The sequence below is a fragment of the Panicum hallii genome, chromosome 9 (genome assembly GCF_002211085.1).
Source record: "Panicum hallii strain FIL2 chromosome 9, PHallii_v3.1, whole genome shotgun sequence".
In the NCBI taxonomy this organism is placed as follows: domain Eukaryota; kingdom Viridiplantae; phylum Streptophyta; class Magnoliopsida; order Poales; family Poaceae; genus Panicum; species Panicum hallii.
In genome coordinates, this window is record NC_038050.1 from 54,761,448 (window position 1) to 54,874,851 (window position 113,404).

Genomic DNA, 113,404 nt, shown 5'->3' on the forward strand with positions numbered 1-113,404 from the left:
AATTTCATTCGAGCATAGCTGGTAATTTTGAGGATTGTCGTCTTGATTCCAAGAAATTCTGGACTTCTACGGGTCATTTTCATGATATATGAAACAACGACAGGCTAGGGGCCGATTAAGTGAAATGACAAAATATATTGTCAGTGTTTTACCGGCATGCCCACCGAGGGATATTCCTAAGGTGGTGAGTTTGTAGGTAGAGTGTCGCCGAAATTAGGAACTCGAGAGTGTAAGAAACACAAAGTTTAGATAGATTCGAACCACCGAGAGCGTAATACCCTGCATCCTGTGTGCGGATTGTATTTTGATAGATGTTGATGTTGTGACATTCTGTTGTGATCCTGGGGATCTCCTATGAGGTACGAGTTGTCTCTCATGGTCCTATTTGTCTCTCATGGTCCTATCTGAGTACGATCCCTGCCCGCCTTTATATAGTTTGGGGGACAGGGTTACATGGGAATTCTAACCGGATATGAGCTCAGTAGTCCTACCTGAGTACTTTTCGGATAGTTTCCTACTGTTTCCGGCTAGTTCGTACAAATAGTTACGACTGATGTAAAGCGTGGATCATGTCCCACCCCTTATCCTGTAAGATGTATACTATATGCACAGTTCCGTGGGATTCGACAGATACTAAATTAGCTCAAAGCAACAGTGGCATCCTTTCATGTGACATCTTGTCAGCTCAATCGGGAAAAAAGTGGTAAAGAGGAAAAAAAGCATTATACCATGATGGTGACCACAATGCATAAGAAGTCATAAAACTAGCGGGGTGTCTCGCATAATTGTGAAGTCACTATATGCAGATGATAATATCGGATCATCCTGGTTATATTATCACTTTCTACTTTAACCGTCAATCTTTTTTCATATGAATACTTTTGATGCAAGGAATTCATAGTGGTGCATAGCCACGTGAGGTAACATGCAATTGCTATAATTTGAGGATGAACTTTGTGTAAGACACAAGCTAAGTCCTCTTGATAGAATCTAACCAAGATCGATACTCCCTATGTTCCAAATTATTGGTTATTTTAGATTTATATATTCAAATGGTGGAATGTCAGTTGCAGATGTCGACACTTTTTTCTATAAAACTAGCAAGGTGGCACGCGCTAATAACGCAAGTAGCTAGTTTTTTGTTTGATTTTTTTTTATTTTTTACCTTAACAGAAGAGATGTATTTGGTATTTTATTTACCTCATGTTTGCTCTCGTTGAATAGCAGCGTTCTATGTATAGGAGTTCATATCAATCATCAATTTTTAAGTTGTTTCGTTCTATATCACATTTGCATATTTCAATACTTTAACTTGCAAAATATAAATTTGAGGATTGAATTTAATATTGGATCATCTTGAATATGGCTACCTATTGTAGCACATAATATCTAAGTTTGATGATTAATTGTAATATGGGATCAACTTGAATATATATTTATCTTTTTACAAAGTTTTATATGTAGTTATAAAATGTATGTATATGTATGTGGTAGTGATGTTGTCGAAGCCATCAACTTGTAACATAGTTGTTGGACTTCGATTTGAGCCTTGCAATATTTTGATTATTATTTAGCGAAAGAATCTCTGGTCTAGTTGTTAGAGTACCTAAGTAACATCCAGCAAATCTAAGATCTGACTTATTGTGGGAGCGAACTAAAAATGATTATGGACTAAATAAAAGGTTACATTTAAAAATACTTTGGGGCCTTCCTGCTGATTTTGGTAAAAAAATATTATGTTTATTTATTTTCACTTGTCCATACAAAATATGAATATATGCTATATTAATAAATATATATACGTTTTAATTTTTATTCGGCCCAACCTATTGGTATTTTTTCCCACATTGGTTACTGTACATAAAATAAAATCCCCTGTAGTATAAGGGTTCGTCTACTTAACCCACGTCATCAAAACCACTCGAGAAGGTTATTTAGACGGTTTTGAATAGTTTAAAGTGTTCAATACCCTATTTTATAGTTTAGGGTTATGTCGACGAACCAAAGTACTTGAGGGGGTTACCTAGATTTTTTTCTCTTTATTTTTAGTCCATCTGACTGACTGCATAAATTGCACCACTTCAGAGTTTCGTCATCTCGGCCATGTATAGTTCTAAGCGAGTCTTTGCTGTTGTTTCTAACTCTTTTGTTTGACTTCTATTTTTTTCCAGCTATTCTGCCGATTTCTCCATCTTCCATTTTTTTCCTCCACACATTTGAAATCAATTAATATGCTTCACGTTCGATGCATCTAATGGAGAAGTTTCCTATTTAGTTCGGCCCAATTATTGAGTTTAGATTGTGCCTCAGAGCTTGCTACGTTTCCTGAGCGAAGAGGAGCTGCAACAAATTAATTTTCAACAAAATGATATTCAAGTTCCCTGTTCAAGTAACAAAATGATATCGCGAATCATCCAAGAAAAAAAAAGCATTAGACAACTTGCCTCAATGGCAAACTGATCATCTCTGGATTATATTTAAGCACACGTACATGCATGAGTACACACATGAAAGGCCATGCAGACAATTCAACTGGGCTTTTATACTTTACCTCGTTACCCAATTACTGCAAGTAGCTTGGTATTACTCTTTCTTATTCTATTGATCTATGCCACAACCGAGAACACATTAATCCCTTGCATGCATGCCGTCCGGGCTGTCAAGGCTCATGGCGTTGCAGTGGCAGTCGCAGTTGCAGGTGGGCAACGGTAGATTTTTTCGCATGGCCGCGGGATGTACGGTTGGCCTGGACCCGCAGAAGGCGTGCGCCCTGGGTTCAGCGGGTCGTAGCCTATCCACCCCCCTGCTAAGGCTCTCCCTGCACGACACACCCACCCTCACCCGCTGTTAAATTGTTTGCGGCAAATTGAAAAGATGAAACAATTGGGTTGCACATGTGGCCGGCCGTATATATGTGACCTGTAACCTACCTGCCTCTGCAGGGACGGCGTGCATGGCCGAGACGACGAGCAAGGCCACCAGGAGCACCGTGCAAAGGGGCAGAGCCTGCTGCTGCTTCGCCATCGACGGTCTCTTGACCTGATCTCCTGCTGATGATGAGTGATGATTGATGGTGCGCTAGCTAGCTGCGGGATGCACAAGCTGGCTGGGCTCTGTGGGCATTATATAGGCACAGGCAGGCACGCGCTGAAGGCTGCTGCAGCCAGCGCTGGAGCTGGAGGTGATGCCAGGCGTGGACCCAAGTCAAACGGGTCATGTGCTAGCTACTATGGGTGCTTCACCCTTCTTCTCAACTACTGTCATACTGTGACAGCCTCCTAATTTTCCTGACCAAGTAATGGGTCCTGCTGCACTTCACTTGTACATCCAATGTTGTGCTGTTCGTTGTTGGTGTCATATTCTTATCGCTCCATCCTGTGGCTTGACTAACTACAGTGAAATCCACTACACTCATAAGTCACCGTAGTTGTAAACGATGGAAGATGGCCAAGATATGCAAACTGGATTGAGTTCGATTGCGAGATCTCGTGGGTGCGAAACATGCAGCACTATGGACATATCACATACCTAGTACTTTTGGGAAAGATAGTGTGCTACACCTCAAAAGATCCCGCATGCTTACGGAAATTTTGCTTTTATCTTCTTTTTATTTCGCGGTAATAAACTTAATTATCTACATTTCACTGTCTTTGGATTTTTCATGATAAGAAAGAAGTATCCCAATCCCATAGTGGCGTTCATTCCACTTCTTAAACCAAACTGAAATTAGGATAAAAATGATAAATGCTCACTATTACAAAAAATACTTTTTCATGACATCTACGGATGGTTCAAATTATAGGCCGCCTGTGGATAAGGCGGTGACGCTTCGCACAGTCAGCCTCCTATTAAAATCCTTGCAAAAAATTGGGAAAATTTGTCATTTGTATATCTTTAATTAAATTTTGTGTAGCGATGAAAATCGTAGAAGGGTATTTCATGCCCATCCCATACTAGTAAAATTTGTAAATTTACTGGAGATTGTGGCACGGAACACGGGGCAGTGTGTGTGTGTGATGTTACTGGTAGATACTTGGCCGGCGATGACGAGGAGGCATGCCAGTGTAGCCGTAGGATTGTAGGTGCTCCAAGGACATCGCCACCCGTCAGTATCGGGCGGTTTTGAGCGGCCAACGATTTGGGAGTGGAGGACCCAGACACACGGATATTTTTGCTGGTTATATGAATATACAACTAGCATCCTTTACGTGCTGGTTCTAACATAAGAGCCACCGGATCTAGCCACGTAGGATCGCATGAATCGTGAAATACATGTATTCCATACACTACTAAAAAAAAGTTTCTAGGACTGAGTAAAAATATATTTTTAGAGTGGGTATAGTATCCACCTCTAGAAATCGATTGGCATGACCCGCCCCTACAAATCAATTTCTAAAAAATAAAAAAATAGAAAAAACAAAAGCAAAAAATATCCCAGCCAACACCCCCTATACTACATAGGTACAATTTTTTAACAAAATATGCACACTTGCGTAAACCGAGGTTCAAACCGCTTACCTCAAGTCTCGCATGTGTCCTTCTCTCCACCACACTATACGGTTACTTCTAGTATGTTATTCTTTTATATTAACTCTGAAATTGATTTGTAAAGACGGGTGACGCTATTACCCGCCCCTAAAAATATTTTCTACTTTATTCTGAAAATTCATTTAAATCTTTACATATAGCAAAATAAATAAAAAAAGTGAAACTTCAATAGTATGGTTATTGTGAACTGTAGATAAAAAAAATATGCCAAGTATATTTCAGTGTATACAAATATTAAGATTGTGAAAATCTCAGAGTATGACTTGAGTTGTATGAGATACTGTATAGTTATAGCTATTAGACAATTTTTAATAATTTTTTAGACTATTAAATAATCTTAAATGAAAAAGCTATCAACAATAAAATTGTAGATCTCGTCAATCTCTACAATTTTGGTATACAGTTTGACTTCATCGGAGATCATATAAAAAAATTATGAATATTAAATTTGGAACAGTTTTAGTTATTTCTAGCTAGAAAATAAAGAAAGGTGTTGGTGAAAATTTGAAGAAAAAAACCTCAAACATTTAGTGACTTTTATGCTAAAAACTGGGGTGCTAGAGCATCTCAAGCAGTCCCCAATAAACATCTCCTGATAAGGTGGTATTGGAATGTTCCAATACCACTTTCATAGATTACTGGAAGGTACTTTTATAGTTTCTTAATAATCTCATCCCAATACAAATAACGTTCTAGGAGAGCAGAAACTCTCCCTTTATTTTAAGAAAGTTGAGGTCAAATATCGGAACAAATCAATAATTATTGAAGAAAATAGAGATATTGGGAAACTATTTAATTATATCTTTTCCCCATTATTGACACGCACTTAGATCACGGTACATAAACACACACACACACCCGCCCCGCCATGTAATTATGGCTTAACTGCGCCGGAGATTATTCGTGGTACTGATCATGGCGCTTCACCAGGAGGTGATTTGTTACACCCGTAGATTTTGGTGCACCCGTGGCCAGAGTATGGCAGGCCACGAGGCCCGGACGGCGTGCCGCCGGGGTTCAGGGCTCCGTAGCTCACCTGCGCCAGCGCTCTCCCTGTGCGCAACACAAGCAAACACGCACGGGGTCAGTTACAGAACTTTCGCCGCTAGTCTGTGGCTGGAGGAAGCGTGAGGTGCGTACCTGCGTCGACGTGGACAGCGTTCATGGTGGAGACGACGAGGAGCGCCACCAGGAACACCACGCAAAGCTGCTGCTGCTGCTGCTGCCGCTGCGCCCCCATCTCCTCTGCTTCTCTCTCGACGATGGACTCTGTGTCTTCGGGATGATGCGCACGCTTCGCCGAGCCTTTATATAGAGAGACTGAGAGAGGACAGCCTGCCCTTCGCCAAGGCGTGGACCCTGAGTCAACCGCGAAGGCGCTTCACGCTGCTGCCGTCGTCCTCATGCCTCATCGGTCAATCCTGGGGGGCGTGACTAGCTGCGGACTAGCAGCAGCAAACATTCCACCACCGTCTACTGGCCTACTGCATGATCCGCCAAACGATCAGCACAGGCAGATCAGCTCAACAGGAATTCAGTCTTTGTAACACCTTATATAGCTGAAGCAGGAAAAACACTGCAAATGGATTCTCAAAATGATCTCAATATCAACAGACGGCGAGCAGAAACAGTCCGAAAATCTTTCTGTATACATCTGTAAAAACGAATCTCCGCATAATGCAGCGAGTAAGTATTGTCGTTTACCTACAAAACACGTATTGGCAAATCGCCAATGTTTCCGTTAATGCTCTGGTACTATATATGCACAGCAAAAAAAAAGGGATGCCCAGATCCTGATTGTCTATGGGGCAAATCGCGAGGTCTGGGTCTGTAACACTGTAGTATGGAGTAAGGAGTATGAACAAAATCTATTCACAGACAAAACAGCATCAGGGGTTCGCATCACAGGGAAAGATGCCAAGTCATCAAGTATCGCCATGGTTCTGCATCTATGAACTGTTCTCTTCTTCGCTGCCAACCCAATACTCTTTCACTGAAATTAAAATCTTCTCAGGAACGTGAGGGCCGTCTTCATGATCGAGCAACTTGGACTTCCACCGCATTCCTGACACCGTGCTTCTAACCTTGTTCAGTACATCAACACTGTCCCGCAGTATGACTGCACCCTCTGGGCGCAAAATCCTATCCATCTCCAGAAGAATGTCTTCCACATCACACCTGCCGATTTTGACATAAACAATTAGCCGATTGACATGATTTGCATTTGTATTACCAAGATGGCTGAAAGAACAGAGAACACCTACTTGTTCTGATATAAACTAAAGATGCCATAGCCATGTATCAGGTCGTATGTCCTAGGGTATGTAGAGAAGGCTTCGCACCTGCCAACAATGCAACATCACGAAAAACACAGGATCAGTTTCCACACAACACATATAAGCATCTCATTTGACAGTAAATACCAGAACAGAAAGCATCAAAACTCACCAATCATGGTATATGCCAATCAGACCTCGCTCATATATGATACCGAGAGTGTTCCTCTCTGATATAGTGGGCACAACGTTCATCACCCAGGACATGGGAGAATCAAGCGCTGCAGCAAAACTTCCAAGGCCTGCATTCATGTCCATAATATTCCTGTACCTTGAAGAACCTATCAGCTTGTTCACCCTCTTGTATGTATTGACATGCTTCTTCCACAACTTATTATCCTCCTCATAGTCTTCTTCTGTAACACCTAGGGCATGGCCCTCCAGAATTCTGGGAGGGATGGCAGATAGTCTCTCTGGAAACTTCTTTAACTGTGCTGGCTCTCCAGGAGGGGTTATACAAGATTCCATGTTCTTATACCTAAAATAATAAACCAAACATAAAATGCAATCAGAAACCGATGTAATCAGAGTATAGAAAACTGAAAAGCAACACATGTTGCTTCCACTATGAAGAGCATACTTGCATGTATCACTACCCATCTCAACTTACCCTACAAAAGGCAATCGATTCTTAATCCTATACTTCTTTTAATGTGTTGAAACAGTAACTGTTATATGTATGAATTTTGCTATGAGGATTTTGTAGCCGAGTATGATCACATGGCAATAAGTTGCAATACATGCAAACAGAGCTTAAAATAACGTAAAAGAGTGCATGATTTTGTATAAACAGGGCATACCAGACGTCATCTGCATCTTGAGCTTTGCACATCTTGCTAGCATGACCATTCATTTGATGACATAAATGTGAATTTGCTTTTTTCTGCCAAATAGCAATATCCTCCTTCTCATAAATTTTATCCCAGCAAAGCATTTCAGCAATGTTTTCAATTCTACGCTGATCTTCCTCAGCATCTTGTTTAGACTTTTTCCACGTTTGGTAGTATTTATTCCAATTGATGGGAGGTCCAGAAAGTATCCAATAACCCCCAGGCCTCAGAACCCTGTCTACTTCCATCATGTACATCCCGCCTGCAGGAAGGAAAATAATATGGCTCACAGTCATTAGATAGATAAACAAAAAGGTTGGTGCAAGTATTGCAGTCTTATGACTACAGATATTTGATACTACTCACCATCTGACTCCCATGGGATCAAGCAGCGTGAGCAATGGGCCATATCAAAAGATCTTGATGGGTATGGGAGCTTTATAGTTCCAAGTACTCCAATGACTGCAGGAACACCTCTCTCCAAAGCAAATTGAACTTGAGCTTCATGTGAGTCTCGGGGTGCAAATGACATGGTTAATATATTTCTATCCATTAGGTAAGCTCCAAAGCTTGCAACCTGTATGTGGTCAGAAATATTACTCCCAGCTATGCAGGGGATCAAGACATTAAGATAAATTTATGTGAAGATGCAGAGAAGTCTAACTAAGAAGAACATATAATTGCCTTGGAACTATGAAGTACATTAGCTAAATGCTAGCAAATCGTCAAGGGAGTAAATGATAGCAAAATCTGGTTAGAGTTCGAGAGCATACCCCACATCCAGTATCAAGTGCAGTTCTGATGGTACCATCGGCAAGTGGGATTATGGATGCAAGTTCGTCAAGGTAAGCACTTGCTCCATTGGGAAACATCGTCCCTCCTCCTGGAAATTTGAACACATCTCCCTGAAATTGGATCCAGTTCTGAACAGCTTTCTCGACTGTCAGACTTTTATATGGAGCATTTGCATACGGAACATAGTCACGGCTCTTGGGCCAAGGGAAAGGGGTGACATAGCCTTTTGGTGCTGGGATTAGACACTGCAGCTTCTCATTCTCTGAAGGGCAATGCCTTTCTCTGTATGTCATATTTTCCCTAGGAAAGGCCATTGCTCGGTTCTGGTCTTGACAAGGAGTATAGTCACTGTATCTGATGTGGCATGGCTCAATCACTTTATTGGTCATGATCAATGGATTTGCACCACTTATGCTATGATGGGTCTCAAAGTGCAAATTTGGCAAGATTGTACAGTCGGTTTCTTGGTTAACCCTCAAGGCTATACTATCACCCCTTCCTGTCCCACTTTTCTGCCAAGCACCTAATATGTAAAAGAAGCAGCACAAACCCATCACAATTACTATCGTCATTGTGCTCCGCGTTCTACGATCGCCTGGATTCATTCTTGAGCCCCTCATGAATCTGCATCATCAACAGCGAAAACATTAGGTACCACTATAAATGAATTGGAATTGGACTACTTGTGGTACAAAGTGACTTTATGAACGAGATACTCAGATCAAACAAATGAGATGTCAAAAACCCAAGCGACTGATCAATAAAATGGAAATTAACTAGATCTGAAGTTTTTAGGTGAGGCATGATCCCCATGAATCTGCTCTTGTTCCGACAGATCGTGGCCAATAATAAATTAGTGAATTGGACTGTTAGTGCCAAAATAAAATATCAACAGGGGCAAGTTGAGCCCCTCATAAATATAATGTTGTCATAGGAAAATCATTATGCACTTACTTCAAATAAAGCTGGCCTTTGTGGTATACAATGTCCCCAAGAACGAGATACCAATGTCTAGTAAATTAGATTTCAAAAGGACAATGACAGACAGATGAAATTAAACATGAAGTATGGATCTGGATCTTATGGGAGGTGTCATCTCTTTGACTTCGCCTTGTTCCAACAGAATGGTTCTGACAATAAACTAGTGAATCATCTTACCGCATTATCAAATGCATGTTATGAGATAACGACCTGAGATGCAACTCCCATATATGCTCAAATTCTGAGAGAGAAGCTTCCTGGGACGATAAATGATAATCTACCCAGCAAGGCCAGCACACTAGTCCTGAGCACCATGTTTGGCGCTCTGCCGTGTGCATCAATACCAATCATGTGACTACGCCTAAATGTTTCAGATCCCTAACTGGTTTGTTTAGCCCCGGAGCTAGTAGTCCAGTCCATCCCGGAGCTTTTCAGTTTCACAGAGCAAGAAGCCATGAACTAATCTACCCGTCGACGGTACATGGAATTCGAATCGGAGGGAAACAAGCACAAACTGCCGAAGCTTGCTTGGCAGGTGATCGATCCAAACACAACCCCGAATGGAACGGCAACAGCACGGCAGCAGCAGCCCCTCAGAGATTTGCCTAAGCGACTTACGCTAGTCTACAATTACCACTCCGGCACTCCCAACCACACGCAACGCACGATGCGTTCGTCGGCGTCGTGTTTCCGCAGCGCCGGATCAACGCAACAGCAGAACCAAAACAAAAGCGAATCGCAGAAAAAACGACGGGACTAGCTAGAACCCCACCGTCTAGGCAACCGAAGAGCGAAACGAACCGGATCGAATTCAAACCGGAGCGGCGCGGGAGGAGGAAGCCAAACCTCTCTCTGTACAGGGGGCGGGGCGGGGGTGTTGGTTGAGCGGAGCGGGGACAGCTTCGAGCTCGCCGTGGCGGCGGCGGCGGGGGACAGCTTCGAGCTCGCCTCGGCGGCCGCGGGGACGGCAGCTTCGAGCTCGCCGCCGCTGCGGCGGGCGGAGAGGGCCCGGGGGGGTTGGGCTGGGGATTTGGTGGGGTTGGTCGCGGCCGGCGCTGCGGATTTGACTTTCTATTGTCGCGCGCTGCTGCGGCAGCAGCGCGGCGTCATGGAGCGAGTCGTCGTGTGGTGCTCGCTGCTCCCCTCCGAGACAGAAGAGGGAAAAGGAAAAGGGAGGGGAACGAAACGAATCGCTTTGGTGGTGGGGGTGGGGTGGGGGGGGGGGGGCTCGGGGGGAGCGAGAGAGAGAGAGAGGCGGACGCGGCGGGGATGGACGAGGAGGTAGGGCGAGCCGGTCACGCTTGGCGTGTGCCGTGTGGCGGTTTGCGGTTTGTAGCCTCGGCCCGTCGGCCGGCCGCGCCGGCCGGCTTGGATCCGGTTGGTTGCAAACTGGGAGTGAAGACGTGTCTTCCGGGTCCGTTGCCCTCGCACAGGCGCCTCTGCCTGGCTCGCGGTGTATTACGGCGGCACGCCGAACATTCAGGGAAGCCACAGCGGCACACGGCCATCAGCACGCCATGTCGCCAGATCTCCATCTAGTGTTCTAGTTTCTCTTCAGCGTGTCTGGGATGCAAAATGCACGTCTCTGAAGTATGAACCTTGCTTTGCACTTTGGGAGGCCACGATTAGACACGGCCGGGCGGCAAGGACACGCAGTAGCTAGAAGCGACGCCCCTGTCATTGCAACTTTGGAGTTTGTCTGTCGACGTAGTTGGCGACCAACCGCTACATATACACAGATGTTGTTGGAATATAACGCTATATCTGTATTTCTAAATTATATAATATTTCTACCAGAAATTTTGGTTTGGTCCAACATATATTACCGACGGGTGGACCCAAAACATCTCTAATGAGAATCGAACAACAATACTACTATATTGTAGCCTAAACAGACTCGAATATGATGGGAACATGAAAATACAATAAAATTCATGAAAATACAATAAAATTCATGTCGAAGAAAACTCGTCACAGAACAAAACAATCGCCACCTGTACAAAATCTTCGACCGTGGCAACGCACGGATATATTTTCTAGCTAAAACCAAAAAGAGATGCCAGTTTGCTTCTAGTGAGATGGTACGAGAGTACTGGATAATAATTTCGAAAAAGAAGCGTGCCGAAATCAAGTCTTTGACAGAAATGAATCGGCACATGAATACAAACTATACCAAGGACAAATGAAAGCCTCAGCGGCTACTATTTAGGAGTGCACACTAGTACACAGCAAACTGAAAGGCTGGGAGGGATTTCCCATTGGTCCCAAACCAAGAACTCCATTCAGCACATCGGAGCAACAAGTATTAATCCATACATAGGGAGGTTTAGTGTTACGATTAATATTTATGCAAGTAAAGGACATCTCAAACATTAGCCATATTCCGTTCTGTTATGAGGGAGGAGTGTAAAAAGGACTGCAGAGCCTTCAGGTGCCTCACGTTTTTTGTTTTTTTTTTTGAGGGGGACCTCACGTTTATTGGGTCTTTATTAGGCTGCCTGGCTGGGCCATCAGCCCAGCAGCCCAACACATGGAAGCGGTCATTGTGTTGCTACATTCTACTCTAGCCCACAATTAACAATTTAGTGCCCTAAAAACAGTTAACGATTTAATGTATTTTTAGTATATATCCGATAGCTTCTTAGATTTTGCATCTTCGTGAACTGCACTTTTGACAAATCTTGATTATGGACAGTCACAAACTGAATTGAGCCCTTGGTGAACTTTCATAGATCAGATTGTAATCACCACTTGAAGACAAAAAAAGTTGATGGGTTAGAAAAAGATACTCGATGTGGTATGTGATATGCGTCACTAAGAAGTGATTTTGCGGCCAGAATGGAGATGCTCTCACGCCGGCAGCCACAGCCCATAGAGCCATAAGCCAATATACACAGCTCTACATGCCAAGGGCATATCTGGATCCAAAAGTTAATTTTAATTTTTGGATCCGGAATATATTGGATATTGAATGCTAATTAGAAAAACTAAATATAAACTAACTATAAAACTAATTTGTATAAATGAAGACTAATTTATGAGATGATTTTATTAGGCCTAATTAATCTATCATTAGCACATATTTACTGTAATATAATATTGCCAAAATATGAACTAATTAGGTTTAATGGATTCGTCTCGTAAATTAGTCTCCATTAGTGCAATTTATTTTATAATTAGTCTATATTTAATAATTTTAATTGGTGTCCAAATATCCATGATGAGACTAAAAATTAGTCTGAATCCAAACAGCTCCTAACATGCATTAAAAGTGTTTTAATCGCTGCTATGCTATGCATGTATCTTATTGATTTCTTTTTCGTACATATTCAACACCGCAATCGGTTACTCGAATCCAAGTGATCAGGTTATACAACAAACAAGTTGAGCTACGTATAAGTTATACGACAAGCAAGTTGAGCTACCTATAGCGTATTATATTGATTTTTGAAACAAAAAGCTACTTAACTTATTACTGTACATACGTATTTTTTTTGCGAAAGTACGTGCACAGAATTGGATTCACTAGTACGTGGCACTTTTCACTCTTTCATATTTTTTTGAATGATTCTTTCATTGCTAAAATTATATGTGACTAATATTACGAAAATGTTTGAGGTAGCTTTTGTAGTTTTCGTGTTAGTTCTTTTTCGTTTTTATTTAAAGCAACGGTAAAGCGTAGAAGAGTCACCGTAAAAGAAAAATTATTACGTGTTAAATACAAAATGTACAAGGGGGTTTTGACGAAATTTCCCAAGAGGAGGGTTGAGCGAGGGATCCTCTACATGGCCCACCTGTCAGACTGGAGTCATAAGAAGAGCCTCGCGACTCCAACCAAAACCCCAGCTCCATCCATCCCAGCCCCGCACCTCCTCTTCTCCCAGCGCCGCCGCCACCGCCACCTCCGCCGCCACACAGCGCGAGCACCCCCGCCTTCTCTCTCGTTCTCGCAGAGGGCTTCAGGCGTCGTATGTAGGAGAAGATGGCGCTGGCAATCTCCATGGAAGGAATCGAGGCGCGTGCGCGGGAGCTCGGGGTGGACCTCTCCGCCGTCGATCTGGACTCCATCACCCTCCCGGCCGGCGAGGACTTCGGCATCCTCAGGTAGACGCCACGCGCCGCCTCTCGGTGTGTCCCAATCCGTCGCAAACACTAGCCCATCGCTCGTAGTATTGTGGTGGCCTTGGTTGCCCTAATTTTGTTTCACCCAGATGCGAACGTCTGCGGTGGGATTTTTTAGATTTCGTGCAGTACGAGTGTTTTTCTTTAGGTTCCGTTAGCAGTTATTGTGCAGAGCAGATTTGAGCGATTTTATCCCGTCGTGATTGATATGCTTCTGCTGCTGTTGAACTGGTACCCGTATGTTGAGTTGTGGCTGCGAAATATGCTTTTAGATTTATTTGTTTTGTGGTGTTAAGCTGTTCAGCATCCAGATGACGTATGTATGTATACCTGAGTCTGGCTAGTGCTAAAGAATCTGTCGAACTGTGTAGTGTTAATTTGATGTGCGCAGCTGCAAACATTTGTGCAGCTTTGTGTTGATTTGCCTCTTTTTGAAAACGGTGCTATTGTTCCTGTATGCTACTTATTTTGTGGATTATAGCATAGTACATGAAATCATAGGCTAGCTACGATAGAGTTTAATCAGTTGAGATATCTATCAGGACTGATAGTGTCTTCTTTTGCTACCTGGTGAGAAAGTAAATCTGTAGCATTACGAGATATGCAAAATGGTTTGAGTTACTTGTCCGTGCTTTTCTGAGTTACAATACTTCTTAATTTGTTTTCAGTGTTGCTGATTGCTTATAATTTTCTTATACTTTGCAGTGATGATGAGGAAATACTTCGGAATGAGGACCCTCCTGAACTTGAAATGGGTTTATCCAACATTATTGTAGTGGACAATCTGCCGGTTGTTCCTCCAGAAAAATTTGACAAGCTTGAGAATGTAATTCGCAAGATATACAGCCAAATTGGAGTGATAAAAGAAAATGGTCTATGGATGCCGGTAAACCCAGAGACAAAGAAGACTTATGGCTACTGTTTCATTGAGTATAATACCCCTCAGGTAGTTTGCTTCTTGTTAGTCGCATTTCTCTTCCTTGTCTGCTTAATGACTCTCTTAGTGATGGACTGATGGTCTTTTTATCCAAACATACCAGTTGACTTTTTTTATTTGAACATTTTCACACTCCTTGCATCTGCTATGTGGTCCATACGATTTTGCAATACTGTATTCTTAAGAAAATGTTTTGATAATTTGAACCATGTTACTTTTCCTCCATTGTTTTTGTTTCAGCCCTCCTTTAACCCCTTGAGTTGATTGAAACAGAAAAAAAACCTTCTTCATTTAAAGGAATTAGGTTGATTATATTTATCTTTGTTTGACATACTGCCAGGAAGCTGAGCTTGCAAGGGAAAAAACCAATGGGTACAAGCTCGACAAGTCTCATATCTTTGCAGTTAATATGCTTGATGACTTTGAGAAATACATGAAGGTTCCTGACACGTGGACGCCTGCAGAAATAAAGCCATACACTCCTGGAGTAAGTCTCTATTGCTTCCTGACTCCCTTGGAAACCTACATCTGTTTAGTGCTAACATTTTTTTAAGCAGCTAAATTTATGTCAGGCAACATTTATATCTTCATTTTGCATCGCAGGAAAATCTTCTGAAATGGCTAACTGATGAAAAGGCCCGAGATCAATTTGTCATCCGTGCTGGTACATTGACAGAAGTTTACTGGAATGATGCTAGAAAGCAGGCACCTGAACTTGTGTTTCAAAAGCAGGTGTGTATTTACTTCTTGAAGTTGATTAAAATTTAATTCAATGGTCTTCTACTCCCATTTAGAAGAAATCCATGTTGATACTTATCCTGTTGCTTCATTTTTTTCCAGTACTGGACAGACAGTTTCATTCAGTGGTCCCCTCTTGGAACATACTTGGCAACGGTTCATAGGCAGGGGTCACAGGTGTGGGGTGGTGAAAATGGCTTCGAGCGGTTGATGCGTTTTGCTCATCCGATGGTACTGGTTTTCACCACACTAAATTCTATCCAATATTTGATGTTCTTGCTGACAGTGGCTTGTACCAGGTCAAATTAATTGACTTTTCTCCTGGTGAGAGATATTTGGTCACATACAGCAGCCACGAGCCCAGCAACCCTAGAGACACACATGTAAGTGTTTGTCACAGATAAATCTCTGCCCATAGCTTTCCTTTCCTTTTTCCCCAAAGAAAAATCTTTTCCTCTCTGACTAACATTCTTAATATTGTAGAGGGTTGTCCTAAATATCTTTGATGTAAGGACTGGAAAAGTTATGCGAGACTTCAAGGGAAGTGCTGATGAATTTACCACTGGCGGGAATGTTGGTGTTTCTGGTGTTTCATGGCCCATATTCAGGTGAAAGCACAGTTTAGCATTTGTGAAATGATGCATAAATCTTTAGTTAAGTTGTCCTAGTTGGATGCTTACTATATTTTTTATGTGTTCAAAGGTGGGGTGGTGGAAAGGACGATAAGTATTTCGCAAGGCTTGGGAAGAACGTAATATCGGTCTATGAAACAGATACGTTCTCCCTTCTTGACAAGAAGTCATTGAAGGTAGAAAATGTAGTGGACTTCAGCTGGTCTCCCACTGATCCAATCATATCCTTGTTTGTGCCTGAAATGGGTGGTGGCAACCAGCCAGCAAGGGTGAGCAGAAATTTCTGCAACAAACCTCATATAAGATGTTTTTCATTATTTATTTGTCAAAGCTAAAATTTATCTTTATATTGGAAGGTGAGCCTTGTGCAAATTCCAGGCAAAGAGGAACTGCGGCAGAAAAACCTTTTCAGTGTCAGTGACTGCAAGATGTATTGGCAGAATAATGGAGAATATCTTGCTGTCCAGGTTGATAGATACACAAAAACAAAGAAGAGCACCTACACTGGATTTGAGTTGTTTAGAATTAAGGAGAGAGACATCCCAATTGAGGTCCTTGAACTCGAGAATAAGAATGACAAGATCATTGCATTTGCCTGGGAACCTAAAGGCCATCGCTTCGCTATCATTCATGGTGATGGCCCTAGGCCTGATGTTAGTTTTTACACCATGCGAACAGCAAATAACACTAGCCGTGTGTCGAAGCTCACCACTCTCAAGGCCAAGCAAGCTAACGCGCTGTTTTGGTCTCCTGCTGGTCGCTTCATTGTTCTTGCTGGGCTGAAGGGATTCAATGGACAGCTGGAATTCTACAATGTTGATGAGCTTGAAACAATGTCAACAGGAGAGCATTTTATGGCAACAGACATAATGTGGGATCCTACTGGAAGGTGAGCTAATAACCGGATTTAGAAATTTTCTGATTCTTCCTTTGACACTGGTATTTGATATTTGTCATGTCGAAATTCGAAACAGTATAGTCCCTTTTTGACACCCTTAGATCACATGCATGTTAAATGGAGAAGTCATTAGATTTTTGTCAATTCTAAATTCCATGCACCTTAGAATTGTATTCATTGAATTCTATTTCTAATTTTGACCAAACATTCAGTTGTATACTGTATTTTGGGTTGACCCTGATAACTTAAATGAACTGAAATGGTTTTGCAATTCTTTTTGTTCAGATATCTTGCAACTGCAGTTACCTCAGTCCATGAAATGGAGAATGGATTTCAAATATGGTCTTTCAATGGCAAGCACCTTTACAAGGTGTCAAAGGATCACTTCTATCAGGTAAATGTTCAATAACTCTCTGTTTGAACACATTTCGTAATGTTTGATTGCCCTCAGTTGTAATGTTTGTGTTATACATGGATTGAATGATACAGTTTATTTGGCGGCCAAGACCACCATCACTTTTGACTCCTGAGAAGGAAGAGGAGATTTCGAAGAACCTGAAGAAGTACAGTAAGAAATACGAACAAGAAGACCAGGATGCGTTCAACCAGCTGAGCGAGCAGGAGCGCAAGAGGCGGACGCAGCTCCAGGAAGAATGGGACTCGTGGGTTGCCAAGTGGAAGCAGATGCATGAGGAGGAGCGTGCATACAGGAGGGAGCTCAGGGATGGAGAGGCCAGCGATGAGGAGGAAGAGTACGAGGCCAAGGAGGTTGAGGTGGAGGAAGTGGTGGACGTCACTGAAGAAGTTCTCGCATTTGACCTGGATCAGGAGTGAAAGGCTTATGATAGAATCTGTTGAGTCGCTTTTAGTTTACCGTTGTGTTGAAGTTCATTGCCGTCGCTTTGCATAATAGGCTCGGTGATCAAGCTCACAGTTTGCTGATCGTTTTACTTGTCTGTACACTTGCTGCTTGAATTTGCGGATCATGTATTCAGGTATCAAATTTTGCTGCTGGATTACTAATCTTTGTCTGGCTTTGCCACAGTTAACAGTGTGTTTGCCACAGCTAAGGTCTCAATGATTGATCTCCCGTCGACAAAACCTAAATTACATGAAAAACAAATGATTCTTGCATTTCAAAATGCGTTCAAGCCTAGGTTGAGAAAGAACACTAGCTGCACTAGTAGATGGTTTAGTTCGATTGGCGCTTCTCCGAATCGGTCCCACTTCCCCGGCCACGGCCCACGGCGATGCAGGCACCTGATGCGACGGAGTGGCCGCCGCCATCAACACTGGAGGCGAAGTGGCGCATCCAGGCAAACGGTGATCCGCCTCGTCAGAGCCCGAAGCGACGAAGCGGCCCCCCGCTCCCTCCTGCTCACTGTCACTGATGCCTCCCAGAGCCGCGCCCAGCGAGCGACGTTGCCGTTCCACTATCCAGCAGTACATATTCGTTTCTTTTGGATATCATCCAGCGGTACATATTCAGAAACCAGTAAACCACCCGTTCTCGCTTGTCATCAGATGTCAACGTGCACAGAGGGCTCGACGGCGACGACGCCATCTGCTCGTAGGACGGGAGAAGAGGTGCCAATCTATTGCTGATATTGGCAGCCGACGATGAACGGTAAGAAACTAAGAGCTCAAATCGAAACCACTCCATTCGATTTAGGGAACGGACCGGTCCAATTGCAACCAGCATTCAACTTAGCCTGTAGATTTAACTGATTATTTTGATCAACAACATTAACATGCTGGGCAAAATTAGCGTCGTCCCTTAGTTTCTTTACTGATCCCATACATACAGGCTTAACAAAATGGTTACTTGTACTCGATGCTACAGCCACAGCACAAGATGCTATGGATGCGCCCGCCAGAACCTAAAAGTAGAAAGGTGCCACATGAAAATCATCTCATAACTCACAACACCAACCGTTGTATTCCAAAGGAGCACATAATGTACAACACAAATACTGAAACAACATCATCTACAAACAGCCCAGAAACGTGCAGCCTGTGTCTAAGCCTTGCTTCTTCCGTCGCCTGATTAACTATGTGCCAAAATGACCTCACTTCTCCTCATACTCTACATCAATCACATCAGGTTCTGCTCTTCGTGAACTTCTAGGACCACCAGAGGAGCTGTTATTTGGCTGCCATACAATGTTTTGGCAGTTCATGCACCGGATCACCTGGTTGCGGTAGCCCACGAACCGCCTTTTGCATGCCGGGCACGTTCCCTGCAAATGAAACCTGATACATCAGTAACTAGGAATAGCCAGTATGTTCAATCCATAATCAACTTCTAGTTTACTACTACCAAAGGATATGAAGACTGAAGACTGAAGAGTAGCCATGCGGCAAATGTGTGAGCAACTGAGCATGACTATAGATGATGAGATGGTTACTTCCAACCATTAAAAAAAAAAGACCACACAACAAGCCCAAACTAAGAGTGAGCTGTGATCATCGAGATTATCAAACTCTATGCAACACATCAAATGGCCAATCATACTAAACAATTTGCATTCAACTTCAACAACTTACTTAAATGAAAGGGAAGCCAGGAACCCAATCCAAATATCAGTATATCCAGAGGTAAGACAAAACTCTTGCTCAATTAGTTGTCAGTAGAAATAAGGTAATGGAAGTTTAGCATGCAAAGTGCAAAAATAAAAAATGCAAGATCGGAGAACTTTTTTTCAAGACTTCTTCAGAAGCATGTAAACATGATCATGCACACAACATTCTTCCATGACTCCAAGTAAAAGGTGCACAATAATTCAATAACAGATTAAATTTAGAAAGAAAGGTGTGCTGTTACCTCAATGGCAACCCTGTTAGCAAAGGTTCCAAGGAGAAGAGGACCAGCGAAAGGCAGCACAAATGTACCAAAAATAAAAATTCTGAATAGCCACCCTGACAGTGCAAGCCATAGAAAAAACAGTGTCTGCATAGAAGGGATAATTAAAACACATCAGGTAATAAAATGAAAAGGATCTACTATTGCAGCAGAACTGTCTAACATAGAATCATGAAAAACAATAATATGTTCTCAAAACAAAATTGAACTATCACAGATGACATTCTGATCGTAAACAGAGCGGTACAAGTATATGTTAGTTAAAGTAATATTTGACTTTATGCACCAGAGTTTTACATGGTTTCATTTCCTAGGCGGCTTAAGGGTTAAATCGGTGTTAAGGAAAAAATTTCAGAGTTTTTTTAATCAATCATATCCCTCTTTTATTATTCTTTTCCCACACACAGACCACAAAAAAAGAAGTACCCATCACAATAGATTCCCTAGTGCCACACTGAAACTCGTAGATTCCTCCGGTTCTTATGATTATGTTGCAGTTTTTACTATACAGAAGAAATTTAGGGCTCCTGAATATGGATACCAGTAACCCTCAATCAGACTAATCCACTGTTAGGCTGCAATATCATAATTCATCATTGCTTGCAAACATAGCACAGTAGCAAATATTCGTAAACAAATTAAAACCTACAATTGAGACCGCAAAGCAATAGGTTTATGCATCATCAGATGGGAGACATGAAATGAGCTAGTAAATAGTAGCACATCTCTATGATCAATTATTAAGAACCCAAATTTGAGCTACGTCCACAAGCTAATCCGAATGAATTCGAGGTATCAGTCAACTCACAGCTAAAGCTCTCCCGATGGGAGTTGCCATGAAGTCATTGAGCTCCCTCCGATACTGCACATCAGAAACCAAATTAACCACGGACTAGAGCGAGACGAAGTAATACACAGCTCGAAACGGCTAGGGGGCGTAGAGAATCCGGACCCTGGGCCAGTTGCGGGAGAAATCGACGGAAAAGGAGCGCCACCGCCGGCCGATGCCGAGCTCGGCGTCGATCTCCATGGCGCGCTCGCGGGCGGCGCGGGAGGCCTCCGAGAGCCTCCGGGAGATCGAGAACCTCCCTTCCAGGTGCTGCGCGGCCTGCCGCGCCTCGAAGGCGAGCCGCTCGGCGCCCGCGTTGGCGCCCCGCCACGCGCGCCGCACGAAGCCGTCGAAGTCCGCGCGGCCGAACGCGCGGGGGGAGACCACGGTCGCGGCCCGGCGCGGGATCCTCCGGCGAGCGAGGGGGCGGGCAGCAGGAGCGCAGGGCCCTGCCGCCCGTGGGGCTGCTGCTGGTGGTGGAAGCCACCACGCGAGCGTCGCCATGCCGGCGCGTGCGAGTGGGAGAGGGCGAAGGGAAGTCGCGAGATTTTCGTGCGGATGGGGTTGCTCGGTTCGTGGGCTGTGTGGGACCACTTGTTGGGCCTACTCTTCTCGTGGTCTCTAGTCGTGTGGGTTGGGCCTCATATTTTGGGCTCCTCGTGTGGCCCAAACTTTAACCTACACAACTTTAATTACACCTTGGACATGTCGAATAATCTTGCACGAAAGCAATTCCTATTAGGCCGGTACTCCTTTCATCCCAAAATATATCTACGAAAATTAGATTTTTTAAACTTTGATCAGCAATATCTTTAAAAATAAATTATTTTAAATAGAGTAGATCTCACGATAAATCTACTAATATAATTTTTATATTAATAGTCGCTATGATTATTTTGCTATTTATAGTTAAATTTGAAAAGGTTTGGCTTTGAAAGTCTAAATGTAACTATATTCTGAAAATAGGGAGTAGAAAAGAAGTGGAGTTGCTAATGATGCTTATATTTTAAAAAAAAGCTTAGAGCATCTCCCAGCAGTACTCCAATAATTTTTTTCCTAATAATCAGCTAATGGGGATTTCACAATAATCCTTTCATGATTATCGGGAGAATTGCTTTTGCCAACTACCATATTGGAAGAGCTCCCTCTATTTAGAGAGAGTTGGGGTGGATTATTGGTTTGTCTTAATAATTATATTGGGAAAAGGGAATGTGAAAAGGGAAAGGAAATATGTTAGAGCATAAATTTTAAAATACTCTCCTAATATAATAGTCGGATTGGGGAATGAGAATCCGCTGGAGATGCTCCTAGCTTTGATAAGAAGTTCTTCTTTGAACTGCTTGTCGGCTTTTTCTTGGGTAGTGGTGGTGCGGCATGGTGGTTCTGTACCGAGTTGAGTTGAGTTACGCAATCGTGTTGATGTTCCAATCCAACTGGTTGTTATTTGAGTTGAGCTCAAGAGGAGTTGTGCGGTCGTGTTGGCCGGACCGTTATCGGATTGTTGGTCGTTGTGGTGCCCAGTCTAAATATTATTTCTTCTTTTCAATATATAATCGGCAGCTCTCCTCCTTCGGTAAAAAAAAAGATCAGATTGCACGGAAAGTTTTAGTCCACACAGAAACTGCACGGAAGCATGATCATTTTGACTTTTGCAGATAGAGAGGCGGATATACCCATGCCGGCTGCCGTGGTGCCTTGTGCCATCTCGGGAAGTGGATTCAGTACGGTGGCAGTCAAGCACGGGTAGCAGCGGAGAGACCCCTCCGCTGCCACTTGTTCCAACCACAGGCCGGGGGCAGGGAGGAGGAGGACAAGCCGCCGACGCCTTCCCGCGGTCTCGGTCGCGGCACGCAGCCTCACGCGCCCCGTTTCCGTTAGCTCATCCCCGTCAGATGTTGCCGCGCGCCTCCTGCTGAGCCACTCGTCGTTGAACTGGGGATCGAGGAGGAGAAAACGACTCGTCAGCGGGAAAGGCAGCTCCGGGCCTCCGGGGAATTCAATTCGAGCATCGCATCGCATGCTGTCTCCGCGTGCGCCTGCCCCAATTCCTCGCCGCCGCCTCCTCTCTATATCAGCGCCCTCTCCGGGCAGAATCAGTATCGGCGACAGCAATAGAATCAGCTTCAGCAGAGGAGGAGAGAAGAAGCGCGGCCGCATTTCGAGCGCGGATACTCCGGCGCGCATGGCGACCGACAGGTGAGCCGCCGGAACACCCCTGGGTTCATTCCTACCAGTACCATCCCAACCCTCTCGTGTCGACCTCTCTTGCTGTATGCGGGACGCTGATGGCGATCTGTTTCGCCCTCCGTCTGAACTCTGGAGCGGCAGCGCCCTGACGAAGCTGGCCCCGCTGGAAGCCATCCTGTTCGACATCGACGGCACCCTCTGCGACTCCGACCCCATCCACTTCTGCGCCTTCCGCGAGCTCCTGCAGCAGGTACACGCCGCCCCGCCGGCTTTGTGGCTCTGCACCGTGTCGATGCACTGTCACCTCTGAACTGTTCGTGCTATGGCTTAGTTGACTGTGTCTGACTCTGAATGTCTGATCCAAGCGTCTCCGGCCTGCCTGCAGATCGGTTTCAACGACGGTATCCCCATCACCGAGGAGTTCTACAGCGCCAACATCAGCGGCGGGCACAACGACGACCTCGCCCGGTCCCTGTTCCCGGACATGGATCACGATAAGGCTATGCAGTTCATGGATGACAAGGAGGCGTTCTTCAGAAAGTAGGCCACTCGTCTTATTACCCAGTGCTGCTACTCTGTCTGATATCTTCTTCCATAGCATAGCAAGATTTAACTTCAACTGTGGTCACATTATGGAGAATTGTGTATAGAATTCCTGCACTGAAAAATTAAGCTAATCCGGTGGTTGAGCAAATCAAGCGCTTTGTGGAATTGTTTGCAGGTTTAATTTTAATTAGAATTCTAATATTCAATTTTTTCCCGAATTTTAGTTGATTTTTTTTATTTTTTAAAGATCTCATATGAAGCTTTTCCCAGAATTTCAGTTTGCTGGTTTAGTTGTCCCAGAAAGAATCTGGGTTTCCAACTCTGAACCCATAGTACTGCATGACACTGTCAGACATCTGTGAATGTTCCTAGGCTTTAGCATACAAACTCAAGCAAAATCTCTCGTATTTCGGTACAATCCCGACACTCAGTAGTCAGTTCTGAGTACTAAAAGGCATCAATATTGCTGTTTTTTTACTGCACAAGCACCGAACACGATCATTTCAATGCGAATAAAACTGCCATCTTGTGCCTCTTGGATGCTCGTTGAATGCTAACCTGAAGCTGAAACCCACGCAGGCTGGCACCAGGACGGTTGAAGGCCGTGGATGGGCTGCACGACCTCTGCAGATGGATCGAAGGCTACAACCTGAAGCGCGCGGCGGTGACCAACGCTCCGAGGGCGAACGCCGAGCTGATGCTGTCGCTGCTGGGGCTCACCGACTTCTTCCCGGTGCTCGTCATCGGAAGCGAGTGCGACCGGGCCAAGCCGTTCCCGGACCCCTACCTCAAGGCCCTCGAGCTCATCGGCGCATCGCCTGACCACACCTTCATATTTGAAGTACACATTTTTTTCATTTCTTGGATTCAGAATAAGTCATTCAGTATTTTCGAACATCACCAGCCTAGCAAGTTAAGTAGTTGATATACATCACAAATTCACAATAGTTCTGTGTTCATTTGGTTGGTTTTGTCAAGGACTCTGCATCAGGGATCCGAGCTGGCGTGGCTGCCGGCGTGCCTGTGGTTGGCCTGACGACGAGGAACCCTGCGAAGGCGCTCAGCGATGCAGGAGCGAGCTTGCTGGTCAACGATTTCCAGGATCCGAAGCTGCTGTCCGTGCTGGAAGAGCTCAAACCCGTGACGGAAAATGGGCAAGCCTGATCGGTGAGCGGTGATCGCAGTATAATAAGATTGTCTTGCTGGAAAAATACATTGCGCTGCAGAATAACTCTGGATCCTCGGCTGGAACCTGGAAGTGAGCATGGATCTGTGCAGAAGTTGGTGCCTGCTGCAGTGGCTCCTAGCATTCTGGTAATGCGAAGCTCCTGGTCCTCCATGATATCAGCTTATGTCGCCAACCATTTTTTTTCATAATGTATTGATCTAAAGGTTTTATGTCAGTCGTTGCATTTAAGGGAAACTTCATGTACCAACACTAATGCCCTAGTTGGAGCGTGAAATAGTTCCTTCAGATAAGGGTCCTGATGTTCTTCTTCCTTATTTTGCTTGGTTCAATTCACATGTTGCGACATTTTTCCTAGCACAAAAGAGATGCACATATTGGTACAGTTTTTTTTTTGTGTGTGGATTACAGCGAGATAAATTTTGAATCTGTCCTGGAATCCTGCACGTTAGACTGAACAAAAGACCGTCCTCCTAACAATGATTTTGTGGCTATAAGTTCAAGCTTCTAAACCTTCGGTAGCATATTCCATCTTCGTGCTGAACTCGTTGCTGCAGGCAGTATCAGACCTTGCCTTGGGCGCTCTGGAAGACTGGAACTGTGAGCACCGGATGAGATGAGTGTTCGCGGCTGTTTGAACCGGAAGGCAGATCTTTGCAGACAGGCAGGGGAAATCTTTTTCTTGTAACGGCAGAGAGGAATTGAATTTGAGCCTGTCCTGGAACACTTATCTTAGACTGAAGAGCAAGCTCCAGAACGTTCACTTGTTTGCGTCGTCAACTGTCAGTATTCAATCGCTTGTTACGGCGACGTACTTGTTGCGTACGGCAGCCGCGCAGTCTCGATTCGGTGCAGGCGCTCGTGCCCGGCCCAAATCGGCTAATCCTATGCAGCTGTTCATCGATACTAGTATGCTAGTTGCCTAACCTGATGTTCAGACTTCGAAAGCATACTCCATCATCACGCCGAATCCCTTGAGGCACCGCAGCCAGCGTCGGTCAAGACCTTCTTGGATGTTCACGCTCCGCTCGGTTGAAATGCGAGCGCCGAATGGGATCGGGTGTCGGGAACGGAGCCGGAAGCGATCGAGAGCAAGAAGAACACCGCTTCGTTTTGGGAAAACCTTGGAAGAAGCTTCTGCTGCTGAAAGATTTTGAGCTGAACCCCTGAACCAAACTGAAACTTGACCCGAACCCTCGCTCCCTTTCCTGCTGCTTGTCCATTTCTTCCCTCTCCAGAGCTGCAATTCTGCCACAGATGTACCCGTTTCTGTACATACCCCGTACCGTCGTCACGACAAACCTCTGGAAAAACACTCGCTCTGGGGAAAAAGGAGCAGGTTCTGAATGGTTGGCGGTGAAGTTAAGTTGGCCGACCAGGGTCAGGGTCTTGATCCAGGTGGGCAGGTGATCTAAGCTGTAGTAGCGGACAGCACACCGGTCAGTGAGTCATGGCCGTGTGGGCCGGGGCCCCGTTCGTTTCTGAATCTCTCTGAAACGGCCACACGATTTCGTGCCCTGAAACCCGCGATTACGGCAACGATTAGAAATTAATACAGGTGTTGATTTTACAAGCGAAGCTGCCTGCTCTGCTTCGTCACTCCGTCCACCCCATCCCAGCATCAGAGATTCCCCGAGGGCGAGGGCATCCTCATCTGAACATCTGATCCGCTCGAAACGGAGAAGCCAGGAAAGGAAGGTCAGTGTCCATTCGTCCCCTTCGATTTCGCACGCCGCGCGCCTTCGTTTCTTCTCTGACCCCTGCCCGCAAATTAAGAACGTCCCGAGCAATCAGAACAGGCAGATGATCCCTGCTGATCCCCACACGCGTCGATTAGGGCGCGGGAGCATGTGATTCCGCCCTGATCGCTGGATCACGCGTCGCTGATCCAATGAGCTCCCTGAACATCAGTGCTGCAGTCTTTAGGATGCGATTTGCCTCCCTCGGTTTGGGTACTCTCTTTCAGGTCACAACTGATGGATGGCACCCGGTAGCAACTGGTCATGCCGCATATAGTTATATACCACAAGTAGGAAGCTTCGAACCTAACAAGATCACCACTGGCGATAGATGTCCTGCCACACTGACAGCTCGTTTCGATTTTCTTTTCACCACTTGGATGGATCATGGGTGATCCTTATCCCTGTAGTGCAGTGGAGTGGAGGTCACTAGTGAATTGCTTTCCGGGAAAGCCATCGTTATGGCCTCCTCTTCACCTTTTGGCTGCACACTCATTCACAATCACTGCTAATCCATTCTCCATTCGGCATCATCATGATAATTATTCCTGCATTGTAAATTTCTCTGCATCAATTTACTGTTAGAACTTGTGGACCGGTTTCCATGCAGCGCAACGCGCATCTCGTTTACTACTACTTTTCTCAGACACGCGGACGGCATCGCGTATTCTGCATACTCATTTGCTATAAGTGGTAATCATAAACCATGCCCAATTGGCGTTAGCAGGACAATCTCCTTGATCCATCCACATTGGTTTGATTAGTTCTAATTGGTTAGTTTTGGCAAGGTACATTCCAAAACAAGCAATGTGCTTCGGTTCATTATAGCCGTTTACTAGTCCGCTTGGGCAGCCCGAGCTCTCAAAGGGGGCAACTGTAGCCCGAAAGAGAAATCAAAGCGATAAGCATTTGGAGTATAATACATCTAGGAGAGATTTTGTGGGGATGCTCATTATAATACTGAATCCTTCTGACTCCCGGTGCATTGTGAATGCCGCATGCTTCTGCTTTTTTCGGTATGTTCTCCCAATATAAAGACTTGAGCCATGCAGGTGTCACGAGATCAGTGCATCCAGGGCTTCCTACTAAGGTAAGCTCCTCCCCTCCCCTCTCCTCTCTGTTGGAGTGGTTATCTTCAGTGTAGCTTCATCAGCCTGCTACTGTACTCTCTTTGTCCTTGCTCCTCCACTTTGTTTGTCTTTTTTTGTTTCCTTGTAAAATTAGTCTAGCACCCAAGATATTATCGTTAAATCGTTTGAACAATATACGTTTTGTATTTATTACAGGCTTGAAAAGTTTCAGTGATCAGTGAACACGAATGAGACTGCTGGAAGTAGTTCCTTTTAGCTTCCTCCAGTCCATTTTAACATGGGAAAGCAGTCTCTTCTCACATGAAACAAACTTCTGAAATCATACTGTGTCTACAGTGAATTAGGCAATGCCTTTTTTGATTCAATAATTGCCATTGTTGTCTACTCGTTGTTTTCTAGTGGATTGTCCAGAGTAACGAATGCGAATCACGAAACAGTGAAGAGTTTATAATGCAGGTAGGACTTTGATATCACATTTAGTGGACGATAAGAACCTGCCTCCCTCAAATATCAACTATAAATAGACGGTGGCGGGATGATCTTTTCTCATCACTACTTTCTCACTGATCCGGTTCTGTTTTATCGCCCAGCGCATCCGCAACCCTGATTTGAGCAGTCCTGATGGAGCATTTCAGGAGAGGGGTGGAGCTTGGGATGGCCTCCTTCCAGAGATGCCATCCGCTGTCATGTCAAATGGTTGGTGATCATGCAAAACCTTTGCTTTACGATTCTCAGTTATATAATAGAATCGGACCATAGATGTCGGCTAAGGCGACTATAATCTGACTAGTTTAAGTTTTCAGCACTGTTTATGTCTTTGGCGTAACTGTATCTTTGCGACAAATTCAGAGAAAGACTAAACTGCTGTTCCGATCAGTTCCTAGTGCTTACATATATATGTTTTGCATCATGCTGCTGCATATCTCTGTTTTAGCTTTGTTTTGGCACCCTTTCATATAGCTGTCGCTGAATGTTCAAACAGGCAGAGAGCGCACCATTCGATGCGCAGAAGGCGGCTATCCGCTGTAAAGAGAAGTCACGGCGTTCTAAGTGCTGCCACCCCGAAGAGCTGCCGGTCATCCCTGAGCAGGCCATGGAGTACCTCTCTCGTACATGGAGCCCCTCCTCCTCGGATCTCTTCCAAATACTCTCCCCCAGTGTACGTTTATGTCCATGGACCACAGCTTCAGTTTCTTTTCAGTTTTCACCAACAGATTGTCGACATCTGCTCGCAAGTGACTCCATTGTTTTACAATCCACATACATGCAAAGTAATGCTTGCACAAGCTCAGAACACAGTACTACACTTCATGTTTTTCTATTAGGTGTACACATCTTCCACAGAAAAGTACCAATCCCCCCCCCCCCACTTTTTCATTGTAAAGATAAAGATGTTCTGATTACCATGCAACTGTATCTTTTGTGCTAATCAAGAGCCTAGGATCGTCCCCGGAGGACTCTGGTCGAGATGAAGCAGGAGACAGAGGTGAGGACGAAGAGAAGCATGTTGACACGATTCATTCCGATGGAGGAACAAGCCAATTGTTCAATCAGACTTGGGTAAGCCAGCCATTGAGGTCACGCCTCAGCAATTAACTACAGGATTTATTTTTGTCTCAGTGTGAATGGACACTTACTTCTTTGACTGACAGAGAGTTGTAGCCAGTGGCAAGCCTAGCTCCAGACAGCGCCGGCACAAGCTAGTCCAGCCTGCCTGGGTAAGCAAGGACAGAGCACAAGATACTCATAAAATTGTGAGGTTTCGTTTGGAACCCAGGAATTTTCCGCATTCGAAACTGGTCGACATAGCTCAGAGTAGCAGACTGAAATAGCATAGCTCATTGTAACTTGTAACTGCAGTAACAGAACAGTCTAGCACAGTTTGTTTCTTTTCGGAATTGGTACAGTGCTTGCTTTGTTTGATTCCCCTGGCTCTAAAATAATTTGCAGCTCAACGTTGGGAACATGAAGGCGATGCTGCGAGGGTTCCTGCTGGACAGCGTGCCGGTCACCGGAAGCCGGCGGAGGAGGCGGAGGGACGAGCTCCGGCTGCACTCGGCGCAGGCGCACGCGGCCGTTTCGGTGGCGCAGCTCGCCGCGGCGGTGGCAGGCATCGTGTCCGTGTGCGAACTGAGGCCGGCCGCGACGGCCAGCGCCAGCGACAAGAGGCTGGACACGGTGCTCGCGTCCGCCGCGGCGCTAGTTGCCACCGTGTGCGCGGAGGCCGCGGAGACCGCCGGCGCCAACCGCGGCCGCGTCACGTCCGCCGTGAGGACCGGCCTCGAGAGCCGCTCGTCCGCGGAGCTACTCACCCTCACGGCCACCGCTGCCACATGTAGTAACTGCAGACCACTGCTAGAACAAAACAACAAGAATTTAACATGATGAAACTTCAGAACTCACTGGTGCTAATTGCACGTTCTTGTCTTGGTGCTTCCGTCAGGTCTGAGGGGAGCTGCAGCGCTGAAGCAGAGGGTCGCCGACCTCAGGGGAATTAGCAGCGGCAGCAACGCCACGGCCATGAGCATCAGCGCTGGCATCCAGAAGGGCACGACCCTCAGAGTCTGCCTGCCTTGTGGTGAGAGACATCAATCGTATAGCACTTGCAGAGTGCACCGTTGCGCCGTGCAACTCGACACTGCAACTGACGATTGCTTTGCTTGCATACATGCAGGGAGGGTGCGGGTGAGGACGGTGTCCGTCTTCCCTCAGCGCGGCGGCGGCGGTAGCGCGGTGGCGCTGAGGCTGGGGAAGAAGCGCCTCCACGGCGCGTTCGCCACCTACAAGGACTGTAAGTAACCAGCCCATCGAGCACGCACAGTCACAACGTTATTCCTCCGCTGCGTCGTCGTCGCGCGCGCGTGCATGCGCGTGGGCGCCCGCCCTTTTTGTCGCCTCGCCTGCCGGGGAAGACGAGGAGGCGCCCGCCCGTACCGCGGCGGCACTGCACCGCAAAACCTGAACCGGTTGGCCGGTTCCCCCGGCCGACACGCTTGTCTCTAACGACCCAGTGATCAATCAGGGCATGCCGACCCTGCCGGAGGGCCGGTCCAGTCCCATCGCATTGTTCTGCTTGTACTTTCGTACTGACGTCGCTGCTGCGATTTGGATCCAAGCTGCTTGGTCGCACGCTGTGTTGAAACTTAAGACCGACTTGATCGACCGGCTGACCGATCTGCCGTTTGGTGGCGGCGGTGGTGATGATTTTTCAGATGTGGTCGCGGCGGTCCGGGAGGGCGGCGGCGAGGCGGTGGTGGAGGGGCGGCCGGCGTTCCCCGTGGCGCTGGTCACGGAGGAGGAGGGGGCGACGGTGCAGCTGCTGTTCGAGCACCAGACGCCCTGCAAGGTCTGGAAGGCCGCCATCGAGGGGATGCTGGCCGAGCAGAAGCTCAAGCGCGGGAGCTACTGAACTGATCGGGGACGGGGACTGTTTCTGTTTGGGCGCACGTACAATCCAGCACGCATCTGTACTTGCTGTGCCGATCTTCCTACACTTCTACTTTGATCGAGTAGATTTTTTGGAGAGGAAAATTCTCGTTCTTTCTCTATGTGTAGTCATGCGTGCCTTGCGTCTTGTATCTGTATGTATGTATGGGGGTGAATCGAAGTTCATAAAAGGGTGAAGAATCTGATGTAGAATCTATTATATTATAATATGAAATAATCATTGTAGCTGAGAGAGAATATTATAAAATCAATTTTAGCGTAGTGTTAAGATCAAGCGATTTTTTCAAGATGCCACAAAAGTAAATGAGGTATCATAATCGAGATACGGGTGAAGCTCGCCATGATGAGTGCGAACATGAATACTTATAAGATCAAGATGGAGGAGGTGTGCACCATAGAAGAACCATACTAAGAATAATGGTATATCAATGATAAAGGTGAGGCATAAAGCGCAAAATAATGCACTACACTAGCTATGGAGGTTAAGGTGCATAGCTAATAAAAAGCATGCGCATATTAAGGTGGGAAGTTCTGCATCCTGGTGTACATGAACTATGGAGGTTAATCTAAACGGGTCCAAAAATATTTTTAATGGAGTATAAAGTAGGGTAGGTACGTTTCATGATGCTCCATGGACTAGAGATGCATCAAGATATTGATCGTTAGTAAGAAATTGCTTGCTCTAGATGCAAGAAAGAAGATGGAATATCGATGTAGCAGCTGCTAATATAAGAATAACATCTAAAGAATAACAACTAAAAATAATCTTATACATAACTCATCATTTTGAGAAGGCAGGTTGGACGCGATAAAAAAATAATAGGAACAGAGAATGCTATTGTGGCCATGTTCATAATTTCCACAAGTTATGGATATCGGGGTTACCAAGGCAAAGAAAACCTAAAAGAGTATCAAATAGAAAAAAATAGGCAAAATAATAGAAAAAAATAGCTGTGAACCATACATGCGACAAGATATTAATCATCTGTGAGGAAATTACCACTTGCTCATAGCATAAGAGAAAAGGTTGTAAATCCGTACTAACTATCACTACAATAGCTAAAGCTCTACTAGCCGCGCTATTAGCGTGGGCTACCTTACTAGTTAGTAAGTTATGATATTAATAAGGAAATGTTAAAAGAAGCCACCATGTTCGCCGAGAGGGTCTAGAAATTCTCATATTAATTTAAAAAAGAGAAGGATTTACACCGTTGAATTTTATGAACATCTAACTGTCTAAGAGTCCATGTCAAATACTGTTAATAAAATAGCTAATTTCGGAATTTAAAAATTAGAAAAAGTTAGGACATGACCAAAAAGTCCATGCCGAATATAATTAGTAAATAGCTAAATTAGAAATTAGAAAAATAGAAAAATAGTAGTTGACAAAAAGTCCATATCAAACATGACTAATTTGGAAGAAAAATAAAAGAAAGTCCATGTATGGTGTATGAGAAAGTTTTAACATCATTGGGTTGAGTATCCAATATTTAGCTTTCAGGCTACAGAAGTTTGTAGTTGCATCGCATGCAAAGGGATTAAGAGAGGATAGTGGTAGCTAGCAGCTGGGCAAGCGAGGCATACAAGATTCCAATCTCAGAGAAGAAAACCGAAAAAAAAAATTGAAGAAGAGAAGAGCAAGATCCGGATCGAAGTCATCCTGCGAGGAAGTTAAAAAGAAGTGTTTATAATTGCCGAGGTTAAAGAAAACATCCACCACGCTTGCCCGCCAATTCTCTCCCTACGTGGCTGCATCTGCAGGTACATGTGGAGAGCTGGGCCTCGCCCGTCAAAGGTCGGCCGAACAGAAGGTGAGGTCGTCGACCGGCTGTCCACCGTCGCGGTCCACCGCATGCACAATCATCCATCACAACTGAAAGCTGCAAGGAATCCTCGGCAGGATGGGCAATTTTTCTTGACCACGGAGATAATATTCTTCAGAAAAAAAATTTCAGCAGAGGAGTACTCATGGGCAGCTGTGCTGGTACCTCAGCTTATAGCTACAACAGGTGTCGATGGGGATCGAGCTTTGAGGATATGTGGCCCGCCGGCTGTCGTTGGATTCTGTATTTGTCATCCTCTACATTTGGTTATTATAGGGGACTTGGTATTTGAGGTGTTCACTACTACAGATATTTCCATTGCAAACGGATTGTGACCTTCGGTTTAGTTCAAACTGACGGTGATAGACTTTTACTGCCGGTTTTGCACCATATGACCAAAACTGACGGTGAAAATTAAAAGAGGTAAGCACAAAGGAGAAGGTTATACCTTACTGGCTGCAACCAACAGTGAATATGTACACGATATGTATTTCAAAAAAGGTGCATGAATAAAATATTATGGGAGTATGTATACATGGAGCTTTAAGTATTGGTGATCAGAGAACAAAGAAAAGAAAGGAGATTCTTTAATTCTACTTTATATATTGAATTACTCATCTAGATCTTCTCTAAAAACGTGAGGATAATTTTGCATGCCCCTGATGAAAACTCTCAAACAAAATTGTATCGCCAATCAAAAATTTAGAAAACTATATTCTTGCTAAAAAATATTTCATGTAATATAAACATGAGGCACTAGAAAAATATAAAAGATATGTTTTTATATCCTGAATTCATGTTCCAAAAATACTATATTGGGCTTGTTTGGCATGGCTCCAACTCCAGAAATTCTTGGAGCAAGAGTTGTAAATAAATCAAGAGTCTTTTACTAAGTCTTTATACTTTTGTTTTAAACTTAAGATAAAAATATAAAATATTTTAATCTATTTTACGAACTTGAGCAACAGCATGGATCTCAGAACTGGAGCCATGCCAAATAGGCGTATAGTGTTTCAAAAAAACTCAAGAAAATATGATAGGTGAGAAAATGTATAGATGACACCTCAGTGTAGACCATATGAAAATCAATTATAATGCATTATTCCTAAAAGTTATTTACATCTATTTTTAAGTAAAAATAATAAATAAAATAAAAAACTAGCTATCTGCGCGGGCCAACTCGCTAGTTGAAGAGGATTGTATTGTATCTACTGGTACGGCTCACACTTACTCGAGATCGGAGATCGTATCAAGCACTTCGTCTCAGACAAAAAGATCATGTCGTTTTCAGAAAGAGAAACTTAGCAAATACTAGGATGTAAGCATTCTTTTTTACGAGCTAAACACAAGCAATGATTGAGCACACGCACACAGGACGGCGATGGAAGAGGGAAAAAGAGAAGGCTATACTGGGCCGGACATCTATTAAAAGGCCTCATCGTGGCCCAGTTTTGCTTTACTGCCATGCCGATTGATGATGATGGAATCAAAAGCTGTGTGTTTCCTTTAGGCCCAATTTGGCCTACTAGTCAGCTGTGGGTGGCCCACCGTCCACTAACAAAAGGTTTGAAACCCGGGGGAGGAGTTTTGAAAGACACTGGAACCGACCGTTCTGTCTCTGTCCATCCACTGTGCAAGGCCCACCGCCCTTATCCGCCCGCCGTCTCAACTTTCAATTCCGAAACTATCCTTGCGACTTCTCGCGTTGCTGAAGCGTGAAAAAGAAAACAACTTGCTTAAACGCAGGGGACAATCCGTATGCGGGCTCATTTATACGAGACTAACTACCCCCATCTCTTGAGCACCACGGTAAAATATTACTAGTGCCAAAAATCACCTTGTGTAAGAATCGAATAATAGGGGCGCGACAAAAGTACAAAATAAATTTAGAAACTAGAATCATCTTATGTTAGTTAAAAGATGGTATAACGATACAACTTTTTATTGATTAATCCGTACTACATTAAGCCAGTTTGAAGATGCAAAAAGCGAAAAAACAGTGTTGAAATTTCAGCATACCTATATAATAAATTGTGCAATCCCACGTTTGCAGCTTTCTTTTAAGGTCATACGTGCAGGTGAACTTGGAAATCCTTCTTCATTATTATAAAGTATCGACAAAAGAGAAATTCTTATAACTTTTTTAGAGCAGAAACATTCTTTAAATTGTACCACTACTACGACTTCCTTTTTTTTTAACAAACTGCTACTACTACTTTCGATGAACCAAGCGAGTTCCCGCCCGACGACTTGAAAAAAGAGGGGGCAAAATGGGAAGAGAAATCGAGAAAAAGGTGGCAGTTACCGCCAGTCCACCATAGCAGTGTCGCCTCTATCCGCTCGCACACCTCAGATACAGAGGAGAGTTCTTCCCCCTCGATCCTTCCGCTTCCTTCTAGAACCTTCCGCGCCCCTCCGTCGCAGCACAGCGCCTCCTCCTCCTCCCACTCCGAGATGGCGACCATGGAGAACGTGATCGTGCTCGTCAACCGCATCCAGCGCGCCTGCACCGTCCTCGGCGACCACGGCGGCGGGGACGGCGCCGCCTCCCTCCCCACCCTGTGGGAAGCGCTCCCGTCCGTCGCCGTCGTCGGTGGCCAGGTCTGCCTCTTCCTATCACCTCTAGGCTCTAGGTTCTAGGCGATTGCGCACCAGGTTTTGTTCCGCCGCTTAATTACGAGGACGCTTAATTTCGCGGTGACGTACAGAGTTCGGGGAAATCATCGGTGCTGGAGAGCATCGTGGGGCGAGACTTCCTGCCCCGAGGATCTGGTAGGTACTGAATTCTGGGTTCGTCACTGAATCTTAGTTTCTGTTGCTGGATTGTTTTATGGTTTTGTGTTTTGGGCGAAAGGGATCGTGACGCGGAGGCCACTGGTGCTGCAGCTTCACAAGACGCAGGACGGGGCCCAAGAGTACGCCGAGTTCCTGCACCTGCCCAAACGCCGGTTCACTGATTTCTGTGAGCACCCTTTGTCGTCTTCAGTGATATGCAGTTATTGGGGGCTTATTCTGGGCCACTAGATTGCTATAATAGAATGCATGTTTGCCCATTTTTACTGGCACTAGCTGTGCAGTTTCCAGGAACAGTGAAATGGTTGTCCAATAGTTCTGCATGCAGAAGTTGTGCATACTACCTTCCGTTTCACTTAAGTTCTGTTAGTGATATGCGCAGTTTAATTGCTTTTGATCGGACTTCACAACATGTATCCAAGAGTAGCATAGAAGAAGAAGTTAACAATTACTACAAAAACTTTTAATCCGAATCACCTTCACCTTGGTCAAACCCAACAAGAGTCAAGAACGAGGAGGGTAAAATAACAGCATACACAACATTATTGGATTTGTCGTTAGTGAGCTCAAAATAGATCTTGGAAAAAAAATTCAGTACATGGAAATGATTGAAGGTGAACATATATACTTATAACAAATGCCAACAATGATTATTTCCTGCAGCTCTTGTGCGGAAGGAAATTGAAGATGAGACTGACAGGTTGACAGGAAAGACAAAGCAGATATCTCCTGTTCCAATTCACCTCAGCATATATTCTCCACATGGTATTTAGGCCCTGGGCACAACCTACCATTGTCTCCCTTCGTTTAAATTTATTGTTCAAGGGGAACACTGCTATTACTTTTAATTGATATTATTCTAGATGTCAGTTCACTATACCATTTCTGTTTGACAAAAGTAGCGTTGCATTTTTATATTTCCTTTTATTTTCAAAGCCATGTTTTGATAATTGATATCGATATTGATGCTAGCAGACGCTTCTTGTTGACCACTAGTTTATAGGGCAGTTGATCTTTGTACAAAAAAAAACATCTTTGTAGCTCCTGAATCTTTGTAACAAATATTTACTCAGTTCAGTTGATTATTGCAGTGGTCAACTTGACATTGATTGATCTGCCGGGTCTAACAAAAGTTGCTATAGGTATGTAAATGCCTATATTGGTTTTGCTCATGTTCTTAAGTTCAGGTAATTTTTGTCCAGAATGTTTCACTGACCATGTTGTCTTTTCAGAGGGGCAGCCTGAAAGCATTGTCCAGGATATAGAAAATATGGTGCGCTCATATGTTGACAAGGTATGGTTGATGCAGACATCTATAGAAGTAACTATGACTTTGACATATTGTGCATGATGTAAATGAGGCAATATTAACAGCATCGGTAACAGTACCTAGGTCCTAGGGTCGTCTTTACAATAATGTTCAAATGCTTCTGCTTTAACACCTAAGTTCTATGGTTTTCAATTAATTAGATATATAGTCTCTATATCTTAGTAGCACTTAGTGCTGATAGGGCTACAAAGAACAGATTTAAAAGCACGTCTGTTTACCTTGTATTTAGTTGATAATAGTCAGCAATTGCTTCTGTCTATTCAAGAACATCTAGTTACAGCACTTGAGCTCACGGGCAAATCTACTCATACTTAGTGTAACACTGGGGTCTTGCTAGTTCTTTAATCCCATGTCATTGCATATTTAGGGAATACTTTATGTTTTTCATCTCCTTCAATTTTTCCCTTCAAATCCTCTTATTTTAAACAAAATTCCTCTAGCATTACATACTCTAGGCTACAGAAACAAGGTGTCAAAATTGACTTTTACTTCATGTGGTTTTATTTATGTAAATTTTACTGTAGCCCAATTGTATTATACTGGCCATATCTCCTGCCAACCAAGATATAGCAACATCGGATGCCATCAAGCTTGCTCGGGATGTTGATCCAACTGGTATGAATCAAGATTTTACGCTTATTTTTCCCTGATATATTATTGCTGTTAGCTGTTCATACCTGCTTCAATTGTGAGGCTGAATACTTCCTTTTAGCATATGCCTAGTAAAAGTAAAAAGTGTATTTTTCATCCTCAAATATTGCAAAAGTGTGACATTCATCCCTCATGTTTCATTTGGTGCAAATCAACCCCTTAACTAACTAAACTGGTGCATTTATCGTCCCCACCTTAGTTTAACAAAGGTTTAGTTTCATATAATATTGGTTTAGATCATGTAATTATCTTACTAATCACTGCGTAGCCAGGTCTAATGTTGAGTCAATCGCTATAATAATGTGGTGTGAATCGGTTCCGTTAATTTTTGCAATAAAATTTTTATGGGATACCTAATTTAGAGGATTTACTGAATTTTTTTGTGGGCTTTATATCTTCAACTCAGCATATTACATTGCTAAGTAGGGATTAGTCAGATGATTGCGTGGCATAAACTGCCATTAGATGGCACTAAACATTGTTAAACTAAGGTGGGATGATAAATGCACCGGTTTAGTTAGTTAAGGGGTTGATTTGCACCAAATGAAACATGAGGGATGAATGTCACACTTTTGTAATACTTGAGGGATGAAAAATACACCTTTTCCTTTTAAGTTGGGACTTTGGTAGATGGTAGGACATCAGAGTAGAGAAGAATAATTAAGGAGCCCCTTTGGAATGTCAGTGACCTTGTGGTTGATCTCACTACGACAGCCATCAGCCTTGTTGATTGGTATTTTCGATTAAGTCTTTTTTTTAATTTGACATGTTCCCCGTACTGACACAATTCCATTTCTATTCACCTATTCCTTATCTGAGGGATCATCTTAAATTTATTCAGGTGAAAGGACATTTGGTGTGTTGACTAAGCTTGATTTGATGGACAAGGGAACAAATGCACTTGATGTACGTGTCTGTTGGTCTCTTGTTATCTGTGGATTTTGGAGGAAATTGGAAACTTTATTGCCATTGGACTCTGTAACCATCAGTGTTTCTTTCTTCTCATTTAGGTTCTTGAAGGAAGAGCTTACAGACTGCAGCATCCCTGGGTTGGCATTGTTAACCGCTCGCAAGCAGATATTAACAGGAATGTTGACATGATTATTGCTAGGAGAAAAGAGCAAGAGTTCTTTGCTTCTAGCCCTGACTATTCACATCTAGCCAGCAGGATGGGTTCAGAATATCTTGCTAAACTTCTTTCACAGGTTCAATACATTCTCTGTTGTTTTTATTCCTATTGTTTGTGAGCTAAAAATGATGGAGTGATGCAGTGCTGTATCCAACTTTCAGCAATTAGAGGCTGTGATCAGAGCACGCATTCCAAGCATAACATCTTTGATAAACAAAACAATTGACGAGCTTGAATCTGAGATGGATCACCTTGGTAGACCTATTGCCTCTGATGCTGGGGTAATCTTACTGAACATTTGAGCAGATTGCATCAAATTCGATTGAACAAAATGAACACCATGTCTTTGTTTTTGCAGGCTCAATTGTACCTCATCTTGGAGCTTTGCCGTGCTTTTGACAAAATATTTAAGGAACATCTTGACGGAGGGTAATTGCGTATAAGTCATTTGTACACCATACTTTTTTGATTGTTTAAGACTTTCTGGACATCTGAGATGTGAATGTAAAAATTGCAGACGACCTGGTGGTGATCGAATTTATGGGGTTTTTGATAATCAACTCCCTTCTGCTCTGCGGAAGCTTCCATTTGATCGTCACCTCTCTGTGCAAAATGTTAAGCGGGTTGTATCACAAGCAGATGGTTATCAGCCTCATTTAATTGCTCCTGAGCAAGGGTACCGTCGGCTGATTGAATCTGCTCTCAATTATTTTAGAGGACCAGCTGAAGCTTCTGTAGATGCTGTAAGAAATCTTCTTCCTGTGCTGATTGCATTAGTACTTTCTTTCACCAACTGAAGAGTCGCTTACCATCGCTGCAGGTGCATTTTGTTTTGAAAGAGTTGGTGAGGATATCCATTGGGGAGACTCAGGTTGGTCCTTTGTTTCTTAGATACCAATTTATCAGTTGCACCCTTTCCCCCCTGTACACTGTACTTTAGCTACAAAAGTTACTGCATCTTTAGGAATTGAAAAGATTTCCAACTCTTCAAGCGGAGCTTGCTGCTGCATGCTATGAGGCCCTTGAGAGATTCCGTGAAGACAGCCGGAAAACTACTCTACGGTTGGTTGATATGGAGTCAGCATATTTGACGGTGGAGTTCTTCCGCAAGCTCCCACAGGAAATTGAAAAGACTGGACCTGGAAATCCTAGAGCTGCAAACCCTCCCCCTTCTTCAGATGATCGTTACACGGATGCACACTTCAGGAGGATTGCTTCTAATGTGTCCTCATACATTGGCATGGTATCTGAAACACTGAAGAATACTATCCCCAAGTCTGTTGTTCACTGTCAAGTCCGTGAAGCTAAGCGTTCCCTGCTTAACCATTTCTATACTCAAGTGGGCAGGAAAGATGTGAGTAACCCTCTTTGTTTTCTTTGTTCATTGCTCACCTTATCAAACCTTCCGATGATATATTTTTTTTCAGGCTAAGCAACTTGCAGTACTCCTTGACGAGGATCCCGCCCTCATGGAGCGCAGGCTGCAATGCTTCAAAAGGCTTGAGCTGTACAAGTCTGCACGTGATGAGATTGATGCCGTGGCATGGACACGATGAAAGGTAACATTTGACATGCTCGTTAGTCACCTTCTTAATTAGATGTGTCGTGATACGACAAATGCAGAATTAACTGCCAGCTATTCTGCAATTTTGTTGTGAAATCTTAGTAGACTGATCAGTCTTGTATATTAGCCTGTTAATATCAGTTGTGTGCTTGTGTCATATCTACGTCTCAGCTCTCAACCATGCTTAGGAAGTTAGAATACAAATCTAATAGTCTTTGGTAACCCATGTGCAGACTTGTATGCACGAATGGGAATGAAGTTTGTTGTCTGTGTTACCTTGTTTCTGTAGGATGCACATGTTGATTCTTAACCCCCTAGTCTTTCCTCCAGTGGTAGGTGTAGACTGCAGAATTTGGACTTCCAGATAACTGCACTTTGGTGCGGATTCAATATTGTTTTGTGCAGCTTGTCGCCAGTCAAACATAAACAACAAATCCGCTCATTGTTGGCTGCGAGCACTACCATGCAACTGAATCAGGGAAGTTATCCGGGTCAGTCCACCGGAACCGGAACATAGACTAGTATAAGAGCCGTCCGATAAACAATACTGCACTTGCGTCTGAACATCCTTGGTCTGCTCCTTGGTCTGCTCGACCTGCAAGACCCGTCTGCCGTCTACTACCTCATTTGTCAGTATTGCTGACATCTTCCACTTCCGGGATGCATGACGCGTGCAGGAGCAGAACCATCCGAAACAGGGATCAGGTCAGTCAGCTCCGGCGCAAGCCTTTGTAGATTTCTCGATGGTTCCCCGCCTCGTCCCTTTCTGCAAATTCGACTATTTCACCTGCATTCTTTCAGTTTCAGCAGCATACAAATCAGTCGCGTGTTCTTTTCTGGTCAGTTTGCGCAGCTCCGTTGACCTGACCTCAATTCCCCGCCTGTTGGCGATGGATCCACGCTTTCTAGACGGCGTTTTTTCGTGCCGTGTGGTCGGCCTCCCATAAGTTCCCCGCATATGCAGATCAACTGGACAGGTCATCAGGAACAGAAATGCAGAGTGCGTGACGTGTCGTCCGGATTTCGACAAGTTCACGCGCCTCCGGCTGACCGGAAATAGTCATGCACGCTAAGCGTAGCAAACTGTGAGCCATACACGTCATACGCTAGAATTCCCAGTCGAGTTTTCGCCTCGCTAGTCAAAAGAAATGTGCTCCTCTTGATGAACCTTTGAGCGTTACCGATCAACTCCTCCACGTAGCTAGCCCACCATCATCAAGAGCAGGTCGCAATAGCAGCACAAGTTTTTTTTCCTACCAGTATTGATTGATGGCGGTAACTAGAACTAATTGCTTATTATGCTATCTGCCTGTCACGGTCGTGATGCTAATGCCTGAAAAAAATCCAAGGCCGCACCTTGGACTTTATCAGAACCGTAAATAAGAACAGCAGGTGCAGGCCGGTAGGTTTCTTTTCCTTTTTTCCTTCTCTTCCTTTTGTTTAAGGTGAATCACAGGCCGGTAGTTGCTGGCCATTACTCAGCAGTAGCATAGATGCTCATGCCGCCGTGGTCGCTCGAGTAGGATACACAGTGCATGGCAGCAGCGCCTGTTATTATTCTCGTGCAGGCCTTCCTCTTCCGGCTGCGTCTGCCGTCTTGTGCCGCCGCCCCGGACGTGGGCGAGAGCCCCCCTCTCGCGACCGCGCCTTAAACTAGAGTTGATTGCACATGTAATCCCGTGGCGCTCCTGCTCGCCACATGCCGGGCACGGGCGGCGCCCACGCACGCGCCGCGCTCCTCCTCCCCACCCCGCCCGGCGGGACGATCGCGGCATGATTGCGACGATGCCCCCGATGGGCAACAATGGTATGATCTGATGATCCTCCTGCCTCCGCCGCGGGCGTCGTTGCTCGCAGGGTGATGCGTCGGCGACCCCGGCCATCTGCCGCTGCTCCTCGGAATACCATTGAAATGCTCCTCCCCGTCGTCAGATCCTGTTGTTGTCTACCGTCAAGCCTCGACATGTCTTGTTCCTGTACATGGAGACCTTGTGCGCCACGTCCGTCGGCCCATCTCCACTTTGGCACTATTCACGGAGCCCCTGATACTGTATACGTAGTGTCTGGTATGTTGTACTAGTGTTCTTCTACATCCATCCCAAGAGATTGGAAAATGCACATCAGGAATTCAAAGAAGTGAATTTTGCTCTCCACTTCCCCAGCTGCCCGGCAAACCTTCTGCCCCGCAGTTTGTGCTAATGGCGTGTGCTGGCGTTTTGCGTACCATATTTTTGACGTTTGACTTGAGCCCGATCGACCTAGGACTCTAGACGCAGAAGCATAGCAGAGGTGACGGCCGGGAATGCCACCACTCTATCTGCCCAGGGCATGAATTCGACCCCGAAACAAACCAGCCAAAAGGGCCGTCCTGCCGTTGCCACGGGACAGCCAAAAACCGCTGCTCCGTTGCCCTCGATTCCTCCTCCTCACCAACGCCAACCATGTGCGCGCGCATTGAATCCGTCCTTGGGCGACAACGGGGGCAGTAAATCCCGTCCATATGGACGTCCTGGAGGAAGCAGTAAACTCCGTTTCAAGGCTTTCCCGTTTGGCCAATATTCGAATTGGCATGCAGTTCATTAGCGCATCCAGACTTTGTTTTGGACGTAGCTGTAGTTTCATGCAAACACGGCGTGATTTCACGTTGGGGCTTCCTGCAAGCTTTACCATGTGGCATGACACGGGTAGGCCCACCGTATCAAGCATGGTGAAGGTGTTCCTTTTTTTTTTGGAGCTGAAATTGATGTGGATAGCTTTTAACATGTGCTACTTTCTTTCTAAAATTTACTCTGTCTCAATTGATTTGACTATTTTTCTTGCGTGCAACTCATGAGAAATAAGCCCATGGACCCGAGTACCTGACATTTGAAAAATCCGTGGCTCAAGTGTCGCTGCACCTGGCGAGAGTTCCTCTCCTCTCGCAAAAAATGTGCCTGCACAAGACCAGGTTGGTATACTTGAGCCGAGACTTTTTCCGAGAGGAAGACTTGATTTTTATTTTCTTCTAAAAAAAGGAGAAATTAAAATGGAACCGGACTGGCCTGCGCCGGGCCCCCACCCACCGTTTCCGAGTGTCATCCGCACCCCGCGTCCTCCCCCTCCCTCCTCCGAATAAATCCCAGCCATTACGGCGCCATTGCCCAGCCCAACCACTCTCCTCGCCCCAGCGGAGCGTCGAGGGGAGAACGGGAAAGCCAAGAAAATCCAAGCTGCACCGCGCGGTACAACGCTGGTATACAAAGCGGAGCACGCCAAAATCCAAACCCAACCAACCAACCAACCGCGCCGCTCCTGTCTTCCGGTGTGCAGTGGCCGGCCCGGGCGCCTCGCGATCTGCCTGCCTGCCCCTCCTCCTCGGCGGCGCGGCGGCGGTCGGCCGGCGTGATGAGCGCGGGGAGATGAGGTGCAAGCTCCACCCCTACGCCAACGCCGTGGGCGTCTGCGCGCCCTGCCTCCGCGACCGCCTCCTCGCGCTCGCCGCCGAGCGCGCGCAGGCCGCCGAGGCCAGCAGCGACGGCGGGAGCAGCAGCTACGGCAGCTCGCCCCCGCCGCTGCCCGCGCGGCGGCGCCACCACGCCGCGGAAGGGGGGTTCCCGCGCTCCGTCTCGCCGTACGCCGCGCACCGGCGCTCCGACGCCTGCGCGTACGCGACCTCCTCGTCGCAGCAGCAGCCCAACCTGCTCTTCTTCCGCACGCCGCAGGTCGGCCCCGCCGCGGCCGCCTTCCGCCCCGACGAGCCCGTGGAGGAGGGCCGCGGCAGGAAGAGGGCCGCGCAGAGGCGGTCCTTCCTGTCAGCGATCTTCGGCGGCGGCAGACGGCACCACGGCGGGGAAGAGCCGGCCAAGAAGGAGCCTCCCCGGCGGTCCACCTCGTGGCTCTCCGCGATCATCCGCCGCAAGCGGAGGCCGGTGGACCTGTCCGCGGCGGCATCCTTCCCCGCGCCGCCGGCGCAGCCGGACGAGGAGCCCGAGTCCCCCGGCGGCGGCGGCAGCAGCAGCAGCTGGTGGTTCCCCTCGCCGTCGCCGGCCAGGCAGCCGCACCGTCGCCGGCACGGCGGCGGCGCGGGCGCCAGCGGGGACGGGATCTCGGGGTTCGCGGTGTGCCTGAGCCCGCTGGTCCGGCCCAGCTCCGCCGGCGGCCGGCGCCGGTGCCAGCCGCCGGACCCATCCGCCATGGGGGACAGCCACCGGCGCCACGCGTCCGCCGGGGGCGCCGCGTCGTTCGGGCGCAACACCTCCCGGAAGCTCGCCGACATGGGCAGGTTCCGATGACGCGCGCGGCCTCTCCTCGCCGGCCGGTCAAATCCCTTTTCTTTTTTCTTTCTTTGTGCTTTCTTTGATCTTCTCTTCTCCTCGGCTACAAATTTAAACCTCGACATTTTGTTAATCTCGAAGATGATATGATGATGTATGCTAGCGCTAGCCGCTAGGCGGCATGAGAGTGAAAGCAAATTGGAAAAAAAAAAGAAAATTTCAAATGGTTTGTAGCTAAGCTTGTCAGTACTAGGACACACATTAGCTCATGGCATTGGATCGGATTAGCTTGCACGGTTTAAAATATTTCGTGCGAGCTTTGAAACCTGTTCGTGAGGAAGGCGTCAATCGCGACGACTTGGGAGGTATCACCACCGTTCACCTCTGACCTCCGGCCCGCGACTTCAACTTGGGGGTGTTCGTTTCCGGGTACCTAAATTTTAGAGGGGTCACATCAAAAAGAATCTTATCATTTAGAAGTATTAAATAAAGTCTAATTACAAAACTAATTGCAGAACCCTAGTGCTAATTCGCGAGACGAATCTAATGAGGTATATTAGTCCATGATTAGCGAACAATTACTGTAGCATCACTGTGGCAAATTATGGATTAATTAGGCTCATTAAATTTGTCTCGCGAATTAGCATCTAGCTGTGCAAAAAAATTTATAAATAAATTTTATTTAGTACTTCTAAATAGCAAGATTCTCTTTAATGTGATGAGTCTAAAAAGTTTAGATAGGAGGAAACGAACAGGCCCTTTGTCCGCTGCTGCCTGCTGCTGTGCTGTGCTGGGCTCGGTAATTCGGCGGCAGAGTTGTCAGTCGTTAGCCGCTGAGCTCGGCTCGTCGCATTCACTCGCCGGGGTGCGCGGGGTGGTTGTCAGTTGCGACGCCGGCCTGGCCTCTGTTGTTGGATTGGATCCTTCGTCTTCCGTCAGCAGCGTACTTCTTTTTTCTTGAAGAGCTCAGCAGCGTACTTCTGCTCCGCCTTCAATGGTTCTTCAGACAGTTTGTTCTTATACAAAGAAAAATTGGTTCTTCAGACTGTTAGATCAGGCCCGGATTTGGAACACTACCACCTGCTGCTGTAGCTGCAGCCTGCAGCAGCATGTGTGCGTGTACAGGCGAGTTCACGGGGATCGGGGATCCGTTCGCTATGCGTGCACTGTGGATGGCCGATGCAAAACGTGCTGCAAGCAATTAAGCAAAGATGGCAATACTATTTCCGTACCACATGACCTGCTGTGTTCCTATCGGTGGCGACAAACTGGTCTGGAGCTACTGTCGAACCGGATACGGGAACGGGTGTTTTAGTTCTGCGTGCGTCACGTCAAGGGCCACCTGATCAGCTGACGAATTAGCACCTCCCGACGTGTCGCGACAAGGCCTAACTCGTTTAGCTACGCTCGCTCCGCGCGCGTTCATGGCGACGCAGCGCAGGACACGTCTCGAGCCGCGTCGTTCCGGTCGTCGCCTGTTGCCTCCTGACTGTGCGGACGATCGGTTTCAGACAGCTACTGTCGCTCACTTAAATGGTACTCCCTCCGTCCCATCTAAAATTCAAAGTTTATTCCAAATAAATGTGCCATTATATATATGGGACAACCTAATTCTAGTTATCTTTTTTCACTTTCTATTTTACCAAAATGCAATGATTACATATATATATATATATGTAATTTCTCAACAATATTGATCTCTTCACCTCAAACCTAAAACTGAACTTATTTTGGAACGGAGGAAGTATGGTTGACACTCGGACACAGAGCACGGGCCGCAGGTGCCTCGGCAGGAACGAATTGTTGGCAGGTTCGCACGGTAATGTGTTGCGAGGAAGTATTGAGTTGCTAGCGCGGGTTAATCTTTGTCTATTTTTAAAGCAAGCAATATTTCATTAGAAATTTTAATTTAATCCAAAAATATTACATGTGGTGGACCCAAAACGTATATAATAGTAAGAAATAAACAATACTACTTCCTCTAACCAAAAAGATTGTTGTTTTAAAAAATTTCAAACACATTACTCATCATATACCCTAAGAAGTGACCTTGATACCCCTAATTACTATAACAATTATGATTGAAAACCGTATTCTTTCTTTAGTTCTCTAGATCGTCAATAAATGCATATGCATTGGAACTAGAAAAGTAAGTAGAATTTACTAAGCATTTGATTGGCTCTATTCACTTTTTTATATAATTTTTCTGGTATTTGGTATTGCTTTAATTAGATGGATCTTACTACAAACTAAATAAACATTCTTTGTGGGATAAATTTTAAAGGCTAAAATAACAGTTTCTTTTGGATGAAGGGAGCATATTGTAGTTTAAACAGACTATAAGAATATAGAAGATACAACAAAATCTGTGTCTAAGAATACCCATCGCAGCAAAAAAAAAAAGTTCAGCTGTGATCCGTGCGAGACCTTTGATCGTAGCAAATACATGGATATATTTGCTAGATTAAGTTAAAAATCTATTTTCATTCCTAACTATATTTCATCATTGATTTTTTCGTTCATTTGATTTTCATTGATATTTTCTATAAATATTTATATAAATAAATGGATAAATCATAAGTCTAGTTTTGTTGAGTAAGTAAATACTTGTTGCTCAAATTGTGAGAAAAAAATCAACGGTCATAACACATATCAGGAGTGCACAGGACAGCGATCTGACTTGCAAATATCTCGCATCCATGTAAGATTGATTTGGCTTATCATTCAAGCGTCGCGTCCAGCCACGCGCAAAAGACAGAGAGATTCCGATGCCTCGCTGCCGCGGCAAATCTGGTGATGCACACCTGCGTGCGTGCATAGCATCCGAGTCATTCATTCATCAGTTACACGATGCGGTGTGGATGGACGGTCCGAGGACGGCGGATCGAGGTCGAGGCGCGCGTGGCGCATCAAAAGGGAGGGAGCGAGAGCGGCCGCGCGATCGACGCCGTTGCCGCGAGAGCAGCAGCACAAGCAGGCGTAGGATAGGGTAGCATTTAGCAGCGCCATGGGAATGCGAGCGAGATCGAGACCGGGGGGATGATGGAAAGGGCCGCACGCCTGGGCGCCCGCGTATCATGACGCGGGCACCGTCGCGCATGGCACGGCGCCATCATCCGCCCATCAGCGGAAGGGCCGGCCAGCCGCCAGGGGGAAAAGAGGGGCGCTGGGCACCTGAGCGACAGCTCGCTCCCTCGTCCGCCCCGGCGTACACGTCGGATCGGCCGGTCAGTGCTTGAGGGCACAGCATCAGGTTCCCAGCTACTGCACATTGTTCGGTGCCAGTCGATTCGGTTCCTTTCTCCAGATAGTGCCAACGAACCGCGCCCTCCTCGTCTCCGCAGCTACATGCCAGCCCGACGGATCACGCGGCAGGAACACGAGGAGGAGCTCGCTTTTTTCCAGTCACGATCAGGCCACGCGACACTACAAAGATAACCCTCTTTCTCACCTGAGACGACCCGACTCGAGCTCGTTGCATGCACGGCATGGTGGTAGCAACACCAGGTTACCACCAACGCACCACCGGGTCAATTCAAACTGCCCCGGCCGCTCCGGCGAGCGCATGCAGTCGCCGCCGTTCCCATCGCTTTTCTCCGTCTTTCTTTCTCAGGCTGCCGGATCGCCTAGGCCGAAAAGCTCGTCTTCGACGTCGGCGAAAGCAGCCGCCTGCACACATAGAGAGGGAGAGAGACAGCCCGTGTAATGTAAACAATTTTTTAGAGCGGCACCGGCGCCAGACTTTCTGCAAAGTTTCTGGGGACGGAGGGAGGCACACATTACAGCCCGTCGAGCACGCGGGTCGTCGATGGCGGTCGTTGAGCCGCGGTAGGTCCAGTAAAAGAGACGTGCATGGATTGGAGGTGCAGTCCCGGAGCTGCCCCGTCAGCTTGCTTTACACATAGTTGAGACCAGCAGTGACTAGATTTCTTGTATATAGATAAACTGGGAACAAGAACTAGCAGCACATTCTTGTTGCAGTTCCAATTTCGTCCGCAATTCTTGACCCGAGTCAGAGGCAGTGCTTTGTTCAGCAGCAAATCTTGCCCTCACTGCACCAGCACTGCCCTTCCTATCTCTCTTCTCCAGCAATTTGGTATCTGAAAACATTTCGTATAAATGCTTCTCATTGGTGAAATGCAAGATTGCATAGAAATTCCAAAAGTACATAAATGTCTTTTGTACCATGTGCACATGAAAAAAAAATAAAAAAGGAGAAAAAGGAATGCCGAATGTCCTGCAGTTTGCTCTAATATTATTGTTTGTACGGTAAGTCAACTGTGCAGTGTGCAGTGGGGTAACAGCTAAGAAGCACAGCTTTTAGGCGTTGAAAGAAACTTCGATACAGCAGAATGAAGCATGTTTGTGAACAACGGGTAGTGGTTGGTGCTCGATGGCATGTTGGAACAAGAATAAATAAAGCTAGGCGGGGCAGCTCCCCCATCCAACGTCTACTTGCTCCCCTCTACCAACCGTGAAAATATGAAACCAAAATATTATAACCAATGAGTGGGAGCGTCTTGTCAAAGGGAATATTAGTGGTAGATTGCCGTCTTTCCACATAAGTAACCACCCTTCCTCCTCACGCGAAAGTGCCAGGCAAAAAGCCTGATTTCGTAGCTAGCTGGTGCTGGTCAGATACCAGACTTGCAGGGGAGCGAGCAATCTATCACTGGCATCCTGAGACTCTGAGAGTGACGGCACTAGATTGATCGAGCAATCAGATGGCCCAACTGTTGAAAGCTCTATTGAGAATCATAGTATAGAAAGTCAAGGTGATACAGAACCTTGATGTTGGCACGGAACCCCATTGTTAGGTTGCAAATGTGATTCCTGCTGATCTATAGAGAAACAATCTGTGGGGCCTACCTCTATTTGTCTAAACTCATAAATCTTCTGGAAATTGTAAAATACTAAGGACATAAGCTTTTGCATGTACGTCTGTTGAAAGAATTTGTTAAACATGATCAGCACACCATGTTGTGTTATATCAGGAAACTTCAGACTATGACCTATAAGAGGTTTTTAGGAAGTGAATAAAAACAGTCACAAAAAGGTACGGCATTGGACCTCTCTAAAGACTCTGGATCAGAAGTGCCTCACATCAGTCTATAGTGGGAAACAATATCATGGCAACTGTTGAGAGCCTTCATGTCGACCACCATATCAATTGGCGCAACAGAAAACTAGTAAAGTGAGACAATTGTCATACCTCAATGTGCTCCATGGGACCCAAGTTTCGCATCAAAATCCATACTGCCATTTAGATCTGAAAGTGGATGTTGGCATCAATGTTATGCAGATTGATACAGCAGTAAGATAGCATGGAACAATAAAATCCAGAATAAACTGCAAACAGTAACAGGAACTCGGGAAGCACAAACTACAGCATGCGGGCACCAGTCACCTGTAGTGTATAGAAAGATGAAGACAAAAAGGGAATTGTTAAACTATAAACTTTTTGATAACCCAAAAGGATTTTTTGAACACTGCAGATTGGTATAACTTGGAGCTCAGATACCTATGTTGGCCACCAGATATAAATTATCAGAATAATACTGCGAGCTACTTTTACACACAACCAAGACAGATAATAAAACCCTGAAGATGAATAAAGTACGACTCCAAGGATTTATCAAAATCAAAATTTACCAAAGGAAGAGAACATTATTTTGTCCTTTGCGGTCACTGAAACAACTGTAGAAAATGACAAAATGTGATCCACATATATCACTATATCAAATAAACATTAACTAACATCTAATAATGTGATACATATTCTTCACTGTTACTCTGTAAGCCAGTTTGTCCCAGTTATAATATTACACTGGTATCATCATGCAATATGATGCAATCCTCAACAATGCTCTTACAAGACAGTATACATTGCAAAGTCAAATTTAGCATTAGCTGTACATGTCCTGAGTGTTTGCTTCTACCTCGAGTTCTTTTGCTCTTCCTAGCAACTTTTCAGAATACAGTAGAAACAACGGTCAGTTCACTGCTGATTGCAAGATGTACTAACAATAACACAAACTTTTCCCTGAAAACTGATCTGATTTTCTTTTTGCGAAAACTGATGGAAATTATGGTAAAAGCAGAAGGAACAAAATTGCAAGATTATGCAAGAAATGATTGCTCCAAAGAGTAAAATTTGCAGTTACAACCAGCACAGAATGGAGGAAATTCTTCTTACTGAGTCATAACAGCAACAAGCCATTATGTGCATGACAAGTAATTGATGAAAAGGAATTAGAACAAAGAATATACACTGCATTAATTATGACCTAAGGAAGGTGATATTGTTCCTTGCAGCTATTCTGGAAGCACTAGAAAAATAGAATACTGTGCGTACCAACAAATTTTGTTGGTCATAAAACATGTTCAGCAATTTGAAATATGGCTACCAACAGGCATATGCTTGGAACAGTAGTATTGGCCGAACCATTCAGTAAACAGTAGACTTGAGTAAAGAAAATGAATAGTTAAACTACAAACAGCTACTGTTGACAAAAGCATTTCAGCTAAACACAAAAAAGTGATGAAAATGCTACAAATGCGATCCAAGTAGATATGAGCAATCAGGGGTTCTGAACACATCTTAAGGCTCATAAATGCTATGGACATCAGGCTTCTTTTCCTCTTCGTTGCAAGGTCTACTTCTGATAAAAGATTACAGTCAACATTTTGCACAAGCAGGACATGGATAGAATGTGTACACTGTTATTTTTTTTATATGTAACTTTTAAAATGCATAAATAGGCTTAGTAAAATCTTACTAAACATCATGATTGATATATGGGACTCTGCATGTGGCACGCGATTTGACACCAAAATGTAATCTCCACTAGTTCCATGAATGTTATACTGGGTCGAAGACTCGAAGTCATGTTTGAGCACCACAGACAGAATTCACCATGGCCCTTAGCAAGTCAGCATTAAGGAATGGGCTTGACTGATGCAGCTGCAGAACTATCATGTCCTTGAGCAGGAAGCAGCCATCTGCCTAGGCCACCATGACCCCAGTCAGCAAAGAGATCATCGATGGACTTGCCGACGCAGCTGTCATCTCCTTGAGCGTGAAGCATTTGGTTTCGTGTAATCCAATGTCACCAACCAACCATCTAGTCAAATGTTTCTTGGGAAGTTTACAGAGATCACCAATACTCATGACATCTCAGCAAACTTTGGGAAACGCTGACAGCCCTCATTTCCTAGTTCTTTTTCACCCAATTCATCTGTATCTGAACCAAGGTCTTCCGTGGATCCATGGGCATCACTAGCTTTTGAAGAAGGAAGTAACACTGCATTTTTCTTGTAGCCCCATACAAGCATTGAAATATAATCTTGTGGTGTTATAAGCCCCTCCTCTCTAATGCAAGCTCGCTGCTCCTCCAATGTCTGTTGATCTGTGAGCTTTATATACTCCAGCAAAATCTTCTCATGATCTGGCCGCCATCCACTAGGTAACGGTGTATAATCAGGATCAGGAACCATCGACATCCTTGTATACTGAAGACCATCAATTGAGTCCACAAGGCCCATTCTCAGAAGATTGTGATACTCTGGTGACTGTCCTTTCTTATCCTTCAATGGCCGACTGAGGTTCCTTGATGCAATCTTATAGACCTTTGCCCTTGACCGCAGCTTGTACTTGGCAGCATATAACTTTGCCAAAGAACCCCTTATAATATAAGAGCAGAAGTTAACAACCTTCTTGCGATTATCAGCGTAGCGGTACCACTCTGCCATTGTCAATAAAAGCTTATTCATCTGAGAATTTGTATGAGCTTGTGTGGCATGGAACATACGGAAGCATGGTTGTGGGTCTGGTTCCCGGTCTCCTTTCAAAAACTCAAGTTTTCTGAACTGTTTGATGCACTGCTTCAAACTAGCTGTCACCGATAGCAGTGTACCAACCCCCTTCTCACTTATGATCTTTCCACCTGTGGCTGTGTAACGCAGTGTTGGATACACAACTCGACGGCACAGCACATGATCTAGGAACATGATCCCTTTAGTGATGTGCTCAATAGGGAGGTTTTCGTTATCAAGTTTGATCCGGAACCGCTGATCACAAAATTCAACAAGCTGCTTCCGGAGCACCGCTGCATCAGCTCTTGGCCCCCTCACACCAATCAAGAAATGCCCACCATATCGAATGTAGTCCACCTTCCTTGTCTTGTCAGGACCACTCGTGGGAACAAACTCCGGCCATGATGTATTACCTTGCTCAATACCATCATCCCCTCCCACAACATCCGACTTGGATGGCTTGTAAAACTCCTTAATCTTCTCTTCCATCCACTTATCAAGCTCATCCAGGCACACATTTGCAAGCAATGGGCTCAGCACGCCACAATGTCCCCAATCAGGCTGCATCTGTGCCTCCTCTGGTGCAAACCCGAAGAATGTCTGCAACCAGTAAGGGTCAGGCTTAGGCTCCCCCTCTGGCAGCACCTTCTTCTTCTGGTACTTCCTCTTTGTTTTCTTCTTCTTTACCCCGGCATCATCACTTGCAGTCACAACCGGGTTGAGTAGCGCCGAGCGGATCAAATCCACCACCTTCTTATCACGCACATCACGGATAAGCGCACCGACCACAAGTGCAGGATCAGGCGAGTGCAGGAGTGGGGAGAGGTCGCCCTTGATATACCAGAGGTATGGCGCAAAGCTGCGGCGGATGGTGCGGATAGCGGCATGCGGGGATCGACCAGGGCGGAAGGCGAAGGACTTCGGTGAGAACCTGGCCTCGTAGACTGGCTCGAGCAGGAGCAGGAGCAGCTCCTGCACGACGCGGTCCTGGAAAGGCGGCGGACCGGGGGTTGTGAGGAGGGCGCGGAGCTTACGCTTCGAGAGGGTGGCGGGGTCGGGCGCGTTGGCGGCGCGCGGGGACTGGAGGAAGGGGGTGAGGCGGTTGCCGAAGCGGAATCGAGCGTCGAGGACGGCGTTGCGGAGCGAGTGGAGGGAGGCGAGCGTGGAGGCCGGGATGGAGGAGCGCGGCAGGTAGGAGCCGGTCTCGTCGGCGTACGCCTTCTGGTAGGCGAGCACCCACAGCTCGAGGCGCGAGAGAAAGGGGGTGAGTGACTGTGGCGGTGCAGGGGTGGACGAGGCAGGGGCGGCGGCGGAAGCGGCGGCGGCGGCGGCGGCGCGGAAGGAGGAGACCCAGAGTGAGGCTGTGATTGCCACCGGGTCGTCGCGGAGGAGCTGCGTTGGGTCCAAGGGGTTCCCGCTCCCGCCACCGATGGCCCCGACGACGCTTCGGCTTGTGGAGGCGGTGGGGTCGGCGACAAACTGGTGCCGCCGCGGGGGAGCGGGTGGGTGGGGGTGGGGAGAGGCTATGGAGGAGAAGGCCCGGAGGCGGAGGAGAGAGGTGAGAAGCGCGCGGCGAGGCGGCGGCATCGGAGGAGGCTAAAACCCTCTCGGTGGCCCGTGCCCGGCGGCGTGGTGGGGTTTTGGTCTTGGGTGCGGAAGTGCCGAAGGGGTGGCGTGGGCACGGCGTCGACGGCGGAGCGGGCGAGCGGCGGGGAGGATGCCGCGGGCCAGTGGAGAGACAGCAGGATTTGGGCTTTGATGGGTGGCGGTCCAATGGGCTTCGCCCCTCAAAATGACATGTGCGAATGTACGTTAGAGCCCGTGAGCCATATGCAGATGTGAGAAATGCTTACCCCTCAAAATAAAAAAAAAGATGTGAGATATGCTCCTCTCGGCTTCAAACAGAAGGATTAAAAGGAAACTAAAAAGAAACTCTAGATAGGTGAATCATCAGCTTACGATATATGTGTTGGAGCAACTGAGAAAGCCTCCAGTTTCGAGGCACATGATAGCTGATGTTACTGTTTGCTTTTGATTTCTGAAGCAACTACGCTAAATCTCTCTAGTATGACAACATATCCTCTCTTTGTACGAAGGCGACCGATTTACAAGTTGTACAGGACAACAGCAACAGGCAACAGATGCTATGGGCTATGGTCTTTGGGTGACGATGAATTTGGATGCATTAAGCCCCTGACCCTCTTTTCGTTGCTCAAAGCATCCAGCATTAGGTTCCTGGATCATCTGCGAATGGCTGTTGGGAGCCGATCAACCCTGCATTTGAATGGAGTTGGAATGAGAACAGCTTTAACCATTTTGCAAGTACTGGACGGAACAGTGCCTTCGATTCAGAGTTCAGAATGCTTTACCTGCTCGATTGGGATAGTTCAGGTTCCTGCAGCAGCAAATCTTGCAGGTTTTCAGCCGTAGCAGCACTGTGTCCAGTTGAAAAGAGTAAGATTCAGTAACTTCACTGCAAACAGAATCTAGAGGGCAGGGAAACATGTCAATCTGAACACACCTGGAATCAAGAGAGAGTAGTCTATGATGAATTGAGTTGTCAGAGCCAATGTAGGTGACAACCAGGTTTCCAGCATCTGGATGCGGCCAGCTTCTGGTGGTAGGAAATCTGAGGACAAATGTCCCTGGCTCCTTCAACATTTCCTTCGAAATTCTTAGTGCATTCTCCGCTTCCTGCATTGTAATAAATCCCTCTATCCATTTAGGTGATGTGCAATCCCACAGCTTTTTAATTTTGTCTCTTGACAACGAAGCAGCCACTGGGTATAACCAGTACCATAGCCGATCAAATTCGTCTCTTCCAATATCCTCGCCACAACCAGCAATTCCTCTCAAGACCTCGAGGTCCTGAAGCAGTAAACGGTAGGCAATTAAACATTTATTTCTTGCACTAATTACAAAAGTAGAGAGTTTGAGGTACAGAGGCCATGTGTAGAAGTTAAGTTCTACCTGCTCTGACAAACCCCTATTCACAGAATGGGCAATGTCCATAAATTTTGTTATGATCCCAGGAACAGCAGATGACCAAAGAGCACGTTCATTGTTCTTTGAGATCATGCTCCAAGTATCGGCACCCTCTCTGAGCAATCGCTTAGACATTAATATTTGGTTTCTGGAAGGGCAGGAGAAAATAAAAATTAATTTCAACGATAAGAGAGGAAACATTTAACAAAAATATAGGGCCTAAGAATTTAGTTACCTGTGGTGGGAGCATCCACTATATAATGAGATCTCATCTGCAAGTTTTACCAGGTCTTCTTTGTTAAAAGTAGGAGCTGCACCTCTAAGAAACTTTGACCGGTCATATGTGCTATCTAGACAGTATCTGAAAACCACAGCATCTGAAAAGGTTTCAACATCATCTACATCTGACCCACTCCAAGAACTTCCTGAACCAAAGCTGTCAAAGTTGGATGTGGAAGTGTCTGTCCCCATGGCATTTTGTGGTTCTTTGCTTACCACCATCTTTCTGGCGTGCTTATTCTGTAAACCGATAATTATAATCAAAACAAGAAATCACAAACTAAGCACAACTGGGAAAGTACTTCAATCTAGCTTATCCATTACCTGTGATAGTATTTTGTTTGTATCTACTACCTTCGCCATTCCATCGCCTTCTATCTTGGGAAACTTGGGTGTATGGAAATGCACTACTGAACTTTGGCCATGAGAATGCAAGCGACCATTTACTCTGTCAGCATTAACTAAACCTTGGAGGAAGTCAGTTTCATCTGCCGTTGCAGAACTCACCCGCTTTCCAGAACCCAATGGGCGGATGGTGCGGTTTCGAGATATACAGCGAATTGTTTTGGAATATGCCTCCAGAAAAGGATATCTCCGCATGTGAAGTGTAGAGAAATGTATACGGAAGAGCTTATTGTCGCATTTGGAAGAGAGCTGGAACAATCGGACATAATGTCATGGACAAAAATCAAGTGACTAATATCATAAATTAAAAAATAATTGTATGGATACACATGTGATTTAGATAGCGAGCTATCAGCTCAACTTCTTTGGATATGAGCACCACTTGTAGATTGTGGATGCTGTCACGGGTATGTGCAACTGTTGGGCTGCGTGCAGGAACTGCTATTGTACGAACATTTAATTTTCTTGAGCAGTCAGATTTGATATTTAAAAAAAAACCGACCACAAGGGGAGACACCCCCCAGGCTTTGTTCTAAGAGGGTGCCGTGCTTTGAACCCGGGTCAGGACGGAGTTTTAACGACTCCCCAAAGTTCAATGCTCTAACCGGTCCACCGCGAGAAACCTGGTGGATTTGAGATGTGAGATTCAAAAGGTTTTTCATAACACCTCAAACTGAAATTTACATTAGTTAATATGTGTTAGTGTGCCATACTAACATATCACAGTCTTTTTTGCCCTGTCACCTGCCACCAACTTTCTCTACATGCTCATCACTTAATGGTCCAACAGCTGCACCTGTGCTGTAATGATCTAAACTGTTTCAATGATCACACATATAGAACTAGGTTGGGTTGTTTTATTTTATTTCTGTAAACTTAGCACCCCTAGCCCACTATATTGGATCTTTTGAGGCCACTGGAGAGAAGAAAAGAGCAATAGAGAGGGAACCTCATTTGGAATTAGGTAATATTTATCGACCCCAGACAGGAATGGGATCCATTTGTGGCTCCAAGCCTGGTTTCACAAACAGTTTGGGTGTCCATTTAACACAGACATGAAACACGGGAAACAGATAACTGCCGTAGAGCAGTTGGTAGATGCTCCAAGTGAGAGCCCACCCACCCAGGCTCGAACCTGGCTGCTCGCAAATTTTAGGAGGGGGCAAATCCTCCTTTGATACCTCAAAAAGAAACAATAGAAACAATTCACCTACATGGTATAAAAGGTATAGGCATTTATTTGCATGCAAGTGCCATTCCTTAGTTATTTCTAGCAATTGCAGTCTCATCCTAAACAGCCAGTTTATACAATGCAGATATTTTTTTTTTCAAAATGCAAAAGAAATCAATGCGAATATATAAAAAGCATGAGAGACACCAACAGACAATTATAATACACTAAAATCTTCTTTATCACTTCACATCCACCCACATGACCCCCAAAAGGAAAGCTATGAAAGTCATTGATTGAACAACCTGAAACTGGGCCAAAAATCTAATAGGAAAGAAAAAAAGATCGTTCCAAAGAGGCCTTCAAAATGCCTTTGTACAGAAGAAGGCATTATTGCCGCATGCCATAAGCAATTACAATGGTCTGTTTTGCATGTACAGGCCACCATAGAAAAAAACATACCAGTTGCAGCCTCTACTAGGCTATCGCACTGTTGAAGAGAACCATTCAAAACTCTGCTTCCAACAGCAAGACAGTAAAGACAAATAATTGCATGCTCCATCCGGTGGCAGCCAGACAATCAAATGTAACTCCTTTTTGTGTTCAACACAAACCGAAGTCAGATGTATATATGTACTAAAGAAATTTTACATCTGGAGAAACCCACCTGTGATATTTTGAGTTTAAAAAGTGCGCGTCCACGAATAATTGGTAGAGGCCTGCTTATAGCTGGGTATTCAAGTCCTTCACAAGTAATAAGTAAGGGAGGCTCTGAATCATCCCTTGATTTTTCAACTACCATTCCATTGTCAGCATAGACAAGCGAAGAAACAACCTAGAATTTGTATAAATTCATAAGAATGCTAAACAACCAAATAAAGCAGTTGGCCCAATAGATTAAAATTATTAAGCAAACAAAGAACCTCTTTATCCTTCACAGGTTCACCAAAAGCATCGATTAATACTACTTCCAATATGAAGTTTCTCCTGCAAGATGCCTGCATCAATAGATATGTCCATAATTAGGGAATATCGTGTTATTAATTTTGAATTAATACGTAAATTCGATATATGGAAACAAATATTTTTCAGTATTTTTCTCCAACTCAAGCATGATTTCTCAGGTTGTTTTTTACATGGCATATTTTACTGAAACACGGAGAATTTTCTTCATTTGGGTAAAAATAATTAAAACCAACAGAGAACAAGCAATTCCCATCAGGAAACAGCATGAAGAGCATCATCCTTACCTTCCCACCCACAATGTTCCAAATGCCATCATCACACTCTTCGATTCCATCAGAGGATGAGTAGTCAATAGATAACTTAAATGGTGGGTTCTGCAATTCAATGAGAATATCACAAAATCAGCACCTTCACAAGCAAAATATTGTCCATGCTAGTGGCTTAGATGAATCACCTTTGCATATTGTTCTTGTATAGTTCCAAGTACAGATGACACCTCGATATTATACATATAGCCTTCGAGCTTGCCGTCATTTCCGACTAAGCTAATTTTGTTTGCATTTTCCTGATGGTCTGACTCACCAGATAGGGAACAAAGATGAATCTCGGCAGTTAGGTCGCCATTGATGTGAAGACGCATGAAATTTTCAGTAACCTGGCACAGGTAAATACAAAGCAATGTTAAATAAAACCACCATTCTGAAAAGGCGGAGGAAAGATTAACATTTGGACATAGCAGGAAACAAAGCTCTTGACACATGCTGCATGTAACAATTTTTCAATAAACACAGGTACATACAAGAACCAAAAGCAAGGGAAAATATTGACTGTTTTGTCATGCGTATTTTCATGGGGCTACAAATGCAAATGTATTAATTAGATAAGGGGCAGAGTCTATGGTTGTTAGATCATACCTCACACCCAATGTGGAACCATTTCTCAAGAGGGCATTCATTTGTAGATGATAGATTGGTCGTGTCGGTCCATGGATAGAAACTAGCAGTAGCAGGTGCTTCTTTGTATAGCCTCATCAATGGGAAGAGAAGCAGTTTATTTCCTTCACCTAAAGCAAGAAATGGTAACTTATTGTCATCTCCCGCGGTGACCTGCACAATCAAGAAATCCAACCAGTTTAGCACCGATTCTGATACTGAAACTTCACAAGAAAACCCAGAGTTTAGCACCGATTCTGATACTGAAACTTCACAAGAAAACCCAGGGATACTCTTCACTTTTCTCGACGACAAAATTTCCCCTGAAACTGTAATCACGAAGTTTCCTCAAACTAACAGTCTAACACATACTGGAAAAGTACAGTAGAGGTTCCTGACCAAGATTTTGCTATGCAGCGTGCTGCAGAAAGGACAGCCCAGCTCCAACATTAACCGAGTGATTTTAAGGATATAAAACAGTCAACACAAAAATACAGACTACAAAAGCAGCACACAATTCCTCTCTCCATGTAGCCATCGGAAAAGAAAACAATTCCTGCAGAAGCCATCGCCAAGAAATCTCCCAAACCCCGTGGAGAGAGAAGAATCCATCCAACCTGGTGGAGGATCACCGAGGACGGCCTCGCGGAGCTGGACAGGTAGAGCCAGAAGCAGACGGCGGAGCCTCCTCCCCCGCCGCCTCGGGCCTCTCCCGGGTCCAGCTCGACGCGCACGTCGCGGAGGTCGCGGTAGCCGCCGTCGCTCCCGCCGCATTCCGATCCCGGCGCCGCCATCGCGCCCAGGGGTCGCAGGTGAGGGTTTGCCTGCCCCCTTTCGGCGCGTCGGCTGGCGATGAACTGAACGATGGTCCGTTAACGGTTTGTTCTCCGGTGATGACCGATGGGGCTGGAGGAGTGGGTGGAGAGAAAGAAATCTGGAGCCGCCGATTTGGGGTTGGGTTGCTCCTGTCCGTCGGATCGGACGAATAGTATTGCCTTGGGTTTTTTTTATCACACACAAATGCTCATTTGTCCTTACAAAGCTGAAATGGGGCCGTGGAAAGTAGTCTAAGTGGAGGTTTGGATTGATTAATTTGCAGTCCGGATCACATTGGATATTTGGATATCGAATAAAGAGATTAAGTATGAACTAGCCATAAAACTAATTGCGTAAGCCGGTACTGATTCACAAGAGGAATCTATTAAATCTATTCAATCCATCATTAAGCACATATTTACTGTAGCACAACGTGATCAAATCATGGACTAATTTGACTTAATAGATTCGCAAAAACTCCATTTATGCAATTAATTTTTTAATTAAACTATATTTAATATTTCTAATTGGTGTCAAATAGATCCTAAGTAAACATATGAATGAATTTAGTAATCTGATAAATAAAATAGAACCTAATCTCACACGTGCAATGTCAATAATTTTGGGGAAAATGTTCCACTTTTTTTTTATCGAATTTGTACCTCCGTGCCATTGTCTCTCATGCTGTGCATGCTAGAGCGTTAACTTGAAATTAAGTATTTCAGCTTTCTACGTTATTGATATCACAGTGTAGATTTCCTCTCTGAACTGTTCATACAAATATAAAATCCTAGTTTTACTAAGAGAAATATTTCACTTGTAATTCTTGATTTATAACCCGTAGTATGTCGTAACCGATGCTTTGATGTATATGGGCACATCCGTCTAGGTTCTTCAAGCTGTGTCGATTCTAGGTGACATGGGTAAGTGAGAGCGAAAGAGAGATACGACTTTCTTCCCCCCGCGTCGCTCTCTCTGGCGACACGGAGGGCGACTTCGCCTCGCCGTCCCTTCCACCCCCAGGCCGTCCCTGGTGGCCACCGCCGCCGCCGGCTGGCAAGCCGGGCGGCAGTGGCGGCCACTTCGGCTCAGCTCGTCCCCTCTCTTCCTCCCCTATCTCTTTCCCCTGCGTTCCTCAGCTTTAAACTAGCGTCGCTTTCCCCTCCGTTCCTCAGCTCTAAACTAAGGTCGCTTTCCCCTCCGTTCCTGGTCGTCGCCGGCCACCGGAGGCCGGATCCGCCCGCCGCTTCGCCGGATCTGGGCTCCCCTAGCCCGGATCTTCCCGTGGAGGCGTCCTTTCCTTGGCCTGGCCGCCGGGGAGCCGCCCACTCCCTCGCTGGTGTCTATGGCTTGGCCCCCGGGCGCGCTGCCCCCTGGGCGCTCCCGCCCGAACGTCGGCCTCCGGGTGCCCGCTCCAACTTGGGCGCGGGGTCGCGACGCATACGTCCGGTCCGGATCTGCGCCCTTCGGCGCGCCGGCGGCTGGTCCACCTTCTTCACGATGATGCGGGTGCGGAAGGCCGCCGGGTCGTGCGACCTCGGGCCGCCGTTTGTCGTCACCTGATGGGGCGCCGTCGCTGCCCCATCTCCGGCCTGATCCATGCCTGGCCTGCGGCCCCTCCCCGGCGCTGCCGGAGCCATCGTTCAGGCTCCACTGTCGCCGCCATGGTCGTTATTGCTGTTGCCGCTCGCCGCTGTTGTGGCAGGCCTACTTCCACTAGTCTGGTCGCCGGATTTGTCGTTGCTTTGCTGCTTCTCTCGTCGTGTGCCGCGCACTTTTCTCCCCTGCTTTCTTGCGAGGGCGAGGTGCTTGGTGCTGTGCTTGCTGCACACCTCTGCTTCTACCCTGCTCTTGCCTGATCTGTCGATTTGTTCTCATTGCTCACGCGACGGCATTCTCTAGCATGGAATGAGTCATTGGGTCTTTGGCGAAAGCCTTGCACGACTTCGGTTGGTGCCAACAATGGCGATATCTTCGGGTGCCGTTGTCCTCGCTGGAGGCATTGTTCGACTCTAATCCTATTCTTCAAGTGAAAACCTTGTCCGGTTATCAGGCAGACGGTGATGGCGATCTGCGTCATGTTCTTATAGGAGGTGGCGGTTCTTATAGGGGGTGTCGTCTCGAAGTTTTATCCGTGTTGCTAGTATCTTTAGCGTCATTCTTAGTATTTTGACATTTAGCTTTCCTACCTCTAAACTTTAGATTCATCGCATCAAAGAGAATCTGGCTATTTAGAAGTATTAAATAAAATCTGTTTATAAAACTTTTTGCACAGTTGGATGTTAATTCGCGAGACAAATTTAATGAGCCTAATTAATTCATAATTTGCCATAATGATGCTACAGTAATTATCTGCTAATCATGGACTAATATACCTTATTAGATTCGTCTCGCGAATTAGTCCTGTGGTTCTGCAATTAGTTTTGTAATTAGAATTTATTTAATACTTCTAAATGATAAGATTCTTTTTGATGTGACCACTCTAAACTTTAGACCCCAGAAAACGAACACACCCTTAGTTTGCAGGATGGTTGCTGCTGGGATATGCATAAGGCTGGTTTAGTTTAGTCGTTTGTGTGGCGGTGGTGGAGTTCACCTCTTCTTTGTTGTGTTTAGGCTGAGATGGTTGCTTTCAGTGTTGCCACTGTCTACGTGGTGATGTGTTTGCAACGCCGCGCTTCGAGAATTCTCTTGACTATGGTCCTGTTTGGGACAGTTGGAACTTGTTCAGAAGCCAGCTGACAGCCAGCTGGCCAGAGAAGCAGCTGGTTGAAGAAGCAGCTGGTCACAGAAGTTAGATGTTTGGCAGATTGCTTAATAAATGGGCTGAAACTCTGTCAGAAGTGGGAAATGACTGAAATACTCTCTCTATTGTCTGAATACATGTATTTAGTATGTATAGATATATATTTATGTATTTATAATAACAAACTAATAATAAAATAATTAACAACACAAATTAAATAATTATATATTAGATAATTCATGATTGTTACATAAGTTATTTGGGCAAATATTACATATCTAGTAACCTCCTATCAATGCTTGCGCAATGGCATCACGTACACCTTCCATATCTTCTTCATCCACAAATTGACTTGTACCAGCTCCCATGTCCCCATCCTCATCGATATACGTCTCATCTGCTGCCATTCTATCAAAATCCACATCACTCAAATTACTATCTCTAATAAAGTTATGTAACGCCATACAAGCAATTATGATCATTGTTTGCTTCTCCATTGGGTAGCTTGGCACATTTCGAAGAATGCGCCATTTCATTTTCAAGACTCCGAATGAACGTTCAATAACATTTCTAAGTGATGAGTGAGCATGGTTGAACACCTCTTTCAATCCAATCGGTTGCCCTGCATTTTGAAATTCTGGAATGTGGTACCTTTGACCTTTGTACGGTGCTAGATAACCCTTTCGATTTGGATAACCTGAATCAACAAGATAGAACTTTCCTTGAGGAGGATGTGGAAATTTATCCTTGTACTTGCCATACAAAGTGTCCCTCCATATACGTGTATCATGAGCAGATCCAGGCCATCCCGCCACCACAAATGTGAATCTCATGTTACAAACACAAACAGCCATAACATTTTAACTACAATATCCATATCTATTCATATGTACTGCCTGCTCTGATGCTGGTACAGTAACTTCAATATGGGTTCCATCTATCGTGTCAATGCAATTTTTGAAATGAGGCCACGATCTATGGTCTCTAATTTTTGGATGTACCACAGCAAAAGAAGGATCTTTAGGTTTAATGTTATCAGCAGCTAAAATGTGAACACTTTCCAAAACATCATTGAACCTTCTACTAATAGTTTCTAAGGAATGCGTAAAAATATATTTTGCTTGGCGAACTGACTGAGGGGCACCACACATCCATAGAAACATGCCAAGAGCTTCTATTGAGCACATCTCATCCGAAGATGCTATGCCATAATTATTCACCAAGACCTCATGCAAGCTGAAGAACACTGACCTTCTCATTCTAAACATGTCGTAGCAACTTTCTGGATCACTTAGCTGCCGCTTAGCTGCCTTTGAACCCACTGAAAACCTGTCTCCTTCGGCACTTTCCTTGGCTTCTTTGCAGATGAAGGTATCCCACAATCAACCATTGCATAAGCTGCAATTGCAGCAGCTTCATACATCCAATCACTTGATTCACTTGAATTACTTGCTATCCCAGTTTCATTAGACTCGCTTGAAGTGAATGCCATCTGTATAAATGAGCAACACCTCAGCCATAGAAAATATTTAATAACAACACACAGATTTCAGAACTGATTACAACCATACAAGATATTTCATATCAGCCATAAATTATTGATATCAGGTTCAACATTCAAAATCAAGTTCATCATGCAACAAGATAAAATCAAAGTACAATACTAATGGTACAATGCAAAGCTAGTATTGTCTAGCGTGTCTTCCTCTCCTCCCAAGTTCTCTTCAGCCATGCAAGCTTCCCAGCTGGGGTCTTAAGAGTGGTAAACACATCACGGTACTTCTTCTTGACGAGGAGTTGTGTGGCATAGAAATGTTCATCACTTCCTTCACATGCTCCAGCCTCAATAACTGATTCCAACATTTCTGCTATCTCTTGTCTAACATAATCATTAGGAGATGAAGTTGCGGAAGACTTGCTTGAACTAGATTTTTCCACAAATGAATCCACAAACCGTTTGAACTGCAAGTCTCTAAAATTCTTCTTTGTTTTCTTCATTGGGGATTTGTGAGCAGCACCTCTTTTCTTAGCATTTGCTCCTGGCGGGGAAAATGGAAGCACCTCCTCAACCTCATCGTCAGTACCATATGATCTCTCATTTGCTCCTGCTGTTCCCTCCTTTCTCCTGCTGTTCCCTCCTTTGCTCCTAGAATAACAGCATATACATTGGTGCAAGACGCACCACTAAATATTATTTCAAGATCTTCTTCATTCTCCAATGGAGCAAGTCTAAATTTTTTGCATGCGAGAATGGCCTGAAACACAATTAGTTGTAATAGTTAAAATCAAGCCATGGAACTAATATAATATAACAGAACCTAGCACAACATTGCATACCTCTATTTTTTCTTTCCACCATCCATCATCAGCTGCAATAGAACCAGTCCTTGGATCTCTCCCTAAACCAGATGCGGCCAGGAGTAGTGTCTTCCATGTTGTATAGTTATTTTTCAGTGCATCCCAACGATTTTTCATTTGAGAACGGTTGTAATGTCTGCCAGTCCGTTCATTAAACTGGGCAATAAGATTGGCATACCCTTTGTTGTTCAAACAACCTTGTGGTCTATTATTTGCCAACACTTGTTCCACACATATCTCATTAAAAATTTTAGCAGCAGTTGGATCCCATTGTGCATTTGGTTTCCTGCTCTTTGACGTGTTCTCCATCTATGCAAGTGACTAAATTACAGCTACTCTAATTGTTTAAATTAGCACAAAGTAGATCACAGAAACTAGTTGCGTTGCCTTACCTTGCTGGTGTCGATCTTGAAGAAGTGGCAGCAGGGGCGGGGCGGGGCGGTCCTGGCCTACCTTCAAAGAAAGGTATGATAATTCCTGCAACTCAGTACCTGCAAAACCGTATAAGATCATCGTAAATATTTACATCAATAATGCAATTTGGGTTAAGAGTAAGTGTGAATCGGTCCAGCAGTATTGCTGTCAGAAGGATATCGTCTTATTGAGTGAGTAAATGGCAAATTTCTCAATCCAAAGAGTAAGATAAAGTTGATTTTGTTCGCCGTACGTGTAGAAATCGAACTGTTTCGGTCGCGGCGGAACAGATCTGCCCGAAGGCGATCGAAAACATCATGACTCTTACTCTGCCCGAAGGAGGCGCGCCCCCGAGGGGCATATGTGCGCGTAGAGGGGAGGGAGTTCACCTAGAGGCCAGAGGAGCGGAGGGCGGCGGAGGCCGCAGCGGGGCGGCGCGGCGGAGGCCGCGGCGGGGTGGGGCGGCGCGGCGCGGCCGCGGGCTGGGCGGGGCGGCGCGGCGCGGCCCGGGCCCTGGGGCGGGGCGGCGGAGGCCGCGGCAGGGCGGGGCGGCGCGGGCCCAGGGCAGGGCAGCGGAGGCCGCAGCGGGGCGGCGCGGCGCGGCCGCGGGCGGGGCAGGGCGGCGCGGCTTGGTGGAGCAGGGGGCGGGGAGAACCCTAGCTCTCCATGGAGCAGAGAGGGGGGCACAGGAGGGAGGAACGGGATGAGAGAGGGGCGCAGCGCTGTGGGGAGTCGGGAGAGGGGCGCTGAGACCGCATAAGCGGTGGGAAGCGGGGTGGCCTCAGCTTTTCCTCTACGCTGCTTTTACGAAGGCCAGAGTAGCGTTGGTTTCTGAAGCGCGGATAGAAGCGTGGTGTTTGACTGTCTAAGCGCTTAAAGATGTTGAAACGCTGGTTGAGAAGCTGCGCCAAACACCCCCTGTGTAGTCGAGAATTCTCTCGAAGCTACGTTCGCTAAAATAGATGACATGGCTTGTAATTTTGTAAGAAAATCCTGCACGGCTAGTATACATTGATATCTGCTATTGATAAAAAGAAAGGGTACTTATTTTGGAGTTTTTGTATTTTTCAAAGTTGCATGTCACATTGTCGTGTCCGTCTGGAAGACTCAGCGAGAGGAAACTCACACAGATAACACGTACGCCCATTTGTCAAAAAATGTTTCCCACGAATACAAAACAACAACAGAAATTATTGGAGATGCGGGGTATCGATCCCCGTACCTCTCGCATGCTAAGCGAGCGCTCTACCATCTGAGCTACATCCCCGTTTATGTTCAATTTCAAATATATAACGTTCTATCCTGGTACTAAGTTTACGGCGCCTCACTTTCCAACGATGGAGGCCCAGATGTGACCCGAACTGATGACGATGGCCCAATTAAGTCATTTTATGCCAACGCAGGCCCATTGAACATTGCTGGTCGACTCGCGAGGCCCACGCACCTCCTGACCTCCCATGTCCACACCATCGCGAGAAACAGCAGGAGCTACCTGATCTGAATGCGTGGACCGTGCTTTGCGTGCCGCCGGATCCACCGACTAATCGTCGCGTTAAACATGCTTATCAACTTACGATTAAACTAACTATCTTCATGGGTAGGTGTAATGAATGGTCCTGCTGCTTATGAGTTCAATTCAGCCTCGGCCAGGCGAGAGGATCCGGATGCCCACCAATGTTCCATGTTTCTTTTTCTTCGATTCGAGTCAATATTGGCCTCGTACGACAGGCTCTGTAGCCTCAGCCGTTGATTCTCGCCCTCCGCAACTAACAAGTTCCACCAACGGTGCCGTGGTGGCGACTTACAGAAAGTTACCTAGTTACCTATCCCTCGGTATTGATGCTCGATTTAGGTGGTGTTTAGATGTGCTAAAACAGGGATACTAAAGTTTAGCTCTAGATATGCTATTAGGGCTAAATATAGACTAATGTGAGTTAATCAAGGGCTAATACTAGATCAACAATTAACTCCTGTTTGGTTCTACTATTTGGCATGTAAATAAGTGAGCTAAAGTTTAACATATTACATTTAAACACCATTGCTCGTTAAACTATCTGATACTAGATACACAGTATGCTATTTTCAAAAAAAAAAGATAAGGTCAATGGATCAGTACTGTCACTGGAACTTTATCAGTTCAGGTGTGTTCATCTATGGGGCTATATTGGGGATTTCGGGATTTGCACTTCCTGATAGTGAGAACGTCTTCGTTTGACGATAGCGTTAGATTCATGAGAGTTGATTGAATTTGGATCAAGTACTCTAATGGATTCATTGACACCATTTTTTGACACGTATCTGATGGACGCTAAGGCGAGAAAGATAGCCAATGGAAGCAGGATAATCTAGCTGATGTGTTGTTGCAGCCGATGGAGCGGAACTGGTGCTGATGGTTTACGTCAGCAAGTTATCATGCGGAGTCCAAGTTGTGTGCTAGTTGATTAGCTATAGAAAGTCTGTTTTCTTTAGTCAAGTCATATTATGTCGTGATCGACTAGGGAGTGTTAGCTTAGGCTATAAATATTGGTCTACGGGTTTGTAATCAAGGATCATCATACAATCAATACAACAAACTCTTTTCTTAATTGTCGGCGACTTCGCCAAACCCTAGTTTTGTAGTTTTTTTTTTATTTTCGACGAGTTCTTCCGGTAGCAGGGCCGCATCGCTTCGATCTCCAGCTTGCTGGTAAGTTCTGTATTTATCGAGCAAATTAGAAATTTGATTGACGGCGCATCGCTTCCTTCTTGATCTATTTACTCACCAGTTATCGATATTTGCTATACTTTGCAAGGTTGATTCGTTTAATCTTGTGTGTTTAGCTTTTATCACAGGTTATCCAGCTTAGATGTTAGGCTTTCTATCTGCTGCAGTTACTCTTTATTATTTTAATTTACTGCACAGAATATAACCGATTAAATCTGAATCTAAGTGTTGTTCGTGAAGTAGTATCGAGTAATCGGTATTGCCTCTCATAGTAGAATCGGCTGTTTTTAGCCGATTTCTTATTATATTTGTATCAAGCTTCTGGCCGATACTCCTTTGGAACGGTTCGGAAATCCAGCTGATACGTTCTAGTATTTGTATTTGATGTTGCCTTAATCCTTATCAATTTCAGGTCAAATTGACTGGCACGCCTAGCATCTATGCGAAGCTAATTGGAGCCTACGCCGGAGTAAAACATATCTCTCAGATCCTCGTGTGTGGCCACGCAAGAAGCCGATTTTTGCGTCAACACGCTTTTGGCACGCCCGATGGGACAAGAAAACAACTTCACCGTGACCATCCAGAAGCCAGCTGAGGTGACCAACGACAACATCCTCAAGGTCATTGAGGAAGATCTCAATGTCGCGCAGAAGCAACAGTTGGAGAAGGCAATGGAAGACTACAAACAGGCTTGCCTCGGGGCTTCCAGTATCACTAAACGAGGAGAAGCCATACAGACGAATGCCTTCCCAAAGCCGTGAGAAATCACAGTCACTGGAGACTCGGCTAAGTTCCAAGAGATGTTCGACCAAGCTATGCATACGCAATGATCAACCAGTCGAACGTCTTGATGAATTCAATTCAAAATAGTGACAGGGAAACTATGGCCGGCAACTTGCAGATGGGCTACAAAGGGCCGTGTTACTCTCAACCAGAGTCATCGGCCGTAGCAGCAGCTAGAGTTGGGAATGCTGCTATGGCAGGTTTCGGCACCTTACCGCCACCACTCAGCACGGTGATGCTGAGTACCGAAAGCTACCCAATGCCACCACACATGTTCCAGAAGCAGACGTATCAGCCAATGGCTTCTCCCGTTCAGACAGCACCGGTGTTTACGCCCACTTCGCCAATGATGGTACCATCGGCACATGGTGGCTACTTCAACATCCCTGCTGGTTTCATCCCCAACCCGTCTCTAGGGATGCCTCCTGAGTACATGGTCCCAACCAGCACAGAGGCATCGGTTCAGACCTAGCAGGTTCCAAGTGTAGGTGGCTCGGCGCAAGATACACAGCTACAAACACCTTCCACCCAGCTGCCGGTCTCTCCACTACAGACTGGTAGACCCCACTCGCTAGCATCGGCCTCACAGCTGATGGTTCTATACCAGCCATAGGCAAATGGTTATCAGCAAGACCGCTCGGCTCCTCAGCCGATGGCAAATTAGGCGGGTCAACAGGGAGGCTACCAATCGCAAGCACCCGTTCAATTGCATTTGGTTCATCAACTTTAGCCCCCGGTGCAGCAGCCGCAGGTGGTGATCCAGCAACAGGAAAATAGCCTCCAGAACATTGATTGGTTCAGCAAGATAGCTGATATGATGAGAAATCAATTCGGCTTGAAGCCTAAGGAGCCAACGCACATGTACTGAAGGCCCTACTCCGAAGCTTACGATCAGATTGCTATGCCTCACCGGTACCGAGTGCTAGATTTCACCAAGTTCTCTGGCCAGGATAATGTGACAACGATCGAGCACATCAGTAAGTTCCTGGTCCAATGTGGAGAAGCATCTGGTAATGATGCCTTGAAGATTCATCTGTTCTCGCTCTCTCTATCTGGATCAGCTTTTGCGTGGTTTTCTTCACTGCTGGCTAACTGCATAATCACGTGGGCCGATCTAGAAAAGAAATTCCACAAATACTTCTTCGCTGGAGTTCAAGAGATGAAGCTTACGGACCTAACAGCTGTGAAACAGAGGAACGAGGAGATAGTTCCTGATTTCGTCAAAAGGTTCAGAGACATCAGGAGCTGATGCTACAATTTGTCTCTCAGCGATAGCCAGTTAGCTTAATTGGCTTTTCAGGGATTGCTACCTCACATCAAGGAGAGATTTTCCTCTCAGGAGTTTGACAGCTTAAGTCATCTTGTTCAGAGACTGTCGAATGTTGAAGTCCGCGTACAGAATCCTAGAGGGGTTAATAACATTGAATACTCTTCTAATTCTGAGGGAAAGGCTGAAATCGGCTTGGCAAAGTGGACCAGAACAAAAAGCCGGTTTCATGCCCGATCGCCAAGAAGGACACAGAGAAGTACGGGTTTGACGTCACCAAGGCCGATAGGATCTTTGATTTGCTGTTGCAGGAAGGGCAAATCAAGTTGTCTCCTAATCATACGATCCCATCAGCCGAGGAGCTAAAAAATTGTAAGTATTGCAAGTGGCACAATGTTGTGTCCCATAGTACCAACAAATGCAAGACCTTCCGTCAGCAGATCCAGTTGGCTATTGAGCAAGGGAGGATCAAATTCGAAAGTTCTATGAAGCCGATGAAGATAGATGGGCATCCTTTCCCTTCAGCACATGTGGTGGATATCAATGATCTTGGCAATAAAGGGAAAGCTAAGGTATATTGGCTGACGAATTGAAGAGTCAAAGCTGATATGACCAAGCGCAGAGCTCTAGAGGGTCTCGCAGAACTGTCACATCCTAGATGTTATTGAATAAATATCAGCATCAACAATATAGAGAGAGACGCCATCAAGAGAACAGAAGCCAACACGACGAGGACCACTAGCGATGCCCTTTCTTTGCTTTCTCTTGGAACGAGGCGTGGAGACTGCCATCCACCGATAGCTGTCCTGAGTGCAATAGGTTGCGTGAAGATTTCCGTTCATCCAAGAGATAGTGCCGCAACGACAGGAGCCGTCGGCCGATCAGCAAAGATGGGCACAAGGTGAGATGAATTACAGTTCATGATCAGCTGGGACATAGGGTCAGCGTACATGATTGGTTGAAGGATCTGGCCAACGATCGGGTACCAGATGAAGTGCCCTTTAACCATGAAATTGAGCATTAGCGCACCTATCGTTACGATCCTGAGATGTGTCCTCAGTGGTGCCCCGGAGGTTTGACTAAGTCTCAGAAGAGGAGGTTTCAGAGGTTGCGTCATAGGGAGCAGGAGGAAGAACGTGCTCAACAGGAGAGGCCAGTAAAGTCCGAAGTGTGGCGCGTCAAGCAAAAAGCTGATGAAACTGCACCGTCAGCATCGGTTAATATGGTCTTCGTCTTGCTGATGGAGTTCAAAGCTCCAACCGATGATGAAAAGACAGACGAACAGGCAATGGCCTAGCTAACTCAAGATCCGATGCCAGCTACCTTTGATAAGCTATAGGAAAAGGAGCCTCTGTACATCAAGGGACACATTGATGGCTGGCCAATAACTAAGATGTTAGTTGATGGTGGAGCTGCTGTTAATGTGATGCCATATGCTGTATATCGGAAGCTCGGGAAAGGTGAGGAAGACTTGATCAAGACCGACATGATGCTCAAGGAATTTGAAGGCAAGGCTTCACCGGCCCGGGGGGCAATTAACATTGAACTGAAGATTAGAAGTAAGACTCTTCCCACTACCTTCTTCGTCATTAATGGCAAAGGTTCATACAATATGCTCTTGGGATAGGATTGGATCCACGCCAACCGTTGTATTCCATCCACCATGCATCAATGCCTCATCAAATGGCTGGAAGACACTATCGAGGTGGTGCACGTAGATTCGTCGCTCAGCATTGCAACAGCCGATCCTCAGATTTGGGGATATGATGGTGTAGAGTGCGTATCGGGCAAAGTTTGGGAAGGAAATTTCTCAAGATGTCTGATTTCGGGCTAAAGCCGATCGAACCCGTCGGCTCTGAGGAATCGGCCTAATGAGTGATTTCCCGATATATGATGAAAGCAAGATGGAGCACAGATTTGCATCGGCCGGTGGATCAGAGCACGTTGATATTTGAAATGATGTTAAGTCAAGGCCGATGCTCGTTAGTGTTAGGTCAGATACGGAATGTAAACAAGAATTAATCGATTAAGGTTATAGCCAGTACAAAGAGTATCACCTCTAGCATAAAACGCGTAGACAGGAAGAGGAAGTAAAATGTGTTTGATTAACCGATGATGCTTAGCTGTGATCGGTTACTTCATGGCCGACACGTCATGTGTTGCCCTTAGTGCAAAAATATTTAAAAATAAAAGATTGTTTTGGGTCATCATGACAACTTCGGATCGTAGGACTCTGAAATAGGGAAAGTTTGTTACAACAATCCGAGGAAACTCCGGATTGCATCAACCGCACGCAGGAGGATTTGGTCAACCTCATCAGTCTCTCTTTGATCATCTTCAGCAGATCCTGGAATTGGCTTGATGAGCTTGTGGAGGTGGATAGCTTCAAGGACTGGAGTTTTCATGTTGGCCTTCATCTTTGCGATGATGTTGGGAAGCTACTCCAGCCTCTTTTAACTGACAAGGTGAAGATAATCCTTTGAAGTCAGATGCGATCAGCCGATTAGGCCGATGTGATCCTGGCACCAGTAGCGATAGTGGTGTAGCAAATTAAAGCATGATAAATAAGTTATTGGCCATGAAGCCGATTTTCAGCATCTTGATGAGCATGAGTGGTTTATCGGCTATCCAAGCCGAATCAACACAATTGATGATAATAAACCATGAAAGCTATCAGCTAGAAAGCCAATAGGAAATGGAGCGCTGTTGAGCTCTTGCTCCACTATGACTAGGACCATAAGCCGATGAAGCTTAAACTAATATTACCACCAGTATTTCTAGATGAAACTATAACGATGCCCTGGTAGTTGCAGCCTAGAAACGCTGGCAGCAAGAGGCTAATCTAAACTTCACAAGCCGATAGATTTATCCATGATAGAACTTGATCCCAACAATACTTGAGAGGTAGCCGAGAATAAGATGCAACAGGCTATTATATAATCTATCGTCTATTTCAATAGGATAAAAGCTAATTAAAGCAAACTAAACAACGAGACGATAGATTAAAGGAATATCAGCCGATGCAAGCTTAATCAAGGCTAGTACAACTATGATTCTACCACATCTAGCAAGAGATCAAATTGATGCAGTCTTAAGAGACATGGTAAAATTGATAATTAGGTAGACTAGATGAAATAACAGCGATGCATCGGTGATTAAAGACTAGAGCACCTGATTGATGAAGTCTGTGGAGAACTGGAGATCGAAGCAATGCAGCCCCATTTGCCGAAGAACTCATCAAGAACTACATTACATCCTACTCCTAAGGTAAAGTAATGGCGTGAAGCTGAAAAGATAAATTGTGTTTGATTGATCGAGAGATGCTTAGCTGTGATCGGTTACTTCACCGCCGACATGTCATGTGTCGCCCTTAGTGCAAAAATATTTACAAACAAAAGATTGTTTTGCGTCATCATGACAACTTCAAATCGTAGGACCGTGAAATGGGGAAAGTTTGTTACAACAATCCGAGGAAACTCCGGATTGCATCAACCGCACACATGCGGATTTGGTCAACCTCATCAATCTCCCTTTGATCATCTTCAGCAGATCCTGGAATTGGCTTGGTGAGCTTATGGAGGTGGATAGCTTCACGGACTGGAGTTTTCACTGAAATGAACCGGATTCCCAAATCGAGGAATCCGACTCCCTGTATCATTGTGATAGTCCCTGGATCAAGCGCTGTCACATACAGAACTCATTTCAGGTATAATATTATAGTCATACTTCGCATAAGGTCAAACACGAGTTTAATTATTACATAAATTCAAAGGATCTGTAGTACGGAATTTATTACAAGCCTCTCGGCTAGAACGAACAAGCAGAAAGCACAAAGCGGTAGCTAGGTCTTTGGCCGTCCTTCATCTTCGGGAACCTTCTCCACAGGTGACTTGAGCGTAGCACGAACTTCAATCGTACCATCCGTCGTCGTTGGGGTCGAACTCTGGGTCGAATCCTACATCGTACCAGGCTATCCTCAAGATATGGGATAGGTTCACGTCACCATCCGAATGCAAGCTTTAAAGTGGACTAGTCTAATGTAAATACAATTTTAAGGAAAAGTTGGGGTTTCCTAGGCATGCAGCATCATATATATAAGTACACAAACACTTCTCCAGCTCCGGCTCGGGCTCTTCCGGCATCCCGGACTCCCGGTCCAACACACACCTTCCAACATCACCAAGTCGATGCGAGGACTCCCTCTCCTCGCACCTCAGATGCCCCTTGGCAGGAAAGTCACTTTAGAGGGAGGTAGAATTCATGAGTAACACTAACTAATAAGAGCAACAGAAGAGTAGTGATGTCCATGACCGAGGACACGACTATACGTATAGTTTACACCCTGCAGGGGTTGTACACCTGGACCCACTCGAATCGACTCTAGCCGGAGATCGACCGACTAATAGACGAAACACTGGTCTACTGAAACGGAACTAGGAGCCACGGCACCATTCGGCTTTCCCGGATCTTGGGCGCATCCTCCCACAAGAGGTCGCCCCGGGACTGTGAAGCCTCCCATGCGTCTCGGAGAACGTGAGGTTAGCACCTCCCTCCACTGCACCGATACTCGATCCTCCCACCGCCGGTACCCCGGACCGGGCCCACCCTCATAATGGGTAAGTGGTGTGCACGCTTAACAGATTCCCACAAGTCATAGTTACTCTCACTCGGTCCTTAACTGCCAAAGCGGGCATCTTCGTCAAAAGCGTCTCCACCACGGTGGTCCGCGACTGCATCCATAACGGGTGCCTCCAACACCTCATCCTCGTAACCAAAAACTGTACCCACCACAGGTACTCCGTAGGGTGTGCCAAGATACATACCCCAAGCCCTCGATTCACGATCGGGTTAAGTTCGCCCGATTCCGGCTAAAAGCCCTATTCACCAACTCCTAGAAAGTGTATGTCCACTCACACCAAGACTATCCATCCATTCCCACACATACACATGCAACGCATAGCAAGGCATTTCATATTTCATTGAGTGTAATAGGATTGCAAGGAGTACAGGTAAATAAAATAGGCTATGCAGGCTCATCTCATAATAACACATTAAGTAGCGATAGCATATCTAGCAAGCAATGCCTAATAGATATTCAGATCGTAGATGGGCATGAACCTGGCGTCTCTTCGAAGTCCTCCTGGGCTTCCAGGTAGTCCTGGCCGTCGGTCAACTCCTCGTAGTCGGGTCCTATTCGTAAATACAAGTAAGAGTAGGGACCAAAGTGCAAAAATGCACAAAACTCTTCAAATAAAATCCAAATTACCACAAAACCTACTCTAAGGGTAGTTTATGATTTTAGAGGAATTATGGAACTGGTTTCAAAATTTTCGGAGGTCCGGTCCATTTATTATGAATTTTATAAGGATAAACCAATTTCTAAAATTAATAAAAAAAGAAAAACAGTCAGCAGTGACACGTGGCAGCACCAGAGCGTGCCACGTGGCATGCTGACATCATCATGATGTCACCAGTGGGGTCCGGGCCTGCTGACGTCAGCAGTGGGCCCTATTGACGTCAGCGTTGATCGGTCAATGTTGACCGGTCAACGGTCAAAGGTCAAGAGGGTCAACGGGTCCCACGGATCAGCCTCACCTCGAGGCTGACGGGTGGGGCCCTCGTTCCGGCAGGGAAAAGGAAAAAGGGAAAAGGGCTCGGGCTCGGTTTTGGGCCCAAAGGTGTGTGGGCCGGCTGAGTCGGTCCACCTAGGCTCGGCTTAGGCTTCGTGGTCAGCTCGGCCTGCGGCTCAGCAGGCCCGCTCGGTCCTTGGGCTGGCTGAGTTCGTGGGCTGGCTCGACCTACAGGTCGACGTGGGCTTCGAGTTCTGCTCGGCTGGCTTGTCTTCAGGCCGCATCGCTTCTTGGGCCGCGTCTGGGGTGGGCGGCCTCCTTCCTTCTTCTCTCTTTCACGCCGACAGGGCGGTCCCACGTGTCGGCCTCGGTGGGATCCGGCGCGGCAGCGTCTGGATCCAGTGCGGCAGGCAAGGGTGTGTGTGTGCGTGTGCGGAAGCCGTGGGTGTGTGCGCACAGGCGCACGCAAGGTGCTCGGGGAAAAACCCCAAAGGGCTCGCGTCGCGGCCACGTCGCGGGGTCACCGTGCATGGCAAGGCTATGGTGGGGTCGTGGCGCGGCATGGCGAGGCTGGGGGTGCGGCTAGGCCTGACGGCGGCGTGGCGAGGCTGGGCATGGCTCGGCCTCGCGGCGCGGGTGCGCAGGCACGCGCGCGGGTCCTGGTTTTGCAGGGCCGCGGCGTGGCCGTGCCGTGCGCAGGGCACCAGCATCCCGGGCCCAAGTACGACGCGGCGGCGGAGAGGCGACGGCGGCTGTGGGGAAGACGGCGGTGCGACGGGGCTCCTGCACAAGAGGTGGCACAGGGGCCGGGAGGGAAAGGGGTCCTACGGCTGGGCTACGGAGGGCTCATCGGCCTTGCCGGCAGCAGGGGGAAAGAAGGAGAGGGCAGCAGCGGCGCTCACCGAGGGCTCGCTAGCGGGGTTTTCGGCGCGGTGGCGGGCTGGTGCAGGCGGGTCGGGGCCGTGCAGGGTGAGCGACGGCGTCAGGGTCATCGTACGGGGAGCCGGCCTGGTGAAGATGCTCCGGCGACGGCGTCCTCCTCCTCCTCGTGCTCTCCTCTTCCTTCTTCTCCTCTTCGGTGTGGCGGCGGTGGAAAGGGAGGCTGGGGCTTGCTAGGGTTTCGGGCGGTGGCCGCGGGGGTTCTTATGGGGCGGCCCTAGGGCTTGTGGCGCGGGCCCGGACGCCGAGGGCGGCGATGCCCGGCGTCCGTGCCGCGGCCACGCGGCATGCATCCGGCGGCTACGGCGCGGGGTTAGGGTTTGCGGTGCGGGAGGCCGGGGCGCGGGGGAAAAGGAGGGCGCGCGGGCTGGCTGGTGACACGAGTGAGCGGGGGCCGGAGCGTAGGCAAAAGGGAAAAAGGGAAGGCGCGGCGGTTGGGGCTCCCTGTCGCGGACCGGGGCGAGCGGCGGGCGGAGTGAGCGGAGCCGGGCTGCTGCGCGAGGAAGAAAGGGGAAAGCTGACAGGCGGGGCCCGCTCGTCAGCCGCCCCGGGGGAAGGTGAAGGGGCGCGCGGGGGTGCGGCCGTCGGTGGGCTGGGCTGCGCGTTCCGTGTCGTGCAGGGGAGAAAAGGAAAAAGGCTGGGCCGTGGTGGCGCGGGGCTGCGCGGGTTGGGTTGGTTTGGGCTGCGCACATGGGCTGTGCTGGGCCGTGCTCGCGGGAGAAGGGGGGTAGTGGTGCTGGCTGGCTTGTGGGCTGTGTGGGCCGGTTAAGGCTATGGGCCAAAATGGGTTTTAGTGAAATTAGAGTTTGAATTTGTATTTGAAGGGTCCATTCAAATCCAAATTCCACACATTGGAACACACAAATTGAAAATCAATCAAGAAAATCCAACAACCAATTTAAAACAAAGGAGATTGCAATTAAATCCAAAAAGACTCCAATTGAACACACTAGCATATAATGGTCCTTAGTTTCAATTTGACAAGTCAATTTACTAGGAGTTCGAGATAGAGAGAACTTAGGATTATATTTGGATCTAGCTAAGCACCTACACAGAAAGTTTTGAAATTCATGATTTTTGTTTTAATATAACATTCCGGAAAACCCGGGATGTTACAATATCAGCCTTCATCTTTTCGATGATGTTGGGAAGCTGCTCCAGCCTCTTTTCTTCTTCTGCTAATGCAATGGTAACTGCTTCCAACTCTTTCCTAAGTGTTGCCCTTCGCGCTTTCAGCCGATCTATTTCACTCACAATAGTGGGATAAGAATTCTTGAGAGTTTCAACTCTGGATTTGATGTCATTTGCTCGAGATCGGATGGCTTCCTTCTGAGTGATTAGTTCTGCCCATGAAGCACGACCGAACATATGCTGTTTGGCTTGGAGGACCTTGACCTAATGAACCTCTATGATGGCGGCTGGAAGCAGTGCAACCTCAACATCCGCTGGTAGCTGGCCCTTTAAGTGGCGGAAGATGTCTTTTACTCCTTCGGCATCTTGGACCAGTAGGCCGATGTCTTGATTCAGGAGCTGTAGAATGTCTCGAAGCTTGGTGTTTACGTCATCGGAGGCTTCTCCTAGCACCACAGTCCTTGATGTGTCTTCCTCCTCCTCCAAGAGATCTCCAATTTGATAGGAAAAGAGGCTATTATCTGGGGAGTCCTGGGCCTATGTGGATGAATCAAGTTAGTAATAACATTATAATAATAAGTCAACAGAAGCTGCGAGATGATTACTTGTTTCAAATTGATTTCATCAAATGGAGTAGGAATAGTCAACATAGGGACCGTGAAAGGTTGATTTTCTATCGGTTTAGAAGGAGGGGTTGTTTCAGTTCTTGAGGTGCCTGCATTGGCTTCCTGTGTTTCGTCCTCTTGCTCTTCTAGTAGCAGACTGGACTGGGCCAATGCGGCAGCTCCATGGGGTTGTTCTTGGATGATGGTTGCCGATGCCTAGTGAAATGTTGAGGATTGTGAATACCCATGTAATCGGTAGTGCCGTTGGTTTATTAGTCGATGGCAATGGATCGACTGTATCTTGTGTAAGCATCTAGGCCCTCAAGGTATGTTTCGGTGATTAATGACAACCATTATTGTGACTAATGAGATTGTGCAGCTTAATAAATCATTATCGCTCATTTGGTCATATGTCAAAAGAGGCCCCTAATTCTCTTTATTCAAAAAGGCGATCTCGGCATTCAACTCAATAATATGTCAAGACTAAGGATCTTTCTAGTCCTAAGTGTCATAAGGTTGAGAAGGACACTTAGGTTAGTATAGGTTTTATAGTTTTGTAGTGATCGCACTATTAAGAGGGGTTTAGGCTAAGTAACTTGAGCATGGACATGGTCATTTGAAAATGGATGCACACAATGGTCACTCAGGTTTCTAGAAGCTCAAATAAGTGGTTCTCAACTTATATCTCAAGAATATTTGGATTTCATTCAAGACTCAAATCAGAAAAGGCAAAATCAGGAAAAATCCTTAACACTGGTTTAACCGACGCCTCAACTTTTCTATACGTCGGTTAAACGAGGTCAGCAGAGTCTGGACAAGTCAATACACCGGTTAAACCGACGATATTTGAAATTGGACGTCGGTGCAGTTGTCCAGAGACTTGGTTTTTCAGTTGATCAGTGGATGACTACACTCATCGGTTAAACCGATGATACGTCGGTTAATCTGCCCAAACTGTAACGGCTAGTTTTCAGAAGGGGTAGTTTACATTCAACGGTTAAACCGACGATGACTATTGGAGGGACGTCGGATTAACCGGCGCTACGCAGTTTTCTGGCAGCTTTTTCTCCAACGGCTCTATTCGTGTGAGCTGCCTATATATACCCCTCCAATGGGTCATTTTACCTACTCTTGACACTAGGCAACATCCAAACACTCATACTATAGTCAAGAGCCACCTTGAACTTCATCATTTCACATACTTGTTCATTCAATCATTCAAGAAGCAAGATTAAGGACTTGAGTAGAGAGAAGCTTGTGTGCATCCGTTCTTGGTGATTGGTTCTTGCTCAAGTGAAGGCCTTAGCTTGTTACTCTTGGTTATTGGCATCACCTAGGCGATCTTGGTGATCGAGGTGATTCTCGCGGAGCTTGCCAAGGATTGTGGGAGCCCGGAGAAGAAGATTGTACGTGGCTTGATCTCCACCACACCGGGATGGTGAACGGAGACTCTTAGTGAGCGCCCTCGTCTTGGTGACTTGGGAGGTGACAATACTCTTTGTGAGTGTCACAACGTGGATTAGGGGTGTGTGCCAACACATCGATACCACGGGAAAAATCCGGTTGTCTCTTGTCCACTTTACTTATTCAAGCATTATCTTTCTTGCAATATTTTCATGTGCTTGATTTAGGGATCATTACTTTGCTCTACCTTGCTAGGCTTTACCTCTTTTTATCTTTCCTAGCTTGCGTAGGTAGTTTAGTTACCCGGTTGGTGAATTGGTGCCTTTCTAGTTTTGCATAGGTTAAGGTTGCTTTATCTTGTCTTAGAAATTGAAAAAGGCCCAATTCACCCCCCCTCTTGGTCCATCGATCCTTTCATCTTGATTGGTAGGAGAAGGAGCTGATAACGCTGGGGCCGATGAAGTTGGTGCTTGTGATGCCTGCAGAATTTTCCATAAGATGAGTATTATGACTTATTGTTGATTCAATTGTTAAAACGGCTGAATAACTTACCTGGAGAGCCGTTGCTAGCAATTTTGCCGTCACCGCTGGATTGGCTGGTTGGGCCGATGATGATGATCCTTTAGCTGATTTCTTCTGCGCAGGCATTTTGGTGCTCGTGGCCTTGCGTTTGGTGGATCGACCTGTGGCTACATCTTGGAGAGATGGTGCTTTGCGGCTGATATATGGTATTTTTGAGGGAGGAGCATAGTTAATTGGCCGATTGGTGCCACTGATTTTTGGAGGGATGGTGTCAACATTCTGCAGATATAATAGTTGGAATAATGTCAAGTAATGTTCTAATATAGAATTTATGGAATTATAAAAGGCAGGTTACCTCATCATCCGGCCCAATGAAGTCAGGGTCAAATCGCTGGCAACATGTCTTAGCCGATGCATAGAAGAGGTGAAGGCTCCATTCTGACCACAATTGTTCGAAGGGCCTGGTGGTGAAAGAACTGATAATCCAACCGTCCAGGTCAATAGTTTCGGCATCAAGTATCAGGTTCCTCAGCTGATCATATTCCAAGCCACTACTGACAGACTCTTTTGGTTTTACCCGATTGGCGAAGAAAAGATGAGCTGGTACTTGGCCGAAGCCGAGTTGGCGGGCTGCCACCGATGGATAATAGAATACGTATGATAGTTGGTGACTTCGTCCGGTGAAGAAGTTAACAGGGAGGATTCCTGGAGTGATTGCCTCCCCGAAACTCTCCATGCTTTCAGCTTCGGTATTGATAGATTCAAAGCTGAATTTGATGGGCAATTCAAACATATTGTTTTCATCATGATAAGCATACCAAATTAATTTTTTCTAGGTAAAACCATTGTAGAAACATCTGAAGAAGGTGGCTACTTCTGAGAGAGCCAACCTGTCACAAGGGAACGCTGATGCTGCTTCACCGTATGACATGCATCGACGTGTTCTAGGTTTCTCCTCTTCGGTGTGGTCTGATAGAAAACTTATTTTATGGAGCCTATGGCCCAGGACTTTATGCATATACAAGTTCAGCCATAGATTGATAAACCACCAAGGGCCACCGAGATTCCCAATCAGCTGACCAGTCGATAGCCTAATAGAGATTTGGTGCAGCAGGGAGAAAACTGAACCCAGAAGATGCTTGCCAAGAGGGATTAGGTGTCCTATGGCTAAAAACTCGGCTATGGTTTGCATGTTTGTGGTTGGTCCAACGGTCTTTCCGCAGAATATAAACTTCTCTAACCACATGTTTAAAAAGGTTGTGTGCTCCTGTTGCATATCGGCCCTGTTCGTGCATGATGATCGATATAGCCTTTCCAACTACCGACATTCTTCGTCTCCAATCGATGTGTAGTCTTGGCCAAAAGACTATAAGCTGAATCTGGAGCCGAAATGTTAAGGCTGTCAGCATGAGGACATCGGCCAGGTGGGAGTCAACAGACCATGACCAGACAGGAATGCATTGAGGATGTCTGACAAAAATGTGAAGCTGCAAGGAGCAGAGATTCATTTCTGCCCATGTTTGATAAGGAGAGGTTGATGCACTGGCCGATGTCATATTCATCCTAGAATGTTCTTTTAGAAGCAACCATTCTGAGGTACCAGTTCCTCCACCCAGGGGTTACGCTTGGCCAAGATCTAAAAACACCATTCCAATCTTGCACATTCACGTTAGAATGTTTAAACGGGATGCGACCTGTTGCTAAGTTGATCATATCTATGGAATCCGGGTCTCCAATAGGACCCAAGCAGATGAGTCCTTTTGTCTTCTATGGCGATGGTGATTTTATCTCTAACGTTCTACAAGTGCAAAGGAAATTCTATGAGATGGGGCGAAAAATGTATAGGGATAAATAGATCTAGTACCTTGGGAATGTTTGAGAGGGAAGCTATTGATGCAGATCAGATCCGTGCCCCAGTTGTTGAGGATGGAATCCGCCGTCGTAGAAAGTGCTAAGGATTTGTTGGGAAAAGCCGTCTGCGGGTCGCTCGGCGGAGAAAAAGAATGGAGATTTGTTCTTGAGGAGAGAGAATGCTCGAAAGCAGTTGGCTGGGAAGATGAAGGGTCGCGGCGGATAAGTATTATAGTTTCTGCACTCAGGGGTAAAAATGGAAGTTGAAGTGCCGCCCGCACAAAGCGCAAGGAAGTTTTGAACGCTGTATGCGCATGGAATAAAAATATTTTATTCCGAAATTGGGGATATGTGTTGACACCTTTTTTGACACGTGTCTGGCTGACGCCGAGGCGAGGAAGATAGCCAATGGAAGCAGAGCAATCTGGCCGATGAGGTGTCGCAGCCAATGGAGCGGAATTGGCGCTAATGGTTTACGTCAGCAAGTTATCATGTGGAGTTCGAGTTGTGTGCTAGTTGATCAGTTATAGAAAGTCCGTTTTCTTTTTAGTCAAGTCATATTATGTCGTGATCGACTAGAATTTGTTAGCTTAGGTTATAAATATTGGTCTATAGGCTTGTAATCAAGGATCATCACATAATCAATACAACAAACATTTTTCTTAATTGTTGGCGACTTCGCCAAAGTCTAGTTTTGTAGTTTTTTCTTTTTGACGAGTTTTTCCAGTAGTAGGGGTGCATCGCTTCGATCTCCAGCTTGCTAGTAAGTTCCATATATATTGAGCAAATTAGATCTTTGATTGACGGCGCATCGCTTACTTCTCGATCTATTTACTCATCCGTTATCGATTTTTGCTATACTTTGCAAGGTTGATTCATTTTAATCTTGTGTAGTTTAGCTTTTATCACAAATTATCCAGCTTAGATCTTAGGCTTTCTATCGGAAGCATTTACATTTTATTATTTTAATTTACTGCATAGGATATAATCGATTGAATGCGAATCTAAATGTTGTTCGTGAAATAGTACTGAGTAATCGGTATTGCCTCTCACCATAGAATCGGCAGTTTTTAGCCAATTTCTTATTGGCCACTACTTTTTTGGAACGGTTTGAAAATCTAGCTGATACGTTCTAGTATTTGACATTACCTTATTTCTTATCAATTACAGGTTAAATTGACTGGCATGCCTATCATCTATGCGAAGCTAATTGAAACCGGCGCCGGACCCAAGCAAATCTCTGAGATTCTCGTGCGTGGCCTTCGCCGGTTTTTTTTATCAATAGATATTTATGCTCTGGGCTCGTTTAAGACAAACTACTATAATTCTCTAAGTATTTCTCACTTCCAAACTGCACTTAAAAGTAGACCTCATGCGCCCCGCTCCGACCCGACAAATGTTCAAAAAGTAGGTATTATCCGACCACGTGCTGAGTCGGATTCAAGCTAAAAAAAAATCTGGTTCGTGGACCGTGGTCAGGCCGTGTGATATGTATTTGAGAAAATTTCTTATTTAACACTACTAAAATTATTATTTTCTTCCTTAACCCTTTAAAGTAAAAATTTCTCTATTTAGCACTAATTCTAAATTTAAATTTTGTTCCCCAAATTGTCACTACCGTCCATTTAAAGCAAAAAGGGTGTAAAGTGGCTACTGAAAAGACTATTTTGCCCCTGACCTTTTTCAGCAAATAGACTGTTTGCAACATCCACAAGTTAATGGCCTGAAAAAAAAATATCAGAAAGCACCAAAGCAATGACCCGTGGACTGTAGTGTACATTATGCGGCGCGCATGGGGTAACCCATTTCGCGTTTGCTTCCCGGCATGCGAGCCGCGCGAGTAGCCGGCGGCGCCGAGACCGGCGGCCTGCGAGCGAGCCGCGCGAGTGGCCAACGGCGCGGCTTGCGAGCGAGCCGCCGGAGGGGCCGACGGCGCCGAGAACGGCAGCTTCCCAGCGAGCGAGCCGCACGAGCGGCCTGCGAGCAAGCCACGCAAGTGTCCGGCGGCCGGCGGCGCCGTGCGATCCCGCATCGCCGAGACCAGCACCCCGCATATGCATTTGCACCAATCCTATAAAATCCATCAGCAGAGGTCAAGTATTTTATAAAAAGTCTATCATTGCATATAAAAATTATGATTACAAAATAAACCATATCCCTATAAATATGAAAACCGAATTAGTGGTTCAAGGAGGTACGAGAAACTCTAACAAAACACTTGCGTTACCTGACTAGTCCTTCTACTGCCATACAGGTTGGCGAATCATTACAAGTATGCCCAGGAACACTTCTTTTTTTTAAGAGGAAGAAAAATCAGCCGCAGTATAAAACGCTGCCCGACCTGACTGGTGACAACCTGCCCTGCCCTGTCCTGGGCGAGGCTTCAACGCAAGACGAGAGGCGAGGAGGCACAGAAAAGCATCCAACTCCTCTTTCGCGGTTTCTCCTCACCGGCCGCGCCGCCCACCGTCGCCCCGACTCGTCCGGGAGGAGTCCTCCCTCCTCTCCGACGAATCCCCAAGCAAGGTAATTTCTCCCCAAGTCCCCCATCATCTTTCCTGCTCTCTCCTCTTCCCCATCCTTCCGGCCACTCCGAAAATCTCAGATCTTCTCCTCCCTCTGCCCCCATCTCTCGCTCTCCATGCATGAATGAACAGAGGGGAAAGAGAGAGAGAGAGAGATGCATGCATCGAAGCTGGTAACGTTTCCGTCCGTCCCGCTGATCTTCCTCCCACCTTTCTTGACCACGGAACCTTTGCAGCTAAAAGGCGCCGAAGATTGTTTAGACTTTAGACTAGGCTACTTGTTAATTAACAATTGGTATCGAGATTAGACTAAAAGTGATTAGTAACCATCAGTATCGAGATGTTAAAGGCCGGCACCTTTCACGCGGTTGATACCTTTATTATAGTTTATTCAGTAGCAGCCTAATCAGCAGACGCCACTTGTTTCCCTCGTCCCACCGCCGCTGTCACTGTTCCAGACATGTTCATATTTCCTTCCTTTCCCCCTTTTACTTTTGATTCAACTAATTGGCTGTTTCTGGTCTTAGTTTACGTTTGTTCTTTCCCACTCGTAGAGGTTTTCTATCTGCTTGTGCCATATGTGTCCCGGGAAAAGTTTATCGTACCTTTCAGGTACCCTGAACGGTTCCCATTTTTCTTTCTTTCTTTCATAGATGTTCCATTTTGGTGGCTGGAGAGAACAGTACTATTATTTTTAGAATTATTCCGTTTCAATATGTGGAGGAGAGTAGTGATGTACTGCAGACAATTGATGTTGACTGGAGAAAGAAAATGTTATCTGTAGATTTTAAACACAACTCTCCAGTCTCCTCAGCCTTGTATTGAGCTGAGCTGTGATGTGATTTGTCCAGATACAGACTACAAAAACACACCAAATCTTATCTATCTGTCCTACGCATTGTTTGGTTCCCATGCTTCCTGATTTTATATGGCATACAATTTTTATATGGAGAGAAGGAAGGAAATTTATTATTCATGGAGTCATACTTACTGATGTCAGAAATAAGACTTTCTGACTTTTTTGTTGATGGGTTGTTACCAGGCTTTTTAGCTGAAGAAACAATCCTGCAACAGAATGGAGAGCTCCTCAGCTAGGAACAATGGTACTATGGAGAATAACTTGGGTTATACAAGAAGTGCATCCATGGATTCAGCGGGTCCTCCTTTAGCTGCTAGGTCCAGCTCAATGTTAAGTAGGAGAAGTAGCAGACAGGCCTCAAGGGGATCCATCAGCCTCTCCCGCGAGATGGGTGACTCCATACTGAACTCAATGAGGCATTCTCTTCAGTCAGCAGATCAATTGCTTGGGGATGTCGATAGCTCTGTTCTGGCTCAGCTCATTGAAAGTGGCAGAGTTTTAGCACCCGAAGGTGATGTTGATGAGGATACAGCTAATACCTCGGAGCATCATAAGGTTGGGCCTCTTCCAGATGATGCAGAGGTGCCAAATAATGGCAAAAGTGTGGCGGCACCTATATCTTTAGTAGAAACAAAAGTTGCTATTTCTAACATTCCGGCAGATTCATGTACCAAGGTAAAGATAATAGTTGAGTCGAGCAGTTGCTTATCGTTCTCAAACAAATGACTGCTCTGTTGATGCAATGTTTAAAGGTTGTATTTTTTTTGCTAGAGGAGCTGACATGAACGTGCCTTGGTTTTCCTGTAGGTTGAACCGTATAAGCTTTCTCTGAGGCTTGACTATGCTGCTTACATGATCCATTTAGCTGTCTTCGGATTTTTGGGGGTAATTTTCCAAGAACTTTCATGAGGTTTCATGCTATTACTCCTGGAGTTCCTGGACCAATGATGTTTAGTGAAATTTACTTTAAGATTTGTTATCTCAAGCTGTTCCAACTTAGTTGTCTGCCAGCACCAAGTGTTGATGTGTGGTTGTTTAGTTTAGATTAAAGGATCTGGCAAGAGTTCTATTACAGCATGACTACCCATAATACATTATTCTCAATTCCCTTGGAGTAATTATGCTTTTGATAACTGATCAGGTATTCACAAGGTATGGGCTCCAAAAGCTGTTTGGCCCAGACTGCTTGGCACTCACCTCAGACCAAAGCCCGCTATACCCTGATCTTCCATCTAATATGGTATGTGCTATCTTTGTAGTGCTCAAGTTACAACACTACTTTGAGTCAAGGAATTCTTGTAGAGAAAGTGAAACCACAGGAGATTTGATCTGTATATACTAACTCTTGTTGATTGCTAAATTGCATGGGCCAGCTTGGATCTTTCCTGATGGGCTGGTTTGGGATAATCTTCAAGGCTGATATAAGGAACATATCTGATCATCTTATCATTGGAATCACAACTGGCTACATGGGAAGCCTTACCACTTTCAGTGGGTGGAACCAAAAAATGGTCGGCTTGTCTTCCAAAGGCCACTGGGTATATGCTATAGCAGGCATAGTACTAGGTATCTCATCATCTTTTTTTATGATGAAGTACAAAATGTCATAAACTAGATGTTATCTAACCAAAAACCAGAACAAAAATCATCCTTCTGATGGTTGAGAACACTGATTCAGGAATGTTCATTGTCAATGAGTCCATCACGGTTGGTGCGGAGACAGGCGAGCGCCTACGGAGTTTGATCCTGAAATACATCAGGGAGAGGAGTTCAATAGGTCACAAATATGTCTGGGAGCACTGGAGGGTAGATACCAGGACTAAGCAGTCTGTGCTTCTGTCAGTGATGATGATTGTGACGTCTATCTTATGGGTTCTGAGCATTGTGTTGGCTGTAGTAAAGGTTCGCAGTCTTGCTGATGGTGCCCTACTCTGGATGGGCTGCTCGGTAGCGCCTCCAGGTGTTTGGCTCCGCTGGTACCTGGCAAGGATGAATGGTCAGGGAATTGGCAAGCACCAATCCTTCAAATGGTTGCCCATTGGGACCCTTGCAGCCAATGTTCTTGCTGCAGGCATCATGGCAGCGCTTGCTGTAACATCCAAAGCGGTATGGCCAAACAATTTTGACGCTGAAGTTTACAACATGGTAAGAAGCGGGTACATCTGTTCCGTTTGATTTTTCTTGCAGGTACATACAAAGCGATCCACAGCCATTCTTAGTGGCATACAGCTTGGCTTCCTTGGTTGCTTGAGCACAGTGTCTACTTTTGCTGCTGAAGTTTACACCATGAGAAGAAGCGGGCAGATTGCAAGGGCCTTTGTTTATGCTGCATCCACCTTCCTGCTCTCTTTTGTGCTGGGAACTTTAATATACTCTGTGCCAGTTTGGGAAAATCATTATGGATGACGTTTGGCAACTTCAGGATCCAACATATTAGTAGCTGGCTCAAATACGTAATGAAACTTTTCAGAACATGTAAGATTGTGGGTCACTGTACTTACAAAGAATCTCAAAACCTAAACAAAAGTACAAGGCATGAAGCCAAGAGCTTGAAGGCTCATGGCTACGGGAGAGAAACTGGATCAAATATACAATTTAGCTGCACAAACGGTGCACAATAGACTCAAAACCACAATATTTACCTGGCTAGGAAAAAAGACTCCAGCTTTACCAGTAGAACTCATGTAGTGGCCTGGAATAATTTTTTACTTGGAGAATCGAGCATATGTATGTTCAAAATGTGTACATCTGGTATCTGTGAACCGAATTGTATCACTAATGTGTGGTATCTGGTACAATATATGATGCGTCCATTAGTGCACGATTAACTTCATTTATGTTCTCATGCTGTCTCATGTATGTAAATGCATTACATCTGGACATGTCTTTTCCTAGGTAAAGACTAACTAGACTAATTAATTTTTGAGCAGAAAAGATTTATTTTTTATGGTGCCAAGTACTCTTGCGGAAAGAAATGTTATATACTGAATGAAAGTATATGTTGTTTTTGTGATATTGAGGGATTTTCAACATTCTTACATGCACTTGGGCATAAAGATAGATAGGGTCTGTTTGGAGCTCCAAGAATTTATGAGCTGCTCATCCCTAGCTTCAGAAAATCCTGGAGCTGGAGCTGTGGGCATATTCAAGGTGTTTGGTTAAGCAATTTAGATATTATTTTGGATCAAATACATGCTTAAACCACATTATTTTATCCTAGAGACTCCAATCCTGTATGGATACTGTTCAAAAGATTCCAAAATTCACATGTAGTTATCTCAGAAGGGTATAAGAAAATTAATTGTCTTGGCTCTTAATTTGAGCTTCCTTTTCCTACGATATGTCAGCATGCTGCTGGAAAAATATTTGGTGATCAACAATCTGAATGCTGTTATCCGGACTATTGAGCCAACTGACACGCCAAATTGCAGGATACTATTTATAATATCATCTGTAATCAGTCGAAGAAAAGAACAACAGAGAGTACCTTTGTCACATCTCCTTCCCTTATTCAAACAAAAGATTTATGCAAACGCCCCAGGCCTTAGAAGTATATCATACGATAAGTTGCAATCAAAGTGATAATTTGTTTCATGTACCACAATAAAAGAACTGTATTTTCTTGCTGTAATGCGAGAAATTGAGAATCTGTACAGCATTCCTGAACAGGAGTGTTGGAATACATACAGCTGTAACATGTATATGAAATCATTGAATAAAATATTGAGATGCCCGCATCATTCTTAAGAATATTAGTTGAAAGATAGTGCAAATTTCCTGTTTCCTGTATCCGTTGGCATGTGATGTGACAGCAGCTTGAGAAAACTTGCAAATCTTCTTTCAAAAAAGAAAACTTCCAACCCCACCGCCCAACTGAGCAGGAAAACAGTGGAACAACAATATTCCTTCAAAAATGTTTACAGTGATATATTCCTTTGTGTGGTTGTGCCAAGCACATCATAATTCCGATGTCCACTTGACCCCTTGCCATTCCTTTCAGTTTCGGATGCAACAACAGGCATGGACTCGTGCAGACTGCAGAGATGCAGCTGTCTTATCTCTGCTTTATTGAAACGAGGGGCTACTGTGCAACAAAAAAGCAGCTTCACCATGCCAAAAGTCCTTGTAAGCATGATCATCTTTCAACCTCATAAACCAAACTAAGACAACCATCCGTTTACTCTGGATGATTCAATTCGCCCAGTTGCTTCTCTACCTTATTCAACAATTCTCTGCTGCCATGTATGGTGCAACTCCTAATCAGAATCTCCCAAACTCTTTCGTTAAAACTAAATGGTGAGCTTTTGATCCATTCAACTACTTTATCATCAGATGATACGTCGCTAACCAAATCCACCATACATAAACAATGGTCCTGTCCTGGCACAATCCTGTATCTCTCATTCATCAAATCAAAGAATTTGATTCCTTCTTCAACTAGGCTGCAATGGCAGCAAGCCGTCAAAACCAGGAAGAATGTATTAGCATCAGGCTTCTGTCTTTCATGAATCATCTGAACGAACAATCCAATCGCATCCTGTGCATGCCCATGATGGCACAGAGCAGACAACATGCCATTCCACAACATGGCACCCTTCCTTTCCCTACCTGTTAGTCCAAACACCTGTATGGCACCATCCAAATAGCCACATTTTGAATACATGTCAATGAGTGAGCTAGTGATCATTGCACTTCGATTAAAGCCACTTCTTAGCAATATTCCATGGATCTGCTGCCCAAGTTTCAGTGAATGCATAGGCATGGCTGCACAAGCACTCAGACAACTACCAAAGGTGAATTGATCTGGCTGCAAACCTTCCCTCATCAAGTATTGAAACATATTCAGTGCTTCCACAGGCATCCCATGGCAAACATATCCCTTGATGAGGGCATTCCATGAAAATACATTCTTCTCAGGCATTTGATCAAAAAGCTCACGAGCAGTAGCCAATTGGCCATCTTCAGCACAGGCACAAACTATTGTTGTCCACATATGCAAATCTTTGATAGGCATTTCGTCAAACAGATTCCTAGCATCATCAATGCAACCGCATTTGCTGTACACATCAAGAAGAGAGCTGGCAATGTTGACATCAGATAAGAACCCGAGAACCTCCAAATGGCCATGGAATTGTGTGGCAAGCTTGCTGTCCATGAGCTCGGCACAGGCCCCAAGGAGCGCGAAGAAGGTGTGATGGCTGTACCCAAGGGAAGGGTACGTGTTCCGGAGATCGGAGTACAGCTCCACGGCTCCACGCACTTCGCAAACGCGCCCGAGCGCAAGCATAACAGCATTGTAGGAGATGAGCTCGCGGTGCGGCATGGCGGCAAAGACCTCGGCAGCGGGCGCCGCGAGCCCCAGGCGCGCGTACCCCACGAGCATGGCGTTGTAGGAGTGGACGCTGGGGCGGGGCATTTTGGCAAACAGCCGGCGGGCGTCGCCCGGGCGGCCGAGGAGGAAGTGCAGCGACAGGAGGCGGTCGGCCAGCTGAGTGGAGCAGGGGACGAGGCGCTTGAGACCCGCGAGGCGGACGTAGAGGAGGAGGCGTCCAGCCAGGGAGGGGAAGGACGGCGCGGCTGGGCGGAGCAGGAGGAGGCCCGCGAGGGAGGAGAGGAGCGGGAACGGCGCGCGAAGGCCGGCGCGAGCGAGGGTGGGCAGGAGGGAGACGGCGGCGGGGGCGTTGCCGCCCGATATGCAGTGGTGGAGCGCGCCGAGGAGGCCGGAGTACTGCCGTGGCGAGGCCGGAGGCGGCGGCCCGCCTGGGGCGGGCATTGGGAGGGGTCGTGGCCTCGTGGGGAGGGGAAGCCAGCTGAGCTCGGGACGGGCGGGCCCACGACGGCGCCCAGGGCGCTCGTGCAGATGGTCGTCTGCTGGATACCGCGAACGTGGGCCGTCCAATTCAAAAACGGACGGCTGTGATGGACCATGCCGGCCGATCAGATCATGATTAACAAGCCTCGGTAGTACCAATACCATGCCGGCCTTGCGTTTTTGATCTGACGAAGGGGCTGTAGCTTTTGGACACTCCCACCTCAGTGGACGGCGGGCGCGTGGTTGAGGACACTCCGATGTTTAGTGTGAAAAAATCGTTTAGTACTTTTTGCATAGATCGTTTTTTTATAAGAAAAACTTTTGGATAGATGGACGGCGTCTTAGGATGTGTTTGGTTGGAGGGATCGGGTGGGACAGAACCGTTCCATCCTATTTTTTGGGTTGTTTGATTGGTGGACAAGGTGGAACCGATCGGTTCCGGTATGGAATATTCCATCCATACGTGGAACCGTCCGGTTCCGAAAAATCGGCGGTACGCGTCGGTTCCGAACGAGCGCATCCAGCCCCGCATCCAAAACTCAGCGACGCAGACACTCTTCTCACCGCCCCCATCCCGAATCCTCTTCACCTTGTCCCTGTCGCTCGAGGGCCGCCGGCCGTCCGTCCCGCCTCCGGTGAGATCTGCCGCCTCCCCTCCTCTGCCGCCGTAGATCTGCCACCTCCCCTCCTCTTTTCCCTCTTCTTCGTCCTCCTCATGGCTTCCTCCTCCTCTGCGGCGCGGGGGGAGCAGGGGCGGCGCGCGGGCCGCGAGGGAGCAGGGCGGCGCGTGGGGGAACGGGGGGGGGGGGGAGCAGGGGAGCGCGGCGCGCCGGGGGAGCAGGCCGCGGGGGGGAGCAGGGGAGCGCGGCGCGCCGGGGGAGCAGGCTGTGGGGGGGAGCAGGGCGTCGCGCAGGCCGCGGGGGGGGGGGGGGGGGGTGCAGGGCGCGCGCAGGCCGCGGGGGGATTGTACCACCTGATTCTCAAACCAAACAAGAAATGGAACCATTCCGCTCCACCTGATTCTCGAACCAAACAAAAAACTAGAACGGTTCCGTTCCGGCTACCAAACAAGAAATGGAACCATTCCATTCCAAGAATCTGGAACGGAACGGTTCCGTCCTACCAGGTTCTCCAACCAAACATATCCTTAGATGTGGTACCCTTGTTAAAAGGTGTTGTCTTGTGTATCTCTTTGCACTCTAGTCTTGTTAACCTCATGATATTTTGATCGATTTGTAATCTCTATGGCAGCCATGGCGTTGATTTCTTGGTTAGTTGTATTATTTTCTTAGGTACTCTCTTCGTTCCAAATTGTAAATTATTTTGGCAAATCTAGATACATGGATCTATGCATAACAAAATCCATGTATCTAGATTTGCCAAAACGACCTAAAATTTGAAATGGAGGTAGATTTGCCAAAACAACCTATAATTTGAAACTATAATTTGAAACGGAGGTAGTACTTAGATTTGCCAAGTGGAGTGGGTTTTTTTCCTTGCAACTTTAGGTAATTTGAAACGGAGGTAGTACTTAGGCTTGCTAAGTGGAGTGGGTTTTTTTCCTTGCAACTTTAGGTTGGTTGCTATTAGCTTGATGTGGTTTGTACCTCTGCACTATGAATTTTTTTTATAGCTGCATCGTTGTAATTCATTTTTTAATGAAATACGTGCGACCGTGAAAAAAGACCGCAGCTTGTTTGCTCATGTAATCACCTCCCCGACGGTGAGGTCTTAGTTTGCCATTTGTGTCAGCAATTTTGCAATGTATCTGAATCCTGAATCCATACCGTTTCCATCACGTCGGCAAAAGTGCCAATCAACCTTGCCCCAAGGTTCACCCTTGCTTCTGCGGTAGTGCCGCAAATCATCGCATAGTCATACCACTTTTCAAATGACAGCAAGTTATCTATAAGCATAAAGTTTGAGGCAGCAGGGCCAGGACATAATAGGTTCAAAGTTAATGGTTGTCTGCTTGAGTAATTGAGTTAAATTCTCCTCTCGGGTATGATTAACTTCATGGACAAACTGAAATTGCCTTTCAAATAATTTACAGAGGTGCACACTGCAAGCATTCCCAATGCAACAAGAAAACAATGTATGGTAAATGAGGGAATGAGAAAGAAGATTAGTTGCCAAACAATGTTATCCTTGGTCAGTGCGGGTATGCAAATTTCAGGCAACTATTTCACTTGTGTTTGTACCTGCAGCAGGTCTACCAGACCATCACTGTATTTTGCTGAGATCCATATATGTGACAGAATACCAAGAGACATAATGGGCCATCTGCAATATGCTAAACTACATTGTAGATTGGTTTTCCTATGCTTCAGAACTAAACCGATGGCAGCTCCAGTTCTCCAACCACTGTTGCTGGTGGAAACAAAGACAGATTCCAGGTGTTCAATCACTGTTGCTGATGGAAATAAAGACATGGCTTGGCCGCACTGCTTCAACAATCAGGATCATCGAACATGAAATTTCAGATTAAATCAGGCATTATCTGAGTGGGCAGCTAGACAGGGCCACAGGCTTCAACAGTTCAAATACAAACTGGTTAACAAATTTCGTCTGCAAATATAATGTTGAATATGGATTGAACTGCAAAATGAGCAAAACAGAATGTAACAGTCAGATGTGTATTTGGACACTTATAATTGGCATAACTGAAAGTAACCGGATAATCTATTCTATTTATTCATTACTCGCCTTCATCTTTTGGTATGTTTGGCTGGTCTACTAAGAGTTGGCGTAGTGCAGCTATGTCACTGGAACTGCACATGAATGAACACCACCGTTGCTCTAGTTAATAGAGTACCAATTAAATTTTTTGAATTGCAAGCCTTCTAAATGCTAAATTAAGAAAGAAATATCACTATTATTTACAAGAAACTCAAGAGAGAACGACCTCCAGAGAGAACAAATCTATGAGTAAGAATAGGGTAAACTGAATCCATTGAACTTGCCTGCTCTTCCATGTCAACAAGGAGATAACTGATGATTTTAGTGCAAACCTGTCAAATGGCAATCAGGATAAGTTCATAGGAAAACAGGAGGGGGGAATCTACTGTGGAAAACTAAGGTTACATGGAATGCGGGAGTAGCAGCAGGACATATGTCTATGACATCTTAAACATATGATTACAGCGAAATAAATAAAAATCATGTCTCAATTTGTGGATTGTCAAACCAAACTTAAGTTGGAAATAGGCGGTACTGAATGTACAAATCAGCATGAACTGAACTTCTTAGTCATAGTTGCTGCTATGCTTGGATTGGGCCATAACAAATCAGGTCCAGAAAAACAATCTTAACAAAACACAACTCCGATGAACCAGCATAACAGCGTAGTTATCGTAAGAGCAAATGCAACATGGTTAATCTGGGCACTTGCAGAAGGGGCCTATAAAGAATTCCTTTCTTACTCAGCCTGGTGCATCTCGCATAATGTCTGAAGCCCATCCAAGCATTCCGCAATAGTTGGCAAAATTCCCACTTGTAACTGCATCTGTTTCTCCGTGAGTGCTGACCCGCCTCTCACCATCTGGTTAGTATCACACAGAGCCTTATTTAGAGCTCTCACAACGCCATTTAACTTCTCCCTGAGCACTTGGCAGCATTATCATCAGGCCTAATTGAATTAAAAAAATTCCCTTTGCTTGTTCATGTCAAAATTGACGGGAATGGCAACAAAAGTGAAGCAGCTTACAGTGTCTCCCTCATAGAAACAAAGACGAGCTCCAGACTCTCAATCTGCTTCCCCATGAGGTCCTCTGGGATGTTAGCCACACTATGCAAGGCACCATGATTCTTGTCCTCTCCAAGCACCTTACATCAAATGATGCAAGAATTAGTTACTCCAAATAGTTGGGTCGCTAACATGATAACATAACCACATGTCACTGCAAATTATACATTTTCCACGGAATTTCCAACTACACTAGTAATCCGCCATCTTGCCCGCAAAGTCGCAATTGCAAAATTGCATATTATCATTAGTAAACGGAATCCCTACGGGCTCTGTGAAGCCATAAAATGTGCTTTTGCAATCTAAAAAAAATGCTGAAGAACAATTACAAGAGTAAATACTCTCCAATTGTATTGAGAAACGTTGTGCTGCCAAACTGGCTGTCACAAGTTGGGACTGCTCAAGACTTCAAGAGGATGATCCAAGAAGGTACCAGAAGGCGATCGATGACTACGGTGGCCCTGCCGAACTTAGTAAGGAGGCGGGAGTTGAGGTCATCCCACAAGTCCATCTCCTCCCGCGCCTTCCTCACCCGCTGCTGCACCTTCCGGACCACTGCCTCCATCTAGTTGTTTGCTGGCTTGTCTGGCTCCCCTTGTTCCCAATAACTTCTTAAAGCCTGTGCAGTGACGGACCAAGGATTTTAACTCAGGGTATGCCTAGCCAAAACTCCAATACGCAATTCGGTAATACAACTACAAAATTCTCCAAGAAATCTGGTAAATAAGTGTACAATAACCAAAAGTAGGATAACATATTTAAAAAGGACTAATAATACCTAAAATCCAACAAATAAGTTCGAAACTTGCATAAGTTACAAAATAAACATAAGATAAATATGTTACACAGACACAGATACACGTATCAGTACGGATACGTTTCACTTTTTTTTAAAAAAATAATAAATAACAATGCATTAGAAAGCTCATAACAATATATAAGGAAGCTAGGGATGAAGCTATAGGTACTCCAATTTCGTTCACAGGAAGAAGATGAGGCTGGTTAGCTAATAAATTTGATGGCAAACTCATCAATACAGGAACAGAATACGCAATGCTGCCATCTACCCCTGAAAAAAATGAAGAACAAGTCACTGGATCAGAACAGGGAGGAGGAAATCAAAGAGAAAAAGAAATGGGTAGGAAGAAATCAATCCAGAGGAATGCTAGATTGAGAACAGGAAACTCACCGGACAGGCGGAGATTGCCGGCGAGTGTTGTGCTAGACAGGGGGCGGGCCCAGGATTTGGAGCATGGCTATTCAAATTTGAAATGATAGTTTTTTTTGACAGCCTAAATTACAGATTGATAAAAATTGATCCTAACTGGCATCACTGTCACTACCACATTGTCACAAATACACAAGCATTCGCAAATTGCAATCACAAACCACAAATTTACAAAACATCGACAAATTGCTCACCTCGGTATCTCAGTTGCTGACTTGCCGTGCGGCTGTGCTGAGCCCGGAGCAGAGAAGGGAGAACGGACGAAGGTGCAGAGGTCACAGAGGGGTGGAGTCGATGCCGTAGGCCGCTGTGCCCGCTGGCTGCGGAGCCCCTTCGGCGCTGGCGCTCTGCCACTGTGGAGCCCCCTATGGCCCCGCTCTGCGCAGCTACGAGCGCACGCGCTGGAGCCGTGGTGCACCGCCGGGCCACCCTCTGCTGCCCCGCAAGCTCCGCCGCCGTGCTTGCCGCCGCCAGCTGCTGGCCACCTAGGGTTCGGACTTCGGAACGACGCAGGGGAGCAAGTCGGACGTCGGGGAGTGTCCGATTGGGGGAGCAGACAGCAGAGCGTACGGGAGGCGGCAAGTTTGCGGAGGCCCAGTAAAATTGCAGGGGCAATATCGACGTCTTGGCCCTTATTGTTTCCGCTTATCTGGATCTCGCTTTTCTGAGAAGCAAGATTTTGTGATAAGTAAGCTGTCTGGAGAATCAGCTGTCTAGATAAGCTAGGTGTTTGTCAATCCTAATTATTTTGAGTCGATTCTCTGAGTTGAGTGGTAAAATGTCTGAAGTGCCCCTAAGGCTGATGCTATCTCATTTTTTTACTCAATATAAGCAGGACTTAATAATTCTTATGTTTTTTTAGTACATTGACTACATAATTATATTACAACACTTTTTGAGTATCTCAAGTTCAAAGTCTTCCATTGGGTATACTTTTTTTCAATACATCCCATCGGTAGCCAATCATCCACTAATTCAATTCAGTAAAACATGTATTATCCTATGGCAATAGCCTATTTAATTTGTTTCATCAGATTAGTCCAGACCATATGCTAACATAAGAAGAAGCTACTCTGGTTCCCAACGACACTGAAAAAGTATTCTCTATGTATGAACCAAGCACTGAAACAAGAACTGAATGCTCTAGTCCAAGGACTCATAATCACATCCACAAAGCAGATCCGGTACAGTGGCAATTAGTTTTTTTACCTTGCGGTGCCCTGGAGCCCTTGATGCTTTGGTGGAGGGGTGCGGCTCCTTTGCTGTGTCAGGCGACCGGCGGAAGCAGCCTCCAATCCACCTTCGTGCCCCCTACTCACAGGTGCAACCCGACGAGCGTGGCGTGGCCTCGATGCAGGGGGCGACGGTAGGGGCGGCCCAATTCAGGGGGGCGGCGGCGCACAGCAGGGACACGGGAGGGGGGGGCGGGTGCAGAGGGTGGTGCGGCAGAGGCGGGGGGAGGGCAGAGCCGCCGGAGCACGAGATGGAGGCGGCGCAGGGAGAGGGGCGGCGGGGAGGGGGCGCAAGGAGAGGGTCGGGCGGAGACTGGGGAGAGCGGAGGAAATCGGGCTATCGGTGATTCCGAGGTAAGCGGATTCCCATATAATCGAAAATTAATCGAAGCGTTTGGATGAGATTTTAACTTATTTTGATCTAGAATCGGCTTATAATCGTATCTCTTATCTCTTGATTGGGCTTGGGTCAAGAGTCCTGGGAAAAAAAAGAGGAGGATGGGAAGCCCACACCATCAAATGCTAAGCTTATTTTCTGTTAATGGGCTAGTGAGTAATGCGTGTCATGAGTAATAATGTGGATCATAACATTGTCTCGCGGCGATTTTGTTGTTTGTGTTGAGTAACGACGCTGTTGCGGATTCCCGATCCTTTTCCTTCCCTTCCCACATCAGATGAGACGCGATGAAGATGTCAGATGAGGCGTGAGGAAGATGTAGAAAATCAATCGTATCCCTTCTCAATAGCACACAAAATTGACACAGAGAAGATAGATTGTAGATGGAACTTGTTCTCTATTATTGATTATGTACAAATTTCTATATATAGCCATGACCCTTAGGGGCAGTTTTGGTATGAGCCTATAATTATCGCTTAATTGAAAGGATATCTTAACACTTCCCCTTAGTCAGATACCGCGATCTACTCATGTCTCGTTAAAACTCCTAAAAATCCAGTGGGAAAAATATGAAAAGGGAGTGTATGGTGTCGTTCCATGTATTGCACTTGTTGCCTCATTAAAAACAATTCTGAGAAAAACTTCTAGAAAACTTGCTTGTGGAAAAAAAAGTGCAACAGATATCTTCATGATACTTTTCAATCGTTGGGATTATAAAACTTAGGATCTTCTAGACCAAGAAATAGGGGCAAATATTCAGGGGCAATCTCCCCCCTAATCCCGCAGGTCTCTAAATTATCTCATACCAATACAGTAGCTGGTAAAGACTTAATAAACAAGTCTGCTAGATTGTCACATGACTGGACTTGCAAGATATTCACCTCACCCTCCTTCTGGAGTTTGTGAGTATAGAAAAATTTAGGAGATATATGCTTAGCCATATTATTTTTAATATAGTCTGTTTGCATTTGCACAATACATGCTGCATTATCCTCATAAATAATGGTGGGAGTATCAACAGGACTAAAACCACATGACTTCTGGATATGGCCAGTCACACGCCGTAGCCAAACGCATTCACGTGCAGCTTCATACAACGCAATAATCTCTGAGTGGTTTGTAGATGTTGCTATCAAAGTTTGTTTGCACGATCGTCAGGATATGTCAGTACTTCCACATAGAAATACGAAAGCAGTTTGAGATCTTGCATTATGTGGATTGGATAGATATCCAACATCTGCATAGCTGAAGCGTCCTCTCATCAGAAGCGACTAAATATGATACAGATATCAGTCCCAGGAGGCTGATAACACATTTATTACATCAGATGGTTCATTACCGTACAAACCGTCGAGGTAGCGGGCACTGAAACGCCACATCAAGAGGGACAACATGGGGACTAAAAGCCAAACTAAAGTACCAACGAAATCTAAGATAACATCAGAATCTTGCGCCATGGTAAGCTTCCTGTGGAAACCCTGAACTACAGGCAAGATTAGGTGTAGGACGGCGACCTACTCGACGTCTTCAGGAACGAAGTTCGGATCCTCCTCTGTAAAAACTAGGCAAGAGTGAGCACATACGTACTCAACAAGTCCAACCATACCCACGGATGGGGATAATAAAGATCATGCACAGGATATATCAAGGATAAGGCTAGGGTTCTTTGTGATAAAGCAAGATTTTACACATACAGGGTTCATTTAATAAAAGAGTTTTCTCAAAATATTTCTGTAGTAATCGAATAATAAGTGGGGTTGATCCTACACAAAGGATCCAAATTTTAATGCTACCGGACTCCACATCCACAGTAGCTCATGGCACAACCGCCGGACACTTTCAAAACAACTCATGCTACAAAACCAACCATTCCAAAATGTCTATTGAAGTGACCATGCCGTAACTCGTCCAATACCGTGGACACGGCTATCCGAATAAAGGTTGTACACTTTACCCACAAGTAGGGTACCGCACTACGAACACCTTAGTGTCGCTGCGGATCCTAACAAAGCCATTACCCACCTTAGCTGAATCTAACTAGCCAACACAGAAGCAACCATGGGATTAATGACCTATCAACAAAGTCATAACCGGGACATAACTCCCACAGATCATATTCCTTCTTCATGATCTCCCGTTGCCCACCAGCTCTTCTTTTGGCTAGCAGAACAACTAGTGGGGTTTATACTAAGCCGTTGCCCACACAACGGTCGAGTGGTTGTACGATAAGTGGGTTAGGCAAGATGACACCTCAATTCATCCTTACATTGACAAGACAGACATCTCCCAACCATGCTTAACCACAAAGGTACAAGCTCACTAGTGGCATTTTACACAGGAAACACCATCGATCTCATCAGGTTATATTTTTCTTTTATTTTTCCGAAATCCTATTTTATCTTTTAAAACACTCACACCTTTATTTTCGCTAAAGCGCGTTGTGGTCACGATTAAAATATAATAAAGGAAATAAAAGATCCTAAGCATCTCTAGCAGTAGTTAACATCCAACAGAGCAAATCCTATATAGACATTAACCTAGGTCATCAAGGAATAGTTATAGCAATTAAGGGGTGGCTATCCAACCATGTCTTGCAATAAAACAATACATTTTATAGAACAGGCCAATAGATTATGTTTATAAAACTGGGATAAATATGCATCAAAAGATGGGATTGGACTTGCCGTCCTCAAAGCCTTCCGGAAGCTCCTCCTCGAGGTACAGGTCTTCGGGCTCCGGCTCACGGTAGGATGGGGGGGGGGGGCGGCCAGGCCATGGGCGCCGGCCTCCTGGTGCATGGCGACGCCCAGGGAGGAGGGGAAAACGGAGAGGAGGCCGAGGGGGTCCGATTTCGGCCCTCACCTCGTGCGGAGACGGTCTACGGAGGGCTGTCCACGGAGATGGGTGGTGGCCGGCAATGGTGAGTGGCGGCGGCGAGCTGCAGTGCGAGATAGAGGAGGGGAGGTGCTGGGGCGGCGTGGGCAGAGTGAGGGGCGGCTCGGGGGCTGATTTATAGGCCGAGAGGGAGACGGGAGATGGCCGGCATGAGAGGGTCATGGGCAGTACAGGAACCTCGCCATTAATGGCGGTCGGGATGCTCGGGGACAAGGCGCAAGCTGCGAGGGCGAGGGGACGGGACGGAGACGGACCGGCGCAGCAGCGGGTCGCACGCCGGCTTGGCGTGCATGGGCAGCAAGCACGTAGCGGCACAGGGAGCAGCAGCAGCCGCGACGGCTGTGGCGTGACGGGGGCGACGAGATGCGAGCGCGCGTGCACAGCCAGCAACGGGGGCAGCGGCGAGTCGTGCGCTGGCCCGCGCGTGCGTGCAAGGAGCGGGCTACAGCTCGAGCAGGCAGCAGGCAGCACGTGCGTGCCTGCATGAAGGAGATGTAGTGCTAAGCGCTGGAGTAGGGAGCAGCAACGCTAGCGCAAGTAGCAAGGCGAGGCAGCACAGGGGAGAAAAAGAAAGAGAAAGCCGGCGCCAGGAGAAAAAGGGAAAGGAGAAGAGAAAGAAAAGGAAGGAAGGGAAAAGAAGTATGGGAAAAAAAGAGTTATAAGAGAGAAACAAAATGGATTTGAACAAAATATGAGAAAAGAAAAGAGGGGACACGCGCGCGGCACCGACGATCGTGGCCGGGCAGGCGCACGCGGCCGACCGCGACACGATGGTGATGTGACGGGACGGCGGGGCTGGTGGAAAAGGAAAAGGGATGGGCGGCTCCGCGGAAAAAGAGGACTGCGCGATGTCGGGATGGCGGAAAATCGGGGGGTGGGCTTCGGGAGCTCGAGCGGCGGAAAAAGTTTAAAAGATTTTTAGGCGAGTGATTGGCAATGCAATTTAAATAAGATAAAAACGCGGGCGTTATAATAGCCTACCAAGTTTGAGTCCTGATTCTTCGCGAAAAATAGGCCAAGGTCTTGAGTGCGCTTTAGGTACCTAAGCATTGTCTTAACGCCTACCCAATGTCTTATGATTGGGTTTGCACTATGATAAGCTAGCAAGTTCACTGCGAATGCGATATCAGGTCTGATGCCTTGAGGTAGGTGCTCGCCTCCTCAATGTCCTCTGCGCAGCTTATGATGTTTTAAGTCATCAACATAGATTTAGATGATGCAAAGACCCTACTAGGATTGTGTTATCGCCATATTCTGGACGGGCCAGAAGTGGGCCAAGGAGCAAGATGGGCCTAGGAGAAGGTTTCGGCACGATTACAGATCGGTTCCCGTACAAGTGTTTGGGAACAGTAAGGCCGTGTAAACTCAGGTTTAGGCAGTTAGGATTCGTGTTGTGTTTGGTTAGGGTTAGTTAAAGAGGGCAAGTCTACGGACTATAAATATGTACCATGAATAAACAAAAAAAAGAGATTCATTCATCAACAACTCACGGCGCATCGCCTCCCCTGTTCCAGGGTTTTCCATCGGGTAAGTGCCATGTGGCCCCCTGATCACGCTTCGCGTGATCGGGGGCGCATTGCTCTTGCCTGTTTACTTCATGTGTTGCTCATTCTGAAGCCTTGTAGATGGCGAGTAGCATTAGTTATCATAGCACGCATAGAGTAATGTTATTTTATTTGTATCATGATCATGTTCTGTTCATTGTTCTTGCGCGCTCTGCGATCATTGTGCCCGATTATGGATGCAATGGTCGCACCTTGCTTTGTTTATGTTGATAGATCCGATCTGTTATGGCTAGTTTCTATTTATTAGGGATTTAGCTCAATATGTGCATGATTAGGCCTTGCAAACGGGTTGAAGGTTCCGGCAGTATGTTAGTGTCGGAGGAATTCTCCAGCCGGGTGGCGGAAAGCACCCGCCTAATCCTAGTTAAGGATGGGTTTGGAGGAGACTTAGGAGCGCTCGATCGGTGGACAGATGAACACAGGAAGGACACGAAGATTTAGAGTGGTTCGGGCCGCCGGAGCGTAAAACCCTACGTCCACTTTGGTGTTGTCTTAGCTGTGTTTCTGATTGTTGAACCTTGTATTCTAACGAGTACACTCTCCCTTTTATAGTGCAAGGGGAGTGCTTACACCGTGCGGGATCCCGACAGGTGGGCCCGGCCAATAGGACCTGTTCTACGAGAGATATAGAGGTCATCTCCTCGAGCTCCTCTCCGTAGTCCTCTCGATCGAGAAGTTGATGTGCGTATCTACAGCCAGGATATGGCCGTGTACAGCCTTGTCTTGTACAGTGTCCGGCGTCAGCGTTACCCAACAGTGAAGCCGTGCTGTTACTGTTGGGATGGGACCTTCGGTCAGAGGGCGAGACGGGGCTGTCCTGTGGCGCGCGCACTGTTACAGCGCACGCCTTGGCCCACCTATTACAGGCCATCATCACGCGCGCAGCGCCGTGACGGGACTGCACACAGTCCGTGTACTATGCGCGGTGATACGACGCGCCGCCTTGGAAACAGACGGGCTTACCGTGGTGTCAGCTTACCTGCCCCGTGTGTCAGTGGCTGGCCGCTCTTTTTGACTTGGGCGCGCACGACCCAGCTACCGCATTAAATGCTAGTAGGTGGGGAGGCAACCCGCAAGGGGCCTCCGGCCGCAGGCACGCGGCGGGGCCAGCCCCGCTCCTCCCGCTGGGCAGCACATGGCGGCACCGGACCCCTTCCCGGGGGAAAGGGGGGTCCGGGGCCCCCGTGGCTGGTCGGAGCGGGCCGGCCTGTGATGGTCTGGCCATCACACGTGGCGGCTCCGGACCTCCCAGGGGAGGCCGGGTCTGCAGGAGCTACCCGAGGGCTCTCCCGCCCGCCTGGGTGTGCAGAGGCCCCGGACCTTATGGAGCCCGGGGAGGGTCCGGAGACCGTGGTCCCAGCAGTCAGGCCCGGAGGCCGTATGCCACGTGACTCAGAGGTGAGGGGGTGTTCATGGATTATGAGAAGCCAAGGGTCTGGACACTCTAGCAGGAGGTACCCCTATCTGTGTGTACCGACAGAGGCCCCCGGGCCCACCTCGGGAGAGGGATGAACCCGCAGGTGGGGCCAAATCCCAACATTGCGCCGGGTGGACAGCTCGTTCCCGCCGGGCAAGGGCATGGACGTCCTTTCGCCCGAAGCGGAATCCCCGAGGGGCCCGTCCTCCGCGCGCACCGTGCGCGTCAGACGGTTCAGATTCTTGTCTTATTTGAGCCCGTCGCGCGGATCGGGCGGTTCAGATTCCGCCCTTCCCACGACCCTCCAGCACCCATGCCAATGACAGGTGGGCCCGAGCCCACTGGTCATAGAGTGTGAGGGATGGGAAGGCGGCGCTGGCGACCGCTCGGCTTCTCTTCGGTCGCCGCGGGACGCTAAGGGGGGAGCAGCCTTTTGCATAAAAGGTAAGCGCCGAAAGGAACGGCTACCTTTTCGCACTTGCCAACAACAGACGCCGTAGCGCCCCCTCGTCTCCACATCCCTTCCCGCGATCGGCTCCCTTACGCCCGGCTCCTCTTTCTTCCTTGTTCCTTCGCAATCCTTGCCCAACAATCTCCATGGCTTCACTTCCTTTCCCGCGCCGCTTCCAGACCCAGGAACAGCTGGACGCGGTGCGGCGCCTTCTGGGGTGGACCGCGCCGGCAAACGCCGGGAAGGTTAGGGCCGGCGAGATTCCCCTCCGCGACCTTGCCGCGGGGGAATTCGTCCTTTTCAATTCGTACATTATGTGCGGGTTGGTTCCTCCGATCTCCTCCTTCTTCCTCCTACTCCTGGAGGAGTTCGGCCTCCAACTTCATCATCTCACCCCCCCACTCCGTCCTCCTCGCGGCGGTCTTCGCCCATTTCATGGAGATGTTCGTGGGGGTGCGTCCCTGCACCACCATCTTCAAACATTTCTACTCCCTGGTTGGGACCGGGAAGAAGCGCGGCGAGATTGGCGCTTACTACTTCCAGCTCCGGCACGGGATGGCGGGCTCCTACATCGCCGCTTTCTCCAGCTCCAAGTGGGAGGAGTGGCGTGAAGGCTGGGTCATCGTGGCTGACGAGCCTCATGACCGCCTGGAGCTGCCAACGGAGGGCCCCCAGAGCGACCGGAGCACCTGGAAGGCCAGGCCGACAATACCGGCGGAGCTCGACCCAGTGTTGTACCGGATCAAGAAGCTGGCTAGGAGTGGCCTGACTTCTATGATGGTGCTGGGCGACTTCTTGAAGCGGCGAATCGCGCCCCTGCAGCAGCGGTCCCGGATGGCCTACGTGTACACGGGGCTGAACGACTGCTGCAGGATCGCACGCGGGCCCGGCGGCGACTTCACCAGGGCGGAGCTGGAGGCAGCGGTCCGGGCGATGACCGGCGAGGCGTTCATCCCGGAGTCCCTGGTCCTCCCGAGCGGGGTCAAGGCCCTGTTCGAGGACCAGGCATTGCGGTCATCGGTCCTGTCGTTGATGCCGACCCTGGACGAGGGCGGCCTGGCGGTCCGACAACTGGGGGGCGACCCCAACCGCGGGCTCCAGATCCCTGGCGCCTCTCCGGACCGCCAGCATCGCCCCAGCGAAGGTGCTGGGGAGCCGGGACCCAGAGGTCCGGCCCCCAGCGGGAAAGGAAAGGAGAAAGTGCCGGCGCCAGAGCGCCGGCAGAAAGATAGTGCGGGTGCTGCCCCGGCCCAAAGGAGCGACGAGGCTCAGGGGGCGGCACCTGAGCGGCGCAGCCAAGCCGAAGGGAGCAAGTCCCGGAGGCTCCAGCGCGGCGACGGTTCCCTGGTCAGGGAACCGGCGTCGAAACGCCAGAAGACGGCGGGGGCAGAGGAGCAGAGCAGAGCTCCTCCACCCGCGCCACAACGCCAGCAGCCGGAGAGGGGTCCGGAGGAGACACGTCAGCCTCCTCCGCCACCGCCACCAGAACGGCGTCCGGCGACGCCACCACCACCGCCCGAGGCCAATCTACTGCCCCCATCACCGCCACCAGCAACTTCGCTGGCGAGGGACACCCACCAAAGGTCCGGGGGGTCCTCGGCTGGGAGGAAAGTCCCCCCCGCAGCCCGGGGCAGATGGGAGTGGTCCGACTTCCCGTAAGTGGTTTTGTCATGGTTTTTCATTTTCTTCCTTGTCTTCCGGTCCTTAACCATACAAGTGATACGGTAGGCCGCAGTCTTCGGATGCTCCCACTGGGGGATCCGGCCCCCAGCCAGCATCGGGGCCCTCGGCGCCGCTCCCAGCAGGGCCCCCACCTGGAACAGCTCCAGAAGCCCCCGGACCTATGGGCCCGGAGCCGGAGGCCACCACACCGCCACGACCCGAAGCTGCCCCCCAGGAGGAGGGCACCAGGTCAGCTGCGACGACCGAGGCACCGGCGACAGCGCTGGATGTTGAGGTCGGGCCCTCACCAGCTGAGCTAGCAGCAGAGGGGGCCACTACCACGGCGGAGGCTGCTGCGCCAGAGGCAGCGGAGGTGGTGGAGGTCGCGGCACCAGAGGCGGCAGAGGCGGCTGCACCGGAGGCGACAGAGGCGACGGCTCCAGAGCCAGCAGAGGCAGCGGCTCCGGAGGTCGCCGAAGTTGCCAGCAGCACCCACCCACCGGCAGAGGAGGAGGAACCGGAGGTGGTGCTGGGAAGGTACCTCCTCCCGAGCACAGCGGAGGTCCCGCTCCCCCGGCTCATAGCCAAATGCCAGCAAGCTCAACAGGAGCTAGAGGCTGGCATGCGCCGGGAGTGGGAGAAGCTGGAGGCGGAGCGCCAGCGGCTCTCCGACTGGGAGGTCCGCCTGGGGGACCGCATCAACACTGTCTCCGCCCGCTACGCCGAAGAGCGCGCCAAGCTCGCACAGGGACGCGAGCTCCTGCGGGAGGAGCTGGAGCAGGCGCGCTATCGAGAGGCAGCAGCGCTCGAGCGGGAGAAGGCAGCCACGCGGCGGGAAGCGGAAGCCCTCCAGGGGCTGATTGCCGTGGAGAGGTTGAAGGAGGCGGCAGCGGAGAGGGAGCGGGCCGCCCGGGAGCTGGCAGACGGGGCGAGGGAGGCATTTGCAACGGCCGAGGCGCAACAGGCCGCCCTCGCGGATCAGGTAGCGGCGGCGGCAAAGAAAGAAGAAGAGCTGGCCGCCCGAGAAGCAGAGGAGGTGGCCCGTCTGCAGGAGCTCCAGAAGCGGGAAGAGGCCGTGGAGGAGGAGCTGGCAGCCGGGCACCGGAGGCTCCAGGAACGCGAGGCAGCGCTCCAGGAGAGGGAGGCCAAGGTGGAGGGGCTCCTGGCAGAGCAGCGCGCCGGCGCCAACCGATTAACAAGATGGGTTGGTGCGGTGAACCCTCTGCTAGAAGCGCTCGGAGCCAACCCCATCTGGGTACCAGAGGCTCCTTCACCATTTGGTGCCGCACTCCAACTGCTGGACTCCACCGCCAGGCGGCTACAGGATGCGGAGGCCAGCCTTCAGGACCTCCTGGAGGCAGAGGGACGAGTGGTTGCCCGGGGGATGGCGGAGTACATCCTCACCAGCTTCCGAAGCCATGATCCTGCCGTCCAGCTGACTCCCGTCCTGGTCGGACCCCTCCGGGCAACGGCAGCCGCTGCGCGGGAAGGAGTCCAGGAGGCAGTGGACCTGGTCGCGGCCCGCCTCCGGCGACGTCCTGAACCTGCAGAGAGTGGGAGTGCCTCCGGACCACCAGAGCAGTAGTGCTAGTATCTTTTTGTTATTTCTTTTGTAATACAACTTTTGTTATTGTAAGATAACTTTATAATGTTGTGCACATTTTCAGCAATGTGTTTAAGTATTCCATGTGTCTACTTTTTGCGAAAAACTTATCTGTTTTCCTGGTTGTCGATCCGGAAAGTGTTCTCGAGTACACCGAGGTCCCCTGGCCCCCTGGGAGGTAGTCGCGATAAGTCGGGACTATCTGCCATAGAACCGAGGTCCTGCACATGACTTAGGATCGACGTTTAGTAGACGTCCCCACAGGTTCCCGGTCTGGCCAGCGGAGGCCTCCTAAGTTGCGTAGCAAGTCAGAGCTCCAGGACCCATGTTCGAGGGCTAAAAGGGGTCCCGGTCCCCTGATACATGGTTTGGGGAACAACGGCGCTCACCCTAGGAGGGCAGGGCGTGTAAGCTTAGGGTACGGAACCAGGCTAAGCGGCTACACGACCCTGGACCCCAGCAAAGGGCGAGCGCGTCTCCCTGAAGCCAGTTCACAGGGGTCCGGTCCCTTTTCCCCTGTGAAACAAGGGTCTCGGGCAAAGATGTGGCGTAGCAACTTAAGAAGAGCCTTGGGCATAACACAGACGCAGAAAACATGCGAGGGGTTAGCGCAACAAGAAGCGAAGAAAATATAGAATCGCATAGGTTTCAAGGACGCCTTTGAGAACAAATTTTCCCTTAATAAATCGGTACAGAAGAGTTGTGCGATGTACGCCAGGGGCCGGGTTTACGAGGGCGGACCTCGACCGCCCTGGACCGCACGGTGATGCTACCAATTACAAAGGGAAAATTCCCACTCAAACGGGTCCTAGGGATAGAACTTACGGAGGTGCTCAATGTTCCATGGATTGGGCAGTTGCATTCCATCCTCCGCAGCCAATCGAACAGATCCGGGTCGGCACACCTTTGTCACCTTGAAGGGCCCCTCCCAGCTGGGGGAGAGCTTGTGCATGCCCTCCCGGTTTAGGATCCGCCTTAGGACTAGGTCCCCGACCCGGAGCTCCCTACTACGCACGAAGCGTTGGTGGTAGCGCCGGAGCGCTTGGTTGTAACGTGCGTTTCGGACTGCTGCTCGCCATCTGCGCTCGTCGACGAGGTCCACTTTTTGGCGACGCTCCTGTTCCTGCATTTTCTCATCAAAGGACCGGACTCGTAGGGAGCCCATGGTGATCTCCGGGGGAAGGCACGCTTCTGCCCCGTAAACCAAGAAGAAAGGGGTTTCCCCTGTTGCACGGCTGGGTGTGGTCCGGTTCCCCCATAACACACTCGGAAGCTCTTCAATCCATCTTGCGCCATGCTTCTCAAGGTCACAGTAGGTTCGGATCTTGAGCCCTCTGAGGATTTCGGCATTGGCCCGCTCAACTTGGCCATTGCTCCTGGGATGGGCCACCGAGGCGAAACAGAGCTGGATGCCCATATCCTCACAGTACTCCTGGAAGTACTGGCTCGTGAACTGAGTCCCATTGTCAGTAATGACCCGGTTCGGGACCCCGAACCGGCACACAATTGACCTGAGAAAAGCAGTTGCTGACGCCTTGGTGATGTTGACTACTGGGGCTGCCTCTGGCCACTTAGTGAATTTGTCAATGGCAACATAGAGGTACCGGTACCCGCCAACGGCCCTAGGGAAAGGTCCCAAAATATCCAACCCCCACACGGCAAAGGGCCAAGAGGGAGGAATCATCTGCAGTGCCTGAGCTGGAGTGTGTATTTGCTTTGCGTGGAACTGACACGCTTTGCAGGACCTTACCAACTCAGCTGCATCCTGGAGTGCTGTCGGCCAGTAAAAGCCATGCCGGAAAGCTTTACCAACCAGCGTGCGGGATGAAGAATGACTTCCGCACTCGCCTCCATGGATCTCCGCAAGCAAGTCGCAGCCCTCTTCCTGGGTGATGCACCGCATGAGGACGCCGTTGGCGCCACGGCGGTAGAGATCCCCTTCTACCACTGTGTACCGCTTAGCCATCCGGACAATGCGCTCAGCAGATGCTTGATCTTCAGGAAGGTAATTTTCCTTCAGGTAGTCCCGGACCTTAGAGATCCATGCATCGGGACCTTCCTGAGAAACTGGGCGTGCCCCCCTGAGGTCTTCGGGACCCTCAAGGGAGCACACGACCCTTGGTGGGCTCCACGGATGGAGCTCCGCCGGGACCGCCAGCTTCGAGGTGCTAGTCCGACCCCCTTCGCCCAGGTCGGCAGGCTGGGCGGAAGGCTTCAGCAGGCGTCTCTGGAAGATGCCCTCAGGCACGGGTGCCTGGGTCGATGCGCTCGCGGAGAGTGCATCAGCTGCTGTGTTGCCTTCGCGTGGAACATGTTGCAGTTCCAGCACATCAAAGTCCTTCTCGAGCCTCTTCACATGAATGAGGTAGGCTGCGAGCTGGGGGTTGTTGCAGCAACACTCCCCCCGGACTTGCCTGATGATGAGTTGGGAGTCCCCTTTGACCAGGAGCTCCCGGACCCCCCAGGGACAGAGCCGCTGTGAGCCCAAAGATCAAGGCCTCATACTCTGCCATGTTGTTGGTGGTCTCAAAATCGAGGTGCACCATGTACTTTAACTGCTCGCCACGTGGGTCGATGAGGACCACGCCCGCCCCGGCCCTCTTGCTGCGGGCAGACCCGTCAAAGAAAAGGGTCCAGTGAGGTCCGGTGAAGACCGGAGCCCTGACCTCCGGACGTGGGGGGTCCGTGCCTTGGTCCGGACCCCCGGAGATGCTTGGTGCGGGCATCCATTCTGCGATGAAGTCAGCAAGGATCTGACTCTTAATGGCGTGACGCGGCTGGAAGTCGAGCTGGAACCCAGCGAGCTCCGCTGCCCACTTGGCGATGTTGCCCGTGGCGTTGGAGTTGTGGAGGATGGCCCTCAATGGGTAGGAGGTCACCACCACAACCTTGTGGGCCTGAAAGTAGTGGCGGAGCTTCCTGGACGCAACAAGTATAGCATAAAGGAGCTTATGTGTCTCAGGATACCTGGCCTTTGCCTCATGAAGGACCTCACTGATGTAGTAGACCGGCTTCTGGACGGTCCTGACTCTGCCAGTTGGACTGGATCCTTCAACTTGAGCTGGGGTCCCATCGGCCCCCAAGCTGCTTAACACTTCTCCAGGTCGGGACCCGGCCGGACCCTCGGAAATAGGGCCGGTTGCTGGAGTGGGGGAGGCCGGACCTCCCTCTTCTGCAGGAGGGTCCACGGAGGTCCCCTGCGGGAGAAGCTCGGACCTCTCGGCGACCAGCACCATGCTGATCACTTCGGTCGTTGCTGCAAGGTAAAGAAACAGTGTCTCACCTGGGTCCGGTGCGACCAGGACCGGCAAGGAGGTAAGGTACTGCTTCATCTCTTGGAAGGCACGTTCTGCCTCTTCGGTCCATACGAATGGGCCGGACCCCCTCATCAACTTGAAGAAGGGAAGCGCCCTCTCCGCCAGCCTCGAAATGAAGCGGCTGAGGGCTGCAAGGGATCCCGTCAACCTCTGCACATCCTTGAGGCGCACCGGGGGTCTCATTGCCTCGATCGCCTGGACCTTATCCGGGTTGGCCTCGATCCCCCGGTGGGAGACCAGGAATCAAGGAGCTTTCCCGCCGATACGCCGAAGACGCACTTCTCGGGGTTTAACTTGGTAGAGGTCGCGCGTAGCTTGTTGAAGACTTGAGCTAGATTTTCTAAGAGGGAACCCGACTCCCTAGTCTTGACAACGATGTCATCGACATATACCTCAACTATATCTCTAACCAAATCACCTAGAGTGGTGTTCATTGCACGAGCAAAGGTGGGTAGAGCATTAAGTAATCCATAAGGCATCACTATATAACAATAAGACCATCCACTGTTACAAAAGCTGTGTGCTTCCTATCATCACTAGCCATCTTGATTTGGTGAAAACCAGAATAGGCATCTATGAAGGACAGCAAATCACACCCAGAGGTGGAGTCCACAATCTGGTCTATACGCGGAAGTGGATAAGGGTCTTTTGGACATGCCTTGTTTAGATTGGTGTAGTCGATGCACATCCGAAGCTTCCCGTTGGCCTTTGGGGACTACGACCGGGTTGGCCAACCATACAGGATGGTAGACCTCCTCGATGAAGCCAGCCTGCAGCAGCTTGCGGACCTCTTCACGGATGAAGTTTTGCCGCTCGATGGACTGCTTGCGTGGCTTTTGCCGGACCGGCTTGGCGTCGGGGTGGATCTTCAGATGATGCTCAATCACCTCCCTAGGGATCCGGGCATCTGTGACAGTTCCCAGGCAAACACATCGACATTTGCCTGGAGGAAGGCGACGAGCGCGCTTTCCTATTTCTCCCCCAGGTTGCCACCGATGCGGGTGGTCTGGGAGGCCTCCGCTCCGACCTGGACGGTCTTCACGGGAACATCGTCCGTGTCGGACGGACGGACCTTCGGTGCCTTGGCCTGAGCCTTGGCACGTGAGGTCGAGGGGTCGGACCCCTGGGCGCCGGCTGCAGGGGTAAGCCCCGTGGCCAGCGCATGGAGCTTTTCGACCGCCACAACAGCCGCGGCACGATCGCTCTGGATAGTGAGGACGCCTGCCGGAGAGGGCATCTTCAGGACCAGTACCCGTAGTGGGCGACGGCCATAAACCGGTACAGGGCCGGTCTGCCGATGATGGCGTTGAAGGGGAGGTTAACTTCCGCGACCTCGAACTGCACGTTCTCGGTATGGAAATTGTCCTCCGTCCCGAATGTAACCGGTAAGGTGATGGTGCCACCGGGTACACGGGATCCGGGCCCATCCTGAGAATGGGCGTGATGGAGCCAGCTTGGACTCCGGAATCTGCAGGTGCTTGAACGCTGCATAGCTGATGACGCTGAGGCCGGCTCCTCCGTCGATCAGCACATGGTGAAGGCGAACATTGCGATGGTGGGTGCCGTGATGAGCGGCAGCACCCCCGCGCCCGCCATGTTTCTCTGGGCAATCGGATGGCCCGAAGGAGACGGTGGTGCCTTTCCACCGCTGATGGGGCGCCGCCTTCGGCACCCCTGGCTTCACCGAGAGACCTCCCGGCGAAGGGCCTTGACGTCCCGCCGGGAGACGAGCTCCGAACTGCCGCCGTACATAACGTACAGCTTCTTGCGGCGCTCGTCCCCGCCGGACTCGGAATCGGACTGCTGGAAAAGTCCCTTGAGGTCTTTGTTGGGGGCTTGATAGCCCAACTCTCTCTCCGTCGCGGCTGCGTCGGCATCGGAGGCTTTCTCCTTACCGGACCGGCGCGGTGGGGAGGAGCCCTCCTTGGAGGCTTGATCTCGCCTCTTGCTGAGGCGCTCCGCGAGCTTCTAGATCTCGCGGCACTCGGTGGCGCTGTGGCGAGCCCCCGGAATGAACAGGGCACGACCCGGGGTCGGTGCGCTGCTGTCGCGGGCGCTTGCCACGGGAGTTCTGGCCCCCGGTCGTCGCAGCTGCAACGGCCGGACCCCCAATCCGTGACTTGTCAAAGCCACGGCCCTTCTTGTTTTTCTTCTTGCCGCTGCCGGGGCAGCGTCGCTGGGTCCGCTCGTCTGAGCGGGTCCTGCCTGGGTTGCAGAGTGCCATGCACGACCTTCTGCAGCCCGGGCGCATTTGTCCGCCAGAGCGAACAGGGTGGTGACGGCTTCCACTTGGTGGGTCGCCAGCTTCTCTAGCATCTTCTCGTCTCGGACCCCCTGTCGGAAGGCCGTGATAATAGACGCATCGGAGATACGCGGGATAGTTCCACGTACCTTGGTGAAGCGGGAGATGAAGGCCCGGAGGGTTTCCCCGGGTTGCTGCCTCACGGCGTGGAGGTTGGGCCTCCACGCCATGCTGCTGGTACGCGCTGGCGAAGTTCGCAGTGAACTGCGCGCAGAGCTCACCCAGGACTGGATGGTTCCTGGGTAAGATTCATGAGCCAGGTCCGGGCTGGCCCGGTCAAGGCTACATGAAAGTAACTTGCCATGACGGCTTCGTTACCTCCGGCCGCCGTGATGGCGGTGATGTAGACCTGCAGGAACTCTGACGGGTTGGAGGACCCGTCATATTTTTCCGGCAGGTGAGGCCGAAACTTGGACGGCCAGGCGACTGCGCGGAGGTGGCCTGCGAGCGCTGCGCAGCCCACGCCCGACACCGGTGCCTGGG

The 113,404-nt window shown here is 47.4% G+C and overlaps 13 protein-coding genes, 1 long non-coding RNA gene and 1 other non-coding gene across 29 annotated transcripts; 6 read left to right on the top strand and 9 right to left on the bottom strand.

Annotated features, from left to right (window-relative positions):
• Positions 1-2,427: 2,427 nt before the first annotated feature.
• Positions 2,428-3,114, bottom strand: LOC112876266. The gene is made up of 2 exons (XR_003225279.1): positions 2,931-3,114; positions 2,428-2,818 (listed from the first exon to the last, which is right to left on the bottom strand). It is a non-coding gene; the product is annotated as an uncharacterized LOC112876266 (long non-coding RNA).
• Positions 3,115-5,227: 2,113 nt separating this feature from the next.
• Positions 5,228-5,849, bottom strand: LOC112875146 (protein WIR1A-like). The gene is made up of 2 exons (XM_025938878.1): positions 5,689-5,849; positions 5,228-5,601 (listed from the first exon to the last, which is right to left on the bottom strand). The coding sequence occupies exons 1-2, from the start codon at positions 5,786-5,788 to the stop codon at positions 5,462-5,464; spliced, it is 240 nt and encodes a 79-aa protein (XP_025794663.1). The 5' UTR covers positions 5,789-5,849; the 3' UTR covers positions 5,228-5,461.
• A 325-nt stretch (positions 5,850-6,174) lies between these two features.
• On the bottom strand, positions 6,175-10,671 carry LOC112875145 (probable methyltransferase PMT2). Of its 2 annotated transcripts, XM_025938877.1 has the most exons (7): positions 10,337-10,671; positions 8,488-9,133; positions 8,081-8,291; positions 7,685-7,976; positions 6,997-7,362; positions 6,813-6,890; positions 6,498-6,726 (listed from the first exon to the last, which is right to left on the bottom strand). In XM_025938877.1, exons 2-7 carry the CDS (start codon positions 9,127-9,129, stop codon positions 6,498-6,500), a joined length of 1,818 nt encoding a protein of 605 aa, XP_025794662.1. In that variant the 5' UTR covers positions 9,130-9,133; positions 10,337-10,671. The 2 variants fall into 2 exon arrangements, with proteins under 2 accessions (XP_025794661.1, XP_025794662.1); XM_025938876.1 differs by lacking the exon at positions 10,337-10,671 and having other exon boundaries at positions 6,175-6,726; positions 8,488-9,129.
• A 2,652-nt stretch (positions 10,672-13,323) lies between these two features.
• LOC112875559 (eukaryotic translation initiation factor 3 subunit B-like) lies at positions 13,324-17,866 on the top strand. Its single transcript, XM_025939440.1, has 11 exons — positions 13,324-13,594; positions 14,318-14,558; positions 14,890-15,036; positions 15,153-15,281; positions 15,390-15,518; positions 15,587-15,670; positions 15,771-15,895; positions 15,990-16,188; positions 16,276-16,808; positions 17,103-17,211; positions 17,307-17,866. Exons 1-11 carry the CDS (start codon positions 13,473-13,475, stop codon positions 17,649-17,651), a joined length of 2,163 nt encoding a protein of 720 aa, XP_025795225.1. The 5' UTR covers positions 13,324-13,472; the 3' UTR covers positions 17,652-17,866.
• Positions 17,867-18,563: 697 nt separating this feature from the next.
• LOC112874811 lies at positions 18,564-21,076 on the bottom strand. Its single transcript, XM_025938356.1, has 4 exons — positions 20,633-21,076; positions 20,489-20,542; positions 19,642-19,767; positions 18,564-19,057 (listed from the first exon to the last, which is right to left on the bottom strand). The coding sequence occupies exons 1-4, from the start codon at positions 21,011-21,013 to the stop codon at positions 18,887-18,889; spliced, it is 732 nt and encodes a 243-aa protein (XP_025794141.1). The 5' UTR covers positions 21,014-21,076; the 3' UTR covers positions 18,564-18,886.
• Positions 21,077-22,309: 1,233 nt separating this feature from the next.
• On the top strand, positions 22,310-24,745 carry LOC112874809 (haloacid dehalogenase-like hydrolase domain-containing protein Sgpp). 2 transcript variants are annotated; one of them, XM_025938355.1, is made up of 5 exons: positions 22,310-22,705; positions 22,838-22,946; positions 23,082-23,236; positions 23,822-24,083; positions 24,221-24,745. In XM_025938355.1, exons 1-5 carry the CDS (start codon positions 22,527-22,529, stop codon positions 24,404-24,406), a joined length of 891 nt encoding a protein of 296 aa, XP_025794140.1. In that variant the 5' UTR covers positions 22,310-22,526; the 3' UTR covers positions 24,407-24,745. The 2 variants fall into 2 exon arrangements, with proteins under 2 accessions (XP_025794140.1, XP_025794139.1); XM_025938354.1 differs by having other exon boundaries at positions 22,415-22,705; positions 22,832-22,946.
• A 164-nt stretch (positions 24,746-24,909) lies between these two features.
• LOC112874808 (VAN3-binding protein-like) lies at positions 24,910-30,956 on the top strand. Of its 6 annotated transcripts, none has more exons than XM_025938351.1 (10): positions 24,910-26,126; positions 27,220-27,257; positions 27,849-27,954; positions 28,241-28,417; positions 28,693-28,818; positions 28,911-29,012; positions 29,209-29,593; positions 29,702-29,836; positions 29,933-30,049; positions 30,471-30,952. In XM_025938351.1, exons 3-10 carry the CDS (start codon positions 27,880-27,882, stop codon positions 30,665-30,667), a joined length of 1,314 nt encoding a protein of 437 aa, XP_025794136.1. In that variant the 5' UTR covers positions 24,910-26,126; positions 27,220-27,257; positions 27,849-27,879; the 3' UTR covers positions 30,668-30,952. The 6 variants fall into 6 exon arrangements, with proteins under 6 accessions (XP_025794136.1, XP_025794134.1, XP_025794135.1 ...); XM_025938349.1 differs by lacking the exon at positions 24,910-26,126 and adding an exon at positions 27,454-27,714 and having other exon boundaries at positions 27,239-27,257; positions 30,471-30,956; XM_025938350.1 differs by lacking the exons at positions 24,910-26,126; positions 27,220-27,257 and adding exons at positions 27,262-27,329; positions 27,454-27,714 and having other exon boundaries at positions 30,471-30,956.
• A 3,892-nt stretch (positions 30,957-34,848) lies between these two features.
• Positions 34,849-40,832, top strand: LOC112874324 (dynamin-related protein 1E-like). 3 transcript variants are annotated; one of them, XM_025937591.1, is made up of 16 exons: positions 34,849-35,129; positions 35,237-35,300; positions 35,383-35,490; positions 35,985-36,086; positions 36,413-36,463; positions 36,554-36,615; positions 37,176-37,266; positions 38,144-38,208; positions 38,313-38,507; positions 38,593-38,712; positions 38,790-38,860; positions 38,949-39,174; positions 39,252-39,302; positions 39,396-39,785; positions 39,859-39,990; positions 40,401-40,832. In XM_025937591.1, exons 1-15 carry the CDS (start codon positions 34,983-34,985, stop codon positions 39,985-39,987), a joined length of 1,872 nt encoding a protein of 623 aa, XP_025793376.1. In that variant the 5' UTR covers positions 34,849-34,982; the 3' UTR covers positions 39,988-39,990; positions 40,401-40,832. The 3 variants fall into 3 exon arrangements, with proteins under 3 accessions (XP_025793376.1, XP_025793375.1, XP_025793377.1); XM_025937590.1 differs by lacking the exon at positions 40,401-40,832 and having other exon boundaries at positions 34,850-35,129; positions 39,859-40,305; XM_025937592.1 differs by lacking the exon at positions 40,401-40,832 and having other exon boundaries at positions 35,075-35,129; positions 35,415-35,490; positions 39,859-40,305.
• Positions 40,833-41,881: 1,049 nt separating this feature from the next.
• LOC112874325 lies at positions 41,882-44,481 on the top strand. Its single transcript, XM_025937593.1, has one exon. It carries the CDS (start codon positions 43,394-43,396, stop codon positions 44,264-44,266), a length of 873 nt encoding a protein of 290 aa, XP_025793378.1. The 5' UTR covers positions 41,882-43,393; the 3' UTR covers positions 44,267-44,481.
• Positions 44,482-50,863: 6,382 nt separating this feature from the next.
• Positions 50,864-53,915, bottom strand: LOC112875465 (nuclear intron maturase 2, mitochondrial). Its single transcript, XM_025939331.1, has one exon. It carries the CDS (start codon positions 53,648-53,650, stop codon positions 51,416-51,418), a length of 2,235 nt encoding a protein of 744 aa, XP_025795116.1. The 5' UTR covers positions 53,651-53,915; the 3' UTR covers positions 50,864-51,415.
• A 70-nt stretch (positions 53,916-53,985) lies between these two features.
• LOC112875467 (SH2 domain-containing protein B-like) lies at positions 53,986-59,738 on the bottom strand. Its single transcript, XM_025939332.1, has 12 exons — positions 59,419-59,738; positions 58,784-58,975; positions 58,324-58,524; positions 58,154-58,243; positions 57,827-57,901; positions 57,571-57,738; positions 55,652-55,981; positions 55,284-55,567; positions 55,034-55,196; positions 54,585-54,931; positions 54,433-54,498; positions 53,986-54,337 (listed from the first exon to the last, which is right to left on the bottom strand). Exons 1-12 carry the CDS (start codon positions 59,593-59,595, stop codon positions 54,304-54,306), a joined length of 2,127 nt encoding a protein of 708 aa, XP_025795117.1. The 5' UTR covers positions 59,596-59,738; the 3' UTR covers positions 53,986-54,303.
• Positions 59,739-66,329: 6,591 nt separating this feature from the next.
• Positions 66,330-66,402, bottom strand: TRNAA-AGC. The gene has a single exon. It is a non-coding gene; the product is annotated as a tRNA-Ala (tRNA).
• Positions 66,403-84,257: 17,855 nt separating this feature from the next.
• LOC112875030 (fluoride export protein 2) lies at positions 84,258-88,128 on the top strand. Its single transcript, XM_025938710.1, has 7 exons — positions 84,258-84,437; positions 85,479-85,970; positions 86,103-86,180; positions 86,437-86,535; positions 86,669-86,861; positions 86,974-87,401; positions 87,483-88,128. Exons 2-7 carry the CDS (start codon positions 85,512-85,514, stop codon positions 87,699-87,701), a joined length of 1,476 nt encoding a protein of 491 aa, XP_025794495.1. The 5' UTR covers positions 84,258-84,437; positions 85,479-85,511; the 3' UTR covers positions 87,702-88,128.
• Positions 88,129-89,797: 1,669 nt separating this feature from the next.
• On the bottom strand, positions 89,798-91,068 carry LOC112873154 (pentatricopeptide repeat-containing protein At2g21090-like). The gene is made up of 2 exons (XM_025936174.1): positions 89,904-91,068; positions 89,798-89,808 (listed from the first exon to the last, which is right to left on the bottom strand). Exons 1-2 carry the CDS (start codon positions 91,066-91,068, stop codon positions 89,798-89,800), a joined length of 1,176 nt encoding a protein of 391 aa, XP_025791959.1.
• A 2,019-nt stretch (positions 91,069-93,087) lies between these two features.
• Positions 93,088-97,635, bottom strand: LOC112876576 (uncharacterized protein At5g43822). 6 transcript variants are annotated; one of them, XM_025940716.1, is made up of 9 exons: positions 97,290-97,631; positions 96,275-96,744; positions 95,821-95,921; positions 95,286-95,471; positions 94,814-94,932; positions 94,530-94,706; positions 94,071-94,118; positions 93,814-93,878; positions 93,088-93,705 (listed from the first exon to the last, which is right to left on the bottom strand). In XM_025940716.1, the coding sequence occupies exons 4-9, from the start codon at positions 95,415-95,417 to the stop codon at positions 93,662-93,664; spliced, it is 585 nt and encodes a 194-aa protein (XP_025796501.1). In that variant the 5' UTR covers positions 95,418-95,471; positions 95,821-95,921; positions 96,275-96,744; positions 97,290-97,631; the 3' UTR covers positions 93,088-93,661. The 6 variants fall into 6 exon arrangements, with proteins under 6 accessions (XP_025796501.1, XP_025796500.1, XP_025796499.1 ...); XM_025940715.1 differs by lacking the exon at positions 95,821-95,921 and having other exon boundaries at positions 97,290-97,630; XM_025940714.1 differs by having other exon boundaries at positions 95,286-95,921; positions 97,290-97,630.
• Positions 97,636-113,404: the final 15,769 nt, after the last annotated feature.

Excerpts from the sequence above, each read along its gene's own strand:
- LOC112875146 (XM_025938878.1), bottom strand. The coding sequence starts at position 5,788 with ATGGGGGCGCAGCGGCAGCAGCAGCAGCAGCAGCTTTGCGTGGTGTTC. Across the intron at positions 5,602-5,688 it reads CGCTGTCCACGTCGACGCAG|GGAGAGCGCTGGCGCAGGTG; the intron begins GTACGCACCTCA and ends TGTTGCGCACAG.
- LOC112875145 (XM_025938876.1), bottom strand. The coding sequence starts at position 9,129 with ATGAGGGGCTCAAGAATGAATCCAGGCGATCGTAGAACGCGGAGCACA. Across the intron at positions 8,292-8,487 it reads CACTTGATACTGGATGTGGG|GTTGCAAGCTTTGGAGCTTA; the intron begins GTATGCTCTCGA and ends GACCACATACAG. Across the intron at positions 6,891-6,996 it reads ATTGGCATATACCATGATTG|GTGCGAAGCCTTCTCTACAT; the intron begins GTGAGTTTTGAT and ends CATTGTTGGCAG.
- LOC112875559 (XM_025939440.1), top strand. The coding sequence starts at position 13,473 with ATGGCGCTGGCAATCTCCATGGAAGGAATCGAGGCGCGTGCGCGGGAG. Across the intron at positions 15,282-15,389 it reads AACTTGTGTTTCAAAAGCAG|TACTGGACAGACAGTTTCAT; the intron begins GTGTGTATTTAC and ends ATTTTTTTCCAG. Across the intron at positions 15,519-15,586 it reads TGCGTTTTGCTCATCCGATG|GTCAAATTAATTGACTTTTC; the intron begins GTACTGGTTTTC and ends GGCTTGTACCAG.
- LOC112874811 (XM_025938356.1), bottom strand. The coding sequence starts at position 21,013 with ATGGCGACGCTCGCGTGGTGGCTTCCACCACCAGCAGCAGCCCCACGG. Across the intron at positions 20,543-20,632 it reads TCTCCCGCAACTGGCCCAGG|TATCGGAGGGAGCTCAATGA; the intron begins GTCCGGATTCTC and ends TCTGATGTGCAG. Across the intron at positions 19,768-20,488 it reads CCATCGGGAGAGCTTTAGCT|ACACTGTTTTTTCTATGGCT; the intron begins GTGAGTTGACTG and ends CCTTCTATGCAG.
- LOC112874809 (XM_025938354.1), top strand. The coding sequence starts at position 22,527 with ATGCTGTCTCCGCGTGCGCCTGCCCCAATTCCTCGCCGCCGCCTCCTC. Across the intron at positions 22,947-23,081 it reads TCCGCGAGCTCCTGCAGCAG|ATCGGTTTCAACGACGGTAT; the intron begins GTACACGCCGCC and ends GCCTGCCTGCAG. Across the intron at positions 23,237-23,821 it reads AAGGAGGCGTTCTTCAGAAA|GCTGGCACCAGGACGGTTGA; the intron begins GTAGGCCACTCG and ends AAACCCACGCAG.
- LOC112874808 (XM_025938351.1), top strand. The coding sequence starts at position 27,880 with ATGGAGCATTTCAGGAGAGGGGTGGAGCTTGGGATGGCCTCCTTCCAG. Across the intron at positions 29,837-29,932 it reads CAGAGTCTGCCTGCCTTGTG|GGAGGGTGCGGGTGAGGACG; the intron begins GTGAGAGACATC and ends GCATACATGCAG. Across the intron at positions 30,050-30,470 it reads GTTCGCCACCTACAAGGACT|ATGTGGTCGCGGCGGTCCGG; the intron begins GTAAGTAACCAG and ends ATGATTTTTCAG.
- LOC112874324 (XM_025937591.1), top strand. The coding sequence starts at position 34,983 with ATGGCGACCATGGAGAACGTGATCGTGCTCGTCAACCGCATCCAGCGC. Across the intron at positions 38,713-38,789 it reads CTATTGCCTCTGATGCTGGG|GCTCAATTGTACCTCATCTT; the intron begins GTAATCTTACTG and ends TTGTTTTTGCAG. Across the intron at positions 39,303-39,395 it reads TATCCATTGGGGAGACTCAG|GAATTGAAAAGATTTCCAAC; the intron begins GTTGGTCCTTTG and ends CTGCATCTTTAG.
- LOC112874325 (XM_025937593.1), top strand. The coding sequence starts at position 43,394 with ATGAGGTGCAAGCTCCACCCCTACGCCAACGCCGTGGGCGTCTGCGCG.
- LOC112875465 (XM_025939331.1), bottom strand. The coding sequence starts at position 53,650 with ATGCCGCCGCCTCGCCGCGCGCTTCTCACCTCTCTCCTCCGCCTCCGG.
- LOC112875467 (XM_025939332.1), bottom strand. The coding sequence starts at position 59,595 with ATGGCGGCGCCGGGATCGGAATGCGGCGGGAGCGACGGCGGCTACCGC. Across the intron at positions 58,976-59,418 it reads CCTCGGTGATCCTCCACCAG|GTCACCGCGGGAGATGACAA; the intron begins GTTGGATGGATT and ends TTGATTGTGCAG. Across the intron at positions 57,902-58,153 it reads GGAACATTGTGGGTGGGAAG|GCATCTTGCAGGAGAAACTT; the intron begins GTAAGGATGATG and ends CTATTGATGCAG.
- LOC112875030 (XM_025938710.1), top strand. The coding sequence starts at position 85,512 with ATGGAGAGCTCCTCAGCTAGGAACAATGGTACTATGGAGAATAACTTG. Across the intron at positions 86,181-86,436 it reads CTGTCTTCGGATTTTTGGGG|GTATTCACAAGGTATGGGCT; the intron begins GTAATTTTCCAA and ends ATAACTGATCAG. Across the intron at positions 86,536-86,668 it reads CTGATCTTCCATCTAATATG|CTTGGATCTTTCCTGATGGG; the intron begins GTATGTGCTATC and ends TGCATGGGCCAG.
- LOC112873154 (XM_025936174.1), bottom strand. The coding sequence starts at position 91,068 with ATGCCCGCCCCAGGCGGGCCGCCGCCTCCGGCCTCGCCACGGCAGTAC.
- LOC112876576 (XM_025940716.1), bottom strand. The coding sequence starts at position 95,417 with ATGGAGGCAGTGGTCCGGAAGGTGCAGCAGCGGGTGAGGAAGGCGCGG. Across the intron at positions 94,119-94,529 it reads TGCGAGATGCACCAGGCTGA|GTTTGCACTAAAATCATCAG; the intron begins GTAAGAAAGGAA and ends GCCATTTGACAG. Across the intron at positions 93,879-94,070 it reads TTGTTGACATGGAAGAGCAG|TTCCAGTGACATAGCTGCAC; the intron begins GCAAGTTCAATG and ends ATTCATGTGCAG.